General features: G+C 39.6%; 3 protein-coding genes and 1 pseudogene across 5 annotated transcripts; all 4 read left to right on the top strand.

Moving 5' to 3' along the window:
* The first annotated feature begins 52,117 nt into the window (after positions 1-52,117).
* LOC103232060 (peptidyl-prolyl cis-trans isomerase D pseudogene) lies at positions 52,118-53,402 on the top strand (annotated as a pseudogene).
* Positions 53,403-56,671: 3,269 nt separating this feature from the next.
* Positions 56,672-61,446, top strand: SPIN3 (spindlin family member 3). 2 transcript variants are annotated; one of them, XM_007991869.3, is made up of 2 exons: positions 56,672-57,024; positions 57,329-61,446. In XM_007991869.3, the coding sequence occupies exon 2, from the start codon at positions 57,331-57,333 to the stop codon at positions 58,105-58,107; it is 777 nt and encodes a 258-aa protein (XP_007990060.1). In that variant the 5' UTR covers positions 56,672-57,024; positions 57,329-57,330; the 3' UTR covers positions 58,108-61,446. The 2 variants fall into 2 exon arrangements, with proteins under 2 accessions (XP_007990060.1, XP_037850861.1); XM_037994933.2 differs by having other exon boundaries at positions 56,687-57,050.
* Positions 61,447-67,784: 6,338 nt separating this feature from the next.
* On the top strand, positions 67,785-115,169 carry LOC103232059 (LINE-1 retrotransposable element ORF1 protein). 2 transcript variants are annotated; one of them, XR_012091984.1, is made up of 6 exons: positions 67,785-69,044; positions 72,805-72,935; positions 73,574-73,654; positions 75,040-75,163; positions 113,832-113,884; positions 114,140-115,169. XR_012091984.1 is itself a non-coding variant. In XM_073013636.1 (6 exons), the coding sequence occupies exon 6, from the start codon at positions 99,018-99,020 to the stop codon at positions 99,966-99,968; it is 951 nt and encodes a 316-aa protein (XP_072869737.1). In that variant the 5' UTR covers positions 67,785-69,044; positions 72,805-72,935; positions 73,574-73,654; positions 75,040-75,163; positions 91,237-91,269; positions 93,636-99,017; the 3' UTR covers positions 99,969-100,479. The 2 variants fall into 2 exon arrangements, 1 of the variants encoding a protein (XP_072869737.1); XM_073013636.1 differs by lacking the exons at positions 113,832-113,884; positions 114,140-115,169 and adding exons at positions 91,237-91,269; positions 93,636-100,479.
* On the top strand, positions 84,058-85,040 carry LOC140710865 (small ribosomal subunit protein uS5). Its single transcript, XM_073013637.1, has one exon. The coding sequence runs from the start codon at positions 84,087-84,089 to the stop codon at positions 84,966-84,968; it is 882 nt and encodes a 293-aa protein (XP_072869738.1). The 5' UTR covers positions 84,058-84,086; the 3' UTR covers positions 84,969-85,040.
* Positions 115,170-144,179: the final 29,010 nt, after the last annotated feature.

Here is a 144,179-nt window from a genome sequence, read left to right on the forward strand (position 1 = left end):
TGAGGTGATGCCTTGCCCTGCTTCAGCTCTCGCTGGTCGGGCTGCAGCAGCTGACCAGCACCAATTGTCTGGCACTCCCTAGTGAGATGGACCCAGTACCTCAGTTGAAAATGCAGAAATCACAGGTCTTCTGTGTCGCTCGCGCTGGGAGTTGGAGACTGGAGCTGTTCCTATTCGGCCATCTTGCTCCGCCCCCTAGAAGTGTTTTCTTTCTTTTTTTTTTTCATATGCCAGTGGCAGCTGGAACACCAGTGAGACAGAACCGTTCATTCCACTGAAAAGAGAGCTGAAGCCCAGGAGCCAAGTGGTCTAGCTCAGTGAATCCCACTCCCACGGAGCCCTGCAAGCTACGATCCACTGGCTTGAAATTCTAGTTGCCAGCACAGCAGTCTGAAGTCAACCTGGGATGCTTGAGCTTGGTGGGGAGAGGGGCGTCAGCCATTATTGAGGGTTGAGTAGGCGGATTTCCCCTCACAGTGTAAACAATGGTGCCAGGAAGTCTAGACTTGGTCGAGACCACCTCAGTACCTCAAAGCCACTTTAGGCAGACTCCCTCTCTAGATTCCTCCTCTCTGAGCAGGGCATCTCTAAAAGGAATGCGGCAGCCCCAGTCAGGGTTTTTTTGTTTTTGTTTTTGTTTATGTTTGAGATGAAGTTTCACTCTTGTTGCCCAGGCTGGAGTGCAATAGTATGATCTCAGCTCATCTCAACCTCTGCCTCCGAGGTTAAAGTGATTCTCCTTCCTCAGCCTCCCAATTAGCTAGGACTACAGCCCTGCACCAGCACGTCTGGCAAAATTTTTTATTTTTTTGTTTATTTTTAATTTTTTTAGTAGACACGGGGTTTCTCCATGTTGGTCAGGCTGGTCTTGAACTCCCAACCGCACATGATCTACCAGACTCAACCTTCCAAAGAGCTGGGATTACAGGTGTGAGCCACCACACCCAGCCCCCAGTAAGGCATTTATAGATAAAACTCCCATCTTCCTGGGACAGAGCACCTGGGGAAGGGGCAACTGTGGGAACAGCTTTAGCACACTTAAATGTTCCTGTCTGCCTGCTCTGAAGAGAGCAGCAGATCTCCCAGCACAGCACTCAAGCTCTGCTAAGGGACAGAGTGCCTCCTCAAGTGGGTCCCTGATCCCTGTGCCACCTGACTGGGAGACACCTCTAGGCAGGGGTCAACAGACACCTCATACAAGAGAACTCCAGCTGGCATCTGGTGGGTTCCCCTCTGGGACAAAGATTCCAGTGGAAGGAGCAGGCAGCAATCTTTGCTGTTCTGCAGCCTCTGCTGGTGATACTCAGGCAAACAAGGTCTGGGGCGAACCTCCAGCAAACTCCAGAATAGCTCCAGAAGAGGGGCCTGACTATTAGAAAGAAAACTAACAAACAAAAAGCAACAACATCAACATCAACAAAAAAGATGCCCACACAAAAACCCAATCCAAAGGTCACCAACATCAAAGATTAAAGGTAGATAAATACACAAAGATGAGTAAAAACCAGTGAAAAAATGCTGAAAACTGCAAAAACCAGAATGTCTCTTTTCCTCCAAAAAAAATCATGACTTCTCACCATCAAGGGAACAAAACTGGACAAAGAATGAGTTTAAAGGATTCACATAAGTAGGCTTCAGAAGGTGGGTAAAAACAAACTCCTTTGAGCTAAAGGAGCATATTCTAACTCAATGCAAGTAAGCTAAGAACCTTAATAAAAACTTAAAGGAATTTCTAACTAGAATAACCAGTTTAAAGAAGAACATAAATGACCTCATGGAGCTGAAAAATACAGCAAGAGAACTTCATGAAGCATACATAAGTATCAATAGCTGAATCAAACAAGTGGAAGAAAGGATATCAGAGATTGAAAATCAACTTAATGAAATAAAGCATGAAGACAAGATTCGAGAAAAAAGAAAAAAAGCAACAAACAAAGCCTCCAAGAAATATGGGACTACATAAACCTACAGTTCACTGGTGTACCTGAAAGTGAAGGGGAGAATAGAACCAAGTTGGAAAACACTCTTCAGGATATTATTGAGGAGAACTTCCATAACCTAGCAAGACAGGCCAACATTCAAATTCAGGAAATACGGAAAACACCACAAAGATACTCTTCAAGAAGAGCAATGTGAAGACACATAATCATCAGATTCACCAAGCTTGAAATCAAGAAGAAAATGTTGAGGGCAGCCAAAGAGAAAGATTGGGTTCTTTAAGTGTGAATGGGCTAACTGCCCCAATTAAAAGACAGAGAGGGTGGCACCCAAGATGGCCAAATAGGAACAGCTCTAGCCTCCAGCTCCCAGCCCAGGCAAGAGAGAAGACAGGTGATTTCTGCATTTTCAACTGAGGTACCAGGTTCATCTCACTGGGGCGTGTCAGACAGATGATGCTGGTCAATGGGTGCAGTCCAACCAGCGAGAGCTGAAGCAGGGCGAGGCAGGGAAGAATGCCTCACCTGGGAAGCACAAGAGGGAAGGGAATTCCTTTTCCTAGCCAAAGGAAATTGAGATACATAACACCTGGAAAATGGGGTAACTCCCACCCTAATACTGTGCTTTACTATGGGTCTTAGCAAACGGCACACCAAGAGATTATATCCCACACCTGGCCTGGAGGGTCCCATGCCCACAGAGCCTCCCTCATTGCTAGCACAGCAGTCTGAGATCTAACTGCAAGGTGGCAGCGAGGCTGGGGGAGGGGCGCCCACAATTGCTGAGGCTTAAGTAGGTAAACAAAGCCACCAGGAAGCTCGAATTGAGTGGCGCCCACCACAGCTCAAGGAGGTTCAGCCTGCCTCTGTAGACTCCACATCTGGGGACAGGGCATAGCTAAACAAAAAGCAGCAGAAACGTCGGAAAAGGTAAATGCCCCTGTCTGACAGCTTTGAAGAGAGCAGTGGATCTCCCAGCACGGAGGTTGAGATCTGAGAACGGACAGACTGCCTGCTCAAGTGGGTCCCTGACCCCTGAGTAGCCTAACTGGGAGACATCTCCTACTACCGGCAGACCAACACCTCACACCTCACACGGTGGGGTTAACCCCAGAGATGAAGCTTCCAGAGAAAGAATCAGATAGCAACACTTGCTGTTCAGCAATATTCTATCTTCTGCAGCCTCCACTACTGATACCCAGGCAAACAGGGTCTGGAGTGGACCTCAAGCAAACTCCAACAGCCCTGTAACTGAGGGTCCTGACTGTTAGAAGGAAAACTAACAAACAGAAAGGACACCCACACCAAAACCCCATCAGTATGTCACTATCTTCAAAGACCAAAGGCAGATAAAACCACAAAGATGGGGGAAAAGCAGTGCAGAAAAGCGGGAAATTCAAAAAATCAGAGTGTATCTGCCCCTCCAAAGGAATGAAGCTCATCGCCAGCAATGGAACAAAGCTAAATGGAGAATGACTTTGACGAGTTGAGAGAAGAAGGCTTCAGTTGATGAAACTTCTCAGAGCTAAAGGAGAAACTACATAAACAGTGCAAAGAAACTAAACATCTTGAAAAAAGAATGGATGAATGGCTAACTAGAATAACAAATGCAGAGAAGACCTTAAAAGAACTGATAGAGATGAAAACCATGACACGAGAACTACGTGACAAATGCACAAGCTTCAGTAACCGACTCGATCAACTGGAAGAAAGAGTATCAGCGATTGAAGATCAAATGAATGAAATGAAGTGAGAAAAGAAGTGTAGAGAAAAAAAGAGTAAAAATAAAAGAACAAAGCCTCCAAGAAATATGGGATTATGTGAAAAGACCAAATCTACGTCTGATTGGTGTGCCGGAAAGTGACAGGAAAAATGGTACCAAGACAGAAAACATTCTGCAGGATATCATCCAGGAGAACTTCCCCAACCTAGTAAGGCAGGGCAATATTCAAATTCCGGAAATACAGAGAATGCTACAAAGATACTCCTCAAGAAGAGCAACTCCAAGACACATAATTTCCAGATTCACCAAAGTTGAAATGAAGGAAAAAATCTTAAGGGCAGCCAGAGAGAAAGGTCAGGTTACACACAAAGGGAAGCCCATCAGTCTAACAGCAGATCTCTCAGCAGAAACTCTCCAAGCCAGAAGAGAGTGGGGGCCAATATTCAACATTCTTAAAGAAAAGAATTTTCAATCCAGAGTTTCATATCCAGCCAAATTAAGTTTCATAAGTGAAGGAGAAATAAAATCCTTTACAGATAAGCAAATGCTTAGAGATTTTGTCACCACTAGGCCTGCCTTACAAGAGACCCTGAAGGAAGCACTAAACATGGAAAGGAACAACAGGTACCAGCCATTGCAAAAACATGCCAAAATATAAAGTCCATCGATGCTAGGAAGAAACTGCATCAACTAGAGAGCAAAATAACCAGCTAATAACATAATGACAGGATCAAGTTCATACATAATAATATTAACCTTAAATGTAAATGGACTAAATGCTCCAATTAAAAGACACAGACTGGCAAATTGGATAAAGAGTCAAGACCCATCAGTTTGCTGTATTCAGGAGACCCATCTCACATGCAGAGACACACATAGGCTCAAAATAAAGGGATGGAGGAAGATCTACCAAGCAAACGGAAAACAAAAAAAAAGCAGGAGTTGCAATCCTAGTCTCTGATAAAACAGACTTTAAACCATCAAAGATCAAAAGAGACAAAGAACGCCATTACATAATGGTAAAGGGATCAATTCATCAGGAAGAAATAACTATCTTAAATATGTATGCACCCAATACAGGAGCACCCAGATTCATAAAGCAAGTCGTTAGAGACTTACAAAGAGACTTACATTCCCATACAATAATAATGGGAGACTTCAACACCCCACTGTCAACATTAGACAGATCAATGAGACAGAAAGTTAACAAGGATATCCAGGAATTGAACTCAACTCTGCACCAAGGGGACCTAATAGACATCTACAGAACTCTCCACGCCAAATGAACAGAATACACATTCTTCTCAGCACCACATTGCACTTATTCCAAAATTGACCACATAGTTGGAAGTAAAGCACTTCTCAGCAAACGTAAAAAAATAGAAATTATAACAAACTGTTTCTCAGACCACAGTGCAATTAAACTAGAATTCAGGACTAAGAAACTCAATCAAAACTGCTCAACTACATGGAAACTGGACAATCTGCTCCTGAATGACTACTGGGTACATAACAAAATGAAGGCAGAAATAAAGATGTCTTCGAAGCCAATGAGAACAAAGACACAACATACCAGAATCTCCGGGACACATTTGAAGCAGTGTGTAGAGGGAAATTTATAGCACTAAATGCCCACAAGAGTAAGCAGGAAACGTCTAAAATTTATACCCTAAAATCACAATTAAAAGAAGCAGTGAAACAAGAGCAAACACATTCGAAAGCTAGCAGAAGGCAAGGAATAACTCAGATCGGAGCAGAACTGAAGGAGATAGAGACACAAAACACCTTCCAAAAAATCAATGAATCCTGGAGTTGGGTTTTGAAAAGATCAACAAAATTGATAGACCGCTAGCAAGAATAATAAAGAAGAAAAGAGAGAAGAATCAAATAGACACAATAAAAAATGATAAAGGGGATATCACCACCAACCCCACAGAAATACAAACTACCATCAGAGAATACTATAAACACCTCTAAGCAAACAAACTAGAAAATCTAGAAGAAATGGATAATTTCCTGGACATTTACACTCTCCCAAGACTAAAGTAGGAAGAACTTGAATCCCTGAATAGACCAATAGCAACCTCTGAAATTGAGGCAATAATTAATAGCCGACCAACGAAAAAAAAGTCCAGGACCAGATGGACTCATGGCTGAATTCTACCAGAGGTAAAAGGAGGAGTTCGTACCATTTCTTCTGAAACTATTCCAATCAAAAGAAAAAGAGAGAATACTCCCTAACTCATTTTATGAAGCCAACATCATCCTGATACCAAAGCCTGACAGAGATAAAACAAAAAAAGAGAATTTTAGACCAATATCCCTGATGAACATCGATGAAAAATCATCAAGAAAATACTGGCAAATGAATAGACCAATAGCAGGCTCTGAAATTGAGGCAATAATTAATAGCTTACCAACCAGAAAAAGTGCAGGACCAGATGGATTCACAGCTGAATTCTACCAGAGGTACAAGGAGGAGCGGGTATCATTCCTTCTGAAACTATTCCAATCAATAGATAAAGAGGGAATCCTCCCTAACTCATTTTATGAGGCCAACATCATCCTGATACCAAAGCCTGGCAGAGACACAACAATAAAAGAGAATTTTAGACCAATATCCCTGATGAACATCGATGCAAAAATCCTCAATAAAATACTGGCAAACCGGATCCAGCAGCACATCAAAAAGCTTATCCACCATGATCAAGTGGGCTTCATCCCTGGGATGCAAGGCTGGTTCAACATTCGCAAATCAATAAATGTAATCCAGCATATAAACAGAACCAAAGACAAAAACCACATGATTATCTCAATAGATGCAGAAAAGGCCTTTGACAAAATTCAACAGCCCTTCATGCTAAAAACGCTCAATAAATTCGTTATTGATGGAACGTACCTCAAAATCATAAGAGCTATTTATGACAAACCCACAGCCAATATCATACTGAATGGTCAAAAACTGGAAAAATTCCCTTTGAAAACTGGCACAAGACAGGGATGCCCTCTCTCACCACTTCTGTTCAACATAGTGTTGGAAGTTCTGGCTAGGGCAATCAGGCAAGAGAAAGAAATCAAGGGTATTCAGTTAGGAAAAGAAGAAGTCAGATTGTCCCTATTTGCAGATGACATGATTGTATATTTAGAAAACCCCATTGTCTCAGCCCAAAATCTCCTTAAGCTGATAAGCAACTTCAGCAAAGTCTCAGGATACAAAATTAATGTGCAAAAATCACAAGCATTCTTATACACCAGTAACAGACAGAGAGCCAAATCACGAGGAAACTTCCATTCACAATTACTTCAAAGAGAATAAAATACCTAGGAATATAACTTACAAGGGATGTAAAGGACCTCTTCAAGGAGAACTACAAACCACTGCTCAGTGAAATAAAAGAGGACATAAACAAATGGAAGAACATACCATGCTCATGGATAGGAAGAATCAATATTGTGAAAATGGCCATACTGCCCAAGGTTATTTATAGATTCAACTCCATCCCCATCAAGCTACCAATGAGTTTCTTCACAGAATTGGAAAAACTGCTTTAAAGTTCATATGGAACCAAAAAAGAGCCCGCATTGCCAAGAGAATCCTAAGTCAAAAGAACAAAGCTGGAGGCATCACGCTACCTGACTTCAAACTATACTACAAGGCTACAGTAACCAAAACAGCATGGTCCTGGTACCAAAACAGAGATATAGACCAATGGAACAGAACAGAGTCCTCAGAAATAATATCACACATCTACAGCCATCTGATCTTTGATAAACCTGAGAAAAACAAGAAATGGGGAAAGGATTCCCTATTTAATAAATGGTGCTGGGATAATTGGCTAGCCATAAGTAGAAAGCTGAGACTGGATCCTTTCCTTACTCCTTATACGAAAATATTAATTCAAGATGGATTAGAGACTTAAATGTTAGACCTAATACCATAAAAACCCTAGAAGAAAACCTAGGTAATACCATTCAGGACATAGGCATGGGCAAGGACTTCATGTCTAAAACACCAAAAGCAACGGCAACAAAAGCCAAAATTGACAAATGGGATCTAATGAAACTAAAGAGCTTCTGCACAGCAAAAGAAACTATCATCAGAGTGAACAGGCAACCTACAGAATGGGAGAAAATTTTTGCAATCTACTCATCAGACAAAGGGCTAATATCCACAACCTACAAAGAACTCAAACAAATTTACAAGAAAAAATTAAACAACCCCATCAAAAAGTGGGCAAAGTATATGACTAGACATTTCTCAAAAGAGGACATTCATACAGTGAACAGACACATGAAAAAATGCTCATCATCACTGGCCATCAGAAAAATGCAAATCAAAACCACAATGAGATATCATCTCACACCAGTTAGAATGGCAATCATTAAAAAGTCAGGAAACAACAGGTGCTGGAGAGGATGTGGAGAAACAGGAACACTTTTACACTGTTGGTGGGATTGTAAACTAGTTCAACCATTATTCAAAACAGTATGGCGATTCCTCAAGGATCTAGAACTAGATGTACCATATGACCCAGCCATCCCATTACTGGGTATATACCCAAAGGATTTTAAATCATGCTGCTATAAAGACACATGCACACGTATGTTTATTGCAGCACTATTCACAATAGCAAAGACTTGGAATCAACCCAAATGTCCATCAGTGACAGACTGGATTAAGAAAATGTGGCACATATACACCATGGAATACTATGCAGCCATAAAAAAGGATGAGTTGGTGTCCTTTGTAGGGATATGGATGCAGCTGGAAACCATCATTCTCAGCAAACTATCGCAAGAACAGAAAACCAAACACCGCATGTTCTCACTCATAGGTGGGAACTGAACAATGAGATCACTTGGACTCGGGAAGGGGAACATCACACACTGGGGCCTATCACGGGATGGGGAGGGGGAGCGATTGCACTGGGAGTTATACCTGATGTAAATGACGAGTTGATATGTGCTGACGAGTTGATGGGTGCAGCACACCAACATGGCACAAGTATACATATGTAACAAACCTGCACGTTATGCACATGTACCCTAGAACCTAAAGTATAATAAAAAGAAAAGAAAAGAAAAGAAAATACTGGCAAACCGAATCCAGCAGCACATTAAAAACTTATCCACAATGATCAAGTGGGCTTCATCCGTAGGATGCAAGGCTGGTTCTACATATGCAAATCAATAAATATAATCCAGCATATAAACAGAACCAAAGACAAAAACCACATGATTATTTCAATAGATGCAGAAAAAGGCCTTTGACAAAATTCACCAGCCCTTCACCTAAAAATTAGGCCCAGTATGCATTAGCTATTTTTCCTGATGCTCTCCCCCAACAGTGTCTCAGCTCATTGCATCCTCCATCTCCCAGGTTCAAGCAATTCTCCTGTCTCAGCCTCCTGAGTAGCTGGGATTACAGGAACACACCACCCACCTGGTTAATTTTTTGTATTTTTAGTAGATATGGGGTTTCACCCTGTTGGCCATGCTGGTCTTGAACTCCTGACCTCTGGTGATCCGCTCACCTAGGCCTCCCAAAATGCTAAGATTACAAGTGTAAGCCACCATGCCTGGCCCATTTCTTCTAGATTTTCTAGTTTACTTGCATAGAGCTGTTTAGAGTATTATTTGATGTTACAAGGCTACAGCAAGAAAAACAGCATGGGAATGGTACCAAAATAGACACATAGATGAACGGAACAAAATAGAGAGACTGGAAATAGAGCTGCATACCTAAAACGATGTGATCTTCAACAATGGAAAAAAAAAAGCAATGGGTAAAGAACTCCTTATTTAATAAATGGTGCTGGGATAACTAGCTAGCCATAAACAGAAGATCAAACTGGACACCCTCCTTACACAATATACAAAAATCAACTCAAGATGGATTAAAGACTAAAATATAAAACCCCAAACTGTAAAATTCCTTAAAGAAATCCTAGGAAATACCATTCTGAACTTAGGCTTCGGCAAAGATTTCATGACAAAGACACCAAAGCAATTGCACAACAAACAAAAATGGACAAATACGATCTAATTAACAACTGCACTACATTCCCAGCAATGATTCTTAATTACGGTGAAATGGATGCAATGACAGAAATAAAATTCAGAATGCGAGTAAGAATGAAGATCAACATTCAGGAGTAAGTTGAAATTCAATCCAAGGATTGTAAGAAACACAATAAAGTAATACGGCAGATGAAAGACAAAGTGGCCATTTTAAGAAATAACCAAACTGAGTTGGTAGATCTGAACAACTTACTTCAATAATTTTATAACACAATTGCAAATATTAACAGCAGAATCAACCAAACTGTGGAAAGAATTCCAGATGCTCTTTGAAACATCTCAGTCAGATAAAAATTTTAAAAAGAATAATTAACAATGAACAAAACCTCCAAGAAGTATGGGATTATGCAAAGAGACCAAATCTATTGGCATTCCTGAAAGACAAGGAGATAAAGCAAGCAACTTGAAAAACATATCTCGGGATATCATCTATGAAAAATTTTCCCAACCTTGCTAGAGAGACCAACATTCAAATTCAGGAAGTGCAGAAAACCCAGTGAAATAATACAGAAGAAAATCATCTCCAAGAAACTCATCAGATTATTGTGTCAAAATGAAAGAAAAAATATTAAATGTAACTGGAAAGAAGAGGTTGGTCACCTACAAAGGAACCACACCAGGTTAATATCAGATCTTTCAACATAAACCCTAGAAGCCAGAAGAGAATGTGAGCCTATATTCAGCATTCTTAAAGAAAAGGATTTCCAACCAAGAATTTCATATCCATCCAAACTCAGCTTCAGAAGTGAAGTAGAAATAACATCTTTTCGGACAAGCAAATGCTAAGGGATTTTGTTACCAGCAGACTTGCCTTACAAGAGGTCCAGAAGAGAGTGTTAAATATGAAAAAGAAAGACAATTACTGGCCACTATGAAAACACACCTAAGTACACAGACCAGTGACACTGTAATGCAGCCACACCAAAAAGTCTGCATAATAGCCAGCTAACAACATGTTAAATCTGCACATACCAAAACTAACTTTGAATGTAAATAGCCTAACTTCCCACAGTTAAAAGGCACAGAGTGGTAAGCTGGATAAAGAAGCAAGACCCAACAGCATGCTGTTTTCAAGACACCCATCTCATGCAATGACACTCATAGGCTCAAAATAAAGAGATGGAGAAAAACATACCAAGCAAACAGAAAACAGAAATAAGTAGGGGTTGCTAGTCTAATTTCAGAGAAAACATATTTTAAACCAACAAAGATCAAAAAAGACAATGAATAGTATTACATAATGGTAAAGGGCTCAATTCAACAAGAAGACCTAACTATCCTAAGTATATATTCACCCAACACATGAGCACCTGGATTCATAAAGCAAGTTATTGGAGACCTACAAAGATATTTAGATAACCACACAATAAGAGTAGGAGTCTTCAACATCTCACTGACAGATCACTGAGTCAGAAAACTAACAAAAATATTTAGGGCCTGAACTCAACACTTGACCAAATGGACCTAACAGATATCTACAGAACACTCCACCACAAAACAACAGAATATACATTCTTCTGATCTCCATATGGTACATACTCTAAAATCAACCAATCAGACATGTAACAAACCTGTACAACAAACTTGCACATGTACCCTTGAACTTACATATTGAAAAAATAGAAAATGCTCAATGTTACTAATCATTAGAGAAATGCAATGCAAAACCACAACAAGACACCATCTCACACCAGTCAAAATGGCTATTACTAAAAAGTCAAAAACAAACTGATGTTCACAAGTCTGCAGAGAAAAGAAAATGCTTATACACTGTTGTGGTGAATGTAAATTAGCCCAGCCATTGTGGAAAGTAGTTTGGAGGCTTGTCAAAGAACTTAAAACAGAGCTACCATTTGACTCAGCAATCTCATTATTGGGTATATACTCAAATTAAAATAAATTATTCTACCAAAAAGACACATGCATTTGCATGTCCATTGCTATTCTACTCATAGTAGCAAAGACATGAAAATAAGCTACTTGCCCATTAATTATAGATTTGATTGTTAAAATATGGTACATATACAACCTGGAATACTATACAGCTATAAAAAAGAAAGAGATACTGTCCTTTAAAGCAACATGGATGGAACTGCAGGCCATAATCCTAAGTAAATTCGTGCTTGAACAGAAAATCAAGTACTACATTATCTCATTTATAAGTGGAAGCTAATATTGTGCCCATATGGACAAAAATATGGGAACAATAGACACTGGAGACTACCGGAGGGTGAAAGGAGTAGGAATGGGTTGAAATATTATCTGTCAAGTACTACTCACACTACCTGGATTACGTGATCCATACCCAAACCTCAGCATCATGCAATAAGCCCATGTAACAAACCTGCACATGTACCTTCTATATGTATAACAAACGTTGAAATTAAAATAAAATAAAATAAAATAAAATAGTTTACTATCCACCACAGAAAAAAATAATAGATACCAATCAAGTGGAATTTATACGAGACTGTAAGAATCTTTCAACATACACAAGTCAATAAATATGATACAACACATCAACAAAATGAAGAACAAAATTGATATGATCATCTCAATAGGTAGATTTTTTAAAATATTTTATAAACTTCAACATCCCTTCATGACAAAAATTCCCAACAACTCAGGCATGGAAGCAACATACCTCAAAATAATAAAGTTCATATATGAGAAACTCACAGCTGACATTGTAATGAATTGAGAAAAGTTGAAAGCCTTTCCTCTGGAAACCTGAACTGACGAAGATGCCCATTTTCATAACTCTATTCAATATAGAACTGAAAGTCCTAGCCAGAGCAGTCAGTCAGGAGAAAGAAATAAAAGGCATCAAAATTGAAAAAGTGTTGGCCGGGCGCGGTGGCTCACGCCTGTAATCCCAGCACTTTGGGAGGCCGAGACGGGCGGATCACGAGGTCAGGAGTTCGAGACCATCCTGGCTAAAACGGTGAAACCCCGTCTCTACTAAAAAAATACAAAAAACTAGCCGGGCGAGGTGGCGGGCGCCTGTGGTCCCAGCTACTCGGGAGGCTGAGGCAGGAGAATGGCAGGAACCCGGGAGGCGGAGCTTGCAGTGAGCTGAGATCTGGCCACTGCACTCCAGCCTGGGCGACAGAGCGAGACTCTGTCTCAAAAAAAAAAAAAAAAAAAAAAAAAAAAAAAAAAATTGAAAAAGTGGAAGCTGAATTGTCCTTCTTTGCTAATGATCTGGTTTTTTATCTAGAAAAACCTAAAGACTCCACCAAAAACATTTTAGTTCTTTTAAATAGATTCTGTAAAGTTTCAAAATACAAAATCAACACACAAAAATCAATAGGGTTTCTATATATCAAAAACGAACTAGCTAAGAAATAAATTTAAAAGGCAATCCCACCTACAATACCTACAATAAATGAAATACCTAAGAATAGATTTGTCTAATGATGTGAAATACCTCTACAGGAAAACCTAAAATATCCGTGAAAGAAATTAAAGAGGACACCAACAAGTAGAAAGACTTCCTATGCTATTGGATAAGAAGATTTAATATTGTTTAACTCTCCATACACCCAAAGAAACCTGCAGATTCAATGCAATCTCTATCAAAATATGAATACCACTTTTCATAGAAATAAAAAGTCCTAAAATTTGTATGTAACTACAAAAGAACCTAAATAGACAAAGACATTCTGAGCAAAATAAGAAACAAAACTGGAGGCCATCAAACTACCTGATTTCAAAATATACCACAATCAAGACACTGTAGCGATTCCTCAAACGCCTAAAGACAGAAATATCATTTAACCCAGCAACCCCATTACTGGGTATATACCCAAAGGAATATAAATCATTCTGTATTGAAGACTCATGCATGCGTATGTTCACTGCAGCACTATTCACAATAGCAAAGACATGAAATCATACCACAAACAGGATTGCTTAAAGTAACAGTAATTTATTATTTCACAGTCCTGGAGGTCAGAAGTCCAAAATCAATGTGTCAGCAAGACTGGTAAATTCTGGAGGTTCTAGGGGGAGAACGTGTTCCACGATCCTTTCAACTTCTGGTAGCTTTCAGCAATCATTGGCTTTTTGGCACTTGCAGACACAGAACTCCAATCTCTGTCTCCATCCTCATATGGTGTTCTACAAAGTGTCTCCTGTCTCTTTGTCTAAATTTCCCTACTCTTATAAAGACACCGTTTATTGAAATAGGGTCCACACTAATCTTGACTGAATTACAAGTTCAAAGTGTTTATGTACAAATAAGGTTACTTTCAAATAAAATCACAGTAACAGGTACTGAAAGTGAGACTGTAAATACATCTTTTAAGAAAAACACAATTCTATCCATTACAGTAACAGTATAAATATATCCATTATAGTAACAAAATAATTATAATATTATAACTTATAGAATAAAATTAATATCCATGGTTATTGTTTACTGATATGAATAAATAATTTAATAAATAAATAGGGGAAACTGGACCACTCTTCCCTAAGGAAGCGTTTCAGTTAAAAAATATGGAAGAATTGAGGAAAATACAAGATCACTGTTGGGCAAATAATCTTGTATTGTCAAAATCACATCAATACAAGAAAAAATAACAAAATACAAGGAAAAAATGTAGACCTGCTACAGATTGGAGGAGATTAAGGAGACATGACAACTAAATGCAATGTGGTATTCTGAATTGGATCCTAGAATCAAAAAAGACATCAGTGGAAAAAAAAATGGGTAAAATTCTAATAAGATCTGCAACGAGTTAATAGTGTTGTACTGATGATAATTTCCCAGTTTACATAATTGTGTTATGCTTATGTAAAATGTCAACATTATGAGATGCTGAATGAAGAGTCCATGAGAATTCACTGTACTAGTTTTGCAACTTTCTATAAGTTATAAAACGTTTTAGAAAATAATTTAAAAAGAGAAAAACCTAAAGTAAGATGAAAGTAGGGATATCTATAAAAGTACCTAGGAAAAGATTCAATTATTCATTGTGGAGATTTCAAAAGCTTCAAAAAGCATGCGATATTTTATGTGGAATTCCAGGAAGAGATAGAGCTTTGCCAGATGACAATAATAAGGGTGGAGAGATAGATTTCAGGCATAGATATAGTGGGCAATTAATGCTGTATGCTTTAAATTTTACTGATAGGTAAAATTCTATTCTTCCTGGGCTCCAGTATTCTCAGTAACATGTAGGTTATGATTTGTTTGGGTTTGGTTTGTTTTTGCTAACAAAACAATTGTAGACAAGTTTTAAAATTGTAAGTATTTATAATTCATTTAAAAATCTGAAAAAAAAAAGGAGATCTCTCATTTTCCCTACAGCTGTGTAAAAAAATTGTTCTGCAGCACAAACCCAATCCAATAGACTTATTTAGGTGGGTGTAACATTTAGAACACTTGTAACAATAACAATTTTATTTTTTCTACACAACATGGTGTCCTGTGCAAATATTCTAGAGTCTTACTAATTTGTTTCATTCTCTGTTAATAGGAATGTGTCCTTGAAAGAAAATTTGAATAAAGGATTGTGTATAAATGCCTAATTTTTATAAAAATGTTACCAGGTTCAATAAAAGTATCCTTAGAGGAGAAACAAATAATTCTGATTGGTTGTCATGTTTGAAACTTTTTTTTTTTTTGCCCTAGCAATAATGCTTTAATTGATATCTCTGTGTTCCTAAAAAGTATAAAGATTTGTAAAACTTGCTCAACAAAATTAGAAAAGGCCCATGGCTAATATTCTTTTTCTCATACATGCATGATAAAAGACATGTCTAAAAATATACTAGATTTTTTATTTTAGCGAGGTATAGCCTTATTTTATTTAAATAAACAGTATTGGCTCAAAGAAAGCTTTTATGCTTAGACACTCATGCTGTAGTTTGGGAATTGTGACGAGGACAAAAGCAATAAGATAATATAATGAGCAAAAGCAGTCACAAAAGATGAAATTGGAAAACTTGAGGCTTGAGAAAGGCTGTGAATGCTATTCTAAAACGTTTGGAAATACTTTTATACATGTACTTCTTTTTCAGTTTACTCTCTTTAAATAGAATACTAAAAATTTTTCTTATTTTCAGTTTACATTAAAATAGAAACATGAAGAACTGAGAGCTCTTTGGAGATTCTGTACTACCAGTTGTTAAAGAACATAATAACAAGATTATTGAAGTTTCCAGGTTCACCATCATAGTTTCATATGCTCCCAAAGAATCTCATCTCTTTCCCATACTATAGACAACTGGGATCACATCAAGTTACAAAGCTTTCTCACAGCAATGTAAACAATCAACAAAGTGAAGAGACAACAAATAGAGTACAAGAAAATGTTTGCAAACTACCCATCTGGCAAGGGATTAATAACTAGAATATAAAGAGCTGAAGCAACGCTATAGAAATAAATTAAATTTTGCCAATTTACAAATGAGCAAAAGACCTAAATAGACATTCCTGAGCAGCAGGCATACAAACAGCAAACAAGCATATGAAAAAGTACTCAACATCACTGATCATCAGAAAAATGCAAGTCAAAACTACAATGTAATATCATCTAATTCCAGTTAAACTGTCTTTTATCCAAAAGTCATACAATAACAAATGCTGGCAAGAATGTGTGGAAAACAGAACACTTGTATACTGTTAGTGGGAACATAAATTAGTACAATCACTACAGAGAACAATTTGGGGGTTCCTCAAAAACCTAAAAATAGAGCTACCATATGATCCAGCAATGCCACTCCTATGTATATACCTGAGAGAAAGAAAATCAAGATATTGAAAAGGTATCTTACTCCTATGTATATTGAAGCACCATTAATGATAATGAAGATTTGGAAGCAACCTAATGTTCACAAACAGATGGAGATATAGAGTAGAAGCATGGCTTCCAGAGGCTAGGAAGAGTAGTGAAAGGATCGGTGGGGGAATTAGGTATGATTAATAAGTACTAAATAATAGAAAGAATGAATACGAATTAGTGTTTGCTAGCACAAGGTGACTATAATAAAAAATAATTTAATTGTACTGTTTTAAATAACTAAAAGAGTATAACTGGGCTCTTTTTAACACAACGGATAAATGTTTGAGGTGATGGATACTCTACTTACCCTGAGGTGATCATTACGCATTGCATGTCTGTGTCAAAATATCACATGCAACACATAAATATATACACCTAGAATGTAACCACAAACATTAAAAATAAAGAGCAATGCTGAATGCAGATGGTCTAAATTATTTAATTAAAAGGCAAAGAGAGGGTGAGTGAATAAAGAAAGTTAAATATATGCTGTCTTAAAGAAATTCACTTTACCTATAAAGACACACATAGGCTAAAAGTGAAGTAGTAGAAAAGGATATTACACATAACTGGAAACCAGAAAAAAGAAAGAGTAGCTACACATAAATCAGATTTAAAAGATGATAAATCAAAACTGTAAAAACAAAGATTGTCACTATATAATGATAAAGGGGCCAATTCAACAAGCAAATACAACAAGTGTAAGTATCTGTAACACCAACACCAACTCCAGAGCTCTGATGTATGGAAAGACAACATTAACATGTACCAGTCCATATCCATACTGCTATGAAGAAGTACCGAAGACTGGGTAATTTATGAAGAAAAAGAGGTTTAATGGACTCACAGTTCTATATGGCTGGGGAGGCCTCACAGTCATGGCAGAACACGATGGAGGGGCAAAGGCACATCTTACATGGCAGCAGGCGAGAGAGCATGTTCAGGGAACTGTGCTTTATAAAATCACCGGATCTCATGAAACATATTCATTATCACAAGAACAGCACGGGAAAATCCACCTCCATGATTCGATTACCTCTCACCAGGTCCCTCCAATGACACATGGGGATTGTGGGAGCTACAATTCAAGATGAGATTTGGTTGGAGACACGCACAAACCATATCAAATAAATCGCAAGGCAGAGAAAAACTGCAAGACAATAATAATAGGGAATTTTTACATCCTTTTCTCAGTAATGGGAAAATAATCCAGACAGAAAATCAACAAAGAAATAGCAGAGGTAACTTACACACTAGATCAATTAGGTCTAACTGACATTTACAAAACTTTTCACCCAGCTGGTACAGAAGACATATTCTTTTCAGCAGCACATGGAACATTCTCCAGCTTAGATCATACATTAGGCCACAAAGCACATTTGAATATTTTTAAATAAAAAATTATATTAAACATCTTTTCTGACCACAGTGGAATAAAACTACAAATTAATAACTAGAGGAACCTCAGAAAATACAAAAACACATGGAAATTAAACAACATGCTCCTGAACCAGCAATGGGTCAGTGAAGAAGTTAAGGAAAAAATCTCTTTAAATTCTCAATTCAGAAAGATCAATATTACTGACTAGCTGCAGCTAGAACGTGCCTCTTTCACAGATAGAAACCAAAATATTGAGTAAATCTTCACACTTTGAACAAACTTTTGAGAAAGAGCACTGAAATTTGGCAGAGAGCTAATGGGGAATATTAGTGAAGATAGAGGAAGCAGGGCTTTCTGCTCAAAGTTACTGAGCAGAAAGGCCATCCCCCGAATCCAGATCCAAGGAGGGGGTGAGTAAGGGGACTCTGGGGCTTCACATTTTGACCATGAACCTCTGCAATCTTTTTTTTTTTTTTTTATACTTTAAGTTCTAGGGTACATGTGCATAACGTGCAGGTTTGTTACATATGTATACTTGTGCCATGTTGGTGTGCTGCACCCATCAACTCGTCAGCACCCATCAACTCGTCATTTACATCAGGTATAACTCCCAATGCAATCCCTCCCCCCTCCCCCCTCCCCATGATAGGCCCCGGTGTGTGATGTTCCCCTTCCTGATAACCATAAGAGATCTCCACAACCCCTTCAGACCTCCCGACTGGCAGAGGGAGCTGTTTCTTGACCACACAGCAGCACTGCTCAAACTCATGTGAAGCCCCAAAGGCTTCCATGCACTGGGTAGCTGCAGCAAAATGTGATTCTGGGTGCCCATCTATAAGGGCTCTGCATAATGCCTGAGTTGTTGGTGTTGCTGTTATCTGACAGAAGGGGGAGTGAGCAGAGTTCCAGGCACTCTCACACACACCATGGACAGGTTACACCACCATTGCTGTGGACCAAGGTGCATTCAAACCATGTACCCCACACTGGCCAGTTCCTCTCAAGACTGCCCACTTGGCTGTTCCCACAGTGGGGAGGCCTACAGCATAGCCATCATTGCATTATTTGAGTAGTGTTTTGTGGTGACCTGGGAGAAGTTCAAACCTCTTTATTACGGTTAGTGCTTGGGCTTTGGAACCCCTTCAAGCATATCATACAGAGACCTGCAGACAAAATTTGCGATATAATCTTGAGCTGAGAAGGAGCCCACACTGTCAGAACACAGAGAAGAATGTGATGCCTGTGCATGCTGTGGCATGGCAGCTGGGTAAGCCTTTCTTCATGACGTCAAACTGGGAATGTCGTGGCCTAATAGCCAGAATTTCTGCCACAGATGGCAGTCTCATAACCTGGGACAGCTTGGTGATCAGAATGCAGACTTCTTGGGTTTAAACTAACCATCCTGACCTGTTGCCAGTGGCTGGACACTGTAGAGAGGCCCAAGGGGTTAGGGTGTGACAGCTGGGTAAGTCTCACTCCTCTTCCTCTGCGCAGGCTCTGTGGCACAGGAGATGCACTCCACCCCTTTTTGGGGGTTGCTGAGGGCTGCTCCTAGACCCCCACCAAGGTTGGCACTGATACGTATCTTGGAGGTCTTGTTTACATGGTTCCCTGACCCACCAGATTTATCCCCTCTACCTACCTTCGTGGTGGAGCATGGGACAAGGACACTGGAAGCTCCAATGCTGTGCCTATTGCCCAGGACAGCAGGGTATTTCCCCTGATTAACAAAGCCAAGTAAAAATCCCACTGCCACTGCCACTGCCACAGCTGCCTCTCTCCTGCAAGCACCACCGACAGGCCAGGGAATCAACCTGCCTTACTGTTAAAAACTATCTGACACTATTGTACAGCACTTTATTCACAATTGCCACCAACTGGCCCATAAAGTGAATTATGCAACCTAATATACTGCTGATAGAAGTACACAACACTAGGGAATAGGATAGTCCTCTTGAGACCTCCATCTCCCCATATTTGCAGGAAACAGTAAGCCGTCTAACATATACAGTACACTACAATAAAAACTTACAAACAACCCACATTTAGGTAAACCACTACATTAAAGTTATCTATAACCAAGGAATTTATACGGAGCATTGGTCCCCTAAAGATAGAAACAAGGAAAGCCAAAGGTCCAGAATATGCAGCAGATATACACTTAAAGAGGAAACAGTTACACTATTAAGGGAAAAAAATCAACAGTTACACTCTTTCTTTTTTTTTTAATTATATTTTAAGTTCTAGGGTACATGTGCATAACGTGCAGGTTTGTTACATATGTATACTTGTGCCATGTTGGTGTGCTGCACCCATCAACTCGTCAGCACCCATCAACTCATCATTTACATCAGCTATAATTCCCAGTGCAATCTCTCCCCGCTCACCCCACCCCATGATAGGCCCCAGTGTGTGATGTTCCCCTTCCCGAGTACCAGTGATCTCATTGTTCAGTTCCCACCTATGAGTGAGAACATGCGGTGTTTGGTTTTCTGTTCTTGTGATAGTTTGCTAAGAATGATGGTTTCCAGCTGCATCCATGTCCCTACAAAGGACACAAACTCATTCTTCTTTATGGCTGCACAGTATTCCATGGTGTATATGTGCCACATTTTCTTAATCCAGTCTGCCACTGACGGACATTTGGGTTGATTCCAATTCTTTGCTATTGTGAATAGTGCTGCAATAAACATACGTGTGCATGTGTCTTTAGAGCAACATGATTTATAATCCTTTGGGTATAGACCCAGTAATGGGATGGCTGGGTCATATGGTACATCTAGTTCTAGATCCTTGAGGAATCACCATACAGTTTTCCATAATGGCTGAACTAGTTTACAATCCCACCAACAGTGTAAAAGTGTCCCTATTTCTCCACATCCTCTCCAACACCTGTTATTTCCTGACTTTTTAATGATTGCCATTCTAACTGGTGTGAGATGGTATCTCATTGTGGTTTTGATTTGCATTTCTCTGATGGCCAGCGATGATGAGCATTTTTTCATGTGTCTCTTGGCTGTATGAATGTCTTCTTTTGAGAAATGTCTGTTCATATCCTTTGTCCACTTTTTGATGGGGTTGTTTGTTTTTTTCTTGTAAATTTGTTGGAGTTCTTTGTAGGTTCTGGATATTAGCCCTTTGTCAGATGAGTAGATTGCAAAAAATTTCTCCCATTCTGTAGGTTGCCTGTTCACTCTGACGGTAGTTTCTTTTGCTGTGCAGAAGCTCTTTAGTTTCATTAGATCCCATTTGTCAATTTTGGCTTTTGCTGCCGTTGCTTTTGGTGTTTTAGACATGAAGTCTTTGCCATGCCTATGTCCTGAATGGTACAACCTAGGTTTTCTTCTAGGGTTTTTATGGTATTAGGTCTAACATTTAAGTCTCTAATCCATCTTGAATTAATTTTTGTATAAGGAGTAAGGAAAGGATCCAATTTCAGCTTTCAACTTATGGCTAGCCAATTTTCCCAGCACCATTTATTAAATAGGGAATCCTTTCCCCATTTCTTGTTTTTTTCTGAAGTTTGTCAAAGATCAGATGGCTGTAGATGTGTGGTATTATTTCTGAGGACTCTGTTCTGTTCCATTGGTCTATATCTCTGTTTTGGTACCAGTACCATGCTGTTTTGGTTACTGTAGCCTTGTAGTATAGTTTGAAGTCAGGTAGCGTGATGCCTCCAGCTTTGTTCTTTTGACTTAGGATTCTCCTGGCAATGTGGGCTCTTTTTTGGTTCCATATGAACTTTAAAGCAGTTTTTTCCAATTCTGTGAAGAAACTCATTGGTAGCTTGATGGGGATGTCGTTGAATCGATAAATTACCTCGGGCAGTATGGCCATTTTCATGATATTGGTTCTTCCTGTCCATGAGCATGGTATGTTCTTCCATTTGTTTATGTCCTCTTTTATTTCAATGAGCAGTGGTTTGTAGTTCTCCTTGAAGAGGTCCTTTACATCCCTTGTAAGTTGGATTCCTAGGTATTTTATTCTCTTTGAAGCAATTGTGAATGGAAGTTCATTCATGATTTGGCTCTCTGTTTGTCTGTTACTGGTGTATAAGAATGCTTGTGATTTTTGCACATTAATTTTGTATCCTGAGACTTTACTGAAGTTGCTTATCAGCATAAGGAGTTTTTAGGCTGAGACAATGGGGTTTTCTAAATATACAATCATGTCATCTGCAAACAGGGACAATTTGACTTCTTCTTCTCCTAACTGAATCCCCTTGATTTCTTTCTATTGCCTGATTGCCCTAGCCAGAACTTCCAACACTATGTTGAATAGGAGTGGTGAGAGAGGGCATCCCTGTCTTGTGCCAGTTTTCAAAGGGAATTTTTCCAGTTTTTGCCCATTCAGTATGATATTGGCTGTGGGTTTGTCATGAATAGCTCTTATTATTTTGAGTTACGTTCCATCAGTAACGAATTTATTGAGACTTTTTAGCATGAAGGGCTGTTGAATTTTGTCAAAAGCCTTTTCTGCATCTATTGAGATAATCATGTCGTTCTTGTCTTTGGTTCTGTTTATATACTGGATTACATTTATTGATTTGCGAATGTTGAACCAGCCTTGCATCCCAGGGATGAAGCCCACTTGATCATGGTGGATAAGCTTTTTGATGTGCTGCTGGATCCGGTTTGCCAGTATTTCATTGAGGATTTTTGCATCGTTGTTCATCAGGGACATTGGTCTAAAATTCTCTTTTATTGTTGTGTCTCTGCCAGGCTTTGGTATCAGAATGATGTTGGCCTCATAAAATGAGTTAGGGAGGATTCCCTCTTTTTCTATTGATTGGAATAGTTTCCGAAGGAATGGTACCAGCTCCTCCTTGTACCTCGGGTAGAATTCAGCTGTGAATCCATCTGGTCCTGGACTTTTTTTGGTTGGTAGGCTACTAATTATTGCCTCAATTTCAGAGCCTGCTATTGGTCTATTCAGGGAATAAACTTCTTCCTGGTTTAGTCTTGGAAGAGTGTAAGTGTCCAGGAAATTATCCATTTCTTCTAGATTTTCTAGTTTATTTGCATAGAGGTGTTTATACTATTCTCTGATGGTAGTTTGTATATCTGTGGGGTCGGTGGTGATATCCCCTTTATCATTTTTTATTGCGTCTATTTGATTCTTCTCTCTTTTCTTCTTTATTAGTCTTCCTAGCGGTCTGTCAATTTTGTTGATCTTTTCAAAAAACCAACTCCTGGATTCATTGATTTTTGGAGGGTTTTTGTGTCTCTATCTCCTTCAGTTCTGCTCTGATCTTAGTTATTTCTTGCATTCTGCTATCTTTTGAATGTGTTTGCTCTTGCTTCTCCAGATTTTTTAATTGTGATGTTAGAGTGTCAATTTTAGATCTTTCCAGCTTTCTCTTGTGGGTATTTAGTGCTATAAATTTCCCTCTACACACTGCTTTAAATGTGTCCCAGAGATTCTGGTATGTTTTATCTTTGTTCTCATTGGTTTCAAAGAACATCTTTATTTCTGCCTTCATTTCGTTATGTACCCAGTAGTCATTCAGGAGCAGGTTGTTCAGTTTCCATGTAGTTGAGTGGTTTTGATTGAGTTTCTTAGTCCTGAGTTCTAGTTTGATTGCACTGTGGTCTGAGAGACAGTTTGTTATAATTTCTGTTCTTGTACATTTGCTGAGGAGTGCTTTACTTCCAATTATGTGGTCAATTTTGGAATAAGTGTGATGTGGTGCTGAGAAGAATGCGTATTCTGTTGATTTGGGGTGGAGAGTTCTATAGATGTCTATTAGGTCTGCTTGCTGCAGAGATGAGTTCAATTCCTGAATATCATTGTTTACTTTCTGTCTCATTGATCTGTCTAATGTTGACAGTGGAGTGTTGAAGTCTCCCATTATTATTGTATGGGAGTCTAAGTCCCTTTGTAAGTCTCTAAGTACTTGCTTCATGAATCTGGGTGCTCTTGTATTGGGTGCATATATATTTAGGATAGTTAGCTCTTCCTGTTGAATTGATCCCTTTACAATTATGTAATGGCCTTCTTTGTCTCTTTTGATCTTTGATGGTTTAAAGTCTGTTTTATCAGAGACTAGGATTGCAACCCCTGCTTTTTTTTGTTCTCCATTTGCTTGGTAGATCTTCCTCCATCCCTTTATTTTGAGCCTATGTATGTCTCTGCATGTGAGATGGGTCTCCTGAATACAGCAGACTGATGGATCTTGACTCTTTATCCAGTTTGCCAGTCTGTGTCTTTTAATTGGAGCATTAGTCCATTTACATTTAAGGTTAATATTGTTATGTGTGAACTTGATCCTGCCATTATGATATTAACTGGTTATTTTGCTCATTAGTTGATGCAGTTTCTTTCTAGCCTCGATGGTCTTTACATTTTGGCATGTTTTTGCAATGGCTGGTACCTGTTGTTCCTTTCCATGTTTAGTGCTTCCTTCAGGGTCTCTTGTAAGGCAGGCCTGGTGGTGACAAAATCTCTAAGCATTTGCTTATCTGTAAAGGATTTTATTTCTCCTTCACTTATGAAACTTAGTTTGGCTGGATATAAAATTCTGGGTTTAAAATTCTTTTCTTTAAGAATGTTGAATATTGGCCCCCACTCTCTTCTGGCTTGTAGAGTTTCTGCCGAGAGATCTGCTGTTAGTCTGATGGACTTCCCTTTGTGTGTAACCCGACCTTTCTCTCTGGCTGCCCTTAATATTTTTTCCTTCATTTCAACTTTGGTGAATCTGGCAATTATGTGTCTTGGAGTTGCTCTTCTCGAGGAGTATCTTTGTGGCGTTCTCTGTATTTCCTGGATTTGAATGTTGGCCTGCCCTACTGGGTTGGGGAAGTTCTCCTGGATGATATCCTGAAGAGTGTTTTCCAACTTGGTTCCATTTTCCCCCTCACTTTCAGGCACCCCAATCAGACGTAGATTTGGTCTTTTTACATAATCCCATACCTCTTGCACGCTTTGTTCATTTCTTTTTCTTCTTTTTTCTTTTGGTTTCTCTTCTCGCTTCATTTCCTTCATTTGATCCTCAATCGCTGATACTCTTTCTTCCAGTTGATCGAGTCAGTTACTGAAGCTTGTGTATTTGTCACGTATTTCTCGTGTCATGGTTTTCATCTCTGTCATTTCATTTATGACCTTCTCTGCATTAATTACTCTATCTATTAATTCTTCCACTCTTTTTTCAAGATTTTTAGTTTCTTTGTGCTGGGTACCTAATTCCTCCTTTAGTTCTGAGAAGTTTGATGGACTGAAGCCTTCTTCTCTCATCTCGTCAAAGTCATTTTCCGTCCCGCTTTGATCCGTTGCTGGTGATGAGCTGTGCTCCTTTGCAGGGGGAGATGCGCTCTTATTTTTTGAATTTCCAGCTTTTCTGCCCTGCTTTTTCCCCATCTTTGTGTTTTTATCTGCCTCTGGTCTTTGATGATGGTGACGTACTGATGGGGTTTTGGTGTAGGTGTCCTTCCTGTTTGATAATTTTCCTTCTAACAGTCAGGACCCTCAGCTGTAGGTCTGTTGGAGATTGCTTGAGGTGCACTCCAGACCCTGTTTGCCTGGGTATCAGCAGCAGAGGCTGCAGAAAATAGAATATTGCTGAACAGCCAGTATACCTGACTGATTCTTGCTTTGGAAGCTTCCTCTCAGGGGTGTACTCCACCCTGTTAGGTGTGGGGTGCCAGACTGCCCCTAGTGGGGGATGTCTCCCAGTTAGGCTACTCAGGGGTCAGGGACCCCCCTGAGCAGGCAGTCTGTCCCTTCTCAGATCTCAACCTCCGTGTTGGGAGATCCACTGCTCTCTTCAAAGCTGTCAGACAGATTCGTTTGCGTCTGCAGAGGTTTCTGCTGCTTTTTTGTTGTTGTTGTTTAGCTGTGCCCTGTCCCCAGAGGTGGAGTCTACAGAGACAGGCAGGTTTCCTTGAGCTGCTGTGAACTCCACCCAATTTGAGCTTCCCAGCGGCTTTGTTTACCTGCTTAAGCCTCAGCAATGGCAGGCGCCCCTCCCCTAGCCTTGCTGCTGCCTTGCAGTTAGATCGCAGACTGCTGTGCTAGCAGTGAGGGAGGCTCCGTGGGTGTGGGACCCTCCTGGCCAGGTTTGGGATATAATCTCCTGGTGTGCCCGTTTGCTTAAAGCCCAGTATTGGGGTGGTAGTTACCCGATTTTCCAGGTGTTGTGTGTCTCAGTTCCCTTGGTTAGGAAAAGGGATTCCCTTTCCCCTTGCGCTTCCCAAGTGAGGAAATGCCTCACCTGGCTTCAGCTTTCGCTGGTCGGGCTGCAGCAGCTGACCAGCACCGATTGTCCGGCACTCCCTAGTGAGATAAACCCAGTACCTCAGTTAAAAATGCAGAAATCACCAGTGTTCTGTGTCGTTGGTGCTGGGAGTTGGAGACTGGAGCTGTTCCTATTCGGCCATCTTGCTCCGCCCCCCCAACAGTTACACTCTTAAAGAGAAAAACATTTTAATTCAAAATTAAAAATAAGAAGTGGCAGCTTACCCAGATAAAAAGAAATGAATGTAATAACTTCAGGATCATGAAAAAGTAGTGCTGTGATTCCCCAGGGATCACACTAGCTTTCTAGCAATGTATCCTAAACAAAATACAAACTCTGAAATGACAGATGGTGAAATCAAAATATGGATTGTAATGAAGCTCAATGAGATGCAAGAGAAAATTGAAAACCAACACAGAAAAGAGCAGAAAAACAATTCAGAATATATATATAACAAATATAATTTCTGGAAATAAAAAATCACCAAATAAATTTCAAAATGCCCACTTAAAAGCTTTAACAACAGATGAATCCAAGCAAAAAAATTTCAGAGCATAATGACTGGTCTTTTGAATTAACAAAATCAGACAAAAATTAAAAAAAGAATTTTTAATAATGAACAAATCTTTGAGAAACATGGCATTATTCAAAGTTACCAAACAGACAAGTAACAGGCATTCCTAAGGAAAAAGAATAAGTAAAATGTTTGGGAAACACATATGAGGAAATAATTCAGGATGTTTTCCCTGGTCTTCTTAGAAAGGCAGACATCCACATGGAAGAAACTCTGAAAACACACTGGAGATACTTTACAAAGTTAACATCAGCAAGGTATGTTGTCATCAAACTAGCCAGTCAATGTGAATGAAAACATCTTAAGAGCAGCTAGAAAGAAGTGTCAAATCACCTATGAAACAAATCTCTCTAATCAGAATAACAGCAGACCTCTCAGTAGAAACTTTAAAGGCCAGAAGAGATTGGGGCCTATTTTTAGCCTTTTTGTTTGTTTGTTTTTGCTTCTGTTCTTGAGATGGAGTCTCACTCTGTCACCCAGGTTGGAGTGCAGTGGCACAATCTAAACTCTCTGCAACCTCTGCCTCTCAGGTTCAAGCAATTCTCCTGCCTCAGCCTCCGGAGTAGCTGGGACTACAGGCACGCACCACCACAACCAGCTAATTTTTTTTTTTTTTTTTTTTTTTTTTTTTGTATTTTTAGTAGAGACAGGGTTTCACTATGTTGGCCAGGCTGGTCTGTAACTCCTAACCTCAGGTAATCCACCCTCCTCAGCCTCTCAAAATGCTGGGATTACAGACATAAGCCACTGCTCCCAGCCTTACCCTTCTTAAAGAAAAAAAAAATGCTAGCCACAAATTTGTATCATGCCAAACTAAGCTTCACAGTTGAAAGACAAATTAAGTCTTTCTCTGACAGGCAAATGCCAAGGGTTTTCATTATCACCAGACCAGAACTACAAGAAATGCTTAAAGGAGATCTAAACATGGAAACAAGAAGATGCTTACTAATATAAAAGCACACATAAATGTACAGCTCATGATTCTATAAAGCAATTACATAACAGAGAATACAAAGTAATTAGAAAACAACACTATGACTAAAAGACTTAATGTAGAGGGGGTATAAAAAGATATGCCATGAAAACTGAAAATATAAATGAGCAGGAGTAACTATACTTATATCAGATAAAATAGACTTTAACTCGACAACAATTTTAAAAGTGAAAATAAAGTGATTATATAATGAAAAATTGTTAAATACAAGACGATATAAGTATTCCAAATTTCTATGCACCGAAAACCAGTGCACCAAGATTCATAAAACAAACACTACTAGACCTAAGCAAAGGGATAGACATTGACAAAATAATAGTGGAGGACTTCAACATCCCACTGAGAGCAGTGCACAGATCATTGAAGTAGAAAATTAATTAAGAAACTCTGGACTAAAACTTATCTCTAGATAAAATGGACCTGTAGATTTTTTATAGAATGCTCTATCAAACAAACACAGAATATACAGTTTTGTCATTTGAGATGAAAAATTCTCCAAAATAGACCATATTCTTGACCATAAAGTGAGTTTCAAAAACAGAAGCAACCAAAGAAAAAAAGTAAAAAGTAAAATTAAATCACGCTAAACAGCTTCTAACCAGCCAAGGAAGCAATAAGCAAAGTGAAGCGACAACCCACAGAATAGAACAAAATATTTGTAACCTGACCATCTAACAAGGTATTAAGAACCAGAAAATCATAGAGTGAGTTTATGTTTGGGAAACTACATGAACTTTGTGGAGACCTACAAAGAGACTTAAATGACCACACAATAATAGTGGGAGATATCAACATCATATTGATCAGCCATAAAGCAATACTCATCAAAATTTTTTAAATAAATTATTCTGATCACACTCTCAGATGATAGGGCAATAAAAATAGAAATCATTGCTAAGAAAATTGCTCAAAACCTACAATTGCATGACAAACAACATGCTCCTGAATGACCTTTGTGTAAACAACAAAATTAAGACAGGAAGCAAAAAATCCTTTGAAACTAACAAAAACAAATATAAAACATACCAGAATGTCTGGGCTACAGCTAAAGCAGAGTTAAGAGGGAAGCTAATAGTGTTACAAGCCCACATCAAAAAGTTAGAATGATTTCAAATTAACAAGCAAACATCACCAAAGGAACTAGAGGAAAGAAGGGCAAATCAACCCCAAAGCTAGCAGATGATGAATAACCAAAATCAGAGCTAACTGAAAAAAATTGAGACCACATACACACACACACACACACACACACACACACGCACACAGAAAAACAAAATATCAACAAATACAGGAATTGGTTATTTGAAAGAATTAATAAGATAGATAGGCCACTAGTTAGACTGAAAAAGAGAGAGAAAGAGGATACAAATAACCACAATCAGAAATGACAAAGTGGGCATTACCACTGATCCATCAGAAAGACAAAAAACTTTCAGAGACCACTACAAACACCTCTATGCACACAAGCAAAAAACCTAGAAGAAATGGATAAATTCCTGGAAATATACAAACTCTCAAAGTATAACCAGGAGGAATTTAAATCCTTGAACTGACCAATAAGGAGTTCCAAAATTAAATCAATAATAAAAAGGATATCAACAAGAAAAAGCCCTAGACCAGAGAGATTCACAGGCACATTCTATCAGACATGTAAAGAATAACTGGAACCATTCCTACTGAAAATATTCCAAAAATTGTGGAAAGGGTACTCTCTTCTGACTTATTCTGTGATGCCATCATCATTCTAACACCAAAACCTGGCAGAGGCAAAATGTTCAAAAGACACTTCAGGCCAATATCCTTGGAGAACGTTGATGCAAAAATGCTTAACAAAATACTAGCAGACCAAATCCAACAGCATAACAGAAAGCTATTCCACTATGAATGTGTAGACTCGATCCCTGGTAGGCAGGGTTGCTTCAACATCTGCAAATCAATAAATGAGATTCATCATATAAGCAAAACTGAAAACAAAAATTACAAGATTATCTCAATAGATGCAGAAAAGACTTTTAATAAAATTCAAAATCCCTTTATGTTAAACACCTTCAAGAAACAGGGCACTGAAGGAACATACTTTAAAATAATAAGAGCCATCTATGAAAAACCAAACAAGCATTATACTTAATGAACAAATAAGCATTATACTTAATGAACAAAAGCTGGAAGCATTCCCGTTGAAAATCAGAACAAGAAAGATGCCCGCTCTCACCACTCCTATTCAAAATAGTACTGGAAGCTGTGGCCAAAGCAATTAGGCAAGAGAAAGAAATAAAAGGCATCTAAATAATAAGAGAAAAAGTTAACTATCCCTATGTGCGGACAACTGAGCAGAGAGGTGCTCAGTAAGAATACAACTGAGCAGGGATGTGCAATGAAAATTTTAAAACACTGCTCAAAGAATTCAGAAATGACACAAACAAATGGAAAAATATTCCATACTTGTGGATAGAAAGAATTAATAATGTTAAAATGGCCATACTGCCCAAAGTAATTTATGGATTCATAGCTACTCCTATCAAACTACCAATGACATTCTTTACAGAATTAGGAAAACTATTTTAAAATTCCTATGGAACCAAAATCAGTGTGAATAGCTAAGGCAATTCTAAGTAAAAAGAACAGACCTGGATGCATCATTTTATTCAACTTCAAACTATACAACAAGCTTCCAGCTATGCTGTACTGGCTATACAGCTATGTTTTCTGTACAGCCTGCAGAACTCTGAGCAAATAAAACACTTTTTCTAATAAATTAACCAGTCCCAGGTATTTCTTTATAACAATGCAAGAAGATGCTAGTACACCACCCAAAGCAATTTACAGATTCATTTATATTCCTACTAAACTACCAATAACATTCTTCACAGAATTAGGAAGAACTATTTTAAAATTCATATGGAAGCAACAAAGAGCCCAAATATGCAAGGCAATCTCAACCAAGAAGAGCAAAGCTAGAGGTATCAAGTTACCAGACTTCAAACTATTCTACAAGGCTACAGTAACCAAAACAGCATGGTACTGGTACAAAAACAGACACATAGACAAATGAAACAGAATAGAGAGCATAGAAACAATGCCACACACCTGCAACCATTTCATCTCTGGCAAAGTTGACAAAAACAAGCAATGGGGAAAGTACTCCCTATTCAATGAAATGTTATGGTATAACTGGCTAGCCATATGCAGAAGATTAAAACTGGACAACTTCCTTACACTACATACAAAAACTAATTCAAGACAGATTAAAGACTTAAATGTGCAACCTGAAACTATGAAAATCCTGAAAGATAATATAGGAAATAGCACTGTAGACATAGGCCTTGGCAAAACAATTGCACCAAAAACAAAAATTGACAAATGGAAACTAATTAAACAAAAAAGCTTCTGCATAGCAAAAGAAACTATCAACAGAGTGAACCAGCAATGTAAAGAAAAGGAGAAGATATTTACAAACTATGCATCAAAAAAGGTTTAAATTTCAGCATCTATAAGAAATGTAAATAAGTTTAGAAAGCAAAAAGCAAACAACTCCATTAAAAAGTGAGCAAAGGACATGAACAGACACCTTTCAAAAGAAGATATACACATGCTCAAAAAACATATGAAAAAATGCTCAACATCACTAATCATTGGAGAAATGCAAATCAAAACCACAATATGATACCATCTCAGACCAGTAAGAAAGGCTATGATTAAAATGTCTAAACATAACAGATGCTGGTGAGGTTGAGGAGAAAAAGGGAATGCTTATACACTGCTGGTGGGAATGTAAATTAGTTCAGCCATTGTGAAAAGCAGTGCAGTGATTTCTCAAAGAACTTAAAACAGAATTACCATTTGACCCAGCAATCCCATTGTTGAGTATATACCCAAAGGAATATAAATTATTCTACCTTAAAGACACATGTATATGCATGTTCTTCACAGCACTATTCACAATAGCAAAGTTATGGAATCAACCTAAATGCCCATCAATGATAGACTAAATAAAGACAATGCGGGAGATAGGGAGCAAGATGATGAAATAGAAGTCCTCCCAGATTGTCTTGTCTGCAAGGACACCAAGTTAACAACTGTTTACAGAGAAAAAAAATACCTTTATGAAAACCATAAATCAGGTGAGCCCTCGTATTACCTTCTTTCGTCTTTGTATGAGTGAAAGAGGCACTGAAAAGATAGAACAAAAACAGCCTTGTATTGCTGATGCCACCCTCCCCTACAACAGGCAGTGGGGATTTGGTGCAGAGAGTCTCTCTGGGTGCTGGGGGAGAATGAACACAGCGATTGTAAGCTCTGAACTCAGTGCTGTGCTGTTAGAGCAGAAAGAGAAATCAGACCAAATTCAGCTGATGTCCACCCACAGAGGGAGCACTTAAAACAGCCCTAGCTAGAAGAGAATCACTAATACCGGCAGTCTGAACTTGAGTTTCCACAAACCTCATCACCATGGGCTAAACTACTCTGGATGACAAGTAAACTTAAAAGGCAGTCTAGGCCGAAAGCACTGCAACTCTAAGGCGAGTTCCAGTGCTGAACTGGGCCCAGAATCAGTGAACTGATGTGGTGGGGGGGCTAGGTGACCTGCTGATACACAGGCTTGGACTGCTAAGGGAGTGCTGGGATCACCCCTACCCAAACCCCAAGCTGCACAGTTCATGGCTCCCAAAAGACTCCTTTCTTCCGCTTGAGAAGGGGAGATGTAAGAGTGTGAAGGACTTTGTCTTACATCTTGACTACCAGCCCAGCCACAGCAGGATAGGGCACCAGTATGGATCATGAAACCCAGTTTCCAGGACTTATTTCCTGGATGATATTTCTAAACACATACTGGGACAGAGGGAACCTGCTGCCTTGAAGAGAAATGCTTAGTTCTAGCAGCATTTATTGTCTGCTAACTGAAAAGTTTTAAGGCCCTGAATAACCAGCAGTGATATTAACAGAAAGAGATCCCGATCCAGACCACAAGACAGGTTTTTGGACCTTGCACAAGAAAGAATTCAGGGCCATTCCATAGAGTAAAGTGAAAGCAAGTTTAAGAAAGTAAAGGAATAAACAACGGCTACTCCACAGGCAGAATAGCAGCATGAGTTGCTCAACTAAGTACACTTAGTTACTTCTTGATTATATGCTAAACAAGGGGTGAATTATTCATTAGTTTTCTCAGAAAGGAATAAGCAATTCCTCTAACTGAGGGTTCTTTACCTTTTTAGAAGATATAGGGTAACTTCCAGACGTTGCTCTGGCATTGGTAAACTGTCATGGTGCTGGTGGAAGTATCTTTTGGCATGCTAATGTATTATAATTTGCATGTAATGAGCAATAAGGATGACTAGATGTCACTTTCATTTGCCATCTTGGTTTTGGCAGGTTTTCGCCAGCTTCCTGTTTTATCAGCAAGGTGTTTATGACCTGTATCTTCTGTGAATCTCTTATCTCATTCTGTGACTATGAATGCCTAGTCTTCTGGGAATTCAGCCCACTAGGTCTCAGCCTTATTTTACCCAGTCCCTATTCAAGATGGAGTCACTTTGGTTCAAACACCTTTGACACTGATACCCAGGTACTACATCAAGAATATTGGGTGAGCCTCTGAGACATGACGACTCCAGGTGAGACTTAGCACACTATCACCTGTGGTGGCTATTCGAGGAAACTCTGCTTGAGAAAAACAAAGGGCAAATTAAAGGGGACTGTGTCTTGCACCTTGGGTATTAGCACAGCAACAGGGCAATAGAGCATCAAGTGGACTCTTGGGGTCCCGAGTTCCAGGAATTGACTCCTAGACAGAATTTCTTTTTTTTTTTTTTTTTATTTCTTCAAAAAAAAAAAAAAAAAAAAGGATATATGTGCAGAACGTGCAGGTTTGTTACATAGGTATATGTGTGCCATGGTGGTTTGCTGCACCTATTGACCCGTCCTCTAAGTTCCCTCCCCTCACACCACCCCCCGAACAGGCCCTGGTGTGTGTTGTTCCCCTGTCTGTGTCCATGTGTTCTCAATGTTCAACCTGACTTATGAGTGAGAACATGTGGTGTTTGGTTTTCTGTTCCTGCATTAGTTTGCTAATTATAATGGCTTCCAGCTTCATCCATGTCCCTGAAAAGGACATGAACTCATTCCTTTTTATGGATGCATAGTATTTCATGGTGTATATGGACCACGTTTTCTTTATAAAGGCTATAATTGATGGGCATTTGGGTTGATTCCATGATAGGCAGCATTTCTGGACCTGCCTTGGGCCAGAGGCAAGCCCACTATCCTGAAGGATGAGTACCAGGCCAGGCAGCATTCACTACAAGCTGACTTAAAATGCCTCAGGTCTCAAAGAAACATTGGTAGTAGTCTGGAAATATTCCCCATGGCCTGTGGTAACAGTGGCTACAAGATGAGGCTTCTCTGCCTTTGGAAAGGGGAGGGAAGAGTGGAAAGAGCTACATCTTGTAGGTTGAGTGCCAGCTCAGCCACAGTAATATAGAACACCAGGTAGAATTCTAAGGTTTTTGTTCCTAGTTCCTGATTCCTGGAAAGCATCTCTTGACCCACCTAGGGCCTAGGAGAATTCACCACCTTGAAGGGAATGACATAGGACTAGCTGGCTTTGCCCCTGGCTAATTGTAGAGCCCCAGGCAAACATAGGCAGTGTCCAGGGAGTGGTTACAGCAGGCCTTGGGTGAAACCCAGTGCTGTGCTGGCTTCAGGTTTTACCCAGTGCAGTCATAGTGCTGGTGGCCACAGTGCTATTTGTGTCACTTCACTCCCAGCTATAGGTCGCTCAGAACAGAGCAAGAGAGACTCTGTTTGTGGGAAAGTAGGGGAAGAAAAAAAAAGAGTCTCTGTTTGGTAATTCAGAGAATTCTCCTGGAATTTTTTCAAGATTGTCAAGGTGGTACCTCTATGAGTCTGCAGGAATCACAGTGTTACAGGGCTTGGCATGCCCCCTAAAGCAGACACAATGTAGATCACAACACCCAAGTTCTTTCAAATGTCTGGAAAGCCTTCCAAAAAACGACAGGGATCAATGAGCCCAGACGGTGAAGACTACAATAAATAACTGAATTTTCAATGCCCACACATCCAAGAACATGTACTAGCATTAACACCAATCAGGAAACATGACCTCACCAAATGAACTAAATGAGGCAACAAGAATCAATTGTGGAGAAACGGAGATATGTGACCTTTCAGACAGACAATTCAAAACAGGTGTATTGAGGAAACTCAAAGAAATTCAAGATAACAGAGAAGGAATTCAGAATTCTATCAGTTTAACTTAACAAAAAGATTTAAATAATTTAAAAGAATTAATCAGAAATTCTGGAGCTGAAAAATGTAATTCGCATATAGAAGAATGCATCAGAGTCTTTTAATAGCAGAATTGTTCAAGTAGAAGAAAGAGTGAACTTGAAGACAGGTAATTTGAAAATACACAGTCAGAGGAGACAAAAGAAAAAAAGAATAAAAAACAATAAAGGATGCCTACAGAATCTAGAAGATAGCCTCAAAAGGGAAAATATAAGAATCACTGGGCCAGGCACGGTGGCTCACGCCTGTAATCCCAGCACTTTGGGAGGCCGAGACAGGCAGAGCACTTGAGATCAGGAGCTCGAGACCAGCCTGGCCAACACGGTAAAACCCTGTCATTACTAAAAATACAAAAATTAGCTGGGCATGGTGGCACATGCCTGTAATCCCAGTACTTGGGAGGCTGAGGCAGGACGATCGCTTGAACCTGGGAGGTGGAGGTTGCAGTGAGCCGAGATCACACCACTGCACTCCAGCCTGGATGACAGAGCAAGACACTATCAGGGAAAAAAAGAAAAAATATTGTGTGCCTTAAAGAGGAGGTAGAGAAAAATATAGGGGTAGAAACTGTATTCAAAGTGATAATAACAAAGAACTTCCCAAACCCAGAGAAAGATGTCAATATCAAAGTATAAGAAGGTTGGTTATAAAACACCAAGCAGACTTAACACAAAAAAGACTGCCTCAAGGCATTTAATAATCAAACTCCCAGAGGTCAAAGATAAAGAATCCTACAAGCTGCAAAAGAAAAGAAACAACATACAGTGGAACTCTAATATGTCTGGCAACAGACTTTTCAGTGGAAACTGTACAGACCAGGAGAGAGTGGCATGACTGGGTGCCACGGTAGCTCAGGCTGATTGCCCTGGCACTTGGGGAGGTGAGGTTACACGTTCGAGGCCAACCTGGTCAACATCGATTTAAAAAGAGAGTGGCATGACATATTTAAAGTACTGATTTAAAAAAAAAAAAAAAAAGAAAGAAAAACACTTTAACCCTAGAATAATATATCTGGTGAAATTATTCTTCAAACATGAAAGAAAAATAAAGATTTTGCCTCACAAACAAAAGATGAGGGATTTAATCAACACCAGACATGTCCTACAAGAAATGCTAAAGGCTGTACTTCATTCAGAAAGAAAAGGACATTAATGAGCAATAAGTGATCACTGAAGGTACAAAATTCACTGCTAATAATAAGTACACACAAAAAAAACTCAGAATATTAGAACACTGTAGCTATGCTGCATAAATGACTTTTATCCTATGTGAAAAGACTAAATGATGAATCAAGCAAATATAATAACTACAACAACTTTTCAATATATAGTACAAGAAGATGGAAATAGAAAAAACAAAAAGTCAAAAAGTGGCGGTGGGGGGGGCAAAGTTGAGGCATAGAGTTTTTCTTACTTTTCTTTTTGCTTGTTTGTTTATGCAAAAGGTGTTGAGTATTTATTAGGTTTAAATAATGGGTTATAAGACAAGCCTCACAGTAACTTCAAACCAAAAAACATATAAGGGATAAAAAAAATTACAAGTAAATAAAAAATTAAAATTAAAATTAAATTAAAGTTGCAGGTCACAAATCGACATAGAAAATTCAGTAACATTTCTATATGCCAACAGTAAACAATCCAAAAAAGAAATTTTAAAAAAAATGTATCCCATTTACAATAGCCATGCAAAAAAATTAAATACCTAGGAATTTACCAAAGAGAGAGATATCTATAATGAAAACTATAAAGCGCTGGTGAAAGAAATTGAAGAGAACACCAAAATATTGAAAAATATTCTTGGCAGGCACAGTGGCTCATGCCTGTAATCCCAGAACTTTGGGAAGCCGAGGAGGGTAGATCACCTGAAGTCAGGAGTTCCAGATCAGTCTGGCCAACATGGCGAAACCCCATCTCTACGAAAAATCCAGAAATTAGCCAGACATGCTGGCATGCACCTGTAATCTCAGCTACTCGGAAGGCTGAGGCAGGAGAATCACTTGAACCCATGAGGCAGAGGTTTCAGTGAACTGACGTCGTGCCACTACACTCCAGCCTGGGTGACAGAGCAAAACTCCATCTCTCTCTCTCTCTCTCTCTCTCTCTCTCTATATATATATATATATATATATATATATATGTGTGTGTGTGTGTGTGTGTGTGTGTGTGTGTGTGTGTGTGTGTGTATTCTTTGTTCATGAATTGGAAGAATCCATATTATTAATATGTTTGTACTACCCAAAGCAATCTACAGATTTAACGTAATCTCTATCAAAATACCAATGACATTCTTCACAGAAATAAAAAAGAATCCCAAAATTTATATGGAATCAAAAAAGACCTAGAAGAGTCAAAGCTACCATAAGCAAAAAGAGCAAAACTGGAGCAATCACATTACCTGACTTGAAATGATACTACAGAGCTATAGTAATCAAAACAGCATAGTACTAGCATAAAAGCAGACAGACCAATGAAACTGAATTGAAAACCCAGAAACAAATCCACTCACCTAAAGTGAACTTATTTTCAACAAAGCTGTCAAGAATATATACTAGGGAGAAGACAGTGTCTTCAACAAGTGGTTCTGGGAAAACTAGACATGGAGAAGAGTGAATCTAGACCCCCATCTGTTGCTATATACAAAATCAAATTGAAATGGATTAAAGACTTAAATCTAAGACCTCAAACCATGAAATTCCTACAAGGAAACATTGAGAAAAATCTCCAGGACATTGGCCTGGACAAAAATTTCTTGAGCAATACCCCACAAGCACAGGCAATGAAAGCATAAATGTACAAATGGGATCACATCAATTTAAAAAGCTGTACAGTAAAGAAAACAGTCAACAAAGAGAAAAGACAACCCATAGAATGGGAGAAAATACTTGCACACTATTTACCTGACAAGAGATTAATAACCAGAATACATAAGAAGCTCAAACAACTGTACAGAAAGAATTCTAATAATTCAATTAAAAAGCGGGCCAAAGATTTGAATAGACATACAAAAGAAGAGATACAAATGGCAAACAGGCATATTAAAAAGTGCTCAACATCATTGGTCATCAGAGAAATGCAAATAAAAACTACAATGAGATATCATCTCACCCCAGTTAAAATGGCTTATATCAAAAAAAAAAAAAAAAAAAAAGCAATAACAAATGGTTGCAAGGATGTGGAAGAAATAGAACCCTCATACACTGCTGGTGGGTAAGTAAACAAGTACAACCACTATGTGGTTTTAGTTTCTTTGAACGTTCCTCAAAAAAACTAAAAATAGAGCTACCAATTGATCCAGGAATCCCAATCTTAGGTGTATATTCAAAAGAAAGAAAATCAATACATGGAAGAGATAACTGCACTCCCATGTTTTTTAGAGCATTGTTCACAATACCTCAGATATGGAAGCAACCAAGTATTCATCAACAGATGAATGAATTTAAAAAAACATGGTACATATACACAGTGAAGTACTATTCAGCCATAAAAATGAACGAGATTTATTCATTTGCAACAATATGAATAGAACTGGAGATCATATGTTAAGTGAAATAAGTCAGGCACAGTAAGAAAGACATAGCTTGTTTCCACCTACTTGTGCTATGTAAACATCAAAATAATTTAATTTATGGAAATTGAGAGTAGAAGGATGGTTACAAGAGGCTGAAAATGGTGGTGAGGGCCTGAGGGGTAGGTGAGGATTATTAATGGTTACAAAAAATATAGTTGGAAAGAATGAATACAACCTAGTATTTGGCAGCACATCAGGGTGACTATAGTCAATGATAATTTAATTGTACATTTGAAAATCACTAGAAAGAATATAATTAGATTGTTTGTAAAACAAAGAATAAATGCTTGAGAGGATGGATATCCATTTTCCATGATGTAATTATTTCACATAGCATGTCTGCATCAAAACCTCTCATGTACCCCCATAAATACATACACTTACTATGTATGCTCAGAAATTTAAAAATAAAAATAAAAAAGAAAATGTGGTAGACGTATACCGTGAAATATTATTCAGCCATATAAAAGAATGAGATCACGTCCCTTGCAGCAACATGAATAGAGCTGAAGGCCATTATCCTAAGCAAACTAACTCAGGAACACAAAACCAAATACTGCATCCTCATAGTTATAAGTGGGAACTAAACACTGAGAATACATAGACAAAAAGAAGGGAACAACGGACCCCAGGACCTACTTAAGGGTGGATGGTGGAAGGAGGTAGGGAATCAAATAATTACCTATTGGGTACTGTGCTTGTTACCTAGGTGATGAAATAATCTGTACATTAAAGCCCTATGACAAAATTTACCTACTTAACAAACTTGCACATGTACCCCTGAAGCTAAAATAAAGTTAAAAGAAAGAATGAGAATATGCAGGAAGTTCAAACAACTCAACAGCAAAAAAACCCATCTAATCCAATTAAAATGCGGAAAATATCTACGTATACATTTCTCAAAGTTAACATTCTAACATTGTACCTCAAGAAACTAAAAAAAAAAAAAAAAAAAAAGAACAAATCAAGCCAAAAGCTAGCAGAAGAAAACAAATAACAAAGATCAGAGCAAAGCTAAATAAAATTGTGACCCCCAAAACAAACCAAAGATGAATGAAAAGTTGTTTTTTTTAAAAAAGGTAAATAAAATCCAGAGGCCACTAACTAAATTAACCCAAGAAATAAGAAGATTCAAATAAGAACAATCAAAAATGAAAAAGGAAAAATTATGACTAATACAACAGACACATAAAAAGGTCATCAGAGGTTCGAATGAACATCTCTATGCTCACAAATTAGTAAACATAGAGTAAATGTATAAATTCCTGAAAGCATATAACCTCCCAAGATTGAACTAGGGAAAAAAAAGAAATTCTTTTTTTTTTTTAATTTATTTATTATTATTATACTTTAAGTTGTAGGGTACATGTGCACAACGTGCAGGTTTGTTACATATGTATACTTGTGCCATGTTGGTGTGCTGCACCCATCAACTCGTCATTTACATCAGGTATAGCTCCCAATGCAATCCCTCCCCCCTCCCCCCTCCCCATGATAGGCCCCGGTGTGTGATGTTCCCCTTCCCGAGTCCAAGTGATCTCATTGTTCAGTTCCCACCTATGAGTGAGAATATGCGGTGTTTGGTTTTCTGTTCTTGTGATAGTTTGCTAAGAATGATGGTTTCCAGCTGCACCCATGTTCCTACAAAGGACACAAACTCATCCTTTTTTATGGCTGCATAGTATTCCATGGTGTATATGTGCCACATTTTCTTAATCCAATCTGTCACTGATGGACATTTGGGTTGATTCCAAGTCTTTGCTATTGTGAATAGTGCTGCAATAAACATACGTGTGCATGTGTCTTTATAGCAGCATAATTTATAATCCTTTGGGTATATACCCAGTAATGGGATGGCTGCGTCATATGGTACATCTAGTTCTAGATCCTTGAGGAATCGCCATACTGTTTTCCATAATGGTTGAACTAGTTTACAATCCCACCAACAGTGTAAAAGTGTTCCTATTTCTCCATATCCTCTCCAGCACCTGTTGTTTACTGACTTTTGAATGATCGCCATTCTAACTGGTGTGAGATGGTATCTCATTGTGGTTTTGATTTGCATTTCTCTGATGGCAAGCGATGATGAGCATTTTTTCATGTGTCTCTTGGCTGTATGAATGTCTTCTTTTGAGAAATGTCTGTTCATATCCTTTGTCCACTTTTTGATGGGGTTGTTTTTTTCTTGTAAATTTGTTTGAGTTCTTTGTAGGTTCTGGATATTAGCCCTTTGTCAGAGGAGTAGATTGCAAAAATTTTCTCCCATTCTGTAGGTTGCCTGTTCACTCTGATGGTAGTTTCTTTTGCTGTGCAGAAGCTCTTTAGTTTAATGAGATCCCATTTGTCAATTTTGGCTTTTGCTGCCGTTGCTTTTGGTGTTTTAGACATGAAGACTTTGCCCATGCCTATGTCCTGAATGGTACTACCTAGGTTTTCCTCTAGGATTTTTATGGTATTAGGTCTAACATTTAAGTCTCTAATCCATCTTGAATTAATTTTCGTATAAGGAGTAAGGAAAGGATCCAGTTTCAGCTTTCTACTTATGGCTAGCCAATTTTCCCAGCACCATTTATTAAATCGGGAATCCTTTACCCATTTCTTGTTTCTCTCAGGTGTGTCAAAGATCAGATGGCTGTAGATGTGTGGTATTATTTCTGAGGACTCTGTTCTGTTCCATTGGTCTATATCTCTGTTTTGGTACAAGTACCATGCTGTTTTGGTTACTGTAGCCTTGTAGTATAGTTTGAAGTCAGGTAGCGTGATGCCTCCAGCTTTGTTCTTTTGACTTAGGATTGTCTTGGAGATGCGGGCTCTTTTTTGGTTCCATATGAACTTTAAAGCAGTTTTTTCCAATTCTGTGAAGAAGCTCATTGGTAGCTTGATGGGGATGGCATTGAATCTATAAATTACCTTGGGCAGTATGGCCATTTTCACGATATTGATTCTTCCTATCCATGAGCATGGTATGTTCTTCCATTTGTTTGTGTCCTCTTTTATTTCACTGAGCAGTGGTTTGTAGTTCTCCTTGAAGAGGTCCTTTACATCCCTTGTAAGTTGGATTCCTAGGTATTTTATTCTCTTTGAAGCAATTGTGAATGGAAGTTCATTCCTGATTTGGTCCTCTGTTTGTCTGTTACTGGTGTATAAGAATGCTTGTGATTTTTGCACATTAATTTTGTATCCTGAGACTTTGCTGAAGTTGCTTATCAGCTTAAGGAGATTTTGGGCTGAGACAATGGGGTTTTCTAAATATACAATCATGTCATCTGCAAACAGGGACAATTACACTTCTTCTTTTCCTAACTGAATCCCCTTGATTTCTTTCTCTTGCCTGATTGCCCTAGCCAGAACTTCCAACACTATGTTGAATAGGAATGGTGAGAGAGGGCATCCCTGTCTTGTGCCAGTTTTCAAAGGGAATTTTTCCAGTTTTTGCCCATTCAGTATGATATTGGCTGTGGGTTTGTCATAAATAGCTCTTATGATTTTGAGGTACGTTCCATCAATACCGAATTTATTGAGCGTTTTTAGCATGAAGGGCTGTTGAATTTTGTCAAAAGCCTTTTCTGCATCTATTGAGATAATGATGTGGTTCTTGTCTTTGGTTCTGTTTATATACTGGATTATGTTTATTGATTTGCGAATGTTGAACCAGCCTTGCATCCCAGGGATGAAGCCCACTTGATCATGGTGGATAAGCTTTTTGATGTGTTGCTGAATCCGGTTTGCCAGTATTTTATTGAGGATTTTTGCATCGATGTTCATCAGGCATATTGGTCTAAAATTCTCTTTTTTTGTTGTGTCTCTGCCAGGCATTGGTACCCGGATGATGTTGGCCTCATAAAATGAGTTAGGGAGGATTCCCTCTTTTTCTATTGATTGGAATAGTTTCAGAAGGAATAGTACCAACTCCTCCTTGTACCTCTGGTACAATTCAGCTGTGAATCCATCTGGTCCTGGACTTTTTTTGGTTGGTAGTCTATTAATTATTGCCTCAATTTCAGAGCCTGCTATTGGTCTATTCAGGGATTCAACTTCTTCCTGGTTTAGTCTTGGAAGAGTGTAAGTGTCCAGGAAATTATCCATTTCTTCTAGATTTTCCAGTTTATTTGCATAGAGGTGTTTATAGTATTCTCTGATGGTAGTTTGTATTTCTGTGGGGTCGGTGGTGATATCCCCTTTATCATTTTTAATTGCGTTGATTTGATTCTTCTCTCTTTTCTTCTTTATTAGTCTTGCCAGTGGTCTGTCAATTTTGTTGATCTTTTCAAAAAACCAACTCCTGGATTCATTGATTTTTTGGAGGGCTTTTTGTGTCTCTATCTCCTTCAGTTCTGCTCTGATCTTAGTTATTTCTTGCCTTCTGCTAGCTTTCGAATGTGTTTGCTCTGCTTCTCTAGTTCTTTTAATTGCGATGTTAGAGTGTCAATTTTAGATCTTTCCTGCTTTCTCTTGTGGGCATTTAGTGCTATAAATTTCCCTCTACACACTGCTTTAAATGTGTCCCAGAGATTCTGGTATGTTGTATCTTTGATCTCATTGGTTTCAAAGAACATCTTTATTTCTGCCTTCATTTCGTTATGTACCCAGTAGTCATTCAGGAGCAGGTTGTTCAGTTTCCATGTAGTTGAGCGGTTTTGATTGAGTTTCTTAGTCCTGAGTTCTAGTTTGATTGCACTGTGGTCTGAGAGACAGTTTGTTATAATTTCTGTTCTTGTACATTTGCTGAGGAGTGCTTTACTTCCAATTACGTGGTCAATTTTGGAGTAAGTACGATGTGGTGCTGAGAAGAATGTATATTCTGTTGATTTGGGGTGGAGAGTTCTATAGATGTCTATTAGGTCTGCTTGCTGCAGAGATGAGTTCAATTCCTGGATATCCTCGTTAACTTTCTGTCTCGTTGATCTGTCTAATGTTGACAGTGGAGTGTTGAAGTCTCCCATTATTATTGTATGGGAGTCTAAGTCTCTTTGTAAGTCTCTAAGGACTTGCTTTATGAATCTGGGTGCTCCTGTATTGGGTGCATATATATTTAGGATAGTTAGCTCTTCCTGTTGAATTGATCCCTTTACCATTATGTAATGGCCTTCTTTGTCTCTTTTGATCTTTGATGGTTTAAAGTCTGTTTTATCAGAGACTAGTATTGCAACCCCCGCTTTTTTTTGTTCTCCATTTGCTTGGTAAATCTTCCTCCATCCCTTTATTTTGAGCCTATGTATGTCTCTGCATGTGAGATGGGTCTCCTGAATACAGCAGACTGATGGGTCTTGACTCTTTATCCAGTTTGCCAGTCTGTGTCTTTTAATTGGAGCATTTAGTCCATTTACATTTAAGGTTAATATTGTTATGTGTGAACTTGATCCTGCCATTATGATATTAACTGGTTATTTTGCTCGTTAGTTGATGCAGTTTCTTCCTAGCCTTGATGGTCTTTACATTTTGGCATGTTTTTGCAATGGCTGGTACCGGTTGTTCCTTTCCATGTTTAGTGCTTCCTTCAGGGTCTCTTGTAAGGCAGGCCTAGTGGTGCCAAAATCTCTAAGCATTTGCTTATCTGTAAAGAATTTTATTTCTCCTTCACTTATGAAACTTAGTTTGGCTGGATATAAAATTCTGGGTTGAAAATTCTTTTCTTTAAGAATGTTGAATATTGGCCCCCACTCTCTTCTGGCTTGAAGAGTTTCTGCCGAGAGATCTGCTGTTAGTCTGATGGGATTCCCTTTGTGGGTAACCCGACCTTTCTCTCTGGCTGCCCTTAAGATTTTTTCCTTCATTTCAACTTTGGTGAATCTGGCAATTATGTGTCTTGGAGTTGCTCTTCTCGAGGAGTATCTTTGTGGCGTTCTCTGTATTTCCTGGATTTGAATGTTGGCCTGCCCTACTAGGTTGGGGAAGTTCTCCTGGATGATATCCTGAAGAGTGTTTTCCAACTTGGTTCCATTTTCCCCCTCACTTTCAGGCACCCCAATCAGACGTAGATTTGGTCTTTTTACATAATCCCATACTTCTTGCAGGCTTTGTTCATTTCTTTTTCTTCTTTTTTCTTTTGGTTTCTCTTCTCGCTTCATTTCATTCATTTGATCCTCAATCGCTGACATTCTTTCTTCCAGTTGATCGAGTCGGTTACTGAAGCTTGTGCATTTGTCACGTATTTCTCGTGTCATGGTTTTCGTCTCTTTCATTTCTTTTATGAGCTTCTCTGCATTAATTACTCTAGCCATCAATTCTTCCACTTTTTTTTCAAGATTTTTAGTTTCTTTGCGCTGGGTACGTAATTCCTCCTTTAGCTCTGAGAAATTTGATGGACTGAAGCCTTCTTCTCTCATGTCATCGAAGTCATTCTCCGTCCAGCTTTGATCCGTTGCTGGCGATGAGCTGCGCTCCTTTGCCGGGGGATATGCACTCTTATTTTTTGAATTTCCAGCTTTTCTGCCCTGCTTTTTCCCCATCTTTGTGGTTTTATCTGCCTCTGGTCTTTGATGATGGTGATGTACTGATGGGGTTTTGGTGTAGGTGTCCTTCCTGTTTGATAGTTTTCCTTCTAACAGTCAGGACCCTCAGCTGTAGGTCTGTTGGAGATTGCTTGAGGTCCACTCCAGACCCTGTTTGCCTGGGTATCAGCAGCAGAGGCTGCAGAAGATAGTATATTTCTGAACAGCGAGTGTACCTGTCTGATTCTTGCTTTGGAAGCTTCCTCTCAGGGGTGTACTCCACCCTGTGAGGTGTGGTGTGTCAGACTGCCCGTAGTGGGGGATGTCTCCCAGTTAGGCTACTCAGGGGTCAGGGACCCACTTGAGCAGGCAGTCTGTCCCTTCTCAGATCTCAACCTCCGTGTTGGGAGATCCACTGCTCTCTTCAAAGCTGTCAGACAGAGTCGTTTGTGTCTGCAGAGGTTTCTGCCACTTTTTTGCTGTTGTTGTTGTTGTTGTTGTTGTTGTTTAGCTGTGCCCTGTCCCCAGAGGTGGAGTCTACAGAGACAGGCAGGTTTCCTTGAGCTTCTGTGAGCTCCACCCAGTTCGAGCTTCCCAGCAGCTTTGTTTACCTACTTAAGCCTCAGCAATGGTGGGCGCCCCTCCCCCAGCCTCGCTGCTGTCTTGCCGGTAGATCACAGACTGCTGTGCTAGCAATGAGGGAGGCTCCGTGGGTGTGGGACCCTCCCGGCCAGGTGTGGGATATGATCTCCTGGTGTGCCTGTTTGCTTAAAGTGCAGTATTGGGGTGGGAGTTACCCGATTTTCCAGGTGTTGTGTTTCTCAGTTCCCCTGGCTAGGAAAAGGGATTCCCTTCCCCCTTGCGCTTTCCAGGTGAGGCAATGCCTCACCCTGCTTCAGCTCTCGCTGGTCGGGCTGCAGCAGCTGACCAGCACCGATCGTCTGGCACTCCCCAGTGAGATGAACCCAGTACCTCAGTTGAAAATGCAGAAATCACCGGTCTTCTGTGTCGTTCGCGCTGGGAGTTGGAGACTGGAGCTGTTCCTATTCCAAAAAAGAAATTCTTAAGACAGCAATAATGAGCAGTAAGATTGGATCAGGAATTTAAAAAAAAAAAAAAAAAAAAGCGTCCCCAAAAGTAATAGCCTAGGCCAAAGGAATTCACAGTTGAATTCTATCAGGCATACAAAGAAATGGTACCATTCCTACTGAAACTATTCCAAAAAAATGTCTGAAGATCAGTAGCAAATCTATATATCAATAACAATCAAGCTGAGAACCAAATTTAAATCTCAATGTTATTTCCAATAGCTACAAAGCAAAAATACCTAGGAATACATTTAGGAAAGGAGATAAAAGAACTTTACAAGGAGAAATACAAAACACTAATGAAAGAAATCATATATGACACAAACAAATGGAAAAACACCCCAGGCTCATGAATTGGAAGAATTAATATTGTTAAAATGACCACACTGCCCAAAGTAATTTACAGATTCAGTTCAGTTCCTAACAAATTATCAACATCATTTTTTCACAGAATTAGAATAAACAATCCTAAAATTCATATGGAAACAAAGAGCCCCAACAGCCTAAGCAATGCTAAGCAAAAAGAACAAAGTTGGAAGAATCACATCACCTCACTTCAATTTATACTACAGGGACATAGTAATCAAGACAACATGGTACTGGTGTGAAAATAGACACATAAATTAATAGAACAGAATAGAGAACCCAGAATTAAAGTCACATACCTATAACCAAGTAATCTTCAACAATGTTGACAAATACATACACTGAATAGATTCTTAGTAAATGTTGCTAAGAAAAGTGAATAGCCATATGGAGAAGAATGAAACAAACAAACAAACAAAAAACTCATGACAGATTAAAGACATAAATGTAAATAAAACCATACAAAACCTAGAAACAAATTAGGGAAAGCACTTTTGGACATTGGCCTTGGCAAAGAATTTATGACTAAGTCCTCAAAAGCTAATGCAACAAAAACAAAAATAGACAAATGGGGCTTAGTTAAACTAAAAATCTCCTACACAGCAGAAGAAACAGTCAACAGAGTAAATGGACAACCCAAAAAATGGGAGAAAATATTTGCAAAGTATCCATCTGACCGAGGACTAATATCCAGAATCTACAAAGAACTCAAGCAACACAGAAAGTAATGTAAATAATAATAATAATCCCTTAAAAAGTGAGCCAAGAACATGAACAGATGTTTTTCAAAAGAAGATATAAAAGCAGCCAACAAACAATACAAAACAAAACAAAAAATAAAATACTCAACATCACTAATCATCAAAGAAATACAAATTAAAACTACAATGATATACCATCTTACTCCAGTCAGAATGGCTATTATTAAAAAGTCAAAAAACAACAGATGTTGGCAAGGATGCTGAGGAAAAGGAACACTTACTCAATGTTGGTGAAAATGTAAATTAGAACAACCTCTCTGGAAAAAAATGCATGGAGATTTCTCAAAGAACTAAAAATAGAACTACCATTTGATACAACAATCCCACTACTGGATATATATCAAAAAGAAAAGAAATCATTATATCAAAATGTTACCTGTACTCATGTCTTTATTTCAGCACTATTCACAAAGTCATAGAGTAAACCTAAGTGTCCATCAATGAATAATTGGATAAAGAGAATGTGACATACATATATATACACACATACATACATGCTATAGAATACTTCTCAGTCATAAAAGAATGAAATCCTGTCTTTTGCAGCAACATGGATAAAAATGGAGGCCATTTTCTTATGTGAAATAACCCAGAAAGTTAAATACTGCATGGACTCATTTATAAGTGGGAGTTAAATAATGAATGCACATGAATACAAGGTGCAATAATAGACAATGAAGACTCTGAAAGGTGGAAGGTTGGGAAGAGGTTAGGAATAAAAAATTACCTACCGGGTATAATGTACATTATTCAAGTGATGGCTAAAAGCCCAGACTTCATCACTACACAATACTGCACTTGTACCCTCAAATCAGTAAAAATTTTTTAATAAAAAATAGAAAATGTTGTATATACATATAATGGAATGTGATTTCACCATAAAAAGAATTAAATCCTGTTGCATATTCTCACTCATATGTGAGTGCTTTTTTAGCTTTTTTAGTATATCATGAACATAGAGGTCAGATTAGTTGTTATCAGAGGCCACAAAGGGAAGTGGAGAGGGTGGATGAAGAAAGAAAAAGAATACAAATGTATTTCTACTAGTAAAAAGTAATAATAATAAAAAAAGTATTTACATGCTGACCAGTTTTAGCAGGTTGTAATCATTACTTCCTTGTATGGACAATTTTTTCACAAAGTTTGAAAATATAACCATAATTATTTCTAAATAGTAATTATTATAGGGAAAACGTTAAACAAGGATAACAGCATTCTTTTGAATTAGAAATTCACTTTACCATAGACTTGGTTATACTTTGTAAATAATGCACAGAATAATGTAACTCCTAAAAAGCGTTTTTCTTCATGATTAAGTTTAAAAAGCAGTTATTTTGAATTCCTTTTCAGGTAATTCACACATCTCCATTTCAGTCACTGCTATTTTTGTTTGTCCTTTTGATGATGTCATGTTTCCCTGATTGCTCTTGATCCTTGTGGCTGTTCCCTGATGTCTTTACATTTGAAGAAGTAGGTACTGACTCCAGTCTTCAGAGATTGGCTTTGTTTTGGAAGACCCTTCCACTATCAGCCTGTCCAGAGATTCTGGGCAGGTCATCTTGTGTTCTATTGATGCCCAGGGTCAGTTGGGCGAGCATGGTTCTGGGGCATGATGAAACCCTGGAGCCATTACAGTCAGTGTGGCACTGGGGGATGCCCAAAACCTGGGTCTGCTCTACCTGTCATGGCACTGGAGTGAGTCAGAGAACAAGTACACCTCACAGGCCTGAAGTCTGGAGATCTGGGGTCCCACCTGGCACCATGGCAATGCTGGAAGATCAATCTGTGGGTACTGACCTACAGTCTGGAGCCATGGGACCTGTCTTGTGCTGAGTTTTACTGTAGTGGGACTGGAACTGGTCCTAGGTAATTCCCGTACTCATTTCCCTCTCTTTCCTTCAAGCAGATGTTACATATTTTTATACTGTGCTGCCTGCAGTTTTTTTAGAGGTGATGTGGATAATGTAAAACTGTCCTTCTTACCCTCTTCAATGCATCTATTCTTATTGTTGTGCTACAACCAGGTACTGTGACATCTCACCTGGTTTTCTTTGTTCTTGTGAAGATATTTTAGTTTGTAAATAGTTCAAAGTGATGTTTCTGTGCGGGGACAATCACAGGAGAGCCCTGTCCCACCATCTTGCTCCACCTCTCTCCAACTTTCAGCCAATTTTTCAGCAAAAATCTTAAAGGTCAGAAGGCAATTGGATGATAGACTGATGAAGAAAAAAATTTTTCAACTGAGAATTCAATATCTGACAAAAATGTCTTTCAAAATCGAAGGAGAAATTAAGATATTCCCGGGCAAACAAAAGTCAGGGAAGTTCATTACCACTACACCTGCCCTATAAAAAATGTTAAAAGAAGTCTTTCAGGATGACAATACTACCCAAAGCTATCTACAGATTCAATGAATTTCCTATCAAAATCTTAATAAGGTTTCAAGGTTTTTAAAGTAATTTAAACACTTTTTATAAAATTCCTATGGAACCACAAGAGACAATAGACAAACAAAACAAAACAAAACAAAACAAATTCTTAAAAAAGAACAAAGAGGATTCACACTTCTTGATTTCAAATTTATTACAAAGCTACAGCACTATATCAGTGTACTGCTGGTATAAATACACACATATAGACCAATGGAATAAAAGAGAGCTGTGAAGTAGACTCTTGCTTATTTATGTAAGTGATTTTTGACAAGAATGCCATGACTATTAAATGAGGAAAGAAAATATTTTTAACAGTCAATGCTGGGAAAACTACATGGACACTTGCAAAAGAAAGATATTGGACCCTTACCTTACATCATATACACCATATACCTTACACTATGCTGTCTTAAATGAACCAAAGACCTAAACATAAGAGCTAAAACTGTGAAACTGTTAGAAGGAAACATAAGAGAAAGCTATTATGAAATAGGCTTTTGCAACAATTTATCAGCTATGACACAAAGAGCACAGGATGGAAACAGGAGATACATTGGACTCTATTAAAATTAAAATAAATGCATCAAGGGACACCATCAACAGAATGAAATGACAACTCACAGAATGAGACAAAAATTGTGAATTATATATCCAATGAGAAATTAATATCCAGAATATACAAAGAATTCCTACAACTTAATGATAATAAACAAGCACCAATGAAAAAGTGGGCAAATGGATTGAATAGGTATTTCTCAGAGATACAAATGGCCAATAAAAGAATAAAAAGATGCTCAATTTCACTAATCATTAATGAAATGCAAGTCAAAAGTACAATGAGGTACCACTGTACATTCATTATGATGACTATTACAAAAATAAACACATAAAAACTGTGAATGAAGATATGGAGAATTTGGAATACTTGTGCATTGCTGATGAGAATGTAAAATGGTACAGCCACTGTGAAAAACAGTTTGGCAGCTCCTCAAAAAGTTAAATTATCATATTATCCAGTAATTCTACTTCTCAGTATATACTCGAATGAAAGGAAACCAGAGATTTGAACAAATATTTGTACACAAATGTTCATAGCATCATCATTCACATAGCCAAAATGTGGAAACAACATTTTGTCTATTGTCAGATGAATTGAAAACCAAAATGTGATACATAGATGCAGTGGAATATTACTCAGCCTTAAAAAAGAATGAAATTGTGATAAATGCTATAACATAAATGAATCTTGAAGACAGTATGCTAAGTGAAATAGACATAAAAGAACAAATATAGTATGATTTCAGTTGTATGAGGCACCAAGGAAAAGAAGTTACCAGGGACTGAGGGAGGGAGGAATAGGGGATTATTTTTTAATGGGTACATATTTTATGTTTGAGATAACAAAACAGTTCTGAAAATGGATAATGGTGATTGCACAACAATGTGCATGTACTTACTGCCACTAAATTGTACTCTTAAAGTGGTAATTTTATGTTATAGTATACTTTACTCCAATTAAAAAATCTTATAAAATTAATAAAAATAATATACCTCAATAGGATGAAGGGAAAAAATGATTATCTCAATTGACACAAAAAAGCATTTGACAAAATCCAACACCCTCTAATAATAATAATAATAAACCTGTCAACAAACTGGGAATAGAAGGTAACTTCTTCAAGATAAGAGACACATGTGACTAAAAAACAGAGCTAAATTCACATTTAACAGTGAAAGGCTGAAACTTCTCCCCCTAAGTATAAGAAGAGGACAAGAATACCCCCTCACTATTTCCATTCAACATTGTACTGCAGTAGGTTCTAGACAGGGCAATTGAGCAAGAAAATAAATAAATACAAGTCACCCATATTAGAAAGGAAAATGTAAAACTATTTTTATTTGCTGATTATACCATTGTATATAGAGATGATCCTAAGGAATCCATTAGTAACTACTGAAACAAAAGGATTCAGTCAAATTTCAGGATATGCTATGGATTGAATGTTTGTGGCCCTGTCCCCTAAATGTATATGTTAAAGCCTAATCTCCAGTGTGATAATATTTGAAAGTGGAGCCTTTGGGATATAATTAAGTCATTAGGGCAGAGCCCCTACGGATGGGATTAGTGCTCTTATACGAGGTGGCCAGAGAGCTAGCTCTCTCTCTGCTCTCCACCATGTGAGGGTACAATGAGAAGACAGCCATTTGGAACCAGGAAGAGGGCCTATCGCCGGGAACCAAATTGGCCTGTACTTCTTATCTTGGACTTTCCAGCCTCCATAACTGTGAGAAATATATGTTTATTATTTCAGCCACTCATTCTATGGTAATTTGTTATAACAGCCTGAACTAAGACAAGATACAGTATCAATGCTTAAAAATCATGAGGGGGGAGTTTGAGTTGCCGGGCGGCCACGAGGATCTGAGTCCAAATGCGTGTGCAAGTCGAGATGTCGCATCCGTGCCCCCAAGTCAAGCCCTTCAACCCCAGTAACCCTGGAGTCTTCTTTGACGTGGACATCGGAGGGGAGCGAGTTGGTCGAATTGTCTTAGAATTGTTTGCAGATATTGTACCCAAAACTGCAGAAAATTTTCGTGCACTGTGTACAGGAGAAAAAGGCATTGGACCCACGACTGGGAAACCTCTCCATTTCAAAGGATGCCTTTTTCATCAAATTATTAAGAAATTTATGATTCAGGGTGGAGATTTCTCAAATCAGAATGGGACAGGTGGAGAAAGTATTTATGATGAAAAATTTGAAGATGAAAATTTCCATTATAAGCATGATCAGGAGCGTTTACTGAGCATGGCCAACGCAGGCCGCAACACAAATGGTTCTCAGTTTTTTATCACAACAGTTCCAACTCCTCATTTGGATGGGAAACATGTGGTGTTTGGCCAAGTAGTTAAAGGAATAGGAGGGACAAGGATATTGGAAAATGTGGAAGTGAAAGGTGAAAAACCTGCTAAATTGTGCATTATTGCAGAATGTGGAGAATTGAAGGAAGGAGATGATTGGGGAATATTCCCAAAAGATGGCTCTGGCGGCAGTCATCCAGATTTCCCTGAGGATGCGGATATAGATTTAAAAGATGTAGATAAAATTTTATTAATAACAGAAGACTTAAAAAATATTGTAAATACTTTTTTCAAATCCCAGAACTGGGAGATGGCCATTAAAAAATACGCAAAAGTTTTAAGATATGTGGACAGTTCAAAGGCTGTTATTGAGACAGCAGATAGAGCCAAGCTGCAACCTATAGCTTTAAGCTGTGTACTGAATATTGGTGCTTGTAAACTGAAGATGTCAAATTGGCAGAGAGCAATTGACAGTTGTTCGGAGGCTCTTGAAATAGACCCATCAAATACCAAAGCATTGTACCGCAGAGCTCAAGGATGGCAAGGATTAAAAGAATATGATCAAGCATTGGCTGATCTTAAGAAAGCAGAGGAGATAGCACCAGAAGATAAAGCTATCCAGGCAGAACTGTTGAAAGTCAAACAAAAGATAAAGTCACAGAAAGAGAAAGCGAAGGCAGTATATGCAAAAATGTTTGCTTAGAAAGCATTCAGTTTTGCTTATTGTGTGTTGTGTAAATGCAATAAGAAAATGTAAAGTTTTTTGTCTATTAATATGATCCCTAATGTGTTTCTTTTGACGCCTTAGTTCCTTATTGTTTACAGTTTAGGAGTACTGATAGAGGTTCATGCTTAATAAACGTGTCACAATACAGTCAGTAAAGTGGTTTTGTTTGTTTCTTTGAGATGGAGTCTTGCTCTGTCACCCAGGCTGGAGTGCAGTGGCACGATCTCAGCTCACTGCATCCTCTGCCTCCCAGGTTCAAGTGATTCTCCTGCCTCAGCTTCCCAAGTAGCTGGGATTACAAGCATATGTCACCACGCCTGGCTAATTTTTGTATTTTTAGTAGAGATGGGGTTTCACCATATTGGTCACGTCACGCTGGTCTTGAACTCCTGACCTCGTGATCTGCCCCTGCCTTGGCCTCCCAAAGTGCTGGGATTACAGGTGTGAGCCACCGTGCAAGTAAAATGTTTTTTAAAATGGTTATCTGCATTATTCATAAAGAATAATGGTGTCCGGTCTTTTTAAACTTGTAAAGACACATCTTATTGAATAAAGAGATGACAGTTTAGTGTGTAAAAAAAAAAAAAAAAAATCATGAGGGCTCAATCCCACAAGACTGCCCTGCACTTTAGATGCCAATTACAAGTTCCAGGTTATGATCTGTACTTCTAACAGAACAACTATAAATCAGGGTTCTCGTTCAATTAATTTGCTGGAGAAGCTCACAGAACTCAGGGAAACACTTCACTTACATTTACCCATCTATTGGAAAGGATATTACAGAAGATACAGATGAACACCCAGAAGGAAGAGATATATTGGGCAAGGTATGTGGAATGGGGCACCAGGCTTCCATGCCCTGTTCAAGTGAGGCACCCTTCAGGAACCTCCAGGTGTACAGCTATCCCAAAGCTCTCTTAACCTTGTTATTTTGGGTTCTTATGGAGGTTTCATTATGTAGACATCATTGGCCATTGGTGATCGATTCAACCTTTAACTCCTCTCTGCTCCAATCTTCTAATCATGCCCTAGTCTTTCCAGTGAACAGCCCACATCCTGAAGATATCTAGGGTTTGCCAATCATCAGTCATCTTATTAGCATACAAAAGACACTCTTATCGCTCAGGATACTTCAAGGGTTTTAGGGGCTGTATGCCAGAAAAGGAGATCAAAGAGTAAATATATATTTCACAACATCACAGTGAATAATTCCATTTACCATAGCATCAAAAAGAATAAAATAACTTAGAAATAAATCCAACCAAAACTACAAAATATTGCTGAAATAATTTAAAGAAGATCTAAATAAATTCCAAGATACCCAGTGTTCATAGGAAACTCTGTTCGTGGGAAATTATGTCCTCTAGAAACTCTGTGTTCAGGGATTGTAAGGCAATATTGTTGAGATAACAATACTCCCCAAGTTTATCTACAGAGTCAGTGCAACCCTTATCAAAATCCCAATGGTCCTTTTGTCCAGAAAAGGAAAAGACAATCCTAAAATTCATATGGAGTCGAAAGCGACCATGAAATTAGCTGGGCATGGTGGCGCACGCCTGTAACCCCAGTACTCAGGACGGTGAGGCAGGAGAATCGCTTGAACCCAGGAGGCGGAGGCTGCAGTGAGCCGAGATCGTGTCACTGCACTCTAGCCTGGGCGACAGAGCAAGACTCCATCTCAAAAAAAAAAAAAAAAAAAAAAAGGGGACCATGGGTAGCCAATAAAATCTTAATAATATTTTCAGAGAAATCACACTTACTGATTTCAAACACACTGCACAGTTACAGTAATCAAAAAATAAATGTGGCTCTTGCATAAGGATAAATAAAAAACGTGGTTTTCACATAAAATTCTATGAGATAGAATTAGGAGTCCAGATATAAGCCTATACATCTGTAGTAAATTGATTTTCAACAAGTATGCCAAGACAATTAAATGAGCTAAGAATTGTCTCTCCAACAGAAGGTGCTGAGACAACTGGATATCCATGTGCAAAAGAATGAATTTGGTCCCCTTTCATCACACCATGTCTTCATCACACCATATGTAATAATTAACTCAAAATGGGTCAAAGACATAAATATAAGAGCTAAAAACAAACAAAATTTTACAAGAAAATATAGGGGTACATTTTCATGAACTTGGATTTGGCAACGTTTAGTTAGATGTGACTCCAAAAGCACAACCAAGTTTTAAGCTTTTGTGCATCAAAAATACTATCAAGAAAGTAAAAAGACAACCCACAAAACGGGATAAAATATTTTCAAATCATATATCTGGTAAGGTTCTCCTATCCAGAATTTAAAAAGAACAATTAACAGCCCTGCTACAAACAATTCAATTAAAAAATGAATAAAGCACTTGAAATAGACATTTCTCCAAAGATACACAAATGTCCAACAAGCACACAAAAAGATGCTCATTCTCATTAGTCATTAGAGAAATGCAAAATAAAACCACAATAAGATACCTCTTCATACCCACTAGGATGGCTGTAACGATAAAAACGATGGAATCATTTCTATAATGTCTTTCTCCACAGATTTATGATCTCACAAAATCCTGTTTTAATTATAGCAATTGTTCTGAGTTATAAGTTTAGTGTCTAGGTTATTCTGTTCAAGTGAACAGAATAACTCATGCGAAAGCACAATTTATAGGTATTTAAAAATTAAACGTCTGAAGATAGGAGGCAATGGCAAAATTATGAAAAAGCCTAATGCTGAATTTTATGAAGCTACTACAAAACATGTTCTCAGAAAATATCTAAAAAAACTGAGCAAATGTTTATTCTATATGCAAATAGGCAGGGCATGAAAGTGCGTATGCAAAATTATCCAAGCTTTGTAAGAGCTTAGAAAAAAGGAAAAGGAAATCCTGAGTGTTATTATTTCACTGTGAGCCCTGGAAAATGGGAGGCCAGCTTACAGTTATTTTCTCTTCATGCCAATTTTCTGAATTTTACATTGTCAATATTATGCATGCAATTATTTTGCAATCAGGGGAAAAGAAAAGAAATCCTCAAGAAGTTAAGTCTGGGAATGACAAGTCAGTAAAAATTACGTAGATTGGGTCAAGATGGCAGCCTGAACACTGAGCACTAGCGCATTTCTCTTGTCCTACAACAAATCCCCTTCAATGGCGGGTGGGGGGACGCGGGGAGGGAGGGGAAAGGAAAGTGCCAATTCCGGAAAGGTGGAAAGCAGATGGGGCAGGGGCGCTGAGAGTTGAGGTGAGGTGGGGGGAGGGGGGAGTGCTAAGCCAGGGGAGGTAAACCTATGCAGTGAGAGAGAGGTGGTTGTGGGATCCCCAGCTTCTGATTTGGGGGAAGCTGAGGGACCGAGAGCCTAAGAGCACCTTCTACGCCCAGGGCTGTGGTAGAGGTTGGTGGGGGAGGAGCGCCGCGCGGTGTTTGGCAGGAAGAGGAGGCCTCTCTACTGGCCGGAAGCTGCGCTAGAAAAAGAGGGAGGAGACTGCGGCGCGGCAGCGACTAGAGCGAGTCCGATGTGGCAGAGGGGCTGCGGCCGCCGTCACTGCCACCGCCAACAGGAAGGCGGAGGACGCAGGAGCCAAGAGCAAGGGACGCCGCCACGGTCCTCTTCGCCTGCCCCGCCGCCCTCTTAGAGCCACTCCTTGCCTACGGATCATCGTCTCCCAGCTTTTGCAAGCACCGGGCTGCTAGCCCGCTGATATTCCTTCTCTATAGGCTCACTGCTGAGGCTACGGCGAGGTGTCCGATTTGGGCACTTGAGGCCCGCAATCCGGGACGGTGGGGAATCTGCGCCTCCTGGCCGGGTAGTGTTGGAAGCAGGGCGAGGGGAACGGGGAAATGCTTCCTATTTCACCGAACCGCAGATCTCTTGCTCTAGCTTAGCCAGACTGAGCTGGGGAGGAAGGTTACTGCAGGCATTCAGCCAGGGTGCCTTGATTTCCTGCTTTGCTATGTAGCTTTCGGGAAAAACGGGCGTGGGTGTGTGGGGTGCGCTGATTAGGAGAAAAAGGTCTCCGTGTTATGCACTGATTTTGTTAATTTCCTTTCTCGGTCCACCTGGCAACTGTGCTCCTCCACGCAGGCATGAAGACCCCGTTTGGAAAGGCAGCTGCAGGGCAGCGGTCTGGGACAGGCACTGGCCACGGCAGCGTGTCTGTTACCATGATGAAGAGGAAGGCTGCACACAAGAAGCATAGGAGCCGACCCACCTCCCAGCCTCGGAGGAACATCGTGGGCTGTAGAATTCAGCACGGATGGAAAGATGGAGATGAACCTCTAACACAGTGGAAAGGAACCGTTCTGGATCAGGTACCTGTAAATCCCTCTCTGTATCTTATCAAATATGATGGATTTGACTGTGTTTATGGATTGGAACTTCACAGAGATGAAAGAGTGTCATCACTTGAAGTCCTTCCTAATAGAGTTGCATCATCTAGAATCAGTGATACACACTTGGCAGAAATAATGGTTGGCAAAGCAGTGGAACATATTTTTGAGACAGAGGAAGGTTCCAAAAATGAATGGAGGGGAATGGTCTTAGCTCAGGCACCTGTCATGAACACATGGTTTTACATTACCTATGAGAAAGATCCTGTATTATATATGTACCAGCTCTTAGATGATTATAAAGACGGTGACCTCCGCATCCTTCAAGATTCCAATGATTCTCCTCCCGCAGAGAGGGAGCCAGGAGAAGTCATAGACAGCCTGGTAGGCAAACAGGTGGAGTATGCCAAAGACGATGGCTCCAAGAGAACTGGCATGGTCATTCATCAGGTAGAAGCAAAACCCTCTGTGTACTTCATCAAATTTGATGATGATTTCCATATCTATGTCTACGATTTGGTAAAAACATCTTAGAGATCATCTTGAAATTTGCCAAATATATGAGACTCTAAATCTGTAGACACAAAAAGTCTTGATTGCTTTCCAGTTTGTAAGAACCATCTTCTCCCTTTTTGCACGTTTTGCTTGGCAAAAAATTGGAACTTCTGCCCTCTCATATGTTTTTGGAAGAAACCTTTTGCCCATCTGTCCAACCTTTTCACTGGTTCCTGTCCACAATTTAACTGTTTAGTGGGAAGGGTGAAACCTGACATCCATTGGCTCATACTTTTTTTTTTTTATCTTGGGTGGTGTTAATAGATTAAAGGTAGCTGAACACCTCTCACCTCATTCTTTTTGGCACTTGGACTCTACACTCATTGAGGTGTGAAGCTTGCTGAGATACCCCATGTGACTGGCTGGGTAAGTGTCTTTGCAATCTCAAATCTCCCCCAGGTGGCTTCAAAAATCTAACTTGGGAAAGAGTGGGAAGCCCATTTTGGTCTCTTGTTCAAGTTGCATTCTCAATTCTAACTGTACTAAAAGTAAGGCTAATAATTTTGCTCTTTCTGGTTCTTTCACCTATTGCTCACCTGTTTTATATTTAAGAAGGTAATTACTTTGCATTTTAGTACCTAAGCATAGGCTGAGAAACTTTGCAAAAATGATAAGAAGACAAGCATTTAGGGACCAAACTCTAAGTGGAGAGATTCAGATTTCTGGTGGAGCTTAAGTGAAAGGTTTTAGTCATCAGTGGCATTAGGGTCTCTCTTGTCTCCAATAGCTCTGGCTGGTATCTGCAGACATGGAGTGGGTTTTAACTGATACAAGCTGTGCAGGCAGACTTTAGCACAAGTAGTCTTTGCCAGCCCAGAGGAGCATTAAGCCAGGCTCTAGCTAGAATCCTCAGTCACAAGGCAAAGGCTGAGTTTGGCAAGGGTTGACAGATCTGTCCAGAACCTCAAAATGAAAGAACAGAAACCTAGAATCAAGCTGAGATACAGATTTCTTTGCTGTGCTAAGAAAGACTCAGAAGTTTTAGATTTGATTCTTAGGAGATTTCAGAGTCCCAGCATATTAAGTGGGCAAGGCACTTGTGAGAACCAAGAATGGCTGAAAGCAGGCCATACTTCCTTGCAGGGACTGGTGGGCTCATCTATTGTGGTATCCCAGCAGGACTTGGAACACAGTCAGTGGTAGGTAATCTGTAGGCTTAATCATGTTTTAAGTGCTGGCATTGGTAGATAGAAATCTAATAGATTTTTCTTAGTGTTTTGATTTTTAACTCTATCCTGTTTCTTGGCTGTCCCTAAGAAACTCATATGCACATAAGGGTGAGTTCTACTGTGGCAGAAAAGTAAACAATGGAAGGGCCTTTGAGCTTTCCATTATTAAAGAGGCATTGGTGGAGGTTAACCAAAGCCTAGGAAAGAAAAGTTGAAATATAAGTATGGTTTTTGAGAGAAGCACCTGGCCAAAACCAATGCCTTCTCACTGGGGTTCTCACAGAAGCTCCATTAGCAGTAACAGCCTAATAAGGCCATGGACTTCTGCACATTTGGGGCTGGGACTCAAGGCAGTACAATCATATTGGGACTGTACTGCAAGATATCTTCCAAATTAGTTTAAGTTCACAGGTCATGGAGTCCAGACTACCGGCACAGATTGGCATCCTGCTGAGGATGAAACAAAGAAGATATTCTCTTTTCTCCTATGTTTTATCTGTCTACTTTTGCTTATTAATGCCACTAAGTGTCTACTATGATGTTTGACTGACAACAGCAATGTGAGTCTGTATTGCCCTATGTTCTAAGTCCTGGGGTCATACATTTGCTTTAAAAAACTGTTCTAGTGTCTGGGGACTAGTGTGCTTTCTAATTTGTTTGATGTGAGGTTGATATTGTGATAATCTTATGTCTTATTGACCCTTTGGACTCTTTAATATGTATGATATGCAATTGTGGGGTTAGATTAATTCAACTCCTGAGGTCCTGAAGGAACTACACCCAGTCAAGAGGAAGACAGCCAAGGCTGCAGCTGCTGAAGGAACCCCATATCTGGGCAGACATCTTTGTGAGATCTATATGGCTGAAATGAGAAAAACGAGAAATTGGAAAGGCAGAATTTTGGACGTTAATTCTTTTGGACTTTGAATTAGAAATTTAATTTTGAGCAGTCCTTTTTCCCTTGGAGTTTAATAGTTGATGGGGTGGGGGCGAGGTCATATAGTTCAAACGAAGGCATTTTTATTATGTTGTTGATATTGTATTATTTGGAGTATTTTAATGCTATCTTTGGGAGTCATTGTATAATTGCTGTCAGCTATGTCAGGAAATATGGCTGGACATAATTGTAAATTAGGGCTACAATTGTGATCAAATTTTCAGCCTAGGGTGTAATGTAGCCTTGGAGTTAATTTAATTACTGTTCTATTTTGACTTATTTCAGAGCCTCTTGGGGGCAAAAACAGAACTGCTCACCAATCTTACATTGATGGGAGCAGAACTTTTCTAAGATACTGTTGGACTCCCTGGAAGGGGACAGCCACAGCCCTGTTTGTTGACCAGAGTCTTGAGCGTTAACCATTGTGGCTTAAGAGAATGAAAATGTACAAGGGTGTGATGGGATCTATCCTCTTCCTCTCTCCATGCTCCTGACTCAAGAAAAGGAAAAGACTTGCATCTCTCAAAAATGTTTGGAAGAAAGTTCCACCTGTCTTCTCTTACACTCATTCAATCTTATGCTTGGGAGGAGGAATAACTTGATGAGATTGAGAAAATTGTTATAATGGATAGGCAGCTTAGGCGGCTCTTGGATCTTGAGTTTGTTCCACACAGCAAGATGTGGGAAAAACTGCAGTCCTTCACTACATGGCTGGGTAAACATCTGCTTTGTAGACCCAACTATCTCTCCTTGGGGTGGGGGATCCCAAAGTCCTTAGACTTATGGTAGAAGTTCATTTCAGCCTCAGGTCCAAGCTGTATTCTCCAATCCAGCTCTATCAGCTATAAAGCTGGTATCTATTTTTATTCTTTTTTACAGTTTTAATATATAAATTGTTTTTTAGAAAAATAACACATGCCTATGGTAAAAGTCAAACAGTACAAAAGGGTATACAATTAAAAAGTAAGTCTCTTTTCCTCCTTCTCACCCCTGGCCTCAGTTCCCCCGTCCCATTTTCAAAAAGTAACAACTGTTACCAGTTACTTATGTATCATTCCAGAGATATTCCATGTATTTACAAGCATATTGTGTGTGGGTATGTGTGTATCAGGTTTTTTTTTTTTTTACACAAATGGTGGCATACTATACATGCTGTTCTGAATTTTGCTTTTTTCACTGAACAATATATTAAAGCTGATATCTTAATCCCTATTTGATTTCTGTGTATATTTTTTAATTGGTTCATAATCTGGAAGGGAAGGAGGTGTAATTAATTCAAACCTTCAAACCCTAACCCAGTTTAATGAAAACATACATGACCCTACCAACCCACAATTTCTGCCAGTCCAATTTTTCTCGATAGTAGAATGTGAAATATATGTGAACATAATATATTCTGTGAGAGGAACTTCTTGAGAGAGGCCAATACATTTTTACTGAGGGAAGTTAAAAGGAAAACCAATTTATATTGAAGCTGTGGGGAAAGTTAAGGTACTATATAATTAATCCAGAAACGAACAATTATTTATCTACTGCCATATGCAAATTCATATTTATAGCTTTGATTTGCCTTTTCTAACAGAACTTGCCTGCATGTAACAGGAAACCCATTTCAAACAGGCTTAAACAGTTACCAAGCATTGATCAATATAAATAAAAAAAAAATCCAGAGCTCAGATGGGCTTCAGGCATAGTTTGAATTGGGGCTCAGGATCAGTGTTTATGATTCTTTAGGATTTTCCTTCTGTGTGTCAGTTTCATTCTCAGGCTGTGTTTTCTTATGGTAGCAAAATTGGACCAGCAGTTCCATGCTACAGCAGTCCAATCTAGAGAAAGATAGATAGCCTGTGTCCTATGATGTATTCTCTGCTGGCTTAGGTCAGATACTTTGACCAATCACTAAAATCTCAGGGATGAAATACACTGATTGGCTTAGCAGGTCATGTGTTCCATCCCTAAACTCTCTACGGCAGTGGTCCCCAATTGTTTTGGCACCAGGAACTGGTTTCATGGAAAACAGTTTTTCCACAGACAGGATGGGTGAGGGGAAGGGGTGGTTTGGGGATGATTCAAATGCCTTACATTTATTGTGCAATTTATTTCTATTATTATATTCTAATGCATAATGAAATAATTATATAACTCACCATAATGTAGAAAAAGTAGGAGCCCTGAGCTTGTTTTCCTGCAACTAGACCGTCCCATCTGGGGGTGATGGGAGACAGCAACAGATCATCAGGCATTATATTCTTATAAGGAACATGCAACCTAGATCCCTTGCATGCACAGTTCACAATAGGGTTCATGCTCCTATGAGAATCTAATGCCACTGCTGATCTGACAGGAGGCAGAGCCCAGGTGGTAATGCAAGTGATCGGGAGCAGCTGTAAACACAGATGAAGCTTCGCTTGCTTACCCACCTGCAGCTCACCTCCTGCTGTGCGGCCTGGTTCCTAGCAGGCCATGGACCTGTATTTGTCAGTGGCCCAGGGGTTGGGAACCCCTGCCCTAGGATGTATCTCTCTGGAACCAGGTGGATTTCCAGTAGAATCAAGGGCTTTGGGGAAATGAAGAATGAATGCTATTCACCAATCACAAATATCTAGTATAGCTTCTTCATTTGAATACCTAGCATCCATGGACACGTTTCTTCCTACACATCCTCTTTCAAAAAATGCCACACATAAGTGTGATAAATTCATGTCCCCAAAGGAGAAAAACTTGAAGTCTTATCCAGTTACTGCATTTAGCAGTAAGTTCAAGATCCCTAGTTGATATGCAGCCATCTTTAGATCCATCTTCCTAGCAGTCTGGTCATCTATACTTAAATTATAAACTACTCTTCTCAACACACCCAGTATACAGTAGTGAGGAGATAACCAGAAAAATATAATCAAAACTACCATTTGAAAAAGGGAGGAAATAGGAAACAATGCATAGTAGTTTCTGGTCCAAAGCATATATCATAACCTGTTAGACAAGGACTACCTATCCTAGCAGTTGAGTGACTCTTTTGGTCAAATACCTCTTTGTGTTCTCTGAGACGTTCTCCCTTGGAGGCATATCTTGGGTGGATGCCCTTTTTGGGGGTTGAACTGGTCATTCTATTTCATCTTATGCTACTTCTTGCACCTGGGGGTTGAACAATCGAAGGTTTTTTAATTATTGGCTATAATTAGAGATTATTTAGTACAGTAGCTCTCAAACTCTAGTACACATCAGAATCACCTTGAGAACTTGTTAAAATACAAATTTCTGGGGCCCTCTTACAGAGATTCTGATTTAGCAGGTCTAGGGTAGGGTCCACGGGCTTATATTTATAACAAGTTCCCACATGAGACTGATGCTGCTGGTCCTGGGACCCCACATTGAAAATCACTGATTTATAGTTGGCAATTGAGTGAGGTCAGAGTTATTATTTCCTATACTTGCCTGATAAGATTTACCTGGAGCAATTGTTAAATATAAATTGCTGAGCCCTATCTTAGATGTAATAAATCAAAATCTCTTGGGAAGGGACCTGGGACAGCTGTACAAGATACCCCAGGTGACTCTTTATCATCAGTAATGATTAGGAAACACTGATCTAGAAAATTAGGTTTTTCTTGCCCCTAGTCTTATTTCCTAATATGTCTTCCATCTGCTTGCCCTTGTTCTCACTAAGCTTAATTTGGGGCAAAAAACTTGGCTTTTCAAATCATACAAAGTTCCAAATTATCCATGTCTCTTTCCACTGGGATTTCACAAAACCAGTGACTAAACTAGCAAAGTTTTGTTTTCTTCTTTCACTGTTTTCAAATAAGCCCATTTCAACAATGGAGATGGTATGCTTGATCTTGGCCTAAGAAGCACAGATCTGAGGGCCACATGCTCCTCAAGAAAGGATGGAATAAGCAAAAAAAAAAACAATAAAGTCAGCTGATTGGACATTAATTCCAGCTTTTACTAGCTCTGTACTAGCAAGTTACTTAATCTTTGTGAGTCTATTCCCCTTCTTGATAGTGAGGGTAACACTCTTTACTCAGTCCTGTTTAGAGGTATATGAGAAACTATATCCTTAGCATGTAGCATTGTACAGCACAGATGCTTAATAAAGGTGAATTCCCTTTCATTCTCAAGAGGGTAAACCACATGTCCTTTTGGTTAACCTTTATATTTAGCAATGCTCCAGTGACATTTAACCAGTGAATATAGATCTAGAAATTCTATTACTGAAATGTGAAAGAAATTATTTAAATAATTCTTTGGATGTACATAGCTCTTTTAATCTCTGCTAAGAACTGAGTTTGTCTTCCCAGAGAGCTCGTTAATCTTTACAACATTACTGGACAGTTAAGAGAGCAGGGTTATTACCCTGAATGCAATCATTCATTCATTCATTCAGCTACTTTTTGATGCATTTGCCCGATAGTGATGAATGAGATAGATACTGTCCATTCTGTCAGGGAGCTTACATTCTCATAGAGGGGAGAAAAGTAACAAAGATGTAGACAAATAACCTAAATAACCTGTATGATTTCAGAGAGTGATAAGTTGTATGAAGAACAAAAAGGCAGAGCAATGGATAGAGATGAACTGAAATAAGGGAACTACTTCAGCAAAAGGTTTTCAGAGGAAGGCCTGAGTGGATATTAGCAAATAACTAACGAAGCCAGCCCATGCAATGATTTGAGGAAGGAGTGTTCTAGAGAGAAAAAAACAAGTTGAAAGGCTGGAATACCTAATGTCATTTATCCATAGCTATTAATTCAGTAATGTGTTTAACATTGAAACTAGGGCCTGTGATTCTTCTCTACTGTTCTGCACAGCTAACACTATACCTCTGTTGTTTTCTGGTTTTTTTTTTTTTTTTTTTTTTTTTTTTTGGAGTTTTTAAATACGGTTTTTGTTTGTTTGTTTGTTTTTGAGTTTCGTTCTTGTTGCCCAGACTGGAATGCAATGGCCCAATCGTGGCTCATTGCAACCTCTACCTTCTGGGTTCAAGCAATTCTTCTGCCTCAGCCTCCCCGAGTAGCTGGGATTACAGGCAGGCACCACCACACCTGGTTAATTTTGTATTTTTAATAGAGACATGGTTTCACCATGTTGGTCAGGCTGGTCTCGAACTCCTGACCTCAGGTGATCCGCCTGCCTCAGCCTACCAAAGTGCTGGGATTACAGGCATGTCCCCCCGTGCCTGGCCTTAAATATGTTTTTCTGTTGCTATCCTAGAAAGCAAGTAGGGTAGCTAAGAGGTCACTGATTAAATGGAAATGGGGCAGATTTCTTCCTCTACCCCAAATCTATGAAACAGGTACATAACATAAAGTTGAAGGTCACATATAATGTAATGAATGTGTATACCTATTTTTCTGGTTACATTTTCAAGCATATACTACAAGACATTTGCATTATTAGTTTAAATCATTTGCCTTTGGAGGATGTCGGGATGTCAGTAAACATTTGTTGGACACCTAGTATGTGCTGGGCACATCTTAATCTTCACAGGATACTGGAAGCTGAGTGTTACTACCTCCATTTTTCAGATAAGGAGATTAAGCTTAAAGAGAAAAAGGAAACCAGGGTCACACAGCTAGTAAGAGTGCTGGACTGAAACTAGGTCCCTTGATGCCAAGTGATGCTCTAATTATCATTTTTTCCTAATATTTGCATAAAGAAATGGGAAAGAAACATTAGCACCAAGGGAGAAGTGATTCATAGCTGTGATTTTTCTCCATGACTCATTCATATTCTTCCCTCTCTATCACCCTCTTTCTACACACACTTTGTTCCTACTGTTAAATCTACTTTATTCATTCGTTTGTTCAACAAATGTATTCAGTGCCTACTTTGTTCCAGGCACTTTAACTAGGCATTTGGGATATTTCATGAACAAAGAATTCAGTGATGCCTCATGGAGCTTACATTCAAGCAAAGGGAGGCTAACACTAAAAAAAAACCCAAACAAACAAACAAACAAACAAAAAACATAGTAAATTATGTGGGATGTCAAAAAGTGATAACTGTTATAAAAAAGAAAATTAGAACAAGGTAAGAGGGAAGGGAAGTGGTAGATCACCATGGTAAATAGGGAGATTGGGGTGGACTTCATGGAGAAGGTAATATTTGAGCAAATAAATGAAGGAAGTGAGTTAGCCAAGCATATATCTAGAGAAAGAGCATTCTAGGCAAAAGGAACTACTAGACGAAAGGGCCTAAGAGATAAGTGTGTCTTTGGCATGTTCAAAGACTAACAAGGAGGCTTATTTAGCTAGAGCTACATAGGTGAAGGAGAAAGACATAGGAGAAGTCAGAGAGGAAGTAAGGGTCTAAATAATATAAGGCATTTTTAAGACTTGGCATTTACTCCGCATGAAATGGGGAGCCTGTCACAAGTTGGGTTTTCCCAGGAAACAGACCCAGAAACAAAGTTAATCTTGTAGAAAATTTATTAAGCAGTGCCCTTGGAGTCAATACCTGGGGAATAAATGGGAAAGCAGCAGGAGCACAAAGAAAGTGAAGCTCTGAAAAAGACTCAGTGACAGTGTCAACCACACCCACAGGAAGCTTTGGAACTAGAATGGCCGTTCAGAGTTGGGGTAATATTTACAGGCCTTTCAACCCCTACACTAATCACTCTTTGGATGTGGGCTGCCCCAGGAAGGGATGTAGCCTTGGACAAGGTTGCTTTCAGCAGCTAAGGCAATCTGTAATGGGGGTGAGAGCTGAAGCAGCATGATAAGTCCATCACTGAAGCATAACCTGGGTGTTGCATCCCATGTCCACAAACCCACTGTGGATTTTCAGCAGATAATTGACCTGACTTATGTTTCTAAAAAATCTCTCTGCTGTTTTAAGGACGGGCTATAAAGGAGAAAGTGAGGAAGCAGGGAAACTAGTTAGAGTATCGCAGTATTCCATATGTGAGATTATGATATCTGAGAGGTAACAATGGAGGTGGTGAGAGGTATTTAAATTGGGGGTATATTTTGAAGGAAGAGTAAGTAGAATTTTCTCACAAATGTAAGGAAAGAGAGGAGTCATGGATGGCTCCAAAAAACAACTGGGAAGATGGAGTTGCCACTGATAGAGATGAAGAAGGCTGTGGTTTGGATGGGTGCTAGGAAGAGGAGAGGCTAGAAAATCAGTTTTGGACAAGTTGAGTTTGAAGGTGTTTTTAGGACATTAAGTGGGGCTGTTGAGCAGTTATTGGAGTGTGCAGTTCATGGGAGAGGTCTGACTAAGCTGGATACATAAGTTGGAAATTTCTCCATGTAAATGATACTTAAAACTATGGGACAGTATGAGATCACCCTAGGGAGTAGGTGTACATAGAGAACAACAGATGACCATGCACAGAGCCCTGGGTCTTAAAGAGATCAGAGAGAAGAGGAGACAAAACAAGAGACTGAGAAGTCACCATCAGTGAGGTAGGAGGTAAACGAAGAGTGTGATGTCTTGGAAGTCCTTTTTGGTTTCCCTCCTCCCCGTAAATCTCTTTGTGACAATTTTTTTTTCACTTAATCTCAAATGTCAGCTCCTCCACTGTATTTTTTTGCTTTTCAGCTCCTTTGAATAAACCTGCCCACCACCAAGAACCCATACATGACTTTCTTTTCATTGTATCAAAGTAATGTGTCCACCGGTGTGAGCACCAGCAACTCACTTCTTCCTCAGACATCTCTAAAGCTGGAAAGATTTTGAGGGACAGTATGGTTTCCTTCACCCCACCCCAATGTTATGAATGAGACCAGGAGATCAACAGCAAACATCTGGAAGGTAAGAGGTTATTTTTTTAATCTCCTCTTTGCACCCTATAACACAGCAGAAAGCAAATGGAATGGATGGAGCAAGTGTCACAAAACAGTGTCTTTGTGAACGAGAGAGAGGGGAGGTGGGCTCTGAAAGCCTAACTCAAAGCTTAGTTGACTAATTAAAGAAGGAAATTAGAGGGCCGCGCTGATGTGTGCCTGTAGTTCCAGCTGCTGGGACGGCTAAAGTGAGAGGATCCCTGAGTGCAGGAGTTCAAGTCCCATCTGGGCAACATAGTGAGACCTCCATCTCTAAAAAACTAAAATAAAAGAAGGAAGTCAGGGCCAATGAAAGGAGAGCCCTAGTTAACCTACGGCTCTATTATATCAGTCCTCTGTATTACATATACATAGCCAAGCACCACCCAGATGCTATCATTCGGTGATCTGCCTCTTCTTACCAGCATTTAGTATGGAACACAAAATATTTCTCGTGCAGATGGCCTCAGCGGGGTCCCCAGTAGTCAAGCCCCACCCTGGCATAGTACTGACCTTGCAGAGCCTTTGCTCATCACACTCACTCAGGTCTATTGAAACTGTTGATTCCCATGGATATCTGTTGATTTATTATTTGCTGAATATTTGTTGATAACTGTGGATGTTCGTTGGCTTTAGGGCCTCCCTTGCTTAAACACTGAAGTAGACAAATCACTGCGCACAAACTATCAGATTCACCCACACAGTAATTCAAATGGTACTTGGCCCACTTCTTTCCAAAACCTCAGACACTTGGCATGCTATCAGTTACCCTGTATGAGATTGTGACTGTTTCTTAGGAGATTCCATTCTGCATGGGAAGAGAGAAAAGAACTGAAGAGTAGTGGGATGGCTGGGGGAAGGGTAGAGAATCTCAAAGTTTTCTAATCCTCACCTCTTATTCCTTCTCTCTCACTCTCCTTTTTCCCCTCATTCACTAAAATGTGAGTACCCCGCACACATGAGTACCACCAGCTGGAGGACACGAAAAGAACAGATGTCTCAAGAGTGACTGTTGAAAACTATCACCCTGCACAAGGAAAGGCAGGTTTTGGAATAAATATTAACATATCAGTATTGTTGGAAATTGATGACGCCTTTTAAAGTGGATAGTTTCACAGAATGAAAATGCAGTTTGTAATTTTGCATGACAAATGGGGTCACTAAACTGCATGAGACCATTACATAATTTGCCTGGAATGAAGACCACTTTTTCAGCCCAGCATTCAAGGCCCTTCATGATCTGGCTCTTTTCTACCTTTGTAGCTTAACTATTTACTACTGCACTATTTACTATGACTCCCTGGTCCTTATATTTCAGGCCATTTCCTTCAACAGTCGAAGTTGTTTCAAGTCTCTTGGTTTTTGCACTTGTTTCTCCTGCCTGGAATGCGCTTCCTCTCACTGCGTTACCTGGGTGGAAACAGGACTTACTTAAACATTTCATATCTGAAGTCTTTACTTAATTCCACAGCTTGGTCAATTGATCACTCCTTTGTACTCTTATATCCTTTATCCCTTTGTTACAGTATTTACTGGTACCTCCTGTTTCCCCAGAATGACAGCTTCTCTGTGATCTCTTCAGAGGCAACAGCTGTGTGATTGAATTCCTCTCTATATCCTAGACATTGCCCAGCACAGACAAGGTTCTTTCTGGGGCATCAGAAAGTACTTTTTGACTAACTGATTGGCTGAGAGAAGCAATGCTGGCCCTGGGTATTTTCTTCTCAAGACAAGTAGAAGGGATTTGCCACGAGGGTCCACAGAAGCACTGGAGAAGAGAACTGAGGTGACAGTAATAATCTTATGGCCATTCTTTCAGATGATAACTTCCAGTGCTTCTGTGAGGTCAGATGTTTGCCTCCCTTTTCTCACAAGAAGAAACTGAGAAGGGAAGTGGCAGGTCTCCCAGATCCCCCAAGCCAATCAGCAGTGGGGCTGGAACTCCAACCTTGGGCTCCCAACACCAGACCCTAAACTTCCTGTTCCAGCTCCCCTGAATCTGGGCAGAAGTTATAGCTCAAGCCTGACCTGGATGCATTCAGGATAAGGGGCTTCTCCATATGTTGCTTCTGGCCCTGAGAATGCCATCATGATCCTGGGTGGTCCATGATGCTGTCCAGGGTGAGCCCATTTACCCTGAGAGGATGTAGTACCTCTCCAAGTAACCATGAAGTCAAGTGTCCATCTCTGGACAGCCTCAGGACAACAAAGATGTTTTCTCACCCATCACTTAGCTGTACATTGTGAACAAACTCAGAGGGAAGCAACAGATAATGGAGAACCTTCTTGCTCCAATTCTATCATCTATTGCCTGTGAGACATGAGGAAGTCAGTCAACTTATCTTCCTTTTGGACCCATTAATTCCTGAAACAAAATGAAAGGCACAGGGAATTGAGGGTGGGGTATGGTACTGACAAGCCATGCACCTCACAGGCTTTTTGTGATGCTCTAGTCATGTAATGAGCAAAGAAACACTTGTGAAGTGCAATGGGATATTTAAGTGTAAAAAAATGTTACCATAAATCAGTGAGTGAATATTACTCTTGCAGGAAAATGCAGATAGGAAATAAGTATAAAATCCAGAAACCAGTTTAATATCTGCAGTGCTCATCTATGCCATGATAGGAATTATAAGAGAGTTTAGAGCTATAGTTTTGGGGATTTGAAGCTGAGGAACTTTTTATCCATTGATAAAGTTTACCTTAACAATGTCATAAATCTGGACCTTTAGCTGGCCACCTTTGAAAGTATATAGAGAAGATATGCATAAGAATAAAGGTACCCACAGGGGGAAACCAAATCACAAAATCAAACAAACAAACAAAAACTTTATCATGATTATAACATTTGAATCTGCAATTTTTTTGTTTTTTTTTTTTTTTTGAGATGGAGTCTCACTCTATCTCCCAGACTGGAGTGCAGTGGTGTGATCTTGGCTCACTGCAACCTCCATCTTCAGGGTTCAAGTGATTCTCCTGTCTCAGCCTTCCAAGTATCTGTGACTACAGGCACCAGCCACCACCATGCCCAGATAATTTTTGTATTTTTGGTAGAGACGGGGTTTCACCATGTTGACCAGGCTGGTCTCCAACTCCTGACCTCAGGTGATCCGCCCACCTCGGCCTCCCAAAGTGCTGGGATTATAGGCGTGAGCCATTATACCAGTCCTGAATCTGTGGATTTAGAGAGACTTTAGGCCTCTTCTTCCCTCTGTTTGTCCAGTATTATTAGTCAATATATTGCTTTCATTTTCTGGCACTTACAAAAAAAATAAATAAATAACTAATATGTTTCTTTTTTTTTTTTTAATTTTTAATGCCCGTAACATTCTGTACCAGGAGAGGAAATGCCAATTTGTTACTTAGATGTACAGAAGATTGTTAACTGGGTATATGGAAATTAAGAACATAAGCATATACAGACAAGGACTGGTGGTAAGGACAGAAAAACAGAATTTAAGAGCTGTGTGGGCCTTGAGATTATCTAGTCTCCCTCCTCATTTGTACAGAGTATGAAACAGGTCCAGAGAGTGGAAAGGGTTTAAAGTAACTGTAAGGTCCTATAGGAGTCACATCTTAAATCAGTGTGTCTGACTCCAAGCCACACTGCTACTGCTGCTGCCTCTTCTCCTTCTTTTGTCCCTTTTTTTTGTGAAGGAAATTAAAAAAGATATTTTTAGTTCTTATTTTATTCCAACCCCATTTTTTTCCATTGTCATTGAACTGTAGTTGATATGTCCTTCCTATTAGTTTATTTTTTCACTATGTATGTATCCCCAAAATATATATTGTTTTTATGTTTTAAATTTTTACCCATATCATGTACTATGCCAGTATTTTTGTATCCTGCTTTTTTCACTCTATTTTTGTGACCTTTTCATATGGATATATAAAATGCCATTTTGTGGCTGTACTACAATGTATATATTCCCAAAGAATGAATATTTAGGTAATTGTCAATTTGGGATTTTTTTTTCTTTTTTTTTTTTTAGTTCTTGTTCTAAAATATCCTTAAACATTTCTCCTTTTGCACATGAGTTTCTGTTGTGCATATGCCTAGAATTGCTGGGTCATAGGGTGGGCACATCTTTGATTTTGCTAGAGAATACCAAACTTCTCTTCAGAATAGATACATGGGTGTGTCAGGTGAAACCGGAATCTGCTCTGAGTACGTCACAAGATTTAGTGAGGATCCAAGCAGAACGAGAGTGTGAAAACACATGTGAAGTTGTTCACAGTGCTGTGTCATGAATCGTGAAGGGGCAATTTTAAGTCAGTGTATGGACAACAATGATCATAGGTAGACACTGGATGAATGACCAACTTTTCCTATGAATGAGGTCTTAATTTTATCTACATTAGGACCATGTCCAGAGAATCAGCAAAAATGATTACATTTAATTATGTCTTCATGTTTTGTGAGGGCTTTAGATCTGATATAAACATACAGTACAAAATCCTTTTTAGTAAAGCTGGAAGAGACATAATAGCATCAGTTTCAAAGCAGAAAATCAGCCCTATACAAATTCTAAAGGCCGGTTGTAAACTGGACATGTTTTAGCATGGTTTAGAATGTTTTCAAAGAAAACTAGCACTACGCCTTTGTCTCTGAGAAAAATAGATAAATGAGTCAATTATGTATTTACAGTTTAATTCATATTCAGTTATATTTTGCAACTTAAAAGGCCACTAACAGAAAAATAGAACATAAAAAAATAAATCTCACTTGGAATACTGGGTGTTTTGTTTGCTGGTTGGTTCTTTTAGTGTCCTTTCCTTTTTACTATGTTTTTGTTTCTAGGTTAAGATGGTGGCAAACTGATGATGCTTCATCTACTTTTACTGTCTCACTGAATAATCCATGATGGACTGGAGAATCTCAATGATTGGTTCACCATACTCTGGCAGAAATTCCTACTGACTGCCATATAGGTAGGGCTTGACTAAGAAACTCTTGGTAACCAATGCAGACTCAGACCTCTTGAAAAAAAAAACCAGCAGGGCCAAGCTGGATAAAAGCCAAAATTACTATGTTTGCCAAATTACACTGTCAGGTTTTGTAGAACAGCTAGGACTCTCATATACCTAAAGATTGTGAAAAGATGTACAGAGATTGCTGAGGTTGTAAATATATGTTGTGTTTAATCTAACACTGTAATCTACAATGGCCTTTCAATGAAAGTTTAAGGAATTGGGAATCTGTTCTGCAGGCAGAAGGGAAAGTATTGATGATTTTGAGCAGTGACAATAGGATCAGATGCATGCTTTAAAAGGTCTAGAAGTATAAAGGGTACATGTATATTAGGGCTGGAGTGGCTGGAGGCTGGGAGACAAACTTATTGCAAGACTCCACATAAAATCATATTTACCTCACTGAGTCCTGTCCTCAGGTAAATACTGTTCATTAAAAGGGTTTCACCATTTATAGAGCCTTCAGATTATTTATCCTTAATGTTATTATCCCCACATGTGCTTATGAACAAGCCTCTCAGATCTTCTGCTCCCGTCTTGTGATGGTAGCATGTTCCTGCTTCTGGTGGTGCTAAACCCTGGGCAATCATCTCTCCTAGGAACAGCTGTTCTTCATGGGTGACTGCTGTGAAACCAACAGGATGGCCTCTTTTCTATTTAATCCTAAGAGTGGGCATAAGGTAAGCATTTGTAAGATTTTACTGAAAGTATTGGAGTATAAGAAGGAAAATGCTACACTGAATATAATTATAACTATTCAGGCACAGACCAATCCCAGAGTCTCTTACCAAGTTGACTCTCCTGTCTGTCTTCCTTTTCTGCCTTCACTTGGCTTCAGACAGCTCACCTTCCAATCACTGGAAGTGTTTATAGCATCTCCACATCTCTCCACAAGGTGGAGATCAAGGCCAAATTTTTCACCAGCCCCAGATACCGGAAGGAGTACTTTTTTCTTCATTCATAATCAATGTAAGGACTGCCTTCTAGGGCTTTATTTCATATTCATACATTGAATCTGATAGTGGCAACATATTACCTTTAGAGGAAATTCTGTCTATGCCTAAAGCGGTGTGGTCTAGCTTTATGGTTTGATTAAAGACAATCACAATATCCAATATATTTCCTATATCACATGTAGGCCATCAATAGTCGGATCAAGGTTTGGCTATGTCAAGTCCAACACAGCTCCTAGGCATCAAATGATCATAAACTCTGGAGGTTCACTCTCACTCATGGCACCTGTCTTAAACCGTTTTCTGTTGCTTATAACAAAATACCTGAAAATTTATTTAAAAATTAAAGTTTATTTCTTACAGTTCTGGAGGCTGGGAAGTTCAAGATTGAGGGGCCACATCTGGTGAGGGCCTTCTTGATGGTAGAAACTCTCTGCAGTCCTGAAGTAGCTCAGGGTATCACATGGCAAGGGGACTAAGTATGCTAACATGGTAGCTTAGGTCTCTTTTTCTCTTCTTATAAAGCCACCAGTTCTATTTCCATGATAATCCATCAGTGAATTAATCCATTCACAAGGGCAGAACCCTCATGTTCCAATCACCTGTTAAAGACCATACCTCTGAATACTGCCATATTGGAGATAAAGTTTCAACATAAGTTTTAGAGGGAATATTCAAACCATAGCATTTCCTTTCTGTGTATTTGTGTGCACACATGTACACGTTTGTAGAGACACAGAGAGAGAGGACTAGAGAGGCAGAGAACGCATATATACACCTGTACATTAAATCCATCTATGTACACATATATGAAGTTGTAAAAATGGAACCATAGTATATATCCTCCTCTATAAATTTCTCCACTTAATAGAACGTGAACATGTTTGTAGGTTCTTTTATACACAGTTACTTCTTTATATAGTATTCCGTTGTGTGAATAAAGCATAATTTATTTAGCAAATCCTTGTTCATATATATTGGAACAGTTTCCAAAATTTGGTTATTATGAACAATGTCACCAAGAACATTGTCATACACATATAATGTGTACTCATACGTGAATTTCAATAGGGTGACCTGTTAATTCAAATATTTATTTCTTATCTTTCCAGGTAAAATATTGGGTAGGTCCTTTGGAGTTCTAGACTAAGTTTGAGATTACAGAAGATATGCTCAACATCCTTCTTTGACCTGGTCCCAGTTTCACCATATTCAATAGATGCTTTATAGTCTCTGGTAAGGAGGTATACAATTCTCTGATTTTATTACAGTTTTTAGGGAATTTTATTTTGTTCATTTCAACAAGAAAAATTACATAAATAGGTAACAGCTCCACTCAAAGCTGTGTTTTAAATGAACAAAATATTGGACTTCGTGAACAAATGTGGTACTTTTTCTTTCTGTAATTATTGGCTAGCAATCTTATTTTACTAAATCTATACTGACAAATTTAATTTGGTCCATTTATTTGAGTTTAAAGATTATTTCATACTCTCCCCAGTGAAACAGTCATGGGCCATTGCTATCCTAGCAGCTTCCCTTAAGAACGATGAGATAGTCTTCTTTTCCCTCTAGAGCATAAATTTCAGTGGCAGGTAAAACTGTTTTAGCATCAATATGCTCACGTCTTCCATGATATGTTTTTCTTCCCTACTAAATTGAAAGTTTCTCTAAGTTACCGTAGCCACTCACAAGTTTTTCTCTACCTAACTGAAGTTGCCATCTTCTGCTGATCATTAGGACATTAACTTTTAGAATCATTTCTGTTTTAGCCTCTTATTTTGAAGGCAGCCTTTTAATTTCCTCAGAGAAATTGCAATGGAACGAAAATTTGTTCTCTTTTTACATATGTACACTTTTATAAGAGATGTAATATTTTTAGATAAAATGTTTAATTAATGCAAAACCATGTCTCTAACAGTGTGAAGGTTATAAAGATTAATAGTGGTAGAAATATCCATGTACCAATCACACAGAATAATTCTAGTCAGATATAGTTTTTGTAAGGACAAAAAAGAAAATAGATCTAAAGAGGTAAATAAGATAGATCATTGCATAGTCCTTTACAGTTTAACGAAGGTTATTTAGATAGGACTCGCTCCATACTGATTCGATTCTCCATTTTCCACTGAATTTCCTTTCCAAACAGTGTACAGTATTCTCAATATCTATCAAAACTCCATAAAAGTTATGATTCCCAATTTATTCAGACTGTCCACCAAGATGTTTTCTCCCAAGCATCGCATTCTTGAACCAAGCCATTAAAGACTTGGACTGCGACACAGTTTTCATTCTGAGAACTATACACATCAGTGTAATTACCCTCACCTCCCATTTACTACCCTATAAGGGGAATCCCTATGGCCTTAGGCTTATACACACATCTAGGAGCTCTAAGGACTAGGAAAAGTTAAAAATGAACCACTCAATAAGGTAGCTCTTCAGACCCTTCAGTGCCTACCACGACGGGGAACAATTCCACAGGAAATGGATTAGGCAGAGTCATCCCAAACCTAAGCTGTCTCTACTGGCTACAAATAAACTGTGGAGTTCCAACCCACACTAACCAGCCAGCCATACCCCGGGCTTTCATTCTCATAAAAGACTAAACTACTATAAACCCAAAATAAAATTCTAAGGCCCCCCCAACCATCTGAATGGACATCCTCCTCTGCCAGGGCACTCTAAAATTTAACCTGAAAAACTGGTTCAGGATATGACAGAAAGTGAGGGGGTCGGACCTGCCTCATTATACCCTCCAACATTAGCATAAACACAGACCTTAAGTATGATAAGAAATATTCTAATGTATTCTCTCTGAAGCCAGGCTCCATCAGGATGATGAAACTTTGGTGTCTACAATCTCTTACTATAACCCAGACATTGCATTTTGTTGATAATAACTCAACCAGTTGCCAATCAGAAAATTTTCAAATCTACCTATAAATTGAAAGCATCCCCCGCTTCCAGCTGTCCCGCCTTTCTGGACCAAATCAATGTGTATCTTAAATGTATTTAAATGTCTCATGTCTCCCTAAAATGTATAAAATCAAGCTGCACCCCAACCACCTTGGGCACATGTTCTCAGGATATCCTGAGGGCTGTGTCACAGGCCATAGTCACTCATATTTGTCTCAGAATAAATCTTTTCAAATATTTTACAGAGTTTCACTCTTTTCCTCCACACTGTGCCCCCACTCACCACAAAAGCACAATCTCCCGGCTGTTACTGGAAGGTTCCCCCAATTCCCAGATGGAAGGAGGCCAGGAGAGACCAAAATTTGAGCTAATTTGTTAGTTCTCACCCATCTGCCCCCATCCCGACCTCTGCTCTATTGGTTGTAAGGCAAATTTTTGTTTGTTTGTTTGTTTTCCTTGTCAGCCTCCTAGAAACCCTGCCCGCTGCCTAGACAGAACCTATTTATCAAGACAAGGGAATTGCAATGCAGAAAGAGTAATTCATGCAGAGAGGCTGTATGGGACACTGGAGTTTTATTATTACTCAAATCTGTCTCCGCAAGCCTTCCCCGGGATCAGAGTTTTTAAGGATAATTTGCTGGGGAGAGGCTCGGGAAGTGGGGTGTGCTGATTGGTTGGGTTGGAGATGGAATCATAGGGGGTAAAAGTGAGTTTCTCTTGCTGTCTTCTGTTCTTGGGTGAAATCGCAGAGCTGGTTGATCCAGATTACCTGATTCAATCTAGTTGAGCCAGATTACCAGACCTGGAGTGCAGGGTCTGCAAAATATCTCAAGCACGGATGTTAGATTTTGCAGTAGTGATGTCATTCCCAGGAGCAATTTGAGGAGGTTCAGACACTTGCAGCCAGAGGCTGCATGGCCCCAAACCATAATTTCCAATCTTGTAGCTAGTTTGTTAGTCCTACAAAGACAGACTCAGACTGGTCTCCAGGCAAGAAGGGGTGATTTGTTTTGTTTTTCTTTCCCCTTCGGGAAAGCACTATTATTAATTTTGTTTCAAAGTTGAACTATAAACTAAATTCCTTCCCAAGGTTTGTTTGGCCTATGCCCAGGAATGAACAAGGCCAGCTTAAAGGTTAGAAGCAAGATGGAGTCGAGTCAGTTAGGTCTGATCTCTTTTACAGTCATAATTTCCTCAGTTACAATTTTTGCAAAGGCGGTTTCAGCCTTGCTGGAACAAAGCCTGTGATTGTTTTCAAGGTACCTGACTTACACGACATTTTTAAACTGACCTGGGCCTGCTTTTCTCCCTCCTCTCTTGTCCTAATAGTTGTATAAGGCCAGACTGTGATAACTGCATTTGCTTTTGTCTTTATCCATTGTCCTTTCTGCTTTTGTGATTAGTATGTAATGAGTAGTTCGAAGCATTCCTTCACATTTATCCAATTGGCTATGCTTACTTTTTATATAAAACCGATATTTGCTCTGCCAGTGCATCTGAAAAATCCACCCGTACATTTATATATCCATTGTGGAGGCACCCTCCGAAAAAGCTTTGACTTATTAATGTATTGGTATTATACTAATTGATATAATACTAATAACTGATGGTGTCACAAAACAGAAGAAAAGAGAAAATGCAACCTGTGAATTCAAATTTTCTAGGTGAGAATGTACCCCGGGAGGTCTCTGATCTGTAGGACACTCTTAAAGTACTTCCCTCTTGAATAAAAACCACTTTTTCAGTCTGGCAACTAAAAGCCTTCATGACCTGGCTCCTTTTCCTTTTCCTGCTCCACTATTTACTACTCCTGCAGCATTTACTACAGTTTCCAGCTCCTTATGCTTTAGGCCATGCCCCTCAACATCCCAAGTTTTTCAAATCTTCCTTTTGTATGTGTAGTTTCTCCTACCTGGAATTCACTTTCTCCCTTTGCATTTGCTGGGTAAAATCGTGCAGATTATTCTGAACTTACATAACTTGTCTCTGGAGCCTTTCCTTGAAACTGTAGTTAGATAAGTTATGCCCTTTTGATTTCACTCACCTACGCTCTGTGAACCCCAAATATCTGAGACAGGTCTCAGTTTATTTAGAAAGTTTATTTTGCCAAGGTTGAGGACTGGTGCCCATGACACAGCCTCAGGAGGTCCTTAAGACATGTGCCCAAGGTAGTCAGAGCACGGTTTGGTTGTTATACATTTTATGGAGACTTGAGACATCAATCGACATATGTAAGATAACCATTGGTTTGGTCTGAAAAGGCAGGACAACTGGAAGCTATGGCAGGATGACTTGAAGTGGGGAGGGGACTTCCAGCTGATAGGTAGATAAGAGACAAATGGTAGCATTCTTTTCAATTTCTAATTAGCCTCTCTAAAGGAGGCAATCAGATATGCATTTATTTATCTCAGTGAGCAGAGGGGTGACTTTGAATAGAATAGGAGGCACGTTTACTCTAAGCAGTTCCCAGCTAGACTTTTCCATTTAGCTTAATGATTTTGGTGCCTCAAGATTTATTTTCCTTTCATATCTCCATTCCTCTGTTACTGTATTTACCACTGGTAGGGTGTGTGTGTGTGTGTGTGTATTTTACACATACAGTAAATCTTCATTTAATGTCACCTATAGGTCCTTGGAAACTGTGACTTTAAGTGAAATGATGTATGATGAAACAAATTTTACCATAGGATAATTGATATAAACAACTGTTCCGTTCCTTTGGCATATTTCTGGACAAAAACCTCGCCAAACTTCTAAATGAAGTCCTCAAACACATCTAATATTAAACATTGAAATAAACATGAAGTAACAAGTAAGATTATTATTTACCCAATATGTGGTGAATCAATGAATGATGGTGGTTATAGTGGTCATGGGTTAAATCGGGGAATAAATATTTTCCAAAGGGAAAACTGTAATGAGTACGTTCTACTGTCAGAGGTGTGTGAACCAGAGTGACTCCATCTTTAAAGCAGCTAGCTGAAATGAGGCTGAGACCTACTAGGCTGCATTCCCAGATGGTTAAGGCATTCCAAGTCACAGGATAAGATAGGAGGTCAGCATAAGATACAGGTCATAAATACCTTGCTGATAAAACAGCTTGCAGTAAAGAAGCCAGCTAAAACCCACCAAAACCAAGATGGCAACAACAATGACCTCTGGTCATCCTCACTGCTACACTCCCACCAGCATCATGACAGTTTACAAATGTCATGGCAACGACAGGAAGTTACCCTACGTGGTCTGAAAAGGAGAGGCATGAATAACCCACCCCTTGTTTAGCATATAATCAAGAAATAACAATAAAAATAGGCAACCAGCAACCTTTTGGGCTGCTCTGTCTATGGAGTAGCTGTCTTCTTTTTAAGTTCCAGTATACATGTGTAGAACATGCAAGTTTGTTACATAGGTATACATGTGCCATGGTGGTTTTCTGTACCTATTGACCTGTCCTCTAAGTTCCCACCCCTCTCCCCAACCCACCAACAGGCCCTAGAGTGTGTTGTTCCCTTTCCTGTGTCTATATGTTCTTATTGTTCAATTCCCACTTACGAGTGAGAACATGTGGTGTTTGGTTTTCTGTTCCTATGTTAGTTTGCTGAGGATGATGACTTCTAGCTTCATTTATGTCCCTGCAAAGGACGTGATCTTATTCCTTTTTATGGCTGCATAGTATTCCACGGTGTATATGTACCACATTTTCTTTATCTAGTCTATCATTAGTGGGCACTTGGGTTGGTTTCATGACTTTGGTATTGTAAATAGTGCTGCAGTAAACACACGTGTGCATGTGTCTTTATAGTACAATGATTTATAATCCTTTGGGTATATATCTAGCGATGGGATTGCTGGGTCAAATGGTATTTACGGATCTATATCCTTGAGGAATTGCCACACTGTCTTCCATAATGATTGAACTAATTTATACTCCCATCAACAGTGTAAAAACATTTCTATTTATCTACAGCCTCGCCAGCATCTGTTGTTTCTTGACTTTTTAATAATCGCCATTCTGACTAGCATAAGATGGTATCTCATTGTGGTTTTGATTTACATTTCTCTAATGATTAGTGGTGTTAAGCTTTTTTCATATGTATGTTGGCTGCGTAAATGTCTTCTTTTGAGAAGTGTCTGTTCATATCCTTTGCTCACTTTTTGATGCAGTTGTTTTGGTTTTTCTTGTAAATTTGTTTAAGTTCCTTGTAAATTCTGAATGTTAGACCTTTGTCAGATGGGTAGATTGCAAAATTTTTCTCCCATTCTGTAGATTGCCTGTTCACTCTAGTTTCTTTTGCTGTGCAGAAGCTCTTTAGTTTAATTAGACTTCATTTATGAATTTTGGTTTTTGTTGCAATTGCTTTTGGCATTTTTGTCATGAAGACTTTGCCCATGCCTGTGTTCTAAATGGTATTGCCCAAGTTTTTTCCTAGGGCTTTTAGGGTTTTGGGTTTTACATTTAAATCTTTAATCCATCTTGAGTTACTTTTTGTACAAGGTGTAAGGAAGGGATCCAGTTTTAGTTTTCTGCATATGGCTAGCCAGTTTTTCCAGCAGGAGATCCTTTCCCCGTTGTTTGTTTTTGTCAGGTTTGTTGAAGATGAGATGGTTATAGATGTGTGGTGTTATTATCTGAGGTGTCTGTTTTGTTCCATTGGTCTATAGGTTTTGGTACCAGTACCATGCTGTTTTGGCTACTGTAGCCTTGTGGTATTGTTTGAAGTCAAGTAATAGGTCTTCTTTGATTTCATATGAAATTTAAAATAGTTTTTTCTAATTCTTTGAAGAATGTTAATGGTAGTTTGATGGGAATAGCATTGAATCTATAAATTACCTTGGGCAGCATGGTGTAGCTATTCTTTTATTCCTTTACTTTCCTAATAAACTTGCATTCACTTTACTGTATGGACTCTCCCTGTATTCTTTCTTGTGTGAGATCCAAGAACCCTCTCTTGGGGTCTGGATCAGGACAACTTTCTGATAACACTACCACCATAAAGTTCAAAAGAATAACATATATGGGACTCAGTGAACATTTTCATACCTAATTGTTTATTGTCATGCACTTGTATGATTGTAGTATACTCTATAAATTTTTTATTTGCCAACAATTTGTATTCATTTATTTTCCAACTGGCTTATTCCAGTTCAGTTTTGGCTGTCCAGAGCCTATCTCAGCAGTTCAGGGCACAAGGCAGAAAGCAACCATAGACTCAATGCCATTCTATCACAGGGCACACTCACATACACCCATACTCAATCAAACTGAGACAATTTAGACACACCAATTCACCTAATGTGCACATTCTTGGGATATGAAAGGAAGCCAGAGTACCTGGAGGAAACCCATGCAGATATAAGGAGAAAGTACAATCTCCGTAGACATTGGCCCCCAGACAGGAATTAACTTTTTGTCATCAAAATTATAACAAAAGACATTAAATGAAATGACATTAATGAAGCACCTGCTGTGTTTGCGTGTATACACTTGTCAATCCACATCAAATGGGCAGCAGGTCAGAGGCTGATATCTAGACTGAGAAATATTTGGATACTTCAATATGGAAAGTATTTTCCCTTTAATATTTTAAATGCTGCTATCTCTCTCGGTGTCACTTTTATGTTTCTCTTAAACATTTTTCTTTAAGCCACTACCCAACATCTGCCTTACAAGCAAGGACATATATGTAGTAAAGGGGTTAGCAAGATATAACCGTGGAAGCAAATTTAATGACCACTTGTTTTTACAAAGTTTGTTGAAACAGCCACGCTCATTTGCTTACATACTATCTATAGCTGCATTTGCTACCAAAACAGAGTAGTTGGCCAGGTGTGGTGGCTCACACCTATAATCCTAGTACTTTGGAAGGCCAAGACAAGAACATCGCTTGAGCCCTGGAGTTCTAGACCAGTCAGGGCAACATGGCAAAACCCCCGTCGCTACTAAAAATACTTTAAAAATTAGCCAGGCATGGTGGCACACACTTGTGGTCCCAGCTACTCGGGAGGCTGAGGTGGGAAGATCACCTGAGCTTAGGGAAGTTGAGGCTGCAGTAAGCCAAGGTTCTGCCACTGCACTCCAGCCTGGGTGACAGAGATGCTGTCTCAGAAGTAAAAAGAAAGAAAGAAAAAAAAAGGAACAGAGTAGTTGTGATTGCAACCATATGGATTACAAAGTCTAAAATATTTACTATTTGACCTTTCACATTAAAAAGCTTGCTGACTTCCTGGAACAATCCATGGTGAACACAGCCCCACAGGAGGAGTACTCCCAGATTGAGGCTTGCATGAGAGGCAGAGTCACAATTTCTCCCTACTTGGAACATCAACATTCCTACAAATGATGAGAGGTGCCTGTCTGACCTGAATAGCCAAAACACTGGGACAGGAATGAGCCTGTGGGGTGAACAGATTTCCTGCTTGCCAGGCAGGGGAGCTGAGGTAGCTCCCACTTTTTACCCTCATAAAACCTTAGCACATCTAGCTGAGAGCTCTCCCAGCCACGCTTATCAAGGCTGGGACCTTGTTCCACTGCTGGATATTACATCTACTCACCTGCCTTAGCTACAGCTATACCTTCCCTATTGGCCTAAATCCTGAATCATCAACTCAGTAAATAAACTACCAGGGAAAAAAATAAATAAATACAATATACACCACAAGAGAATGAGATAAACTTCAAGAGATCCCTGCCATTCCAGCCTGACAAGAGACAGTGAACTTGCCGCACATCAAGAACATAACTACTACAACCAGCATCTGGAAATAGCCAGTACACAAAGATTCTCTGTAACTAAGGAAATCATAAAGAGCCTTCACCACTAAAAGCACCAAAAATCAAATTAAGCTAAAATTAATGTCTGATGCTTATGAGAGGAAGAAAAAGAAATTAAAAAGAAAAAACACAGTCCAATCAAAAATTCAAGAAATTTGAAGAAAGAGTATACCCAAATGAGAAGGAACCACAAAAGTAATTATGGTAATATGACACAACAGGGTTGCATGACATGCTTAAAATATCACACTAGCTCCCCAGCAATGGATCTAACACAATAAAAAATCTCTCAATAGCCACATAAAGAATTCAAAAGGTTGATTATTAAACTTCTCAAGCAGATACCAGAGAAACTTGAAGACCAACTTAAAGGAATTTTTAAAACAATCCAGGATATGGATAAAGAATTTTCCAGAGAAATAGATACCATAAAGAAATCACAATCCTTCTTCTCTGAGAGAACACCAAATGGCGGATGACGCCGGTGCAGCGGGGGGGCCCGGAGGCCCTGGTGGCCCTGGGATGGGGAACCGCGGTGGCTTCCGCGGAGGTTTCGGCAGTGGCATCCGGGGTCGGGGTCGCGGCCGTGGACGGGGCCGGGGCCGAGGCCGCGGAGCTCGCGGAGGCAAGGCCGAGGATAAAGAGTGGATGCCCGTCACCAAGCTGGGCCGCTTGGTCAAGGACATGAAGATCAAGTCCCTGGAGGAGATCTACCTCTTCTCTCTGCCCATTAAGGAATCTGAGATCATTGACTTTTTCTTGGGGGCCTCTCTCAAAGACGAGGTTTTGAAGATTATGCCAGTGCAGAAGCAGACCCGTGCTGGCCAGCGCACCAGGTTCAAGGCGTTTGTTGCTATCGGGGACTACAATGGCCACGTCGGCCTGGGTGTTAAGTGCTCCAAGGAGGTGGCCACTGCCATCCGTGGGGCCATCATCTTGGCCAAACTCTCCATTGTCCCGGTGCGCAGAGGCTACTGGGGGAACAAGATCGGCAAGCCCCACACCGTCCCTTGCAAGGTGACAGGCCGCTGCGGCTCTGTGCTGGTGCGCCTCATCCCTGCACCCAGGGGCACTGGCATCGTCTCAGCACCTGTGCCCAAGAAGCTGCTCATGATGGCTGGTATTGATGACTGCTACACCTCAGCCCGGGGCTGCACTGCCACCCTGGGCAACTTCGCCAAGGCCACCTTTGATGCCATCTCTAAGACCTACAGCTACCTGACCCCTGACCTCTGGAAGGAGACTGTGTTTACCAAGTCTCCCTATCAGGAATTCACTGACCACCTTGTCAAGACCCACACCAGAGTCTCTGTGCAGCGGACCCAGGCTCCAGCTGTGGCTACAACATAGGGTTTTTGTACAAGAAAAATAAAATGAATTAAGCCTGTTACTAAAAAAAAAAAAAAAAAAAAAAAAAAGAAATCACAATCAGAACTTCTGGAAATGAAAGAAACACTTAGGAAAATACAAAATACAGTGGAAAGTGTCAACAAAAGACTAGAACGAGTAGAAGAAAGAATTTCAGAGCTGGAAGACAAGGCTTTCAAATTAACCCAATAAGACAAGACAAAAAAGAATTTTTTAAAAATGAACAAAGTCTCAAAAAAAAAAAATGAGATTATATAAGATGGCCAAACCTAAGAATAATTACTATTCCTGAGGAAGGAGAGAAATCTAAAAGTTTGGAAAACTTATTTGAAGGAATAATTGAGGAAAGTTTCCCTGGTTTTGCTAGAGATCTAGACATCCAAATACATGAAGCTCACAAAACTGCTGGAAAATTCATCATAAAAAGTTTATTGCCAAGGCATGCCAAGGCACATAGTCATCAGGTTATCTAAAGTCAAGATGAAGAAAAGAATCTTAAGAGCTGTGAGACGAAAGCATCATGTAACCTATAAAGGAAAACCTATAAGATTAACAGCAGATTTCTCAGCAGAAACCTTACAAACCAGAAAGGATTGGAGTACTGTCTTTACCCTTCTTAAAATAATTGTCTGCCACAAATTTTGTAACCAGCAAAATTAACCTTCATAAAATAAAGGAGAAATAAAGTCTTTTTCAGACAAACACTGAGAGAATTTCCCAATAACAAATAAGCGCTACAAGAAATGATAAAAAGACTTCTAAATCCTTAAAAAAAAAAACAAAAAAAAACCTCAAAATACACCAAAACAGACACCTTAAAACATAACTCTCACAGGGCCCATAAAACAATAACACAATGAAAACAACAAGGCATTTAGGCAACAACTAACATCATAAATAGAACAGTATCTAACATCTTAATACTAACATTGAAGATCAGTGGCCTAAATTCTCCACTTAAAAAATACAGAATGCTGGCCAGGCGGAATGGGTCACGCCTGTAATCCAGCACTTTGGAAGACCGAGGTGGGTGGATCACCTGAGGTCAGGAGTTCGAGACCAGCCTGACCAACATGGTGAAACACCATCTCTACTAAAAATACAAAAATTAACCGGGCATGGTGGCATCCATCTGTAATCCCAGCTACTCGGGAGGCTGAGACAGGAGAATAGCTTGAACCGGGAGGTAGAGATTGCAGTGAGCTGAGATTGCACAACTGCACTCCAGCCTGGGTGACAGAGTGAGACTACATCTAAAAACAACAACAACAACAACAAAACGGAATGCTTTGGGAGGCCAAGGCAGGTGGATCACCTGAGTTTGGGAGTTCAAGACTAGCCTGATCAATGTGGAGAAACCCTGTCTCTACTAAAAATACAAAATTATCCAGGCATGGTGGTGCATGCCTGTAATTCCAGCTACTCAGGAGGCTGAGGCAGGAGAATCGCTTGAACCTGGGAGGAGGTTGCAGTGAGCTGAGATTGTGCCATTGCACTCCAGCCTGGGCAACAAGAGTGAAACTCTGTCTCAAAAAATAAGAAGAAGAATACAGAAAGACAGAATGGATAAGAATTAAAATAAAAAAAAAAAAAAAAAAAGTAGACCCAACTAAAACATAATGACTTACATAGACTTAAGGTAAAGGGGTGGGAAAAGATATCCCATGCAAATGGAAACCAAAAGTGAGTAGGAGTCACTATTCTTATATCAGACAAAATAGACTTTAAAGCAACAACAGTAAAAATAGACAAAGAAGAATGTTACCTAATGATAAAAAGATTAGTCCAGAAAAAGATATTACAATTCTAAATATATATGCATCCAACTGTGAAGCTTTTAAATTTATGAAACAATTACTACTAGGCCTATGAAATGAGATAAACAACAACAATATAAAGGTGGCAGACTTCAGTGCTCCACTGACAGCATGAGAAAGATCATCAAAACAGAAGGTCAACAAACAATTGCAGAATATACATTCTTCTCATCAGCACTTGGAACATTCTCTAAGATAGACCATATTATAGGACACAAAATAAGTCTCAATATATATTAAGAAAATCGAAATCATATCAAGTATCTTCTCAGACCACAGTGGAATAAAACTGGAAACAAACTGCAAAAGTAACCCTAAAGCTACACAATACATGGAAATTAAATAATCTGCTCTTGAATGATCTTGGATCAAGAATAAAATCAAAATGGAAATTTAAAATTTCTTTGAAATCAATGATAATAGTGGTACAAATTATTAAAATTTCTGGGATACAGGAAAAGCAGTGCTAAGAGGAAAATTCATAGAATTAAATGCCTACATCAAAAAGTCTGAAAGGGCACAGATGACCTAATGTCGCACCTTAAGGAACTAGACAAGAACAAACTAAATCCAAATTCGGCAAAAGAAAAATAACAAAGATCAGAACAGAGATAAATAAAATTGAAACAAACAAAAAAAAATGCAAAATATAAATGAGACAAAAAGCTGATTCATTGAAAAGATAAACAAAATTGATAAGCCATTAGGGAGATTAACCAAGTAAATAAAAGAGAAGATCCAAATAAACTCAATTGGAAATGAAATGGGAGATATTACAACTACCACAGAAATACAAAAGATCATTGAAGGCTACTATGAACACCTTAACATGCAAAAACTAGAAAATTTAGAGAAGGTGGAAGATTTCCTGAAAATATACAACCCTCCTAGAATACATCCCATCAAAAGAGAAACTCTCAGCAGACAAATAACAAGCAGTGAGATTGAATCAATAATAACAATAATGAACAACTAGGTAAGCCAGAAATCTAATTGTTCAACGGTAGGTGTAAGTACTGTAACACACTTATATAATAGAATACTATGTAGTACTTAAGGTGATCTGTAAAACTATACACAACATGGAAAGAGGTTCATAATACATTACTGAGTGAAATAAATATATTACAAAATATTATGAATGGTATCATCTTCCTCTATCTTTTGGAATACTTTCAGTAGGATTAGTACCAATTCTTCCTTGAAGGTCTGATAATATTCAGCTGTGAATCCATCTGGTCATAAACTTTTCCTGTATTTGTCTTCTCTGTGCCTGCCCTAGTTTTGCTGAATATCAGAGGAAAAAATAACCCCACCATGTTTTATAATAAATTCATGTTCACAAACCTCAAATCAACATATTATCTGACAATCTTACCACTTTTGTATGTAATGTGATAAAATACCTTGTAATCAAAGCTTTATCTACAAACTTAAATATTTCCTTAGGATAAATGTTACAGACCGAAAGAATGAGGGTCTTGATCAACTCAGTATACCACTGGAGGCTATATGAGTAAGCAGCAAACTGTTCTCATAAATGCAGAATGTTGGTAAACTGACAAGCTGCATCTGCTGCCCAGAAGGAATGCTGGGGGCAGTCATGACCCAAGCGCAGTGTTTCTTGTGATTACGTACATCTGAAGCCTGTTTGTTAGTAATAATATGAGAGTAATAGTAATAGTAATAGTAATAGTAAGAGAGTTCCCTGCTTCTAGTGAGCAAAGGCAGCCCCTGAGCTTCCACAGCCTTTCATATTTATTGAGTAGCAAGAGCAGGGAGGAGGAGGTAATGATTGGTCAGTTGCTTAATTGATAACACTTTTCCCCAAGTTTACTCTTCCCACTCATTGAGCTGATTAGTCCATAATTATTTCTCTTTCCTCAAACCGCCAATACCACCTCTCCCAACTTATTCTGAGCCAATGAACTTGCTTTCCTTCTGTCATGTTCTTAAAATGAAGGAACTATCCTTTGCTTAAAGCTCAATGCCTTCTTACCATCCCCTCTTACCTTCTCTTCTCCTTTAGTCTTTCTCCCCTCCCCACGCCTAAATCATTCTATGAAACCAGTATGACCCTAATACCAAAACAAGGAAATGACATAACAAAAAAATACAGAACGATGGATGTAGATGCAAAAATCCTTAATGCAATACTAGCTAACCAATCCAACGGCATATTAAAAAGATAATACATTATGATCAAGTGGGTTTTACACGAGGGATGCAGGAATGGTTTAACATACGCAAGTGAATAAATGTGATATATCACATAAACAGAATGTTTTTTTGGGTTTTTTTTGTTTTGTTTTTTTTTTTTTTTGAGATGAAGTTTCACTCTGTAGCCCAGGCTGGAGTGCAATGGCACGATCTTGGCTCACTGCAACCTCTACCTGCAGGATTCAAGTGATTCTCCAGCCCCATCCTCCTGAGGAGCTGGGATTACAGATGCATGCCACCATACCCGACTAATTGTTGTATTTTTATTAGAGACTGGGTTTCACCATATTGGCCAGGCTGGTCTCAAACTCCTGACCTCAGGTGATCCACCAACCTCAGCCTCCCAAAGTGCTTGGATTACAGATGTGAGCAACCACACCTGGCCCACATAAACAATTTTTTTAAAAATTTTATGATCATCTCAATAGATACAGAAAACACATTTGACAAGATCCAGCATCTCTTTATAACAAAAACCCTCAAGAAAACTGACATAGAGGGGACATACCACAAAGTAATAAAAGCCATCTATGACAAAACCACAGCCAACATCATACTGAGTAAAAGTTTAAAACATTTTTCCTGAGATCTGAAACAAGACCCACATGCTCACATTCACCACTTCTATTCAACATAGTACTGGAAGTCCAAGTCAGAGCAATCAGACAAGAGGAAGAAATAAAGGGCATCCAAGTCAGTAAAGAGAAACTGAAAGTGTTGCTGTTTGCTGATAATATTATTGTATACCAAGGAAACCCCAAAGTATCATCTAAAAAGTTCCTAGATCTGATAAATAAATTCAGTAAAGTCTGAGGATTGAACATCAATGTACATAAATCAGTAGCACTGCTATACATCAATGATAGGTAGGCTGAGAATCAAATCAAGAACTCAATCCTTGTTACAACAGCTGCAAAAAATACATAAAATACTTAGGAATATACTTAACCAAGGAGGTGAAAGATCGCTACAAAGAAAACTACAAAATACTGCTGAAATAAGTTACAGATGTCGCAAATAAATGAAAACCCATTTCATTTTCATGGATGGTAGAATCGGTATTGTGAAAATGGCCATAGTGGCCGGGTGCGGGGGCTCACACCTGTAATCCCAGCACTTTGGGAAGCCCAGGTGGGCAGATCACAAGGTCAGGAGTTTGAGACCAGCCTGGCCAATATGGTGAAACCACATCTCTATTAAAAATACAAAAATTAGCCAGGTGTGGTGCTGGGTGCCTGTAGTCCCAACTACTCCAGAGACTGAGGCAGGAAAATCACTTGAACCTGGGAGGCGGAGGTTGCAGTGAGCCGAGATCGCGCCACTGCATTCCATCCTGGGCAACAGAGCAAGATTCCCTCTCAAAAAAGAAAGAAAAAGAAAAGAAGACGACTGTATTGTCAAAAGCCATCTACAGATTTGTGAAAGGAAACTATCTTGGGGCCCCAAAATCACCAAGGAAAACTCAAGCTGGGAACTGCTTAGGGCAAATCTGCCTTCTATTATATTCAAAGTCACTACTCTGTTCACTGAGATAGATGCATATCTGATTTGCCTCATTTGGAAAGACTAATCAGAAATTCAAAAGATGTAACCATTTGTATATCACCTATCTGTGACCTGGAAGCTCCCTCCCCACTTCCAGTCTTCCTGCCTTTGCTTCAAGTTGTCCTGCTTTTCCAGACAAACCAATGTACTTCTTACATATATTGATTGATGTCTCATGTCTCTCTAAATTTATAAAATTAAGCTGTGCCCTGACCACCTTGGGCACATGTCGTCAGGACTTCCTGTGGCTGTGTCAAGAGCGTGTCCTCAACCTTGGCAAAATAAACTTTCTAAATTAACTGAAACCTTTCTCAGATTTTCGGATTTCACATTTTTGGTAACCACGGGGGGAATTTTGAGTGGAGATGTCCCTGACCTTTGACAAATCTCCTATTACCAGCATGAGCTATCTTTATGGCTCGAATCAATAGGAAAATTTGCTGAGGTTTGTGAGTACACCCTCCAGAGAATCCCTAATCTCCCAAAATTTGGTCGAGATCCAAAGTTTAATTTGCTGTGCAACTCCTCTTTTGTTTTTTGGAGATTTATTTGCTTGAAACAGGAAGGCAAGTTTTCCTGCTTCCATGACAATGGAAGGTAGGTAACTCTTTTATAGAATTTGAGCTTGCTTCCAACAGGGAAGATGAATTTTGTTTTCCTGCTTCTAGGAGAGCAGTCTACAGCCTGAGACTCATCACTAGGTAAGAAACTGCTTTGGGATTCTGTCTTGCAAATTCCTTTTAGATGACTAAAGTTAGCATTTAACAACCAGCTGGTGTTAATTTCTGCCTACACGTAGAACAGTCAGAGATTGTATAATTTGTGTAATCATTGTTAGTTTGGCAGCATTTTGTCCTAGCTGAAGTATGGTAATAAGATTTTAAAAGTTAGGCCAGGCACGGTGGCTCATGCCTGTAATCTCAGCACTTTGGGAGGCTGAGGTGGGCACATCGCCTGAGGTTGGGAGTTCGAGAGCAGCCTGACCAACACGGAGAAACCCTGACTCTGCCAAAAATACAAAATTAGCCAGGCATGGTGGAATATGCCTGTAATTCCAGCTACTCGGGAGGCTGAGGCAGGAGAATTGCTTGAACCCTGGAGGTGGAGGTTGCTGTGAGCCGAGATCGTACCATTGCGCTCCAGCCTGGGCAACAAGAGTGAAACTCAAAAAAAAAAAAAAAAAAACCCAAAGATTAAAAAAATTGTTTTTAAAGGAGTTCAATGGTTAAAAAGTCAGCTTAATTAAAAGGCTAACATCCAAGAGGTATATGGGTATGTGTGCATGTTTGTATTTGAAAGGCCTTCATGTTTTGAGGGGGGTTTTGTTTGTTTTTCTCTCCTAAGACCTTGTTTTTTTTTTTTTTGAGCAAACTTTTTTTTTCCTTTTTCTTCTCAGTCGACCGAATTTTATGTTCACCTCAGTTTTTTGGTTTTTTTTTTTAATAAAATAGTTACTGCAACAGAGGCTACCCTTTGGTTTTTAAGGAAGAGTGTAATTTAATTCTGTGTTTAATTTGGCTCAAAGAAAAATAAAAATATCTCCCTCTAGCACCACCAGACTTTTCCTCTCTGTAGTTTATGATGTAAATTTTTTTATTTTATTTTCATTTGAGTTGTTTATTTTAATGTGCAAATTTAAGGATATTTAGCTGACAACTGTCTAGGGTTGTGAAACAGGTTATCAAGAATCTGAAAGTCTAAGATGGGAAAAAAAAGAAGGGAGTCATTATAAATCTGTAAAATGTACTTCCCTCGGCATGTCTAATACATTTTTATATGTATTTAGGTGTTGTGTACAGAATGTTTCACTACTAAAAATACATAAAAGAATTCTAATTGATTGTCTTTAATAAGTGCTTAAATTAGATACTAAAAAAGAAATGATGAGTTAAATGCTTTTTCAAGTTTATGTAACTTAAGTAAAATCTTTAATAAATAAGTTAGTTTTTAAATTATTGGTAAAGTAATATTAAAAATATCTTAAGAATTGCCCAGCATACATTTTTGTTTGCATTTATTAATCAAGCAATTTTATACTTATCCCTGACAAATAATATAAGGTGTCAAAATTTTGGCATAGGGGTTACAAAACTATACACCCAGCCCAAAACAGAATGATCTTTGCTTGTGCAATTTTTAATAAATCAGGCATTGATATGGGTTTAATGAAAATAGCTGCATCTTGAATTTAGTAAAATTACCATAACTTCTAATCCTGTGGCTTTAGGCAATCTGGTTCACAGATAATAAGGAGGTTAGTTTTGGGAAAGGACTGTTACTGTCTTTGTTTCAAAGCTAAACTATAAACTAAGTTTTGCCCAAAGTTAGTTTGGCCTATGCTGAGGAATAAACAAAGACAGCTTGGAAGTTAAGAGCAATATGGAGTAAGGTCAAATCTTTTTTCATTCTCTCAATCATAATTTTGCAATGATGGTTGTATAACTTTATATCATGACTGTTGCAGTTTTCATAAATAATCTAGGTAAACAATTAAAATAAAATTGGTAAATGTAATGGGATAAATACATGTAAAACAAACTGGTCATAATTTAGAATATAAAGTTATATTAAATAGTAGATATTTTATTATTTCAGTATTTTTCAATAAATATATATAGTAGGAAAACATCCTTACTAAAGAAAAAAAAAGTGTGTCCTTTAAAAAAAAAAAGTGATTAAGTTTTGTGTAATTCAAACCTTATTTAAAGGTTATATATAAAACAAGGTGAAAGAATCCAGGAATAAAAAAAAAGATGTAAAGAAAGTTATAAAAGTAAAGAAGTATTTTTTAAGGTAAAAAAGCTAAACATAAATTATTTTTTATGAGAATCTTGTGTGGTAACATTAGTCCTAAAATAAAACAACTGGTTGTTTAAAAAGGAGGGATGTTGAGAACAAATCAGAAAGTCCGACCATGTCATGAACAGTCAGTGTAAGTCACAATAAGAGGATTTATATATATATTTTTTAAAAAAACTTTTATATAATCAAGTTGTCATACTATTAAGTTTTGCTTTACTTAGGAAAACAAAATGATATTTTTTTCTCTCTCTCTTTTTTGAAACAGAGTCTCACTCTGTCGCCCAGGCTGGAGTACAGTGGCATGATCTCAGCTCACTGCAACATCCACATCCCGGATTCAAGCAATTCTCTGCCACAGCCTCCCAAGTAGCTGGGATTACGGGCACCCACCACTATACCCAGCTAACGTTTGTATTTTTAGTAGAGATGGGGTTTCAACATCTTGGCCAGCCTGGTCTTGAACTCCTGACCTCATGATCCACCTGCCTCAGCCTCCCAAAGTGCTGGGATTACAGGCGTGAGCCACCATGTCCGGCCAACTTTTTTTTAATTAAGGTTATTATATTCATGTTCTGTATGTGCTTTTAAAGTCCTTGTAACATTGAGTTACAGGGCGTTAACTCCTGCATTAAAGACACCAAGTCCTGCTAAGTCTCAAACACTGACAGCAATTAAAGCCTCCTCAAAGTACAGCCCACAGTGTGGAAGTGGGCCTGAGCATAGGGGCTCAAAGGCCCTGTCACAGAGTTTTTGTGAGTTTAAATACCCACACTGGGGTACGCCCTATGTAAGTGAAAAGGAGGAAGTAAAGTTACAAAGTCATTTACTCAGTGTACGAACTATGGAGAGGATATTTCCTGTTATAGCTCAAGTGTGAATCAGCCTTATGTTCCCTGCCTCCAGACCCTATTTTCCTGCCTCATCTCTACTATACATTTCGGGGAAACATATATAGTGAAATTACAAACATTTCACTATACCAACCTCATTTCGGGGGCAAAGAGGAATAAATGGGGAAGGGACACAATAAGGGCTACAAATTCATATTGAATATTTTATTTCCTTTGAGAAAACAGAAGGATATAGTCCCAGCTACTTGGGAGACAGGGGAAGGAGGACCCCTTGAGCCCAGGAGTTTGAGTCCAGCCTAGGCAACATAACCAGATCCCAGTGTCAATCAATTAATCAATGACTGAAAGACAAAAGGAAGAACAGCAGCAGTAGCAACCTGGCCTGAGAATGAGAAAATATTACTTTAAGGCCTGACTTACAGGACATTACTGTAGTACTGTAAATCCCTTCTCTCTCTGGATCTGATTCACACTCTATACAAATGAGAAAGTAGATTAGATAATCTTCAGGCCCACACAGCTCTGGAATTCTATTAATCTGTGTAATCAAAGGCCATGGCTTACATAGGTTAAAACCTTAATATGTCATATACCTAGTTAACAATTTTCTATGTATCCAATCAACAAATTGACATTTCACTTACAGGTGCAGAATGAAACAGGGAATTACACAAAAAACAAAAAGGGCCAGACACAGTGACTTACACCTGTAATACCAGCTACTCGAGAATTTGAAGTGGAAGGATCACTTGAGGTCAGGATTTTGAGACCAGCCTGGACAACATAGCAAGACACCCGCCTCTAAACACACATACAAGCACACACACACACTATGTATCACTATGTATGTGTGTGCATGTGGGTGTGCATTTCCAGGACAAATTAGCTACAAGATCTACTCTATATATATATATATACACACACACATATATATATGTTGAAAATGAGAGTACCCTCCACAGTGTGGGTGTGTCTATATATAGACACACACACATACATATATGTACACATATACATATGTACTTATGCATGCACATATATATGTATACATGTATATACACATATACATATGTGTATAGATATATATATATGAAATAAAACCATTGAAACAAAAAGGGATGTTGAGGGACATGACATGAAGCATAATGAGCTGGAAATTGTAGTAAATGCTACAGGAGTAGTAAACAGTGAAGCTGGAAAAGAACCCAGTGTTGCAGAACTTTTCCTTAGTTCAGCTAAAGAAAGAGTTCTTTGTCCTATGGCCATGAAAATTCAGGTTTGCAAACAATTTAAGTGGTGAGTAAAACAGGGTTTTATTGAGTGAAAAAAGGAAGAAGAGGGGGAAACAGGGACTCTCGAGAGGCCAGAGGCCCTCCGCTAGAGTGCTTCCTGCCCACCATAAATCCCAGGTTCTACCCAGGAAGAGGAGGAGCCTGGCTCCTCCCACTACAAAGGGCGGGAAATTCTGTGGTTCCACTCTAGTGGGCAGGCCGCTTGGAGTTTCTTTAGGGACCCCCCACTCACCTGGCTGTATAGTTCCTAGCAGAAAGGGCCATTGTCAGAGGCTTCGGTTGCATGACTGTTTAGAGTTTGATGGCCTAAAGGCAAGAACAAACAAATCAAGTTGTTAGAAAACATATATCAAAAAGAAACAAAGGGGAGGTAAGGACAGCTCAAAAATTCCAAGGCCTTTTTCCAGTTTGCACAGGGAGAGGGAGGCCAAAAGCCCAACTGGTAAAAATGACTTTTCCCTTTGGCTAGCATGTTGGGCTTCTGGGTTCCCTTCCCCTGAGTCCAATCCTAAGCCATCCAGTTTAAGGTTTGGGAAATTAACTCTTTCCAGTTTAGAGGATGCATCTGAGGGGAGTCTCCAATAGTATGGAGACACAATTACCAATCAGTGAAGAGAGAACTGAGGAGGGGAAAGGAATAAAAGAAGGCACTTTTTGAAGGAGTCCCAAGGGTTTAGGATGCATTTTAAAGGGGTAGAGACTGAGGCTGAATGGCTACCCATCTAGAAAGAGGGAAGCAGGTGTCTCTGGTTTCCTTTCCTTCCTAGCAGATACCGGGTGTGAGAGAGAGAGAAGAGCATCCTCTTTCCCTCTTCTATCCTTGCATCCCCGAATCCCAGTGACCTTGGCAGGTCCACCATGAGTACCAAAGCGGCTTGCACCCATGAAGCAGGGGGCCTAGGGAATAGAAATTACCTGCTCTGACCTATGGCTCTTTCCCACCTACTGTCAGTAGCCTTGGAGTTTCCTAGACCTCATTTATGCCATGGATATTATCCATGAAACAAGAAGCTTCAGGTTGGCTTAATCTACAGGAATCAGCCACACTCACCTGTGCTGTGCCTTTTAACCTCTGTTATTGTATGCCTCTGGATTGCTCAGATCCAGTTTTCCTTCCTCAGGTTTTAACCTGAAGGTTGGAATTGAGTTTGGAAAAAAAATATGTCTCGAGAGTGTTGCGTTAACTCGTTATTGTAAGCCAAATGCTAAGGTGCACCTGTGGACCTCAGTCTTCCTCCAGCAATGGAGAGAAAAGGATGTCTTGCAACACACCCAGATAACTGGTGGCTATAGTGCTTGCTAAGGTTTTGGTGCATGGTGCTTGGCTTTGGTGAGTTCCCTTGGTCTTACTTTCCCAAAAAGAAAAACTTCTCTTGATACAAATCCTATTTATTCTCATCACCTGGCAGGATTTGCAGGATAATTGCTCAGAACTAGAATATTGATCCAGATTTTTACATTGCCCATTCCTCTTGTTCTTTCGGAGGTGCAGCTGGAGATTGCTGGTTGGTTCACAGGAACAAGCAGGGTTAGCCTAAAATGTAGGCGAAAACTTGAAAACAACTAGTGAGTTTAGAATTTAATAACAAATGTATGATAAGTTTTGAAACATGATTTCTCTTTCTCCAGTCCTCATTTTTGTTAAAAAATCATTATAGGACTGAATGGTTTGAAATTTATACTTTAGTCTTATACATGGCCTGATTATCTGCATAAAGTGCAGCAAGAATAATTATTTCTACATAGGCCTTCTAGATTGGCTTCAATGGAATTTTGTTCCACAAGGAATCTTAAATAAGACCTTTTAAAGCTGAGCCCAGCCATGGGTTTATATCCCCAAATACCTGTGAGTTGGGTGATTCTCTTCTCTTAAAGCCCCAAGATAAACTTGGAGCTCCTAGACCTGTTAGAATGTGACATTCGTTACTGACCACAGGTCAGGAACACTTTACAGAGACTGTGGAGATGAGGATATGAGGCCAGTTTCCCCACTGGGTTTTAGTGGCTCTGCAAGTTTAGATGACTCCTTAAAGGAAAGCATACCCTTCCAGTTAAAGCCTTGGTAAAATTACCAGTTTTTCCAATTGTGTCCTGTTGCAAAAGAAAAATTGACTTTTTTTTTTTTTTTTTTGGAGATGGACTCTTGCTCTGTCCCCCAGGCTGGAGTCCAATGGCATGATCTCAGCTCACTGCAACCTCCACCTCCCGAGCTCAAGCAATTCTTCTGCCTCAGTCTCCCAATTAGCTGGGGTTACAGTCACTCACCACCACGCCCAGCTAATTTCTATATTTTCAGTAAAGATGGGGTTTCAACATGTTGGCCAGGCTGGTTTTGAAATCCTGACCACAAATGATCTGATGACCATGGTCTCCCAAAGTGCTGAGATTACAGGCGTGAGCCACTGCGCCCGGCCTCAAAAATGGATTCCTGTTGCACTGATGCAAACAATTATATTGCCATAAGTTATGAATACTCACGGAATAGGAACAGCTCCAGTCTCCAGCTCCCAGCGTGAGCGACACAGAAGACAGGTGATTTCTGCATTTTCAACTGAGGTACTGGGTTCATCTCACTAGGGAGTGCCGGACAATTGGTGCTGGTCAGCTGCTGCAGCCCGACCAGCGAGAGCTGAAGCAGGGCGAGGCATCGCCTCACCTGGGAAGCGCAAGGGGGAAGGGAATCCCTTTTCCTAGCCAAGGGAACTGAGACACACAACACCTGGAAAATCGGGTAACACCCACCCCAATACTACACTTTACCAAGGGTCTTAGCAAACGGGCACACCAGGAGATTATATACCACACCTGGCCGGGAGGGTCCCACGCCCACGGAGCCTCCCTCATTGCTAGCACAGCAATCTGCGATCTAACTGCAAGGCAGCAGTGACACTGGGGGAGGGGCACCCACCATTGCTGAGACTTAAGTAGGTAAACAAAGCCACTAGGAAGCTCGAACTGGGTGGAGCTCACAGCAGCTCAAGGATGCCTGTCTGTCTCTATAGACTCCACCTCTGGGCACAGGGCACAGCTAAACAATAACAACAACAAAAAGCAGCAGAAACCTCTGCAGACGCCAACAACACTGTCTGACAGCTTTGAAGAGAGCAGTGGATCTCCCAACATGGAGGCTGAGATCTGAGAAGGGACAGACTGCCTGCTCAAGTGGGTCCCTGACCCCTGAGTACCCTAAGTAGGAGACATCCCCCACTAGGGGCAGAACGACACCCCACACCTCACACAGTGGAGTACACACCTGAGAGGAAGCTTCCAAAGAAGAATCAGACAACTACACTCGCTGTTCAGCAATATTCTATCTTCTGCAGCCTCTGCTGCTGATACCCAGGCAAACAGGGTCTGGAGTGGACCTCAAGCAATCTCCAACAGACCTACAGCTGAGGATCCTGACTGATAGAAGCAAAACTAACAAACAGGAAGGACACCCACACCAAAACCCCATCAGTACGTCACCAGCATCAAAGACCAGAGGCAGATAAAACCACAAAGATGGGGAAAAAGCAGGGCAGAAAAGCTGGAAATTCAAAAAATAAGAGTGCATCTCCCCCTGCAAAGGAACGCAGGTCATCGCCAGCAACAGATCAAAGCTGGAAGGAGAATGACTTTGACGAGATGAGAGAAGAAGGCTCCAGTCCATCAAACTTCTCAGAGCTAAAGGAGGAATTACATACCCAGTGCATAGGAACTAAAAATCTCAAAAAAAGAGTGGAAGAATTGATAACTAGAATAATTAATGCAGAGAAAGCCATAAACAAACTGACAGAGGTGAAAACCATGACACGAGAAATACAAGACAAATGTACAAGATTCAGTAACCAACTCGATCAACTGGAAGAAAGAGTATCAGCGATTGAGGATCAAATGAACGAAATGAAGCGAGAAGAGAAATGTAAAGAAACAAGAAGAAAAAGAAATGAACAAAGCCTGCAAGAAGTATGGGATTATGTAAAAAGACCAAATCTACGTCTGATTGGGGTGCCTGAAAGTGAGGGGGAAAATGGAAACAAGTTGGAAAAGACTCTTCAGGATATCATCCAGGAGAACTTCCCCAACCTAGTAGGGCAGGCCAACATTCAAATTCAGGAAATACAGAGAACGCCACAAAGATACTCCTCGAGAAGAGCAACTCCAAGACACATAATTGCCAGATTCACCAAAGTTGAAATGAAGGAAAAAATCTTAAGGGCAGCCAGAGAGAAAGGTCAGGTTACACACAAAGGGAAGCCCATCAGATTAACAGCCGATCTCTCGGCAGAAGCTCTACAAGCCAGAAGAGAGTGGGGGCCAATATTCAACATTCTTAAAGAAAAGAATTTTAAACCCAGAATTTTATATCCAGCCAAACTAAGTTTCATAAGTGAAGGAGAAATAAAATCCTTTACAGACAAGCAAATGCTTAGAGATTTTGTCACCACCAGGCCTGCTTGCAAGAGACCTTGAAGGAAGCACTAAACATGGAAAGCAACAACTGCTACCAGCCATTGCAAAAACATGCCAAAATGTAAAGATCATTGAGGCTAGGAAGAAACAACATCAACTAACGACCAAAATAACCAGTTAATATCATAATGGCAGGATCAAGTTCACACATAACAATCTTAACCTTAAATGTAAATGGACTAAATGCTCCAATTAAAAGACACAGACTGGCAAACTGGATAAAGAGTCAAGACCCATCAGTTTACTGTATTCAGGAGACCCATCTCACATGCAGAGACATACATAGGCTCAAAATAAAGGGATGGAGGAAGATCTACCAAGCAAATGGAGAACAAAAAAAAGCAGGAGTTGCAATCCTAGTCTGATAAAACAGACTTTAAACCATGAAAGATCAAAAGAGACAAAGAAGGCCATTACATAATGGTAAAGGGATCAATTTAACAGGAAGAGCTAACTATCCTAAATATATATGCACCCAATACAGGAGCACCCAGATTCATAAAGCAAGTCCTTAGAGACTTACAAAGAGACTTAGACTCCCATACAATAATAATGGGAGACTTCAACACTCCACTGTCAACATTAGACAGATCAACGAGACAGAAAGTTAACAACGATATTCAGGAATTGAACTCATCTCTGCAGCAAGCAGACCTAATAGACATCTACAGAACTCTCCATGCCAAATCAACAGAATATACATTCTTCTCAGCACCACATCACATTTATTCCAAAATTGACCACGTAATTGGAAGTAAAGCACTCCTCAGCAAATGTACAAGAACAGAAATTATAAGAAACTGTCTCTCAGACCACAGTGCAATCAAACTAGAACTCAGGACTAAGAAACTCAATCAAAACCGCTCAACTACATGGAAACTGAACAACCTGCTCCTGAATGACTACTGGGTACATAACGAAATGAAGGCAGAAATAAAGATGTTCTTTGAAACCAATGAGAACAAAGATACAACATACCAGAATCTCTGGGACACATTTAAAGCAGTGTGTAGAGGGAAATTTATAGCACTAAATGCCCACAAGAGAAAGCAGGAAAGATCTAAAATTGACACTCTAAAATCACAATTAAAAGAACTAGAGAAGCAAGAGCAAACACATTCGAAAGCTAGCAGAAGGCAAGAAATAACTAAGATCAGAGCAGAACTGAAGGAGATAGAGACACAAAAAACCCTCCAAAAAATCAATGAATCCAGGAGTCGGTTTTTGGAAAAGATCAACAAAATTGACAGACCGCTAGCAAGACTAATAAAGAAGAAAAGAGAGAAGAATCAAATAGACGCAATAAAAAATGATAAAGGGGATATCACCACCGACCCTACAGAAATAAAAACTACCATCAGAGAATACTATAAACACCTCTACGCAAATAAACTAGAAAATCTAGAAGAAATGGATAATTTCCTGGAAACTTACACTCTTCCAAGACTAAACCAGGAAGAAGCTGAATCCCTGAATAGACCAATAGCAGGCTCTGAAATTGAGGCAATAATTAATAGCCTACCAACCAAAAAAAGTCCGGGACGAGATGGATTCACAGCTGAATTCTACCCGAGGTACAAGGATGAGCTGGTACCATTCCTTCTGAAACAATTCCAATCAATAGAAAAAGAGGGAATCCTCCCTAACTCATTTTACAAAGCCAACATCATCCTGATACCAAAGCCTGGCAGAGACACAACAAAAAAAGAGAATTTTAGACCAATATTCCTGATGAACATCGATGCAGAAATCCTCAATAAAATACTGACAAACCGGATTCAGCAGCAGGCTGGTTCAACATTCGCAAATCAATAAACATAATCCAGCATATAAACAGAACCAAAGACAAGAACCACATCATTATCTCAATAGATGCAGAAAAGGCTTTTGACAAAATTCAACAGGCCTTCATGCTAAAAACGCTCAATAAATTCGGTATTGATGGAACGTACCTCAAAATAATAAGAGCTATTTATGACAAACCCACAGCCAATATCATACTGAATGGGCAAAAACTGGAAAAATTCCCTTTGAAAACTGGCACAAGACAGGGATGCCCTCTCTCACCACTCTTATTCAACATAGTGTTGGAATTTCTGGCTAGGGCAATCAGGCAAGAGAAAGAAATCAAGGGGATTCAGTTAGGAAAAGAAGAAGTCAAATTGTCCCTGTTTGTAGATGACATAATTGTATATTTGGAAAACGCCAGCATCTCAGCCTAAAATCTCCTTAAGCTGATAAGAAACTTCAGCAAAGTCTCAGGACACAAAATTAATGTGCAAAAATCACAAGCATTCTTATAAACCAGTAACAGACAAACAGAGAGCCAAATCAGGAATGAACTACCCTTCACAATAGCGTCAAAGAGAATAAAATACCTAAGAATCTAACTTACAAGGGATGTAAAGGACCTCTTCATGGAGAACTACAAACCACTACTCAGTGAAATAAAGAGGACACGAACAAATAAAGAACATTGCATGCTCATGCATAGGAAGAATCAGTATTGGGAAAATGGCCATACTGCCCAAGGTAATTCATAGATTCAATGCCATCCCCATTAAACTACCAATGACTTTCTTCACAGAATTGGAAAAAAACTGCTCTAAAGTTCATATGGAACCAAAAAAGACCCCGCATTGCCAAGACAATCCTAAGCCAAAAGAACAAAGCTGGAGGCATCACGCTACCTGACTTCAAACTATACTACAAGGCTACAGTAACCAAAACAGCATGGTACGGTTACCAAAACAGAGATATAGACCAATGGGACAGAACAGAGCCCTCAGAAATAATACCACACATCTAGAGCCATCTGATCTTTGACAAACCTGAGAAAAACAAGAATGGAGAAAGGATTCCCTATTTAATAAATGGTGCTGGGAATGTTGACTAGCCATAAGTAGAAAGCTGAAACTGGATCCTTTCCTTACTCCTTATACGAAAATTAATTCAAGATGGATTAGAGACTTAAATATTAGACCTAAAACCATCAAAACCCTAGAAAAAAACCTAGGTAATACCATTCAGGACATAAGCATGGGCAAGGACTTCATGTCTAAAACACCAAAAGCAAGAGCAACAAAAGCCAAAATTGACAAATGGGATCTAATGAAACTAAAGAGCTTCTGCACAGCAAAAGAAACTACCATCAGAGTGAGCAGGCAACCTACAGAATGGGAGAAAATTTTTGCAATCTACTCATCTGACAAAAGGCTAATATCCAGAACCTACAAATAACTCAATCAAATTTAAAAGAAAAAAACAAACAACCCCATCAAAAAGTGGGCAAAGGATATGAACAGATACTTCTCAAAAGAAGACATTCATGCAGCCAAGAGACACATGAAAAAATGCTCATCATCACTCACCATCAGAGAAATGCAAATCAAAACCACAATGAGATGCCATCTCACACCAGTTAGAATGGCAATCATTAAAAAATCAGGAAACATCAGGTGCTGGAGAGGATGTGGAGAAATAGGATCACTTTTACACTATTGGTGTGACTGTAAACTAGTTCAACCATTGTGGAAAACAGTGTGATGATTCCTTAAGGATCTAGAACTAGAAATATCATTTGACCCAGCCATCCCATTACTGGGTATATACACAAAGGATTATAGATCATGCTGCTATAAAGACACATGCACACATATGTTTATTGTGGCACTATTCACAATAACAATGACTTGGAATCAACCCAAACGTCCATCAGTGACAGACTGGATTAAGAAAATGTGGCACATGTACGCCATGGAATCCTATGCAGCCATAAAAAAGGATGAGTTCATGTCCTTTGTAGGGACATGGATGCAGCTAGAAACCATCATTCTCAGCAAACTATCACAAGAACAGAAAACCAAACACTGCATGTTCTGCCTCATAGGTGGGAATTGAACAATGTGATCACTTGGACACAGGAAGGGGAATATCACACACCAGGTCCTATTGTGGGGAGGGGGGGGAGGAATAACATAAGGAGATATACCTGATGTAAATGATGAGTTAATGGGTGTAGCACACCAACATGGCACATGTATACATATGTAACAAACCTGCACATTGTGCACATGTACCCTAGAACTTAAAGTATAATTTTTAAAAAGCAAAATAAATAAAAAAAGAAAAGAAAATGTGGCACATATACACCATGGAATACTATGCAGCCATAAAAAAGGATGAGTTTGTGTCCTTTGTAGGGACATGGATGAAGTTGGAAATCATCATTCTCAGCTAACTATCAGTTTGGAGAAAAGGTGTTTGCCAGATTATTAACTGCCTAGCAGGTACCAGGAGATGTGTTAATTTGCTCAAGCAGTGAATCCACATCTAGTAGAGGAGCTTCCATTGGAATCATGACTCATTTAATTTTATGATATTCCACTGTAATTTTGCAAGACCCATCTCTCTTCTGCACACGTAAAATGGAAGAGTTGAATTGGGAATGTGGTAAGAATCAACATCTTTGAATCTTTCGAGTCTTTGATGGTGGCATTAATCTCTACAGTCCTTCCAGAGATGTAGTATTGCTTTTGATTTACTATTTTCCTTGGTATACACAACTCTAATTGCTTCTGTTTGGCCTTTCTCACTATAACTTTCACTCTTCTGATTAGAAAACCAGTGTTGAGATTCTTCCAGCTGCTAATTATTTCTATTCTAATTATGCATTCTGGAACTAGAGAACCACAGAATGAGTTCAGGGCCCCACTGGACTCACTGAAAGATAGACCTCAGCAAAGATTTCATTGATCACCTGACCTCCATAGCCCTTACTCTGACTAGAGAGCCTCCCCTTTATTCAAGGGGTTCTGGGTTTGTAAAATGGATGAAGCCTGAAAATTAACTGAGTGTTATGGGGTTTTTTTTCTTTTATGATTCAAATTAGACTTTTGTTTATTTGAGCTGGACATTTTCTGCTTATACAGATTAAGTAAGATTTAGTAGCTTTCTCATCTATTTCACTTATGGGAACACAACAATTAACTAGCCAATACCATAGTTCTGCATGAGTCAGATTTTTCTGATTGGGGCTTTTACACTGCTGTTCATTACAGTAAGTATACTCACCTTTCTTTTAATGGTTTTGCGCCGCAACTTCACCCCTGCTATGTCAAGATCCAATTATACCTATTGCATTTAAGTTTTCTTATTGAGCGATTGCAGGTTTCACTGTAAGGTCTGTCCTACAGAGAAAAGCAATCATGGAGCTCTTCAAGGATGCTGGGGATCACCTCACAAATCTATTTCCCAAAGCACTGGTAAAAGTTACACTTTGTAGACTCTTCCAGCGTGGATGAGTAAGGCTTAAATGACAAATCTACTCTAGTATTTTAGTCTCCCTAATCCTGTGAATTTCTTCTTCTCCATTAAACCAAGAGTGTTTGAGTATTTCCGAGTCACTCATAATTGGATGTCTTTTATTTAACATGAATTTATTCAGCCCATAATTCCAGAACTTGCATAAATGAAAGAGTTAACAAACAGCAGAGACTGTATATGTGTGGTATACGATTTAAGAGCAATGATAGCTCAAGAAATAGGAGTGAGCAATGTAGGGAAGGAAAAACTATGGGCTGTTTTATTAGGTATGTGAGTCTAAAATTTAGATGAGGTGTTATTAAAAGAGAAAATGTATCAAAGATATGAAGATCATACATGAGGAAATTCCTAGAGAAAGACTTTAATATAGATAATGCAATACACTCAGGAAATAATTATCTGATGATTAATTTTTAAAAGTACTACTTTTAGTAGACCGTTATGCAGTAAAATGGGACAATAGTGGTCATAGACTGTTAATAAGGATTAAATTAAGTGACCAATAAGGTAATTACACAGTATAATGGGAGGATGGTGGTAACAGACTGCTAATATGGATTAAATTAAGTGATTGATTAAGTAATTATTAAATAATTATTTTTTAAAATTATACTTTAAGTTCTAGGGTACATATGCAGAACGTACAGTTTCGTTACATAGGTATACACATGCCATGGTGGCTTGCTGCACCCATCAACCCATCACTTACATTAGGTATTTCTCCTAATGCTATCCCTCCCCTAGCCCCCCACACCCCGATAGGCCCTGGTGTGTGATGTTCCCCTCACTGTGTCCATGTGTTCTCATTGTTCAACTCCCATTTATAAGTGAGAAAATGTGGTGTTTGGTTTTCTGCTCTTGTTTTAGTTTGCTGAGAATCATGGTTTCCAGTTTCATCCATGTCCCTGCAAAGGACATTAACTCATCCTTTTTTATGGCTGCATAGTATTCTATGGTGTATATGTGCCACATTTTCTTTATCCAGTCTATCATTGATGGGCATTTGGGTTGGTTACAAGTCTTTGCCATTGTGAATAGTGTCACAATCAGTATACATGTGAATATGTCTTTATAGTAGAATGATTTATAATCCTTTGGGAATATACCCAGTATTTGGATTGCTGGGTCAAATGTATTTCTGGATCTAGGTCCTTGAGGAATCGCCACACTGTCTTCCACAATGTCTGAACTAATTGATACTCACACCAACAGTGTAAAAGCGTTCCTATTTCTCCACATGTTCTCCAACATCTGTTATTTTCTGACTTTTTAATGATCGCCATTCAAACTGGCATAAGATGGTATCTTATTGTGGTTTTCATTTGCATTTCTCTAACGACCAGTGATGATGAGCTTTTTTTCATGTTTGTTAGCTGCATAAATGTCTTCTTTTGAGAACTGTCTGTTCATATCCTTTGCCCACTATTTGATGGGGTAGTTTGTTTTTTTCTTGTAAATTTGTTTAAGTTCTTTGTATATTCTGGATATTAGCCCTTTTGTCAGATGGATACATTGCAAAAACTTTCTCACATTCTATAGATTGCTTGTTCACTCTGATGATAGTTTCTTTTGTTATGTAGAAGCTTTTTCATTTAATTAGATCCCATTTTTCAATTTTGGCTTTTGTTGCCATACCTTTTGGTGTTTTAGACATAAGTCTTTCTCTATGCCTATGTCCTGAATGATATTGCCTCGGTTTTCTTCTAGGATTTTTATGGTTTTAGGTGTAAGGAAGGGGTCCAGTTTCAGGATTTTTTTCTAGGATTTTTATGGTTTTAAGTGTAAGGAAGGGGTCTAGTTTCAGTTTTCTGCATATGGCTAGCCAGTTTTCCTAACACTGTTTATTAAATAGGAAATCATTTCCCCATTGCTTTTTTTTCTCAGGTTTGTCAAAGATCAGATGGTTGTAGATGTGTGGTGGTATTTCTGAGGCCTCTCTTCTGTTCCCTTGGTCTATATATCTGTTTTGGTACCAGTACCATGCTGTTTTGATTACTGTAGCCTTTTGTGTAGTGTGAAGTCAGGTAGTGTGATGCCTCCAACTTTGTTGTTTTTACTTAGAATTGTCTTGGCTATGCAAGCTGTTTTTTCATTCCATATGAAGTTTAATGTAGTTTTTTCCAAATCTGTGAAGAAAGTCAATGGTAGCTCAATGGGGTTAGCATTGAATCTATAAATCACTTTGGGCAGTATGGCCATTTTTACTATATTGATTCCTTCTATCAAGAGCATGGAATGTTCTTTCATTTGGTTGTGTCCTCTTTTATTTCCTTGAGCAGTGGTTTGTAGTTCTCCTTGAAGAGGTCCTTTACATCCTTAGTAAGTTGGATTCCTAGGTATTTTAATCTTTTTGGAGCAAATGTGAATGGGAGTTCACTCATGGTTTGGCTCTCTGTTTGTCTATTATTGGTGTATAGGAATGCTTGTGATTTTTGCACATTGATTTTGTATCCTCAGACTTTGCTGAAGTTGCTTATCAGCATAAGAGGATTTTGGGCTGACACGATGGAGTTTTCTAAGTATACAATCATGTTGTCTGCAAACAGAGACAATTTGATGTCCTCTTTTCCTATTTGAAAACCCTTTATTTCTTTCTCTTGCCTGATTGCCCTGGCCAGAACTTCCAACACTATGTTGAATGGGAGTGGTGAGACAGGACATCCTTGTCTTGTGCTAGTTTTTAAAGGAAATGCTTTTTCCCCATTCAGCATGATATTAGCTATGGGTTTGTCATAAATAGCTCTTATTGCTTTGAGATATGTTCCATCAATACCTAGTTCATTGAGAATGTTTAGCAGGAAGACTGTTGAATTTTGTTGAAGGCCTTTACTGCATCTATTAAGATAATCAAGTGGTTTTTTCCATTGGTTTTGTTTATGTGATGGATTACATTTATCGATCCGCATATGTTGAACCAGCCTTGCATCCCGGGGATGAAGCCAACTTGATCCTGGTGGATAAGCTTTTTGATGTGCTGCTGGATTCGGTTTGTCAGTATTTCACTGCGGATTTTCACATTGACGTTCACCAGGGATATTAGCCTGAAATTTTTTTTGTGTGTGTGTCTCTTCCAGGTTTTGGTATCAGGATGTTGCTGGCCTTATAAAATGAGTTAGGGAGGATTCCTTCTTTTTCTATTGTTTGGAATGGTTTTAGAAGAAATGGTACCAGCTCCTCTTTGTACCTTATCTAGAATTCTGCTGTGAATCTGTCTGTTCTTGGACTTTTTTCGGTTTGTAAGCTATTAATTACTTCCTCAATTTCAGAACTTCTGATTGGTCTATTCAGTGATTCATTCGACGTCTTCCTGGTTTAAACTTGTGAGGGTGTATATTTCCAAGAATTTATCCATTTCTTTTAGATTTCCTAGTTTATTTGCATAGGGGATTTATAGTATTCTCTGATGGTAGTTTGTATTTCTGTGGGATCACTGATGATATCCCTTCTATCGATTTTATTGCGTCTTTTTTATTCTTCTCTCTTTTCTTCTTTATTAGTCTGGCTAGCAGTCTATCTATTTTGTTGATCTTTTCAGAAAACCAGGTCCTGGATTCATTGATTTATTGAATGGTTTTTTGCGTGTCTATCTCCCTCAGTGCTGCTCTGATTTCACTTTTTTCTTATCTTCTGCTAGCTTTTGAATTTGTTTGCTATGGCTTCAGTAGTTATTTTAATTTTGATGTTAGGGTGTCGACTTTAGATCTTTCCTGCTTTTGCTTGTGGGCGTTTAGTGCTATCAATTCCCCTCTTTACACTCCTTTATATATGTCCCAGAGATTTTGGTACCTTGTCTCTTTGTTCTCACTGGTTCAAGAACATTTTTATTTCTGCATTAATTTTGTTATTTACCCAGTAGTCATTCAGGAACCGGTTTTTCAGTGTCCATGTTTTGTCAGTTTTGAGTGAGTTTCTTAATCCTGAGTTGTAATTTGATTGCACTGTGGTCTGAAAGACTGTTACGATTTCCATTCTTTTGCATTTGCTGAGGAGTGTTTTACTTCCAATAATGTGATCATTTTTAGAATTAGTGTGATGTGGTGCTAAGAAGAATGCATATTCTGTTGATTTGGGGTGGAGAGTTCTGTAGATGTCTATTAGGTCCACTTGATCCAGAGCTGAGTTCAAGTTTTGAATATCCTTGTTAATTTTCTGTCTCATTTATCTGTCTAATATTGACAGTGGGGTGTAAAAGTTTCCCACTACTATTGTTTTGGAGTCTAAGTCTCTTTGTAAATTTGTAAGATCTTGCTTTATGAATCTGAGTGCTTCTGTATTTTCTGCATATATGTTTAGGATAGTTAGCTTTACTTGTTGCATTGATCCCTTTACCATTGTGGTAAAGGGATGAATGTGGGCCTGCCTTGCTAGATTGAGGAAGTTCTCTTGGATAATATCCTGAAGAGTGTCTTCAAACTTGGTTCCATTCTCCCCATCACTTTCAGGTACACCAATCCAACGTAGATTTGGTCTTTCCACATAGTCTCATATTTCTTGGAGGCTTTGTTCATTTCTTTTTACTCTTTTTTCTCTAATCTTGTCTTCTTGCTTTATTTCATTGAGTTGATCTTCAATCTCCAATATCCTTTCTTCTGCTTTATCTATTTGGCTACTGACACTTTTGTATGCTTCACAAAGTTCCTGTGCTGTTTTTCATCTCCATCAAGTCATTTATATTCTTCTCTAAACTCATTATTCTAGTTAGTAGTTCTGTAACCTTTTATCAAGTTTCTTAGCTTCCTTGCATTGGGTTAGAACATGCTCCTTTAGCCTGGAGGAGTTTGTTATTACCCACCTTCCAGAGCCTGCTTCTGTCGATTCATCAAACTCATTCTCCATCCAGTTTTGTTCTCTTGCTGGTAAAAAGTTATGATCCTTTGGAAAAGAAGAGGCATTCTTGTTTTTGAAATTTTCAGCCATTTTGCACTGGTTTCTCCCCATCTTCTTGTATTTATTTACCTTTGGTCTTTGATGTTGGTGACCTTCAGATGGGGACTCTGTGTGGAAGTGCTATTCCTTTCTGTTGGTTAGTTGTCTTTCTAACAGTCAGGTCCCTCTGCTGCAGGTCTGCTGGAGTTTGCTGGAGCTCCACTCCAGACCCTGTTTGTCTGAGTATCACCAGCAGAGGCTGCAGAACAGCAACGGTTGCTTCCTGTTCTTTACTCTGGAAGCTTCATCCTCCAGGGGTACCTGCCAGATGCCAGCCAGAGCTCTCCTGTATGAGGTGTCTGTCATTTCCTACTGGGAGGTGTCTCTCAGTTGGGATACATGGGGGTTAGGAACCCATTTGTGGAGGCAGGCTGACCCTTATCAGAGTTCAAACACTCTGCTGGGAGATCTGCTGCTCTCTTTAGAGCTGTCAGGAAAGGACGTTTTTGTCTGCTGAAGCTGCACCCACAGCCACCCCTTCCCTCTGGTGCTCTGTCCCAGGGAGATGGGGGTTTTATTTATAAGCCTCTGACTGGGGCTGAGGCCTTTTTTTCAGAGATGTCCTACCCATAGAGTAGGAATCTAGAGAGGCAGTCTGGCCACAGTGGCCTTGCTGAGCTGCGGTGGGCTCCACCCTGTTTAAATTTCCTGGCAGCTTTGTTGACACTATGAGGGTACTCAACCCTCAGCAATGGTGGATGCCCTTCCCCCCACCAACCTCGAGTGTCCCAGGTCAACATTAGACTGCTATGCTGGCAGCAAGAATTTCAAGTCATTGGATGTTAGTTTGCTGGACTCCGTGGGGGTGGGATCTTTTAGATCTTTCCTGCTTTTGCTTGTGGGCATTTACTGCTTGGCAGGTGGGACCTGGCAAGCCAGACCACCTGGTTTTCTGGCTTCAGTCCCCTTTCCAGGGGAGCGAATAATTGTGTCTCACTAGCGTTCCAGGCACCACTGGGATACGGAAAAAAAACTTCTGCTGCTAGCTCGGTCTCTGCCCAAATGGCCACCCAGTTTTGTGCTTGAAACCCAGGGCCCTGGTGGCATGGGCACTGTAGTGAATCTCCTGGTCTGCGGGTTGCAAATACTGTGGGAAAAGCCCCGTATCTGGACTGGAGTGCACCATTCCTCAGGCACAGTCTTTCACAGCTTCCCTTGGGTAGAGGAGAGAATTTCCCAACCCCTTGCACTTCCCGAGTGAGGTGATGCCCCACCCTACTTTGGCTCGCCCTCCATGGGCTGCACCCACTGTCTAACCAGTCCCAATGAGACAAATTGGGTATTTCAGTTGGAAATACAAAAATCACCTGCCTTCTGTGTTGATCTTGCTGGGAGCTGCAGACCAGAGATTTTTCTATTTGGCTATCTTGCCAACCAGCAATTGTCCATCTTTTGGCTCCATGTTTCAGCCAGGAAACTACACCATCTGTTAGAGCCCTTTCTAACTCCCCAAGCTGCAACATTGAATACAGAATTTCTACTTGGTAGTCACAAATGCACAAATTCAACCTGATACAACTTTATATTTCTTCCACCTCCATTTCATATCCTAATATGCATTCCCACGAAAATGCCCTAAATATCTACTTGTATCAATTAGAAAGCTTAGGTTTATTTTTGAAGTGTAAAGTACTCCCTCATGGGTCACACTTTATTGTATACATTTAGGGATCCGCTGGAACTTGATTCTGTTTATGGATCTAGACACGAAGTTGGGTGGTGAGGGTTGGTCCCAAGGAGAATCAGCATTGTCATGGTTGGAAACTGCCTCTAGGGAGACTATTACCATTCCATTAGACAGAAGTGGAAAAGCCAATACCACTATGAATGAGGACAGTGCTACTACTGGGAGATGGAAAGGCTACTTCCACTGGCAAAAACAAACAAACAAAAAAAAACAAAACAAAAAAATACCTCATTAGAATTTAAAAGCTCAATGTCTCTTGCTTCATTGAGTTTTCCTATGCATCACCATCTCAATTTGCATGATCCCATTTTTTGCCAGTCTGTGACTCACTTTCACATTAGATACCCTGAGAGGCTGGCATTTAAACTCTCTTTGTAATTCAGGCAATTGCATGATAAGAATTTCTGTTTGATTTTCATTGTGTTCAGTCCTTTTTCTCTCTGTCACCCAGGCTGGAGTGCAGTGATGTGATCTTGGCTCCCAGGTTCAAGCGATTCTCCTGTCTCAGCCTCCCAAGTAGCTGGGACTACAAGTGCCCGCCACCTGTAGAGATGTGGTTTCACTGTGTTAGCCAGGCTGGCCTTGAACTCCTGACCTCAGGTGATCCACCCGTCTCAGCCTCCCAAAGTGCTGGGATTACAGGCATGAGCAGCTGTCCTCTTTCTCACTACAAAGAGACAGCCTGGCAGAAAGTGAACAGTGAGAAAGTGAACTAAAAGATAAAGAGAGATCTCTCAGTGTATAATTTTAGCACCTGAATTCAGTCATGCTTTATACCTTGTTTAATTATCTGCCCTCCGTGTTACACTATAAGCCACACTGACTGTTATTTGACTCATCATTATATTCCCAGTAGTTGGTACAGCACTTGTGACATAGTAGGCTTTAAACCAATACATTTTGATCTCTCAGGACATACCTTAAAGCTCTTAGGTCATTTATGCAGTTCTTAGGCTAGGAATTCAAATCCCTGAGCTCATCCTTTAATTTTTTAATCACTTTGTCCATTAACATTAGGAGAAACCAATCAATGTCATTATATTTCTTAGTTTTCCACAAATGTTCAAAAGTCTATATACAGAGTCACTAAGTTCCTTCTTATATGTGGTTGATTAGCACTATACAATAGTAATATTTTGCATATGTCTATTGACGGATCACACCATGGACTATTAGTGCTCTCTATACTATCTTGAATAAGGAGTCCTTAGCATCTTAAAATCTAATCGAATTAGCCAATTCCAGAAACTCTAAAACCAATTCAGGAAACTTATCCTTAAAATGTTGTTGTTCTAGAACCACTTCTGGTACCAAAATCTGTATTATTCATGGTTCTTCAGAGAAACAGAATGAAAAGTAGACATATATAAGAAAGAAGTTATTATGGGAATTGGGTCATGTGATTATGGACATGGAGAAGACCCACAAAATATCATTTGCAAGTTGGAGAACCAGGGAAGTTTATGCTATAGCTCCATCCAATTCTGAAAGCCGGAGACACTGGGGGGACTCTGTTGCAGTCTGAAGGCTGAAAAATGTAGAGTTCTGACTTCCAAGCATAGAAGAAGTTGGGTTTCCCTGCTCAAAAAAGAGAGATAAGTTTGCCTTTCATCTGTCTTTTTTGTTATATTTCGGCCGCCAACCAATAAGGTGATGCTCACCCACATTTGGTGAGGATAGATTTTCCTTACTCAGTCCATTGATTTAACTTCCAATCTCTTCTGGAAACACACTCACAGACATACCCAGGAATAATGCTTTACCCACTAGGTTGGTATCTCTTAACCTAGTTAAGTTGATGCTTAAAACTAACCATTACAGTGACCATCTCTGACCACTGGCTATGACCATCTTTAGCACTCAGTGAGGTGCCATGTGCCTGAAACAACTCTCTTCATATAAACTTTGCTCATTTTCTTTTTCAGAGTTCAAGCCCATACTCACTACAAGATACCTAGAAAGAAGAAAAAAAAAATCGGTAAATATGACAGCAATATTTACATCTCAGAGAAGTTATCTATTTATTAGGTCAGTGAAAAAGTAATTGCAATTTTGACACTACTTTAGATAACAATAACTGCAAATTACTTTTGTACCAAACCAGTACTTTGTGGAATAGTTTATCTTCTTTATTGCAATCTTTCCATTCAACACTGAGCTTGGAAACTTGTTCTTGTAGAATTAAACTGTCCATATATTTTCTTTTTTTTTTTTTTTTTTTTTTTTTTGACAGGATCTTGCTCTGTGGCGCAGGCTGGAGTCCAGTGGTGCAATCTTGGCTCAGTGCAACCTCCATTTCCCGGGCTCAGGTGATCCTCCAACCTCAGCTTCCTGAGTTGCTGGGACTACAGGCATACACACCACATCCAGTGAATTTTTGTTTTTAGTAAAGATGGGGTTTTGCTTGCTGCCCAGGTGGGTCTTGAACTCCTGGGCTCAAGCAATCTGCCTGCCTCAGGCTCCCAAAGGTTGAGATTACAGGTGTGAGCAATCACAACTGGCCTTAAAATATTTTTCTAAATTAAAAAAAATTTCACTCAGAAAAATTTTGTAATCCTTTGTGGATATAGAATGAATATTAAACATGCTAACAATATAGACTATTGAATACAGTTTAAAAATGTAAGACTATAGAAATGTGGAACAAAAATATTAAAAATTATTAATACACGTAAAATAAGGCTACATAAAGAGATTTTCAAAGTTTCTGAATTAAAAAAATTAATATTGTAGAGATGTTAATTCTCTCAAAATGTATTATACAAATTAAAATATTAATCACCAGGCCTATAGGATTTGTTCAGCAATTTGGCAACGTGACTATAAATTTTACCTACAAATATTAGTGTAGTAAAATAGTCAAGGAAAAACAATTATAACTAATTTTAGGAGGCCAGGCATGGTGTCCCACACCTGTAATCTCAGCACTTTGCCAGACTGAGGCAGGCAGACCACTTGAGACCAGAAGTTTGAAACAAGTCTGGCCAACATGGCAAAGCCCTGTCTCTACTAAAAATACAAAAATTAGCCAGGTGTGGTGGTGCATGCCTGTAATCACAGCTACTTGGGAGGTTGAAGCACAAAAACTGCTTGAACCCAGGAGCCAGAGGTTGCAGTGAGCCGAGATTGTGCCACTGCACTCCAGCTAAATTAATTTTAGAAAAATCTTTATATACATTAAAATATAAGAAAGACACAATAATTTAAGCAATGCATTAATGACATAGAAATGTGTACATGAGTCAGTTCAACAGGATGTAAAACCTAGAAATGAACATAGGCTTATATAAGGATATAGAGGTGAGATTTCAAATTTGTTGAGAAGACTGATTCATTCATTAAATTGTGTTAAGAACATTTGGCTAATCATATGGGGAAAACTCAAATTAGTTTTTTCCTCATACCATAAGCATAAATGCAAAACATCAAATTGTAAGTTTGTTTTTTTTGTTTTTTGTTTTTTTTTTTTTTTGAGACAGAGTCTCACTCTGTCACCCAGGCTGGAGTGCAGTGATGTGATCTTGGCTCCCAGGTTCAAGCGATTCTCCTGTCTCAGCCTCCCAAGTAGCTGGGACTACAAGTGCCCGCCACCTGTAGAGATGTGGTTTCACTGTGTTAGCCAGGCTGGCCTTGAACTCCTGACCTCAGGTGATCCACCCGTCTCAGCCTCCCAAAGTGCTGGGATTACAGGCATGAGCCACCGTGCTCAGCCTCAAATTGTAAAAATATTAAAAGACGATATTGGTCAATATATTATTGTAGGAAAGGTATAATCCCTGAAATAATAATAATTCACTCTGTCAAAGTGTATTGGTTTAAAGCCTACTATGTCACAAGTGCTGTACCAACTACTGGGAATATAATGATGAGTCAAATAACAGTCAGTGTGGCTTATAGTGTAACACGGAGGGCAGATAATTAAACAAGGTATAAAGCATGACTGAATTCAGGTGCTAAAATTATACACTGAGAGATCTCTCTTTATCTTTTAGTTCACTTTCTCACTGTTCACTTTCTGCCAGGCTGTCTCTTTGTAGTGAGAAAGAGGACAGCTGCAGCACCTTCAGGATTACATCACATTAAGCTCACATGCTAAGGAGAAGAAGCAATCTCTTCCCCAACATTCCATATTAATTGTTTAGATAATACTGTTGCTGATCTTGATTGGATTGCATACCATTCATGAATTCATGAATCCACCAGAGTGGGTGCTCTGATTGGTCAGCCTAAGGCTATGAAATTACGATTATGGAAAGAAGGGTTCAGTATCTTGATTGACAACTTCACCAAGTCATTGGTAAATGGGTAAAGAACGATTTCTTTTTCTAAAATTTACTTTAAGTTCTGAAATACATGTGCAGAGTGTGCAAGTTTATTACATAGGTATACATGTGCCATGGTGGTTTGCTGCACCTATCAACCCATCATCTAGGTTTTAAGCCCCACCTGCATTAGGTATTTGTTCTAATGCTCTTTCTTCCCTGGCTCCCACCTCCCGACTGGAAGCCATCATTCGCTGTAAAGAATGATTTCTAAAAGGAGAATACACAGTACAGCTTAAGAAGTAACAAATAGAGAAGTAATTTTAGCAGAATAGCACAGTGGCATGTTTAACACTAGCATCCCCCCACAGTAGTAAGAATTTGGCAACCATTCACAGAGAAGTGCCCTTTTTGTAGCCTTGAGTCTCAGGTAGAATGTTGCAAAATCCCAGTGGATCCTAAGACTGAGGAGGCTTTTTTGAGAGAACAGGCTTGCACCCAGGTGGCAGGCTTACCAACCATGGTCCCACCTACAGACCCAGAAATGACATTTTCCCCAAGTGGACTTGATTACAACATGATTTGACTCTGTTGCTGCCACCAGAACCACCTGCTAAGAGACCTGGGAAGAGTCACACTCACTATGCCTTGGACAACAGGCCTGCCAAACCTGGTCCCAGCTGTGAACTCTAAAATGGCTCTGTAACTCAGTTCCATCTCCTCTCAGCCATCATCTACAAGTAGTCTTTCTTGCTCAAGGATGTGCAGGGTGTCATGCCTGTCCATGTCCCCAGAAGCAGTCTGGCAGATTTCAGTCCTGCAGCAGATCCCCAAATGAATATGTTACATGGCTTCAGACTCTTTCTTCTGCCATTTAAGAGCAGTGTTGCCTGACCAGGGACCTTCCAGAAGACACCACTGCTCAAAGCCAGGCCCACTGACCTCAATGCCTTTGTGCAGTATAAAGCAGTTCTGTATTCCAGCTCCATTCTCTCCATCCACAGAGAAAAAGTAATCCTGTTGACTCAAGGGCCCACCAGAGAGATATTTTTAGTTTTTTTGGAGACAGACCCAGTGACCTAAATCCAACTACAGATATGAAACAGTCTTGTGTCATGGCTTCAGCTCTGCTAAACCATGATCTGGGACCAGTCCTGCCTATTCAGTGACCTACCCAGTGTCCCAGAGTTATGCCTCCTAGGGGCCCAGAGGGAGTCACATCTATCTACACAACTGATAACAGGCCTACTGTGAACCCAACAACAGCTGCATGACACAGCTCTAACCCCACTTAATTTCAATCTCAGAGGAAAATCCATCATAAAGGGACCTAAGGTCTTTACCTGGTAAAACCAGTCAGTAATGCCTAGAATAGGAGTTTTCTCCTTCAAATCAACAGGCACAAATGCAAGGCTACACAAAGAAGAATCAGACAAACATGACAGCACTGAAACAAAACAAAACAATAAAACCAATACACTTCCAGTAATTGACCCAAAAAAATTGAGATCTAAGAATTGCCTGTCAAAAATTCAAAACAATAATCTTAAAGAAGCTCAGTGATATGCAAGAAGACACAGATAGGCAACTAAACAAAATCAGGAAAACAATGCATGAACAAAATGAGTTTACTGAATGTATACCATTTTAAAAACCACAAGAAGAAATTCTGGAGCTGAAGAATACAATAACAGAACTAAAAATACAATAAGAGAGATTCAATGGCAGAGTCAATTGTGCATAATAAAAAATCAATGAACTCAAAGGTCATTTAAATCAGCCAATTAGAGATATGAAAAGAAAAAATATGAAAATGAGTAAAGAAAGCATAAGGAATTTATGGCACATCATCAAGTTAACAAGTATATAAATTATAGAGATTCCAGAAATAGATAAGAGAAAAAAGAAATGAAAAGATTATTTTGAAAAACAATGGCTGAAAACTTTCCAATTTGTGAGAGAGATATGGACATACAGATTTATGAATCTCAAAGTATTTGAAATAACATCAACCTAGGAAATAATACCTGAAAACACACTTTAACTATCACAGACAAATATATAATATATATATACATATTAAATATCACAGGCAAATATATATATATATATATATATATATATATTTTTTTTTTTGAGACAGGGTCTTGCTCTATCATCTGGCTGGTGTGCAGTGGCACAATCTTGGCTCACTGCAGCCTCTGCCTCCTAGGTTCAAGCAATTCTCATGCCTTGGTCTATCAAGTAACTGACATTACAGGCACTCACCACAACGCCCAGCTAATTTTTGTATTTTTAGCACGTAAAGGGTTTCACCATGTCATCCAGGGTGGTCTCAAACTTCTGACCTCAAGTTATCTGCCTGCTTTGGCCTCCCAAAGTGCTGGGATTACAGATGTGAGCCACCAGAGCTGGCCAAAAGAGAATTTCTTGAAAGCAGTAAGAGAAAAGCAACTCACTATATGCAAGGGAAACCTCATGATACTAACAGTAGAACTCTTGGCAGCTACATACAGGCCAGGATGAAGTGGGACAATATATTCAAAGTGCAAAAAGTAGAAAATTGCCAACCAAGAATACAACACTTGGCAAATATTTTCTTTAGAAATAATGGGGAGACAAAGACATGCCCAGGCAAACAAAAGCTAATGAAGTTAATCGCTATTAGACCTAATGAAAAGAAGTGCTAATGGGACTTTGATGAGTTGAAATAAAAAGACACTGAGTAACAATGTAGAGAATATGAAAATACAAAATTTACTGGTCAGTAAGTACACAGTTAAATTCAGAATACTCTTATATGGTAATGTGTAAATCACTTTAAGGATAGAATGAAAGTTTAAAAACAAAAGTATTACAATAACTATAGCTATAATAATTTGTTAAGGGACACAGACAAAAAGAAATATGTAAACTGACAATAGTAAGTTCTTATCAAAAATTTATTTTTGAATAGTACTAAAATTTCTATATCTTTTGGGGTACAAGTGATTTTTGATTACATGGATGAATCACATAGTGGTGAAGTCTGAGATTTTAATGCACTTATCACTCAAGTAGTGTACATTGTACTCAATATGTAGCTTTATATCCCTCCCTCCTTTATTTTTTAATATAATACTGTTTATTTAACTTCAAAAACATTTCAGCATTCTAAACATACAAAACAATGAAACGTTGCAAATCATGTTTAAGTACAGAAGGTTTTTGAACTTCCGTTGATGATGTGGCTCTTCACTTTGCTGACAATGAAGAGTTCTACAGTTTGTTTAAAAACTACTGCACTTAACTAAAACTAAATAAATAAATAAACCAAAAGAAAACTTCTAATGCAAGTTGACACCCTCTGTCCACAGCTAAGATGGCAGCAAAATGCTATATCACTATATACAGAAACAAGACAACCTGAAACTAAATGGATGCCCACTGCAGAGTCAACAGATCCAGCCTCCTGGTGGATACCCTGACCTACAGCCCCTCCAAAAAGCATCTTCTCCACTGCCTTAATGCCAAACAAGCAAGGAGCATCAAGAGTTTGTCTTGGTTCTTTTGTTCTTTTTACAAACTAAAGATATATACAGTTGATAACTCAGGATTTCTAGCCCATAACCATATAGTTAACAGCACCTTACCAAAAAAAAAAAAAAAAAAAAAAAAGGCTGGAGACCTGGCAAGATGGCTGAATAGGAATTGCTCCAGTCTGCAGCTGCTAACAAGGTGGATGATTTCTGCATTTCCAACTAAGATACCCAGTTCATCTCAGTGGAACTGTTTAGGCATTGGGTACAGCCCACGGAGGGCAAGCAGAAGCAGGGTGGGGCATCGCCTCACCTGAGAAGTGCAAGAAAACAGGGTGCTCCCTCCCCTAGCCAAGGGAAGCCATAAGGAACTGTGCTATCTGGCCCAGATACTACATTTTTCCCACTGTTTTTGCAATATGCAGACCAGGATATTCCCTAATGTGCCTACACAGCCAGAACCCTGGGTTTCAAACACAAAACTGGGCATCTGTTTGTGCAGACACTGAGCTAGCTGCAGGAGTTTCATACTCCAGCAGTGCTGGAACCCCAGTGAGACAGAACAGTTCACTTCCCTGTAAAGGGGGCTAAAACTAGGGAGCCAAGTGGTCTCGCTCAGCAGGTCCCACTCTCCCAGAACCCAACAAGCTAAGAACCACTGGCTTGAAATTCTCACTGCAAGCACAGTGGTCTGAAGTCAACCTGGATGATCAAGCTTGGTGGAGGTAGGACTGTCCACCATTACTGAGGCTTGGATAGGCGGTTTTCCCCTGACAGTGCTAAGGAGGCTGGGAAGTTAGGACTGGGTGGAACTCACCATAGCACAGCAAGGAGGTTGTGGCCAGACTGCCTCTCTAGATTCTTCCTTACTGGGCAGGGCATCTCTGAAAGAAAGGGAGCAGCCCCAGACAGGGGCTTATAAATAAAACTTCCAACTCTCTGGGACAGAGCATCTGTGGGTGCAGCTTCAGCAGACTTAAACTTTTCTGCCTGCCAGATCTGAAGACAGCAGCTGATCTTAACGAGGAGGATTCTCCAAATACAGAGCTTGAGCTCTGCTAAGGGACAGACTATCTCAAGTGGGACACTGACCCACATGCCTCCTGACTAAGAGACATCCCAGCAACGGTCAATAGACACTTCATACAGGAGATCTCTGGCTGGCATCAGGCAAGTGTCCCTCTGGGACGAAGCTCCCAGAGGAAGGAACAGGCAGCAATGTTTGTTGTTCTGCAGCCTTTGCTGGTGATACCCAGGCAAACGGGGTCTGGAGTGGACCTCGAGAAAACTGCAGCAGACTTGCAGAACAGGGGCCTGACTCTTAGAAGAAAAACTAACAAACAGAAAGCAATAACATCATCATAAACAAAAAGGACCCCCACACACACACAAAAACACCATCCAAAGATCATCAGCCTCAAAGATCAAAGGTAGATGAATCCACAAAGATGAGAAAATAAAATAGCACAAAAATTCTGAATATTCAAAACACCAGAATGCCTCTTCTCCAAAAATTTGCAACTCCTCTCCAGCAAGGGAACAAAACTGGACAGAGAATGAGTTTGATGAATTGGCAGAAGTAGGCTTCAGAAGGTGGGTAATAACAAACTCTTCTGAGCTAAAGAAGCATGTTCTAACCCAATCCATGGAAGTTAAGAACCTTGATAAAAGGTTACAGGAACTTCTAACTAGAATAACCACCTTAGACAGGAACATAAATGACCTGATAGAGCGGAAAAACATAGCATGAGAACTTCGTGAAACATATCCAAGTATCAATAGACAAATCAATCAAGCAGAAGAAAGGATATCAGAGATTGAAGATTAACTTATGAGACAAGGCATGAAGACAAGATTAGAGAAAAAAGAATGCAAAGGAATAAACAAAGCCTCCAAGAAATACGGAACTATATGAAAAGACCAAAGCTACTTTTGATTGGTATGCCTGAAAGTGATGGGGAGAATGGAACCAAGTTGGAAAACACACTTTAGGAAATCATCCAGAGGAACTTATCCAAACTAGCGAGACAGGCCAACATTTAAATTCAGGAAATACAGAGAAGACCACTAAAATATTACTCTATAAGAGCAACCTCAAGACACATAATTGTTAGATTTTCCAAGGTTTAAAAAAGGAAAAAATGTTAAGGGCAGCCAGAGAGAAAGGTCAGGTTACGGACAAAGGGAAGCCCATCAGACTAACAGTGGATCTCTCTGCAGAAATCCTACAAGCCAGAAGAGAGTAGGGGCCAATATTCAACATTCTTAAAGAAAAAAATTTTCAGCCCAAAATTTCATATCCAGCCAAACTAAGCTTCATAAGCAAAGGAGAAATAAAAAACTTGCCAGAGTAGCAAATGCTGAGAGATTTTGTCACCACCAGACCTGCTCCTGAAGGAAGTAATGAAAATGAAAAACTGGTACCAGCCACTGCAAAAACACACCAAAATATAAAGACCAATGACACTATGATGAAACTTCATCAACTAATATGAAAAATAATCAGCATCATGATGAAAGGATCAAATTTACACATAACCATATTAACCTTAAATGTAAAAGGGCTAAATGTTCCAATTAAAAGACATAGGCTGGCAAATTGACAGAGTCAAGACCCATTGACATGGTATATTTAGGAGACCCATCTCACATGCAAATACACACAGGCTAAAAATAAAGAAATGGAGGAATATGTACAAAGCAAATGGAAAGTAGAACAAGCAGAGTTCAAATCTTCGTCTCTGATAAAACAGACTTAAAACCAGCAAAGATCAAAAATATGGTAAAGGGACCAATGCAACAAGAAGAGCTAACTATCCTAAATATATGTGCACCCAGTACAGGAGCACCCAGATTCATAAAGCAAGTTCTTAGAGACCTACAAAAAGACTTAGATTCCCACACAATAGTAGTGGGAGACTTTAACACCCCACTGTGAATACAAAACAGATCAATGAGAGAGAATATTAACAAGGATATTCAGGACTTGAACTCAACTCTGGACCTGGTGGACCCAAAAGACATTTACAGAATTCTCCACCCCAAATCATCAAAATATACATTCTTATGGGCACCATATAGCACTTATACTAAAATTGACCACATAATTAAAAGTAAAACACTCATCAGCAAATGCAAAAGAATGGAAATCATAACAAACAGTCTCTGAGACCACAGTGCAATCAAATTAGAACCCAGGATTAAGACAGTCACTCAAAACTGCACAACTACCTGGAAACTGAACAACCTGCTTCTGAATGACTACTGAGTGAATAACGAAATTAAGGCAGAAATAAAGATGTTCTTTGAAACCAATGAGAACAAAGAGACAAGGTACCAGAATCTCTGGGCACAGCTAGAGCAGTGTGAAGAGGGAAATTTAAAGCACTAAATGCCAACATCAGAAAGTGGGAAAGATCTAAAATTGACACCTTCACATCACAATTAAAAGAATAGAAAAACAAGAGCAAACAAATTCAAAAGCTAGCAGAAGACAAGAAACTGCTAAGATCAGAGCAGAAATGAAGGAGATAGAAACATGAAAAACACTTCAATAAATCAAGGAGCTCTTTTTTTGAAGAGATTAACAAAATAGATGGACCACTAGCTAGACTAATAAAGGAGAAAAGAGAGAAGAATCAAATAGACACAATATAAATGATAAAGGGAATCCAAATACTGATCCCACATATACAAACAGCCATCAGAGAATACTATAAACACCTCTATACAAATAAACCAGAAAATCTAGAAGAAATGGATAAATTCTTGGACAAGTACACCTTCCCAAGACTAAACCAGAAAGAAGTCAAATCACCTAATAGACCAATACGAAGTTCTGAAATTCAGGCAGTAATTCATAGTCTACCAACAAAAACAATCCCTGAAACAGATAGATTCACAGCCAAATTCTATCAGAGGTACAACGAAGAGCTAGTACCATCTCTTCTGAAACTATTCCAAACAATATAAAAAGAAGGACTCCTCCCTAACTCATTTTGTGAAGCCACCGTCATCCTGATACCAAAACCTGGCAGATACACACAAACAAAAAGAAAATTTCAAGTCAGTATCCCTGATGAACATCGATGGGAAAATCCTCAGCAAAATACTGGCAAACTAAACACAGCAGCACATCAAAAAGCTTATCCACCATTATCAAGTCAGCTTTATCCCTGGGATGCAAGGCTGGTTCAACATAAGCAAATCAATAAACGTAATTCATCACATAAACAGAACCAATGACAAAAAACACATGATTATTTCAATAGGTGCAGAAAAGGCCTTCGATAAAATTCAACATCCCTTCATGCTAAAAACTCTCAATAAACTAGTATTGAAGCATATCTCAAAATAATAGGAGCTGTTTATAACAAACCCATAGCCAATATCATACCGAATAGGAAAAGCTGGAAGCATTCCCCTAAAAAACCAGCACAACGATGCCCTCTCTCACCACTCCTATTCAACATAGTATTGGAATTTCTGGCCAGGACAATCAGGCAAGAGAAAGAAATAAAGCACCTTCAAATAGGAAGAGAGGAAATCAAATTGTCTTTGTTTGCAGATGACATGATTATACATTTAGAAAACCCCAGCATCTCAGCCCAAAAACTTCTTAAGCTGATAAGCAATTTCAGCAAAGTCTCAGGATACAAAATCAATGTCCAAAAATCATAAGCATTCCTATACACCAACAATAGACCAACAGAGAGTCAAATCATGAGTGAATTCCCATTCACAATTGTTACAAAGAGCATGAAATACCTAGGAATAAAACTTATAAGAGATGTGAAGGACCTCTTCAAGGAGAACTACAAACCACTGCTCAAGGAAATAAGAGAGGATGCAAACAAATGGAAAAACATTCCATGCTCATGGATAGGAAGAATCAATACTGTGAAAACGGCCATACTGCCCAAAGTAATTTATAGATTCAATGCTATTACCATCAAGCTGCCAGTTACTTTCTTTGCAGAATTAGGCAAAACTTCTTTAAATTTCATATGGAACCAAAAAAGAGCCTGTATATTCTAAGCAAAAAGAACAAAGCTGGAGGCATCACACTACCTGACTTCAAACTATGTTACAAGGCTACAGTAACCAAAACACCATGGTACCAGTACCAAAGCAGATATATAGACCAATGCAATAGAACAGAAGCCTCAGAAATAACACCACACATCTACAACCATCTGATCTTCAACCAACCTGACAAAAACAAGCAATCAGGTTGAAGATTCCCTATTTAATAAATGGTGCTAGGAGGGCGGGTGCAATGGCTCACACCTGTAATCCCAGCACTTTGTGAGGCTGAGGCGGGCGGATCACCTGAGGTCAAGAGTTCGAGACCAGCCTGGCCAACATGGTGAAACCCCGTCTCTACTGAAAATACAAAAATTAACTGGGCTTTATGGCAGGTGCCTGTAATTCCAGCTACTTGAGAGGCTGAGGCAGGAGAATCGTTTGAACCCAAGAGGCAGACATTGCAGTCAGCTGAGATTGCACCTTTGCACTGCAGCCTGGGGGACAAGAGTGAGATTTCATCTCAAAAAAATAAAAATAAATGGTGCTGGAAAAACTGACTTGCCGTATGCAGAAAACAGAAACTGGACCCCTTATTTACACCTTATAGAAAAATTAACCCAAGATGGATTAAATACTTAAAAGTACAACCCCAAACGATAAAAACCCTAGAAGAAAACCTCAGCAATACCATTCAGCATGTACGCATGGGGAAAGACTTCGTGACCAAAACACCAAAAGCATTTGCAAATAAAAAGCCCAAATTGACATATGGGATCTGATAAACTTAAGAGCTTCTGCACAGCCAAAGAAACTATCATCAGAGTGAACAAGCAACCTTCAAAATGGGAGAAAATTTTTGCAAGCTACCCATCTGATAAAGGTCTAATATCCAGAATCTACATGGAACTTAAACAAATTTCAAGGAAAACAAACAAACAAACAACCCCATCAAATTCTCGGTGAAGTATATGAACAGACACTTCTCAAAAGAAGACATTTATATTTCCAAGAAACATATGGAAAAAAAAAAAGCCCATCATCACTTGTCATTAGAGAAACGCAAATCAAAACCACAATGAGATACCATCTCATGCCAATTAGAATGGAAATTATTAAAAAGTCAGTAAACAACAGATGCTTATGAGGCTGTGGAGAAATAGGAAAACCTGTACACCGTTGATGGTAGTGTAGATTAGTTCAATAATTGTAGAAGACAGTGCGGCAATTCCTCAAGGATCTAGAACCAGAAATACCATTTGACCCAGCAAGTAAATCATTCTAGTATAAATACATATGCAGATATATGTTTATCACAGCACTATTTACAATAGCAAAGACTTGAAACCAACCCAAATGCCCATCAATGATAGACTGCATAAAGGGATTGTGGCACATATACACCATGGAGTACTATGGAGCCATAAAAAAGGAATAAGATCGTGTTTTCTTGAAGGGACATGGTTGAAGCTGAAAGACATCCTCAGCAAACTAACACAGGAACAGAAAATCAAACATCACATGTTCTCGCTCATAAGTGGGAGTTGAACAACGAGCACTTGTTCAACTTGGGCACAGGGACAGTAACATCACACACTGGGGCCTGTCAGGGGTTAGGGGGTAAGGGGAGGGAGAGCATTAAGACAAATACCTAATGCATGCGTGGCTTGAACTCTGGATGATGGGTTGATCCGTGCAGCAAACCACCATGGCACATGTATACCTATGTAACAAACCTGTACATTCTGCACATGTATCCCAGAACTTAAAATAAAAAGAAAAGAAAGTATTATCTCCTTGTCTATTTTTTAAAGAGTTTGAGTAGAATTGGTATTAGTTATACAACAAATGTTTGGTAAAATTCAGCAGTGTAGCTATTGAGTCCTATGCTTTCCTTTGCTGGAAAACTTTTTATTGTAGCTTCAATCTTAACTGTTTTTGTTTGTTTGTTTGTTTTGTTCTGTTTTTGAGACAGAGTCTCACTCTGTTTCCCAGGCTAGAGTGCAGTGGTACAATCTCGGCTCGCCGCAACCTCTGCCTTCCAGATTCAAGCATTCCTCCTGCTTCTGCCTCCTGAGTAGCTGGGATTACAGGTGCACATCAGCACGCCTGGCTAATTTTTGTATTCTTAGTAGAGATGAGGTTTCATCATGCTGGCCTGGCTGGTTGTGAACTCCTGACCTCAAATGATCCACCCACCTTGGCCTCCCAACATGCTGGAATTACAGGCCTGAGTCACTATGCCCAGCTGATCTCATTACTTCTTATTGGTCTATTCAGATTTTGATTTTTTTTTTTTAATGTTTCAATCTTGGTAGGTTGCATATGTCCGGGAATTTATCTATTTTTTTAGCTTTTCCAATTTATCAGCATATTATTGCTCTTAGTAATCTCTAAATAATCCACTGAATATCTGTAAGATCAGTTATATGGTCCCTTTTTTATCCCTGAGTTTATTTGTTCAGATCTTTATTTTCTTAGTCTGGCTAAAGGTTTATCAATATTTTTATCTTTTCACAAGAAAAATTTTTTATTTTGGTGATCTTTTGTATTTTTGTTTCAACTTTATTTCTCCTCTGATCTTTGTTATTTCTTTTCTTCTACTAATTTTGGTTTTGGTTTATTCTTCCTTTTATAGTTCTTCAAGATACATTGTTATGTTGTTTATTTAAAGTTTTTCTACTTTTTTTGGTGTAGGTTTTTATTGCTATAAACTTTCTTCTTCCATTGGTTTTGGTAGGTTGCAGTTCCTTTTTTTTTTTTTTTTTTTTTTTTTTTTTGATGGAGTCTCGCTCTGTCGCCCAGGGTGGAGTGCAGTGGCGCGATTTTCGTTCACTGCAAGGTCTGCCTCCTGGGTTCACAGCCATTCTCCTGCCTCAACCTCCTGAGTAGCTGGGACTACAGACGCCTGCCACCACGCCCAGTTAATTTTTTGTATTTTTAGTAGAGACGGGGTTTCACCGTGTTAGCTAGGATGGTCTCAATCTCCTGACCTCGTGATCTGCCTGCCTCGGCCTCCCAAAGTATTGGGATTACAGGCGTGAGCCCGTGAGCCACCGCGCCCAGCTCATTTGTTTTAATTTTTTACTGAAATGTTTCTTCACTTCTTTACTGAGTCACTTGTTATTCAGGAGCATTTTTTTTTTTTTTTAATTTCCCTGTGTTTTTGTAATTAGTACAGATACTTTTGTTATTGATTTCTAGTTTTGGTCCATTGTGATCGAAGACGGTTAATATTATTTTTTTAAAAAATTTAAGACTTTTTTGTGACCTAACATATAGTCTATTGTTGATATTGTTCTACGTGTTGAGGAGAAGAATGTGTGTTCTGCACCTGCTTGATGAAATATTCTGTAAAGCTCTTAGGGTCATTTGGTCTATAGTGCAGATTAAGTCTGATATTTTTGTTTATTTTCTATCTAAATGACCTGTCTAATGCTGAACGTAGGGTCTTGAAGTCTCCAGCTATTACAGTTTAGGGGCCTATCTCTCTTTTCAGCTCTAATAATATTTGCTTTATATCTGGGTGCTTCAGTGTTGGGGGTGTATAGATTTACAATTATTATGTCCTCTAGTTTAATTGATATCTTTATAATTATGTAATGACCTTCTTTGTCTCTTTTTATAGTTTTTGTCTTCAAATCAGTTTTGACTGAGAGAGGTATAGATACATCCCTTTATTATCATTCTGTGTGAGTCTTTATAGGTGACATGTGTTATTTGAAGGGAACAGATCATTTGGTCTTCTTTAAAATAAATCTATTCAGCCACTCTATGTCTTTTGATTAGGGAGTTTAGTGCATTTACATTCAATGTTCTTATTAATAAGTAAGAACTGGCTGGGCATGGTGGCTCATGCCTGTAATTCCAGCACTTAGGGAGGCTGTGGTGGGTGGATCACCTGAGGTCAAGAATTTGAGGCCAGCCTGATCAACATGGAGAACCCCAACTCATATATATATATGAGTGAGCCGAGATTGTGCCTTTGCACTCTAGCCTGGGCAACAAGACTGAAACCCCGTGTCAAAGAAAAAAAAAATTAAGAACTTACTCTTGCCATTTTGTTACTTGTTTTTTGATGGTTTTGTGGTCTTTTTTTCCTTTCTTCTTTCTTTTCTGTCTTCCTTTTGGTGATGGTGATTTTCTCAGGTAGTGTATTTTATTTTATTTTATTTTTTAACTTTTTGTCTATCTGTTGTAGGTTTGTAGGGTTTTTTTTTATTTGAAGTTACCATGAGACAAATAACATCTTATATCCCATTATCTTAAATTTATCGCAACTTAACACTGATTGCAAAAACAAACAAGCAAAGAGGAAGCTAATAAAAACTCTATACTTTTAATTTATTCCCCGTCTACTTTTTAACATTTTGCTTTTTTGACTTAAACATTATTATATTGACTATGTCTTAAAGTTGTAATTATTTTGATAGGTTCATCTTTTACTGTTTCTACTCAAGGTATGAGTAGTTCACACAACACAATTTTAGTATTATGAACTTAGTATTATCAGTGAGTTTTGTAACTTCAGATGATTTCTTATTGCTCATCAAGAGCTTTTTTTCCAAATTAAGGAAACATTTGTAGCATTTCTCATAGACATGTCTGGTGTTGATGGAATTCCTCAGGTTTTGTTTGTATGGGAAAGTCTTTATTTCTCATTTGTGTTTGAAGCATATTTTCACTGGAGATACTATTTTATGATAAAAGTTTTCTCTTTTTTTTCTTCAGAACTTTAAATGTCATGCCAATCTTTCCTGGTCTATAAGGTTTTACTGAGAAATATGCTTCCAGATATATTGGAGCTCCTTTGTATGTTATTTTATTTATTTATTTATTTATTTATTTATTTATTTATTTATTTAGATTGAGTTTCACTTTGTCTCCCAGGCTAGAGTGCAGTGGCATGATCTCGGCTCACTGCAACCTCTGCTTACCGGGTTTGAGTGATTCTCCTGCCTCAGCCTCTGGAGTAGCTGTGATTACAGGCACCCGCCACCATGCCCAGCTAATTTTTGTATTTTTAGTAGAGGTGGGGTTTTGCTATATTGGCCGGGCTGGTCTCGAACTCCTGACTTCAAGCAATCCACCCACCTCAGCCTTCCAAAGTGCTGGGATTTCATGCGTGAGCCACCGTGTCTGGCCTATTTGTTCCTTTTCTCTTGCTGCTTGTAGGATCTTTTCTTTATCCTTGACTTTTGAGCATGCATTAGTCCATTTTGATGCTGCTGATAAAGATACCCGAGACTGGGAAGGAAAGGTTTAATTGAACTCACAGTTCCATATGGCTGGGGAGCCCTCAGAATAATGGCCGGAGGTGAAAAGTAGTTCTTACATGTAGGCAGCAAGAGAAAATGAGGAAGAAGCAAAAGCAGAAATCCCTGATAAACCCATAAGATCTCATGAGACTTATTCACTATCACGAGAATATCACAGGAAAGACCAGCCACCATGATCCAGTTACCTCCCCAAAGGTCCCTCCCACAACATGTAGGAATTCTGAGATATACAATTCAAATTGAGATTTGGGTGGGGAAACAGCCAAACTGTATCATCCCATCCCTGGACCCTCCAAATCTCACATCCTCACATTTCAGAACCAATTATGCCTTTTCAACAGTCCCCCAAAATGTTAACTCATTTTAGCATTAATCCAAAAATCCACAGTCCAAAGTCTCATCTCAGACAAAGCAAGTCCTGTCCACCTATGAGTCTGTAAAATCAAAAGCAAGCTAGTCAGTCCCTAGATACAATTGGAGTACAGGTATTTGGTAAATACAGCCATTCCAAGTGGGATAAATTGGCCAAAACAAAAGGGCAGTTCAATTTTAAAGCTCCAAAAGGATCTCCTTGTCTCCAGGTCTCACATTCAGGTAATGCTGATGCAAGAGTTGAGTTCCCATGGTCTTGGGCAGCTCTGCCCCTGTGGCTTTGCAGGGTACAGCTCCCTCCCAGCTGCTTTCATGGGCTGGCATTAAGTGTCTGTGACTTTTCCAGGTGCATGGTGCAACCTGTCAGTGAATCTACTATTCTGGGATCTGGAGGACAGTGGCCCTCTTCTCACAGCTCTACTAGGTAGCGAACCAGTAGGGACTCTGTGTGGGAGCTCCACCTCCCCATTTCCTTCCACACTGCCCTAGCAGAGTGTCTCCATTAGGGCCATGCCCCTGCAACAAACTTTTGCCTGGGTATACAGGTGTTTCCATACATCTTCTGAAATCAAGGCAGAGGTTCCCAAACCTCAATTCTTGACTTCTGTGCACCCTCAGGCTCAACACCACTTGGAAGCTGCCAAGGCTTGGGCCTTTCACCCTCTGAAGCCACAGCCTGAGATCTACATTTTCCCCTTTCAGTCACAGCTAGAGTGGCCAGGACACTGGGCTCCAAGTCCCTAAGCTGCAGACAGCATGGGGACTCTGGCCCTGGCTCATGAAACCACTTTTTACTCCTGGGCCTCCAGGCCTGTGATGGGAGGGGCTGCTGCAAAGGTCTCTAACATGCCCTGGAGACATTCTCCTCATGCTCTTGGGGATTAGCATTGGGCTCCTTGTTAGTTATGGAAATTTCTGCAGCTATCTTAAATTTCTCCTCAGAAAATGGGTTTTTCTTCTCTACTGCATCGTCAGGCTGCAAATTTTCTGAACTTTTATGCTCTGTTTCCCTTTTAGAATGGAATACTTTTAACAGCACTCAGGTCACCTTTTGAATGCTTTGCTACTTAGAAATGTCTTCTGCCAGATATCCTAAATAATCTCTCTCAAGTTCAAAGTTTCACAAATACCTAGGGCAGGGGCAAAATGCCATCAGTCTCTTTGCTAAAACATAACAAGAGTCACCTTTGCTCCATTTGCCAACAAGTTCCTCATCTCCATCTGAGACCACCTCAGCCTGGACCTTATTGTTCGTATCACTATCGGCGTTCTCGTCAAAGCCATTAAACAAGTCTCTAGAAGGTTCCAAACTTTCTCACATTTTGCTGTGTTCTTCTGAGTCCTCCAAACTCTTCCAGCCTCTGCCTGTTATCCTGGTCTAAAGTCACTTCTACATTTTTTGTTATCTTTTCAGCAACACCCCACTCTACAGGTACCAATTTACTGTGTTAGTTTGTTCTCACACTGCTAATAAAAAAATACTTGAGACTGAGAAGAAAAATAAGTTTAATTGGACTTACAGTTCCACATGCCTAAGGAGGCCTCAGAATAATGGCAGGAGGTGAAAGACACTTCCTACATGGCAGCAGCAAGAGGAAATGAGGAAGAAGCAGAAGCAGAAACCCCAATAAATTCATCAGATCTCATGAGACTTATTCACTATCATAAGAATAGCACAGGAAAGACCAGCCCCATGATTCAATTACCTCTCCCTGGGTCCCTTCCACAACGTGTGGGAAGTCTGTAAGATACAATTCAAGTTGAGATTTGTTTGGGGACACAGTCAAATCATATCAGGGAGTTTGATTTTTAAAGCCTTGAAGTAGTCTTATTTTGGTATATCTGCCTGGTGTTCTGTAACCTTTTAATACTTAAATATTGATATCTTTCTTTAGATTTGAAAATTTCTTCATTATTATTTTTTGAATAAATATTCTACCCCTATCTCTCTTTCTCTCTACTTCCTTTTTAAGGCCAATAACACTTAGATTTACCCTTTTGAAGCATTTTCTAGGTTTTGCAGGCAAGATTCATTTTTATTCTTTTGTCTCCTCTGATTGTGTATTATCAAATAACCTGTTTTCAAGCTCATTAATTGTGTCATCCACTTGATCAATTTTGCTCTTGTGAGACTAATGCATTCTTTAGTATGTCAATTCGGTTTTTTAGCTGTACAGTTTCTACTTGATTTTTAAAGTTATTTCAGTGTATTTAAAAAAAATTAATGGGATTCTGAATTTCTTTGCTGTATTATCTTGGATTTTTTGGGGTTTCCTCAACACAGCTATTTTGAATTCTTTCTGTAAGATCACATGTCTCTATCACTCTGGGATCTGTCACTGGTGCCTTATTTAGTTCATTTGGTGAGGTCATGTCTTCCTGGATTGTCTTCATGCTTTGGGATGTTCATCAATGTTTGGGCAGTGAAGAGTCAGATATTTATTGTAGTCTTCACAGACTAGGCTTGCTTTATCCACTCTTTTTGGAAAGGTTTTCTAAGTAGTCATAGGGAATTCAGTGTTGTGATTCAAATCTTTGGTTACCGCAGTTACATTTGCATTAGGGGAGCACCCCAAGACCAGTAATGCTGTGACTCTTTTGGACTCATAGAGTTACTTCCTTTGTGGTCTTGGGTACAATCGTGGAGAATTCTATAAATTATCAAGCAAAGACTCTTGTTTTCTTCACTTTCTTTCTCCAAAACAAGGGGAGTATTTCTATCTGTGCTTAACTGCCTGGAGCTGGAGAAGCGGTGACACAAACATCCACGTGGTAACAACTACTGGGACTCTGCTGGCCATACCCAAAACCAGCACAGTACTGGGTCTCACTGAATGCCCACAGAGAGCACTGCCTTGCTACTGCTAATGTTCACTCAAGTCCCAAGAACAGGTTGTGAATGCAACTAGGCTGTGTCTTTCCCTTCAGAATGATGAGTTCCCGCCACTTGCCAACCAACCAAAGATGGTCTAGAAATACCATCCAAGAGTTAGGGCCTGTAGTTGTAAACCTTAGGAATCTGCTCAGTGCTCTATTCTACTGTGGCTGAGCTGGCACCCAATGCCACAAGACAAAATCCTTCTCACTCATTCCTCTCCTTTTCTCATGCTGAAGGTGTCTGTCCTTGTGTTCATCACTGCCCCAGGCCACAGCAAATACTGCCTGGCTACTGCTGATGTTCACTCAAGGCTCATGGGCACTTCAGTGAGCTTCTGGTACATGCCACCAGGCTTGGGTCTCTACCTTCAGAGCAGTGGGCTTCTTTGTGGCCCAGCATGGGTCCAGAAATGTCATCCAGGAGTCGAGGACTAGAATCAGTGACCCAAGAACTCCACTTGGTGCTCTACTCCACTGAGGCAGAGCTGGTGCCTAAACTTCAAGACAATGACCCCTTTACTCTTTCTACTCCGTTTCTCAAGCAGTAGGATTCCCTTGCTGTGTCTGCCACAACTGGAAATGTGCTGGGTCACACCTGAAGTCAGCAGGGCTCTGGGCCTCACCCAAAGCCCACAATGAGTATAGCTTGGCAAGTACTGATGTTTATTCAAGAATCAAGGCCTCTTTAGTCAACAGGTAATAAATCCTGCCAGGACTGTGTCTTTTCCTTCAAGGCAGTGGGTTTCCTTCTGGCCCAGGGTGTGTCTAGAAATGTCATTTGGGAGCTAGGAGCTGGAATGCGGGCCTCAGGACTCTGCCTGGTGCCCTATTATGCTGTGGCTGAGCTAGTATCCAAGTTTCAAGACAAAGTTTCCTATATTCTCCCCTCTCTTTTGCTCAAGCAGAAAGAAAGAGACTCTCCCAGAGTTAGAAGCTCTTCTGCCTAGGGTTATGCATGTACTCCTTGGCTGCCCCCAGTTGGTGTCTCAGTAGGTCACATACACCCCAAGTCCACTGGCTATGACCTCACATGGCACCAGCATTTGTTTGGAAATTGCAGTTATTGTGACCCTGACTATCTTTCAAGATCACTTAGGGCCCAGAGTGCTATTTAGCCCATGGTGGTGGGGCTAACCAGAACTCAGTTTGCAACCACTGAGATAGACAATTTCCCTCTGGCTTGGGTTGGTTTAAATTTTCTCTCCATGAGTGCTGGCTGAATTTTGCCCCATGTTTTTCACTGTTGTGACAGGGCAGCACTGAGTTCCAATGCAAAATTTCACAGTCACTGCACTCTCTCTACCTGAAGCACAGGGATTATCTCTTTGTGCCAGGAACCACTGCTGGCTAATCTGAGGGGTGGTGTCAGTAACTTAAGGCTGTATTTTCTACCCTCCTCAGTGTCTCTTTCCTTGATGTGATGTTAAAATCAGGTACTGTGACCAATCACCTGACCTTTGGTTCTTATGAAGATGCTTTCTTGCATGGGTAGTTGTACAATTTGGTGTTCCTGTGTTGGGGGGTGATCACTAGAGGGTTCTATTTAGCTACGCTGCTTTGCTTCCTCCTTCCATCTGATTGTTTTATAAATGAACATTTGCATTAGCAATTACTAATGAATTTGAGTACATGATACATAGAAAGTGTAAAGTCGCTATAATCCCATCCTCTGCTCCCACAATCACTTGTGGCATCTACTATTAATGATTTCCTTATAATTTCCATTGTTTGCAGCTAAAAGGGCAACACTCTACATAATATTCTGTGATTGTTTTTTATTCTATGATACATTAACAAAATCTTTTAATGTTACTACACATCAGTGTATACAGCTCTTTCTCATATATTTCTAGTAGATGTGCCACATTTATTTAATAAATTCTATATTAATGAAAATTTGTATTTTCCCAATACTGTGCTATATCACAGAGATTATAGTGCTTTGTAAGCTGTGCCAGATACTGGACATCAGTAAGAAACTATCGTATTATTTGATGGCATTATGGTCAGAGAACATAGGAAATCCTGAACATGGCCTCAAAGTGATTAGTGTAGCAGTATAAGTAACAGTGTGATAAGTGAGATTAAAGCTATTTATCCAAAAGTACTTAGCATTTTGGCAATAGACTCCATTTTGGAGATAAATAAGGGGAGCTTGATGTGTGTACCTGCCCCTTTATCAAACTGGTTAGTTTCAGAAAAATGCAGATATGTATAGTTATTTCACGCATGCCTTGGGGCCCTAGCTTAATTTCAGCTCTTACCACACTCTTGGTATATGAAAAAAAGTAATAAAAATGTCCCACCTGTGCAATAATTTTTTTTTGCAGTGGTTGTTTAATGTGCAAGCAGGTGTCTTCAAATCTGATGAATCCATAACAATTTCTTCCCTACTGGTGAAGGTGGGGAGAAGTAATGGAAAAAATATCTAAAGGATTAAAGATTAACTTTGAATCAGAAGTAATCATCCCCCATTATGATTATTTTTCATGCTAGCAGAAGTAATCATCCCCCATTATGATTATTTTTCATGCTAATCCATTATGCTAAGATCCACGTGTATGGCAGTCATACTAGATAGCAATAACTCAACTTAGCATACTCTGAGAGTGACCTGATGGTCTAAAAAAAAAAAAAAAAAAAAAAAAATGTGTGTTCAAAGTCCCGAGCTAAGGAGTCTGGGAGTGGCTAATCCAGAGACTCACTTTTTTATCTATGAAGGACATCTGAACCCCTGGCCCATTTTTGGAATGCACACTGTACAGGGGGTTGGGGCCCTTTGTTTTGGGTTAAATGTTGGTTATAAGGAGAAGGTCGATAGGTGGAGGCTGCTAAGTGAAAATGCTATATAAACAGCATGCATTTTACAAATAGTTGCAGTCTTCCTGTCCAGCTCACCAGCACTGGACTGCCCTGTATGTAAGTCTCCCCAATAAAACATATGCCTCATTCACTGGCTCTGGGTCTTTTCTTTGTCCTCTTGGACATGGTGCCACCCCTGTTAGAGTTACTAAGGAGTTTGAGGCTCAGCTCACCAGCCCTTTTGCAGAGAAATTGCAGGTGTCAACCCCTTTAGACTAGGATGAAGGCCAAGGCCCCAGAATCCCAATGAGAGCAATGGTGGCCAGGATGTCTGGAGATTGAAGGCCACATTTAGAATTAACTGTGTATTGAAAACCTAAGAATAAAGAGACTTCCCTTGTATTAGTGGATACTGGAGTCAAATGCACTCTCATATATGGTATCATTTATCACTTCCAAGGACCTATAACAGCAACAGATGGTTATGGAGTGGGGTCAGACAGGTTGAACTAGTATTACAGGTTGGGAGACTGCCACCAAAACCATATTTAGTATACATAGCTCCCATCCCAGTATACATCTTAAGAAAGGATATCTTATTAGGCTTGACCCTCCAAATAACTATTTTGGAATTCCAACTGAGTTAGGATGGCAAAGCATGTAATCGGGGAAATGTAAAATGGACACTGGAGCTGTTGCCATCCCCTTGGTAATTAGTGGCACTGAATCAGTATCATCTGCCAGGGTTTAGGGGGCATAATGAGATCAATGGGGCTGTTAAGGAGTTAACCCTCGTAGGAATAATAACACAGCACACAACCCTGTGTGGCCTGTGTGAAAACATGATGGGACATTGAGAATGACAGTAAATTACTGAGAATTAAATAATGTATTCCTTTCTCAATGTTTGTAGCTGCATCCACTATCACTTCCCTTTTGATGAGAATAAGGCCCTTGGCACATAGCATTTTGTTATCAATTTACCAAATGTCTTCAGCATCCCCATTGCCCCATAGAGTCAAGACTAATTTGCATTCTCCTGACAAAAAGAAAAATGGACCTTTATCATCTTGCCCAAGGAATATTTAGCCCAGTATCTGTCAGGGCCTAGAGACCACAGACCTCAATTTATGACCACCCTGAAGGAAGTACATGCTTCTCATTGCATTGATGATATTATGCTAACTCCTGAGTCTTTCCAGCTTACGAACTGCATCCTCCACCTTGCTGTCTCAGTTGGTGAACAGAAGATGGGCAGTCAGGGCAAAGTCCAGGGTTCAGGCTTATTGGTCAAATACTTGGGGGCCATATGGTCAGGTAAGACTAGAGTTATTCTGTCTGCCATTATAGATAAGGTGCAAGGCTACCCACATCCTACTACACTAAAACAGTTGCAAATCTTCTTAGGCCTTCTAGGTATAAGTGTCCTTTTATTTCCAATTTAGCACAACTCCTTAGGCCCCTGTAAGTCTTAGTCAAGAAGGGGGTCCATTGAGACTGGTCAACAGAGGAGAATGAGGCCTTTGAATGATTAAAAGTCCCAGTGAAACAAATACAGTTCTTGGGAGTTATAATGCACAGACAGCCTTGTGAATTGGACATAGCCAGTTACCTGGAGGGGTTTGGGTTGGGTCAGTGCCAAAGGCAAGGACATAAACATGTGCCTTTAGGATTCTGGTCCCAACTATGGAAGGGTGCTGAAGTTAGGTGTAGTGCCATGTACCAACAACTACATAGTATGCACTACATACTATGCCTTACAAAAAGTGGAAGACATTGCACAGGGGGTCCCAGTGATAATTTGCACTCAATATCTCATAGCAGGTTGGCTGAAGGATAACTTCCCATAACCAAAGTCTGGGAATGCCCAGACACAGACTGTGGCCAAATGGCAAGCATACCTGCAACAGAGGAGCACATTAGTTAAAATCCCTTTGAGTGCAGAACTTCATTCAGTGTTTGGCCCTGGCACCTATGTGATGACTAAAACACAGTATTTATTTATTTATTTATTTATTTATTTATTTATTTATTGAGATGGAGTCTTGCCCTGTCAACCAGGCTGGAGTGTGATGCCATGATCTCAGCTCACTGCAACCTCTGCCTCCTGGGTTCAAGCGATTCTCCTGCCTCAGCCTCCCGAGTAGCTGGGATTACAGGCACCCACCACCATGCCCAGCTAATTTTTGTATTTTTAGTAGAGACAGGGTTTTATCATGGTGACCAGGCTGGTCTTGAACCCCTGACCTCATAATCTGCCCGTCTTGGCCTCCCAAAGTGCTGGGATTACAGGCATGAGCCACAGCGCCCAGCCTTAAACAGTCTTTAATGAAGATTACTGAGACTCCAAAAATCTCCTTCATATTGGAGGGACAGGGCCCAATTCCTGACCAGGCCTGGTGCACAGATGACTTATCACAAAGTAATTCTTGCACCTGGAACACAGTGTTCACTCAGCTGTCCACTGATAGTATTTGACTTGATACTGGCAAAGGACATAGCAGCCAAATGGGCTAATCTTTCAGTCACTTGGATGATTCTCCTCCAAGAGCTGGACCCAACAGACCTATGTAATGATAGTTGGGCCATTTTTAAGGGACTCACAGTGTGGCTACCACAATGGAAAGCATAGGATTGGATTGTAACAAGTCACTCACTTTGGGGTGCCAACATGTGAAAGGACATTCTCCATTGCATCCTGGGAATGCATATAATGCTCTAGCATGGGAGTACCCACACTGAATCTACATCATTGGAAATCAACAGGCAGACAAAGTAGCCCATAGGAGACTTTGCCTCCTAAAGGGTCTACTGGCTATATAAGAAGACAGGAAATCAGGGACAATATACTTTTTGGGTCAGAGCAAAGAATTGGGACCTGCAACTATGATATAAAGGCATAGTACTCAACTGTCGTTAATATCCTACTTGTGCACAGGAATGCCATAGGCCTTTATTGCACAATACTGGGCAAATAACCTGGGGCCAGAGCCTAGTGCAATTGTGGCAGGTAGACCACATAGGACCTTTGGCTTTATCTGATGGCTGCCCCTATGACTTGACTCATGTAAACACCTGGACAGGGCTACTGTGGGCATATCCCAGCAAGCAAGCCACTGAAAAAGCCACTATAAAAGGTCTAGGGCAGCTGTGAGTAGTCTATGGCATCCCCACCAATATCAACAGTGACCAGGGCTCACAGTTTACCAGACACAAAGTGCAGAAATGGCAGGGGCCCTGGGTATACAATGGCATTTCCACCTGCTATACAAACCTACAGCAGCAGGTCTGATTGAATGAGTGAATAGGTTGTTGAAGCAACAATTCTGACAGGACACATGTTTTCTGGCTCTGTGGACATGCTGATGCTGCTTACAGCAGCCATTCACACCTTGAATGAACATGCACATTCTCATTACTCCAGTGTATACACTTTTCTGACGCATGGACTTGATATCATCTTCAGGATCCAGGTGGACAACATAAGGGATAGTATACTTTATCCCAACCTGGGACTCAGGATAATATGATATGGATATTTGTTCCCTCCAAATCTCATGTTGAATCTCTCACCTCAATATTTGAGGTGGGGCCTAGTGGGAGGTGTTTGGGTCATGGGGATAGATCCCTCATTGGTACCATCCCCATGTTAATGAGTGAATTATCACTTTATTAATTCATGTGAGATCTGGTTGTTTGGCCCCTCCTTCTCTCTCTCATTCTCTTTCTCACCATGTGATATGTGCACTCCCCCTTTGCCTCTCACCAGGATTGTAAGTTTCATGAGGCCTGACCAGAAGCAAATTCTGTTGCCATGCTTCTTCTACAGCCTGCAGAACTGTGTGCCAAATAATCCTTTTTTAAAATACATAACCCAACCTCGGGTATTCCTTTATAGCAACACAAAATGGACTAATACACAAGGTAATTTGCTACTGGTTTTGATACAGGATCTACCTTCTGGGGATCACATCATTATGTGGTGTTGGAAATGACAAACCATCCCCAGAGGGTCTGTTTTTTCTGGTCCATAAGGAAGAACCTAGAACAAGATATAGAGTTAATAACCATTTCATATCCTACCCCCCTTTGTGCTTCTAAAATAAGGAATTCCAGTCCTCCCTTGTGCAAGGTGATGAACACCTTTTCATTAAGGAACATTATAATAACCCTACTGCCTTACCTGTCTTCCTGCAATGCATCACAGAGGGGAACAAATCCACTTGGCATTGTAAACCAGACACCAGGCTGCTGCCAGGGGTGGTGCTTTCTCAGAATGACACAACTTCCTGTATCTTGTTCAGTAGCCATGACTTGCCCTTTCTTGTAATCACAAAACATCTCACTTTTTTTTTTTTTTTTTTTTTTTTTTTTTTTTGAGACCGAGTTTCACTCTTGTTGCCCAGGCTGGCCTCTACTTCCTGGGATCAAGTGATTCTCCTGCCTCAGCCTCCCGAGTAGCTGGGATTACAGGTATGTGGCACCACGCCTGGCTAATTTTGTATTTTTAGTACAGACAGGGTTTCTCCATGTTCGTCAGGCTGGTCTTGAACTCCAGACCTCAGGTGATCTGCCCTCCTTGGCCTCCCAAAATGTTGGGGTTATAGGCATGAGCCATTGCACCAGTCAACATCTCACCTTTCATCCATAGATAGAGTGCAGCAAACCTCTTCACTGAATGGATGAAGTCTCCTGAACAAAACAGACTGTTGCATCTGTTTTGCCTCTCTCCTTCCTTGTGGGCCTGCTGTTGTGTATCTGCACTGCTGACCTGAGTACTTGGAGCCACTACTATACTTGACATAATGACCCTCACCCATTTTCCTATAGTAATAACAGCAGCTCATGCAATGAGTTTCCCACCATCAACGAGATAAAATGACATATTTTTCACCTACTACGGGAGCAGGTTAATCTTACCCCACTGTCGGGTTTGCCATACACAATGGGCTCGGGTGGATGATGGGAGTACAGATACAGGTAGTGGGTCGTGCACCCTTATGTATTGAAAGGCATGATAACAACATGCCAAAAGCTAAAATCCATAATATGGGATGGCTACTCACACAGACCAATCTCTTCAGAAAACCGGTGATATATAACTGGGGTGGCAGACTGACTGTCTCCACTTGGGGGCCCACCCCTTCCCTTGAGGATGACGATGGGCATGCCGCACCCATGGCTGGCCTTACTTACCCTATAATTGGACCAGTAGATGCACCTGAGAGCATCCTTCCTTACTTGCTGGGATGGACTGTGTCCTGTTTAGACACTATTCCTACTAACAGGGAGAGTGTGAAAACCAGGCACCACCAGAAGCATACAATCTGCTGGTTTTACCACTTGGCCACTTTCATCCCCCAAGTCAGGGCAATAAAAATAGAGATGCACATCGAGGCCCTGGCTCAACATATGGCTGCAACATTCGATGATACCTGCCATGCTATTACTCTTTTTACTGAAGAAACCACTCCAATTAGATGTTACTTGGCAAAATCGCATGGCCCTGAACATCTTAATTGTCACCCAGAATGGAACCTGTGCATTAATTAAAACTTAATGTTGTGTATATATCCCTTATTACTCTCACAATGTAACCCAGACCATATGGGCCGTAGATACCAATATTTCTGCCATAGAATCTCTATCTTTGCACCCTATAATGTCGTGGTTTAATCAACTCCCAAGTGTTTGGGAAAACTTTCCATACAGTATGATTGGTATTGTATTCATTACTCTGTTTTGTTGTTGCAATTGCTAGTGCTGCTGCAGCATCTGGCTGGAAGGCTTCTCTGAATACCTGGCCCCAGAGAAGTCATGGAAGAATAGCATGATATGAATGTGAGAAAAAGAAAAGAATGTGAGGGCCATTCAAGGGTATGCTGGAAGGAAGGAGTATATGACAAATGCACCTGACAGCAATAACTTATCTGAAGCATGCCCAGATAATGAACTTAAGGGAAGAGACCACCCCTCATATCATCTTATGCCCAATTTCTGCCTCCAAAGTAATAAGAAGTAAAAACTAAAAGGCAGAAATGAAATCCACAGCCAGACAGCCCGGCGCCGCACCCTGGGCCTGGTAGTTAAAGATCGATCCCTGACCTAATTGGTTCTGTTATCTATAGATTACACACATTGTGTAGAAATGCACTGTGAAAATCCCTATCTTGTTTTGTTCCGATCTAATTACTGGTGCATGCAGCCCCCAGTAATGTACCGTCTGCTTGCTCAATCAATCACGACCTTCTCACATGCACCCCCTTAGAGTTGTGAGGCCTTAAAAGGGACAGGAATTGCTTACTTGGGGGGAATTGCTCTTGAGACAGAAGTCTTGCCGATGCCCCCAGCCAAATAAACTCCTTCCTTCTTTATTTCGGTGTCTAAGGAGTTTTATCTGTAGCTTGTCCTGCTACAATCTTATGTTATAAAAATAATCCCAAGCTAAAGAATCCCGAGCTAAAGAATCTGGTTGTGGGGCTGGGAACAGTGCCTCATTCCTGTAATCCCATCACTTTGGGAGGCCGCGGTCGGTGGATCATGAGGTCAGGCACTCAAGACAAGATTAGCCAAACTAGAGAAACCCCATCTCTACTAAAAATACAAAAAAATTAGCCAAGTTTGGTGGTGGACACCTGTAGTCCCAGCTACTCGGGAGGCTGAAGCAGGAGAATCGCTTGAACGCAGGAGGCGGAGGTTGCACTGAGTCGAGATCGCACCCTTGCACTCCAGCTGGGGTGACAGTGCAAGACTCCGTCTCAAAAAAAAAAAAAAAAAAAAAAAAAAAAAAAAAAAAAAAAGAAAAGATTCTGGGAATGGCCAACCCAAAGATTCACTCCTTATCTATGAAAAACTTCCAAACCCTAGCCTGTCTCTCGGAATGCAGGACAAACAGGGTGTTGAAACCCTTTGTTTCAAAAGCAAGCTTTAGATTGTAACTTTAAGCCACTCTTTGAGAAGAATCAAAGTAAAACAATAATTGTGGATGCCAAAAGTCTTAGAATAGCCATTATTAAACATAAAAATAACAAAAAAATTTGGTTGTTTCTGTGACATATAACAACTTAATAATTATAATTATTACAGATAACGTATGCAAGACATATCAGAACACTAGAAATTTCATACAATCCTGAAACACATATTAATAATACATTTATATAAATATACCACCAAAAGATTAAACACCATTTCATGTTTGAAAATGCTTCCTGGGGGCGGAGCAAGATGGCCGAATAGGAACAGCTCCAGTCTCCAACTCCCAGCGCGAGCGACACAGAAGACCAGTGCTTTCTGCATTTTCAACTGAGGTACTGGGTTCATCTCACTGGGGAGTGCCAGACGATCAGTGCTGGTCAGTTGCTGCAGCACGAACAGCGAGAGCTGAAGCAGGGCGAGGCATTGCCTCACCTGGGAAGTGCAAGGGGGAAGGGAATCCCTTTTCCTAGCCAGGGGAACTGAGACACACAACACCTGGAAAATCGGGTAACACCCACCCCAATACTGGGCTTTAAGCAAACAGGCACACCAGGAGATCATATCCCATACCTGGCCGGGAGGGTCCCACACCCATGGAGCCTACCTCATTGCTAGCACAGCAGTCTGTGATCTACCGGCAAGGCAGCAGCGAGGCTGGGGGAGGGGCGCCCGCCATTGCTGAGGCTTAAGTAGGTAAACAAAGCTGCTGGGAAGCTCGAACTGGGTGGAGCTCACAGCAGCTCAAGGAAAACTGCCTGTCTCTGTAGACTCCACCTCTGGGGACAGGGCACAGTAAACAATAACAAATGCAGCAGAAAGCTCTGCAGACGCAAATAACTCTGTCTGACAGCTTTGAAGAGAGCAGTGGATCTCCCAACACGGAGGTTGAGATCTGAGAAGGGACAGACTCCATGCTCAAGTGGGTCTCTGACCCCTGAGTAGCCTAACTGGGAGACATCCCCCACTAGGGGCAGTCTGACACCCCACACCTCACAGGGTAGAGTACACCCCTGAGAGGAAGCTTCCAAAGCAAGAATCAGACAGGTACACTCGCTGTTCAGAAATAGTCTATCTTCTGCAGCCTCTGCTGCTGATACCCAGGCAAACAGGGTCTGGAGTGGACCTCAAGCAATCTCCAACAGACCTACAGCTGAGGGTCC

The sequence above is a fragment of the Chlorocebus sabaeus genome, chromosome X (genome assembly GCF_047675955.1).
Source record: "Chlorocebus sabaeus isolate Y175 chromosome X, mChlSab1.0.hap1, whole genome shotgun sequence".
Classification (NCBI taxonomy): Eukaryota; Metazoa; Chordata; class Mammalia; order Primates; family Cercopithecidae; genus Chlorocebus; species Chlorocebus sabaeus.

Excerpts from the sequence above, each read along its gene's own strand:
- SPIN3 (XM_007991869.3), top strand. The coding sequence starts at position 57,331 with ATGAAGACCCCGTTTGGAAAGGCAGCTGCAGGGCAGCGGTCTGGGACA.
- LOC140710865 (XM_073013637.1), top strand. The coding sequence starts at position 84,087 with ATGGCGGATGACGCCGGTGCAGCGGGGGGGCCCGGAGGCCCTGGTGGC.
- LOC103232059 (XM_073013636.1), top strand. The coding sequence starts at position 99,018 with ATGGGGAAAAAGCAGGGCAGAAAAGCTGGAAATTCAAAAAATAAGAGT.